We start from the raw sequence: 144179 nt of genomic DNA on the forward strand, positions 1-144179 counted from the left end.
TGCGTTGCAATGCTGGCACTATCACCTCAGCCTGAAGATGGACGGATTCCTCCATTGTGCTTTGCGATCTGAGGAGTGTAGCAGACATCCTTTCCTGTTGTTCCCTAGCTTGCCTTTAGCAACTGTGACATGACCAAGTCATCTGACTTGGACTCAACAGTTTCCTGGCCTTCTGCAGCCCTCGAAGTGCTGGGGACCTGGGAAGTCCCTGCTGCCGCCTGCTGTGGATCAGACAGTACACTGTGCTTATCAATATGTGATCCCATGCCTTATGATGGAGCTAAGTCCCACCAAGGTGTGTGTCTCTGTGCTGGCGGAGGGTGTGGGTGAGCGCCGTGTTGGAACTTGTATCGGGGTGCATTCCGGTTCCTCTTCAGATGTCCCTTCCGAACAGGCTTGGAGGCCCTGGGTCATGGACTCTGTCGGATGTTTGGCAGATGTGCCTGTGAAAGCAAGGGAAGATAATTAGTGCATGGCATGGCCTGTGAAAGAGGATACATCACTCACAGCATGGTTGTCTGATGGATGTTGCATTGCTGGATCCTCACTTAGTAGAGCAGTGCCGACCTCACTGTCAGCACAGGACCGGTCCTGATCATCCCGTCCAGCTGGATGGCGATGTTCTCAAATTTCTGTAAGGACCTTGACCTCCGGCATTCCTCCACCGGTCTGTAACCTCTCCCTCCTGTTGTGAGCCAGTTTGTCCTGTATGGATAGAATAGGGAGAGTGTATCAGGATGCCTGCCAGGCCAGGTGATACATGTGCCTGGCCTGTGCGGGTGGTGAGTGGTCCCATGGATGGGCTGAGGACAAAGCTGTGTGAGAGAGTCAATGGTGATGTCCCTTGAACTGGCAGTGTGTGAGGACCCTGTGGATGTGTGATGGGTTTGTGTGTGTGAGTTGAGAGTGATGAAAAGAGTGACTTACCCTGGTGTCTCTCAGGCTGTAGTGGTGAGCTGGTAGCAATGAGTACTGTGCTGGCAGCTGCCTTTTAAACATGGCGGCCAGCATGGTGCAACGGTGGGGTAATTGCGGGAGGGTGAATGAGACTGTGCCCACCATGGAAATGGTGTGTTTCCTGGGAATACATAACTAATGAGGCAGGTTTGTACGAAATATGGCACGAAAACACGTCATTGTTTTCAGCGGGTAGGACACCATTTTTCCCACCCGCTACTGCACTTAATGCAAATCTGGGAAAATTCCACCCCTTTTTTTTTGTTTTATTATTCTGCCCCTCCCCAGGACACTCAGCATGACCCATGGACTCTTTAACAGCTTCTTCTTTCTTTGACCATGCATCATGAACCTTTTTGTAATTTAATCTCTCTTGCCCTCCACCCTATCACAGACCTTTCCTTTAGTTCTTTTTTTCCTCAGCTTCCCCCCTTCCTTTCATTTGATCAAAACCTATTATATTCCTAACTTGTCAGTTCTGATGAAACTGTTTCTTTCTCTGCAGATGCCGAAGCATTTTGCAGCGTTTTCTGTTCTTCTCATTTCTTTTTTAAGCATCTACGGTACTTTTGCTTTTTACTTAAAGGGTTGGCTGTGATGCTTTGCACGGTTGAATGGCCTGACTGCAGTCTCTTTATCCAGTGAAGATGTCCACTTATCTGAGAAAGGCTGCGGAAGGTATCACTCACTCTTGCTTAGTAAGGGTGGGCTTGATTCTGCCCGAGTGAGAAGGGCAGCACAGCTGCTGCTGCCTGACCTTGGTGAGGGCGGTGTACGTGTTGCTGCTGGGGCTTGGCCTAAATAGCCAAGTGGTTATGGTACTGGGTTTGTAACCCCAAGATCAAGAGTTCAAATCTCATAATGGCAAACTATGAAACGATGTAACTTCATCTGAAACAGATGGAAACAGGTTTGTACTCAAAAGAGTTGCTGCTGGGCAGCCGGAGGGTGGGGATAGGAAGGGAAGGGGAGGAGCAGACAGGAGAGGGGAGGAGAGCTGTCAAAAGGCGGTGAGCAGGAAGGGAGAAGACGCTGTGAGAGAGCCCGTGGGTCGCGCCGAGACAGGAAGATATTAATAACAACAGGCAATATTTGTAATTGAAGAGAATCTCTCAACAACAACAACAGGAAAAAGCCATGAGCAAGATCCTGACGGTGAAGACCTCCCCGTTCAGCGACCAGAAGCCGGGCACCAGCGGCCTGAGGAAGCGGGTCGCCGTCTTCCAGTCGAAGACCAACTACGCCGAGAATTTCATCCAGTGCATCTTGGCGGCGGCGGCCGAGCCGGCGGAGCGGCAATGCGCTGTCCTGGTGGTCGGGGGAGACGGCCGATTCTACAATAAACATGTCATCCAGCTCATCATCCAGATGTCGGCGGCCAACGGGGTAAAAACACACACACACACTCACTCCACTGTTAACATTGTAACCCTCCCCCATCCCCCGCAGTGACACACTGCAGTTATTTACTGTACATTACACAGAAAACACACACACAGACCATTGAGCCCCTCTAATCTGTTCTGTGCAGCCTAAAACGAAACAGCCTCTTAGAAATTCTGATTTTATTTTTCCATCCACGATCGAGGCTGTATTGAGATTGTAATTGTTTGCTGTCTTAGCCATTGAATATTCGCCCTGTTTTAAAATGTTTCAGCTCATATCTGTGCAGATCCAGCATTATAGTTAATTGCTTTGCAAAAGTTGAATGCAAATTAATCTGGTTGGTTCATTTCAACTCTGAAAATAGTTTTTATGCATGCATGAAAGCTGTGGGGTGAAATAGTTTCCAGAATTTGCTTTTTGGTTGGTTAGATATATTTTAAAATTATTTTTCTTTGATGCACTTCCGCAGCTCGCTGACTTTCTGCCCCTCTGACAATTTGCCCTCTGGCGTTTTCTTATTTGTAATAAGATACTGGAGAGTATGCCAGCCATATAGGTTTACTACCAAGGATTTTGAATTCCTTTTGATGGTTTCATGCATCGCGTTTGTATATTTTCAAATATCTCGCAGTTCCTGTTCGCAGGCTGCCTGGGATTCTGCAGGCCTAGTTGCCATAGTAGCGGATAGGAGGGGGCGCAGGTTGTGTACAAGAGTGCACACACTGTTGCTCAAGAGCTTTTGTTGCAATGAGCAAAAGTCACTGCAACATTTAGAATAGGCGGCACCCTTTTACTTCTTGCAAAAATGAGAACGTCCCAGCGTAGGTTTAGAGCACGGGTGCAAAATAGAGTGCAGAAATTAAAATCTCTCAATCTGAAATTCTACCATCGCCCTGGACCCCGCGGAAAGGTCAGAAATTTAATACACAGCCAGGTTTAGAGCAGCTGTGCCTGCAAAATACTTTATGTTGCAAGAAGAGAAAAAAAACTCAATCGACCCTGATTTTCTGAGAGTTTCGTTGAGTTGCTGAACATACTAATTCAGGTTGGTGGGTGTCCTGACTAATTTTTATCCCTCAATCAATATCACAAAAACATATTATCACATTGTGTTTATGGCAACTTGCTGAGTGCAAATTGGCTGCCTCATTTCCTACATTACAACAGTGACTACATTTAGAAGTACTTGATTGTAAAAGGCCTTGGGACATCTGTGATTGTGAAAGGCACTAAATAAATGCAAGTCTTTCTTATATGAATGGAATGTGCACCAAATACTTGTGTGCTTCCTCTGTGGATTTAGCGAAGGGGGAGAAGCAAGCCCAAATTTACTTGTCTTCAGCATTTGCACTATTGTTACTCAGTTGTTGGATTGAAAAGGTAGAGGATTCAACTTTACCTTATCGCCACTTCTTTCAATCCCTCCTCCCTCTCTGTGTGCAATGGCACCTCCCTGCCTACTGGGGATGGAGGGGACTCTAGGTACCCCATCCCTCTCTCACCTGGCCACTGCTGCTTAGAGCTCACGCAGATGTGCGCATATCCTGCAGCTACTGAGTAGTTTGCTGGATGGTTCTCCTTGACAGTCGCCAACCTCTCCATGGAGGAAGTCATACATTTGCACATCTGAGACATGTCCTGTATGGACTTCTTCATTGCCATGCATGGTTGCACAATAGACCCTGGCAGCTCCACCAGATGTTCCCCTGTTCTACGCTGCAACTCCAGCACATTAAGTGTGGCTGACACCAGAGGCTCGTCATCATCTAGGGCTCAGCATGGGCCTGTCCTCTAACAGTCCTCTGTCTGTCAGGGCTCTTAGTTGTCACAGCCTCCGTAAGCTGCTCCTGCGTGCTCATCAACTTGTGCTCCCGAACTGATTTGTGAACGCACACCAATTGAGGTGAATGTATCTGTGCTGGTGATGGCTGCTAAGGAAAGAAGTGTCACTGCATCTTCTGAGGCTTAAAGGCGCTTCTCGGAGGTGGACTGCAGGGCCTCTGTCGAGGCAGCAACTTGTCCCTCTGGAGTTTGGAAACCTGCGTGGGAAAACAATTAGCTCTTCCCAGTCCTCCCTATCCATGTGTGTTGCATACTTCTTTTCTACTCAGAGGTGGAATCAAGTTCTAGTCCTCCTCGCTTTCATCACCCATCACTCCGATCTCACCATCAGTGATTGTCCGGCCATCCTGGCCAGGCCAAGAGCCTCCACTACAGCGGCTGTCAGAATTCTCGGGTCTGGCTCACCTCCACCCTTTCCCTGGTGTTGTAGGGTCTTTTCTCCTGCATGCAGAAGGTGAGAGTGAGTCTCCAGACCATGATCTCCAGATCGTGACCTGGCACCCTCCTCACATTGGCAGCCTTCATGATGGGTCCTCCTGGATATCTTTCTCACACATCCGCTCTCATGGGACATGGAGGACGCTGGCACATAGAGCCATTCCCCCTGAAGCTGCTGGGATGTATGGTTCGTTCTCCTGCCTTGCAGATCCCTACCCACATTGAGACCCATCTTAGGGTGTCCACCTGGCAGCCACAGCATGCCCATCATTCACTCAGACTTACCCTGGCACTGCAGGGAAGGTCATTGGACCCAGTTGAACTGCTGGATCTCAAGGCTGCTAACCTTCGCTGTTAACTCCATGCAACTTTCCTTGGTCAGGCAGGTGGGTCTCTTTCCATCAGCCTGGAACAAGATCTCCTGCCATTCCCGGGCTGCCTGGAGGTGAACCCAGAGGGAGGCATCGCTGAACCATGGGGCCATCCTTTGCGTCATTCCTCAGCTTCCAGCCTCTTGCTTTTCTGTCTTCACTGAAGGCTAAGGAAGTAGGATGCTGTTGTGGCCACTGATGGGTCCAAATCTTCCTACTTGAGTACTTCTGGCTTGGAGCTGATGGCTTGTGTTCTGAGCTGCGCAGTGACCCCTCTCAGCTGCAATCAAAGAAAAAGTCAGAGACCCGGGAAACACTCCAGGCAAGCCTGGCTGGTGTTTAACAATGGCGCCAGCCACTGTTCTGTCATCAGCTGACGTTGGGAACGCAGTCTTTCACCCATCCCATAGCATTTGATTTGCCAGGCCCCGTGCCTGTACCTTGTTAATTAGGTGATCACGTTTGGTGGCTGCTTCCGCCCCAAGCAGCATTACTGAGCTCTTCCAGCTCCATCGCCGACATTAAATTTCACCCATAGAATAAAATTGTGAACCTGGTGTCCCAAAACAACCGTTGTATTCTGAACAAGAAATTCCCAGAACAGAGGAAACACTTCAGGGATGTTCTCAAAGCATCCCTGAAGAGATCTAACATATCTACAGATTCATGGAAATTCCTGGCCCGCGATTGCCCAAAGCAAAGGCCACGACCAGACAATGAAAGGAGCACACAGCTCCCACTTTGCACCCCCACCCCTCAACCCAAGCAGCTCATCTATTCATTCCTGTCCTACATTTGGTTGAGTCTGCATTTTGCGCATTGGACTTGTTCGCTATCTTTGAATGCACTGAACTGGAATGGAAGCAATTCATCCTCGATCCTGAGACTGCTAAAGAAGGGGGAGAATATAATCATAGAATGTTTACAGCACAGAAGGAAGCCAATTGGCCCATCGAGTCCATGTCAAACTCTGCAAAATGATTTAGCTAGTCCCACTCCCTTGCCCTTTCCCTGTAGCCTTGCAAATTCTTTTCCCTTTAGGTGCTGACCTAATTCCCTTTTGACAGCCATGATTGAATCTGTTTTTACAAGTCTTTCAGATAGTGCTTTCCAGCTCGTAATCACTCACTGCTTGAAAATAGTTATTCCTTATGATGCTTGTGATTCTTTTGCCAATAATGTTAAATCTATGTCATCCAGCTCTTTGCCCTTCTGCCAATGGGAATAATTTCTCTCTCTTTAATCTGTCTAGACCTGTCTTAATTTTGAACACCTCTATGAAATCTCCTCTCAACCTTCCTTTCCCAAAGGAGAACAATCATGGCTTCTCTAAATAAAACAGAAACTGCTGGAAAAACTCAGCAAGTCTGCCAGCATCTATGGACAGAGAAACAGAGTTAATGTTTCGAGTCCAAAGCTGCCAGATGCTGATGCTGCCATGCTTCCTGAGTTTTTCCAGTGCTTTCTGTTTTTATTTCAGATCGCTAGCATTTGCAGCATTTCGCATTTATCCCAACTTCTCCAATCTATCCACATAACTGAAGACTCATATCCATGGAACCATTCTGGCAACTCTTTTCACCACCACCTCTGAAACCTTCATGTCCTTCCTCAAGTGTAGTGCCCAGAATTGGACACAGTGCTCCTGTTGAGGCCATACCAACGTTTCATAAAGGTTCTTAATGTTATTTCATAGGATATATGGAATAGAAACAGGCCATTTGGCCCAACCAGTTCATGCTGGTGTTTATGCTCCACTCTCGCCTCCATCTATCTTTTCTCATCTAAATCTACAGTTGTAACCATTTATTCCTTTCCCTCTTATGCTTTTCCAGTTTCCCTTTAAACGTATCCATACTGTTTGTTTCAACCAGTCCCTGTGGTAGTGAGTTCCACATTTTGACCACTCTTTGGGTGAAAAAGTTTCTTCTAAATTCCCTATTGGATTTTTTATTGAATATCTTATATTGATGGCCTCTAGTTATGCTCTTACCCACAAGAAGAAATACTCACTCTGTATCCACTCTAACGAAACCTCTCATAATTTTTAAGACCTCTATTAGGTCACCCTGCAGCCGTCTATTTTCAAGAGAGAAGAGACTCAGCCTGTTAATCGTTCCCTGATAAGTGTACCCACACATTTCTGTATCATCCTCATAAATATTCCCTGCACCCTCTCCAGTGCCTCTATATCATTTTTATAATTTGGTGACCAGAACTGCAGGCAGTACTCTTAAGTGTGGTCTAACTAAGTTTGGATACAGGTTTAGCATGCCTTCCCTACTTTTCAATTCTATCGCACTAGAAATAAAGCCTAGTGCTTGGTTTGTTTTCTTATGGCCTTGCTAACCTGTGGCACAACTTTTAGTGATGCGTTTGTACTCTTGAGACCCTTTTGTTCCTCTACTCCACCTATGCTTGCACCTTTCAAGTAATAAGCGACCTTCCTATTTTCCCTACCAGAATGTACTATCTCACATTTATCTGTGTTGAACTTCATCTGGATCGACAAGGAAGTTAAGGGTTCTGGGGACAGACAGAAAAGTGGAGTTGAGGCCACAATCAGATTAGCCACGATCTTATCGAATGGCTGAGCAGCCTTGAGGGGCCAAATGGCCTACTCCTAATTCTTGTGTTCTTGCGAGTGCCGATTTCTTAGAGATTGTGAGATTAGAGGAAATTAGACAGGTGTGGAGGGGCAAGGTTATGGAGGGATTTCATGGAAGGTTTAGAATTTTAAAATCAAGATCTTGCTTGACCAGGAGCCAGTGTAGGCTAGTGAGTACAAGGGTGATAGGAGGATGGGAATTACTGCAAGTTAAGACACAAGCAGCTGATAAAAGCAAAAAACTGCGGATGCTGGAAATCGAAAACAAAAACAAAAATACCTGGAAATACTCAGCAGGTCCAGCAGTATCTACGGAAAGGAGCACAGTCAATGTTTCGAGTCCGCCTGACACTTCAACAGAACAAGCAGCAGAGTTTGGCTGACCTTGGGTTTATAAAGGGTAGAATGTGGGAGGCTAGCCAGGAGTGCTTTGGAATAGTCAAATCTAGAGGTAATGAAGGCACAGATGAGGGATTCATAGAGTCACAGGGTCCTGGAGGTCTACAGCACAGAAAAAGGCCCTTCGGCCCATTGAGTCTGTGCCGGTCAAACCAGTACCTAACTATTCTAACCCCATTTTCTAGCACTGGGCCCATAGCCTTGTATGCCATGGCATCGCAAGCGCACATCCAAATACTTCTTAAATGTTATGAGGGTTTTTGCCTCTACCACCCTTTTAAGCAGTGAGTTCCAGATTCCCACCAACCTCTGGGTGAAAAAATTCTTCCTCACATCCCCTCTAAACCTCCTGCCCCTTAGCTTTAATCTAGGCCCCTGGTTATTGATCCCTCCACCAAGGGGAAACGTTTCTTCCTGTTTACCCTATTTATGCCCCTCATAATTTTATACACCTCAATCATGCCCCCCCCTCAATCTCCTCTGCTCCAGGGAAAATAATCCCAGTCTATCCAATCTCTCCTCATAACTAAAACTCTCCAGCCCAGGCAATATCCTGGTAAATCTCCTCTTCGCTCTCTCCAGTGCAGTCACATCCTTCCTATAATGCGGATTCCAGAACTACACGCAATAATCTAACTGTGGCCTTACCAGCGTTTTATACAGTTCCAGCATAATCTCCCTGCTCTTATATTCTATGCCTCGGCTAATGAAAACAAGTATCCCATATGCCTTCTTAACCACCTTATCTACCTTAAGGGACGGTGGACATGCACACCAAAGTCCTCTCTGATCCCAGGGTCCTACCATTCATTGTGTATCCCCTTGCCTTGTTTGTCCTGCCCAAGGGCATCACCTCACACTTATGCGGTCTAAATTCCATTTGCCATTGATCAGCCCATCTGACCAGCCCATCTATGTCCTCCTGCTTTATTTCACTTGCCAATGTTTTTTCATGCCCCCTTTTTGCTCTCCTAATTTCCTTTTTAAGCTACCCCCTACACATTCTATACTCCTCTAGGGCTTCTGCTGTTTTGAGCCCTCGGTGTCTGCTATAAGCCTCCCTTTTTTTCTTTATCCAATCCTGTATATCCCTCGACATCCAGGGTTCCCTGGATTTATTGGTCCCACCCTTTGGCTTTACTAGAATATGTTGGCCCTGTACTCTCCTTGTTTCCTTCTTGAAGGAGTTCCACTGCTCTGAAGCAGATTTATCTAAAAGTAGCTACTCCCAGTCCACTCTGGCCAATTCAAATCTGTTCTTATTAAAATCAGCCTTCCCCCAATTTAGAACTCTGATTTCTGGCCCATCCTTGTCCTTTTCCATAACAACCTTGAATCTAACGGAGTTATGATCACCATCTGCAAAATGCTCCCCCACTGATACCTCTACCACTTGCCTGGCTTCATTCCCTAAAATTAAATCCAGTACTGCCCCCCTCTCTTGTAGAACCTTCTATGTACTGACTTAAAAAGCTCTCCTGGATGCATTTTAAGAATTCTGCTCTCTCTGAACCTATCACACTATGACTGTTAATGTTGGGGAAGTTAAAATCCCCCACTGTTACTACCCTATTATTTTTACACTTCTCTGAAATTTGCCTACATATCAGCTCTTCTATTTCTCTCTGACTGTTTGGGGCCCATAGTACACTCCCAGCAATGTGATTGCTGCTTTTTTGTTTTTCAGTTCTGCCCATATGGCTTCAGTTGAGAAGCCTTCTAAGGTGTCATCCCTCCTTACTGCTGTAATTTATTCCTTGATCAATATTGCAATACCCCCTCCTCCTTTACCTTCTTCCCTGTCTCACCTGAAGACCCTATATTCTGGAATATTGAGATGCCAATCCTGCTCCTCTCTCAACCATGTCTCTGTGACAGCAATGACATCATATTTCCATGTGTTAATTTGTGCCCTCAACTCATCTGCCTTATTCGTCAGACTCCTTGCATTAAAATAAATACCATCCAACCTTGCCAAACTCCCCTTGTGCCTTAACTGGCCTATAATTTCTATGCCTTCCAGACTCACTTGTTTTCTCTCCCCCCGCTGAACCTCCTCTCAGGATCCCATCCCCCTGCCAAGTTAGTTTAAGCCCCCCCCCAACAGCAATAGCAAACCTCCCCACAAGGATGTTGGTCCCATTCCTGTTCAGATGCAACCTTTCGGCCTTGTACAGGTCCCACTGCCCAATGGTCCCAATTTCCCAGAAATCTAAAGCCCTCCCTCCTGCACCATCTCTCCAGCCACGCATTCATCTGGACTAACCTCCTATTTCTATACTCACAAGCGTGTGCACTGGAAGTAATGCAGAGATTACTTTCTTTTGAGGTCCTGTTTTTTAATCTGTTTCCTAGCTTCCTAAATTCTGCTTGCAGGACCTCATCCCTCTTTCTCCCTATGTCGTTGATCCCACATGTACCGCAATCTCTTTCTGTTTGCCCTCCCCTTTTGAAATGCCTTCAGCTATTCAGTGATATCCTTGACCCTGGCACCAGGAAGGCCACATACCATCCTGGAGTCACATCTATGGCCGCAGAAACGCCTGTCTGTTCCCCTTACTATCGAGTCTCCTACCGCTATTGCTCTACCCCTCTTTTTCCTTCCTCACCGTGCAGCTGAGCCACTCACAGTGCCATGAGCATGGCTGCACTTCCCAGAGGAACCGTCACTCTCACTGTTTTCCAACACAAAGAAACGGTTCTTGAATGAGATGCACCCTGGGGATTTCCTGACTCCCTGCCTGATACCTGTCTTCTGACTGATGGTCACCCATTCCCTCTCTGTCTGTACTTCTGTAAGCTGTGGGGTGACCACGTCTAAAAACGTGCTCTCAGCCTCGTGGATGCACCATGCACCTCATTGCCTCCAGCTGCTGCTCAAGCCGGAGCTCAAGTAGCTGCAGCTGGTGGCACTTCCTGCACACGTGGCTGGTCAGAGCGCAAGGATCGTCTCGGACTTCCCACATGTTGCAGGCGGTAACATGGGACTGAGCTGCCCTGTCATGCCTCTAGTTGAAAAAAAACCCTTCCTTTAAGTTAAATACATTAAATTATTTATGTTCTTTAAATAAAAACTAGAACCCTCACCTTTCCTGAGCTTAATCTATTTTAAACTGCAGAAAAACTGGAGAAAAACATTTACCCACTACTTACCAATCAGTTCTCACCTTTGTGCTGAGGTCACCTTTTGAAGCTTCCCTGCACTCGCGCTGGTTCTGATCTCTCCACCGCTCTCTTACGCTGTCCTGTGGTGTCACTCTTGTTATTTTCAACAAGAAGCAGGTCACTCTTCCCAGACTGCTTCACCGCGATGCTGACTGCAGGACACCCTTCCCAAACTGCTTCACCGCGATGCTGACTGCAGAACACCCTTCCCAGACTGCTTCACCGCGATGCTGACTGCAGGACACTCTTCCCAGACTGCTTCACCGCGATGCTGACTGCAGGACACACTTCCCAGACTGCTTCACCGCGATGCTGACTGCAGACCACTCTTCCCAGACTGCTTCACCGTGATGCTGACTGCAGGACACTCTTTCCAGACTGGTGCACCGCGATGCTGACTGCAGGACACTCTTCCCAGACTGCTTCACCGCGATGCTGACTGCAGGACACTCTTCCCAGACTGCTTCACCACGATGCTGACTGCAGGACACTCTTCCCAGGCTGCTTCACCGCGATGCTGACTGCAGGACACCCTTCCCAGACTGCTTCACCGTGATGCTGACTGCAGAGCATTCTTCCCGGACTGCTTCACCGCGATGCTGACTGCAGGACACTCTTCCCAGACTGCTTCACCGCAATGCTGACTGCAGGACACTCTTCCCAGGCTGCTTCACCGCGATGCTGACTGCAAGACATCCTTCCCAGACTCTTTGCAGCCGATGAGCTGAAACAGGGGTGAAGTTGGGTGATATTATGGAGGTGGAAATAGGCAGTCTTAGTGATGGCACAAACATGAGGGCAAGATCACACCTTGGGGTCATTTATGACACCAGTGTTGTGAACAGAGTGGCTTAATCTGACTGTTGCCAGGGAAAGGGATGGAGTTAGTAGCTAGGGAATGGGAATGGAAATGGAGCGGGTTCCAAAAACAATGGCTTCAGTCCTTCCAATATTTAATTGGAGGAAATTTCTGTTCATCCATTACTGGATTTCAAATAAGCAGCCTGATAACCTTCGTAAGGTTGTGACTCATGAGATTTATTGCTTGAATGTCACTAGTCTTCTTAACCTTGCCTCTTTTGGTTTTAAAATGAAAGTGGGTTGTGAAAGATCATGGAGTGTACCTTATATTGTAGCTTAGGTTGTACAGTTCTGTTAGGTTCCAAAGCCTTACATTGCTAATCGTGGCATACATATGTTCAGTTGCTTTGCTATTATTAATACTATTTATGGCAAAACAAACTTTACAAAGTACTAGGCCACTCATTTCTACTGTTTACTGGTTTACTACTAGTTCAGACAACATTTTGTTGATGTATTCCAGACTTAAGTTTTCATGACTGTCACATTTCAAAGCCCTTAAACTATTTTTCCACAGAAATAATTGGCTGTGGTTACATTTTATTAGAAAAACAATGTATGATTGTGCAAGATTTTTTTATAATTGGTCACCTAGATGAACAGTGGTTAATATGCTAAAAGGAAACTATTGTCCCCATGAACGAAACAATAGGTAATTCATTGACTTGTGAGTTTCATTGAAAACCATTCCTTTGTGCTGGAAACCTATTTGAACTCTGAATAGGGATACAAGAAGGAGGGTGGGACACAGGGTTGAGAATATTTTTTGAGGTAGGAAGGTTGCAAAGATAGTCGGTTTTGTTAAAGGTAATGCAGTGAAGGGCTTTGCTGAGGGAAAGAGTTTATGGTTGGTAGATGATAGTTAAAGCCCCTTGATAAAGTCAAGTGAGCTGATCCACTGATGTGAATAAGTGTAGTATGTTGTTATTTTGTATCATGCTGAGATAAGAGAGTGATCTGTCCCTTGGTTGAATATGCAGTGCCTGTGTGGCATCCTGGTTTCACACACAAGTAAAATGTCCAGATTGAAAGAATACAAAATGTGCCTTGAGAATTGATCTTAGATCTTCAATACCAGTTGTGTGACAATGTCACGAAGCTTGAAACTCTCCAATCAAGATGAATTAGTTAATATTTGTACTAAGCAATCTATTCAATTTCAGGACTGGTTGCTACTACCATGCCCAGCGCAATCAAGGCAACTCACAAGTTCAACTAAATTCAGCCTTGTAAGATGTAGGACAGAAAGGTACCAATGTAGCCCTATTCTTTACATGGTTTGCGTCCTCAATGCAGTACTTAAATGATGAAATCTATATGCACTTCAGTGCCTGTAATGTAGAAATGGTGTATTGGTTTGTGATTTTAATATAATAATTTACTATTCCATCATTTAACACCCTGCCCACCTGTTGCTTACTGAATTTGTCTATCCATTTTTGTTACTACATGATTGTCATATTTTTCCATGTTTTCAACTTGTTTCCATGTTTTCAGCTTGATTTAGTCCACATGTGAACTCCTCAATGTAAGTCACATTGCCTTTGGGCTGCAAACGTGTTTCTTGAATAAAATACCTTAAAAAATTAAAACAAAAGATTGCACTGTTTTGACTAGATGAATCTGATCTTAACAGTTCTCTGTGTTCTCCTTCCTGTGAAATGGGCAACTAGACAATTCATATCAATCTTTGCCTGGCTTAGTCTTAACCTGTTCCACCTTCATATAAATTTGAAGAATGTGGAGACTGGTAAGACCAATCATTTAAGGATCTGCACATAATATTTGAAATTCTAATTTGTTTTTTTTTCCTGAGTCTTGACAGGCTGGTTTTGAATCTGAAGTAAGCAACTTGTGTTAACACAGTCATGGCATTTAGCTTTCAGATTCAATAAATATCAAGGCTTAAGATAATTTTATCATGCAACAGTCCTCTGTGCCTAAGACAGAAATGTATGATTCCTGACCCCCTAGGATTTTCTGTTCCTGACCCCCTAGGATTTTCTGTTTGATTCTTCAAGTATTACCTTTTTAACTTTCATATCTATTGTATTCTTCAAAGCTTTAAGTTAAAGGTGTAAAGGCCCTGTATTACTGCAATTTACTAATGATATTTTTAAAGGAGTAAACAATTAGTGTATAACACACAAAAAGTAAAGTGAGTCATAAAATAACTTCACCCTTTGACCACCAACATTTCAAGGAAATTGCTGTCTCTTTGGGTTCGTAGAAGTTTACACAGTGTGTTATGAAAAACTAATATGTCAATAATAAAGTAACTCAAATGTAGCAGTAATTTTTCTGCAATGTATTAATCCTAAACTAGTAAAACAAATACTTAATGCACAGTTAATTGAAATTTTGAACACTTAATTCTGCTTCTCCTCACTTCTTTTCTCCATTGTGCTATTTTAGCTCATCATTTTCCCTCCGATATAAAGCAGGCTGATACTCCACTGTAGTACTGCAAGAATATTATATTGCCAGAGATGTTACTTTTAGATGAGACATTAAATCGAGGCTCTTTGTGCCTGTCCTGGTGGAAGACTCCTTCGCACTTTTTGAAGAAGAGCAGCAAATTGATCTGATAACCTGGCCAATATTCCCATCCAACATGACCAAAATACTTTAATTGGTCATTCATTTCATTTGGTGTGGGATCTTCCACTGCGCAAAATTGCTGCCGTATTTCCCTGTGTCAGGATTTATTTGGATGTGAAATGCTTTGGGTTGCTTTGAGGGCATGATGAGGTTCTGTATAAAAGTAAGCTTTTGTACTTTTTAATAACACTGTGAATTAATTATCGATGTCAGCTTGGCCCAGTCAGTGGTAGCATCCTTGCCTACTAAGAGAAGCATCAGCAATGAGAAGGATATGGGATCAAGCCCAACTCAAGGGAACATGTAATCTATGTTGACATTTACAGTGCAGTGCTAAGGTATCAAGGTGCCATCTTTTGAATAAGATGTAAAAGCAAGAACTGACCACCTACTCAGGTGACATGCAAGATCTTGTGACACAATTTAAAGGCAGGATAGATCTCCTGCCAACATCCATTCTTCAATTATTATCATTCATTATGTAATTACTGTTTATAGGATTTTGCATATGAACAGAGTACCATATTTGCAGATGTAACAACAATAATTAATTAGCTGTAAAGCAATTTGGAACTTGAAGTGCACTATATAAATGCAAATTCTTTTTTAAAGTGAAGGCCACAGTGAAGCTATATGAGAAGGTGACATCTGACAATTTCTGTGTTGAGGTCATCTCAATTACTTGGACGTTTAAAGTATTAATTTAAATGTAAATTCATAGTAAAATAGCATTGCAGTGTACTTAGTTTATTGATTCTTCCATATACCCACACAATTACATTGCTCACATGTTGAAATGTTACATATATATCACTTTAGCACTACATTTATATCAATAAAACTTGTGCAATGAAGGATTATATAATTGCCATGCAATGTGTTTTGTGGCTAATATATTTTACAGGGAAAGTTAATGGGCAAAAAAGTATTCTAGTATCCTAAGTAAACCAAAAGTGGCAGGACAAGTTGAGAGAACTGTTTAAAAGAAAAGTGTATGGGATCCTTGGCTTAATTAATAAAAGAGTATCAGTACAAAAGCAAGAAAATTATGCTTAACATTAATAAAACACCAAGTTAGACCTCAGCTGGAGTATTGTATTCCGTTCTGGGCACCATACTTTAGGCAGGATAGCGAGGCCTTGGTGAGGGTGCAAAGGAGATATACTAGGACGGTACCAGGGATGAAAGACTTCTGTCATTTAAAGAGAAGCTGGGATGGTTCTCTTTAAACTAGAGAAAGTTGAGGAGATTTGATAGAGATGTTCAAAATTATGAATGGGTTTGAAAGATTAAATAAGGAGAAATGATTTCCAGTGGCAGGAGGGTTGGTAAACAGAGGACACAGATTTCAGATAATTGGTGGGAGAACTAGAGGCATCATGAGGAAATCTTTTTTTGCATGGAACGTACTGCCTGAAAGAGTGGTGGAAGCATATTCGGTAGTAAATTTCAAAAGGAAATTAGATAAGTGCTTGAAGGGGGAAAGAAATTACAGGCCTGTGGGGAAAGAGCAAGGGAATGGGATTAATTTGATAGCTCTACCAAAGAGCTGGCAGGGGCACAATGGACCGAATGATCTCTTTTTCTGTTTAGTTTTAAAATCTGAGCAACTGTGGCTTTAAATCTCAAAAAGCTAGATGTTGAATATCTTTGGAAAAACATGTTACCGCACACTGAACATTTTGAAGGCAGCCACAGTGTGAAATGTATTGCACTGATGGAATACAAACCTCTCTGGTGCATGTGAAAATTTTTTCAAACTAAGTTTTCTTTGCATTCGAAGTGAAACTCACTGCATGCCATATACCAGCCTTCAACTATGCAAATATGCTTGCCTGAGATCAGTTTTTTAAACTGCAAATTTTAATGATGTGGGGAGTTAGTACACCACACGACTACCTCTACGCTTCTGATTTTGTTTTACCAGTAGAAAAGGCACAGACCAGGTATTAGGTAGTGAGCAACCAGCTTAAGATATTTTCGCACACTAGGGAGTAGATTGCTTGCATGTTTTTGTAACTGGGAAATTGAATGGTGCAATGAGATGAAGAGACAGAGAGCAAAAATCATATGACATTAAAAAATGTCAATTAGTTAAGTTTGAGTGGATTGGCAGATTATATCCGCGTATGGCATGATGAAGAAGTAGTAGACTGTGTGGGTTGTTGCTGATCACTCTTCACTTGCTGAGCAAATGATCTCCACTATTTCACTGGAGAATTCAGACTACAGATTAAGTGCTTCTGCATAGTGTAATCCATAATAATATATCATCCTGGATGATTATTGTATATTTTAAAGCAATATGATTGACTCTTAAATGGTCCAGCAAGCCACTCATTTCAAGGATTGGGGATGGCTAACAAATGCTGGCCTTGCCAGCGACGCCCACATCCCATGAAATATAATGGAAAAAAAGATTTCTCAGTTGCCTTGTTGGTAAAATCAGGTTAACCTTAGGTACTGCGTGGTTGAAGGATGGCTACATTAATAGAGAAGGTATTTTTTGAGCTTTGCCCTCAAAGAATACACACCTCGAAATAGGCTAATCAGAAAGAAATGTACCACACAGATGGTGGGGAATGCTAAACAATATTAAACAGACTCTGATATAGTGCAGCCTTTGGTAGGATACATGCACTTCTCATCCACAGGGGGGAAACATTGCAAAACTGATTGCTACACTGGCAAACAATGAATACAGCTGGTTTACACAAACCCACTTCAGCAAGACATTTTTTTCACAAAGTTACATTTTCATCCTTCTCCATTAATAGCTATTTCTTTATATCTAAATCATTAATTTCTGCAACTAAATGAGTCAATAACAAAAGATAATGATGGATCAACATATTTGTTATAAGCAACTCCAGACTATGACACTAAATTTATTTTTACATAAAATATCTAATTTCAATGAACTTTGTGATTGAATTACTAATAATATACCCAAAAATATTAGCACAAAAAAGTTTCTTAAATTTTTCCATTTTAACTATTCAGACCTCAACAAAATGTGGTAATTTTAAGCATTAAAAGCAACATGCATTTACAAAGCATTTTTTAAATGCTGTAAAGCATCCCAAGGCATTTAAAAATTATGCATTCTGACTCAATTAAATCCTGGCCAAATCCTCCTGGTTGCTAAAATAAAAGCAAAATATTGTGGATACTGGAGATCTGAAATAAAAATCTAAAGTGCTGGAAAAGCTCAGCAGGTCTGGCAGCTACTGTGGAGATAAAGAGTTAACATTTTGAGTCATTATGGCTCTTCTTCGGAACCCCCCTGCTAAGCTTTGCAGCACCTTTTGTTTTTATCCCTTCCTGGTCACTGCTTTGAATGCAACAACTGAATACCCAACAATATTTTTAAAAATTCATTTACGGGATGTGACTGGCTATGCCAACATTTATTGCCCATCCCTAATTGCCCTTGAGAAGGTGGTGGTGAGATGTCTTCTTGAACCGCTGCAGTCCATGTGGTGTAGGTACACCCACAGTGCTGTTAGGGAGAGAGTTCCAGGATTTTGACCCAGCGACATTGAAGGAACAGTAATATATTTCCAAGTCAGGATGGTGAATAGCTTGGAAGGGATGCTCCAGGTTGTGGTGTTCCCATGTGTCTACTGCCCTAGTCCTTCTAGATGGTAGCAGTCATGGGTTTGGAAGGTGCTGTCTAAAGAGCCTTGATGAGTTGCTGCAGTGCATCTTGTAGATGGTACACCCTGCTGCCACTGTGCGTCAGTGGTGGAGGGAGTGAATATTTGTGGAAGGAGCTGCCAATCAAGTGGGCTGCTTTGTCTTGGATGGTGTTAAGCTCTTTGAGTGTTGTTGGAGCTGCACTCATCCAGGCAAGTGGAGAGTATTCCATCACACTCCTTGTAGATGGTAGACAGGCTTTAGTGAGTCAGGAGATGAGTTACTCACCGCAGGATTCCTAGCCTCTGACCTGCTCTCATAGCCACAGTATTTATATGGGCTAGTCCAGTTCAGTTTCTAGTCAATAGTAACCCCCAGGATGTTGATAGTGGGGGATTCAGCAATGGTAATGCCATTGAATGTCAAGGGGTGACGGTTAGATTCTCTCTTGTTGGAAACGGTCATTACCCAGCATTTGTGTGGTGCAAATGTTACTTATCACTTGTCACCCCAAGCCTGGATATTGTCCAGGTCTTGCTGCATTCGGACATGGACTTCTTCAGTATCTGAGGAGCCATGAATCGTGCTGAACATTGTGCAATTATCAGTAAACATCCCTACTTCTGACCTTATGATGGAAGGAAGGTCATTGATGAAGTAGCTGAAGATGGTTGTGCCTAGGTCACCACCCGGAGGAACTTCTGCAGTGATGTCCTGGAGCTGAGATGACTAACCTCCAACAACCACAGCCATCTTCCTTTGTGCTAGGTATGACTCCAACCAGCGGAGAGTTTTCCTCCTGATTCCTGTTGACTCCTTTTGCTAGGGCTCCCCGATGCCACACTCGGTCAAATGCTGCTTTGGTGTCAAGGGCAGTCACTCTCACCTCACCTCTGGAGTTCAGCTCTTTTTTGTCTGTGTTTGAACCAAGGCTGTAATGAGGTCAGGAGCTGCCTGACAGAACCCACACTGAGCATCAATGAGCAGGTTATTGCGAAGCAAGTGCTGCTTGATAGCACTGTTGATGACCCCTTCCAGCATTTTCTGATGATCGAGAGTAGACTAATTGGCTGGGTTGCATTTGTCCTGCTCTTTGTGTACAGGACATACTTGGGTAATTTTCCACATTGCAACGTAGATGCCAGTGTTGTAGCTGTACTGGAACAGTTTGGCTAGGGGTGCTCCAAGTTCCAGAGAACAACTCTACAGTACTATTGTCAGAATATTGTCAGGGCCCATAGCCTTTGCAGTTTCCAGTGCCTTCAGCCGTTTCTGGATATCATGTGGAGTGAATTGAATTGGCTGGAGACTGGCATCTGTGATGTTGGTAATCTCCAGAGGAGGCTGAGTTGGATCATCCATTTGGCACTTCTGGCTGAAGATTGTTGCAAATGCTTCTGACTTATGCTGGGCTCCCCCATCATTGAAGATGGGGATATTTGTGGAGCCGCCTCCTACAGTGAGTTGTTTAATTGTCCACCACTATTCACTACTGGATGTGGCAGGACTGCAGAGCTTAGATCTGATCCATTGGTTGTGGAATTGCATAGCTCTGTCTAATGCTTGCTGCTTATGCTGTTTGGCCTGCAAGTAGTTCTGTGCTGTAGCTTCACCAAGTTGATAACTCATTTTTAGTTATGCCTGGTGCTGCTCCTTGCATGCCCTCCTGCACTCTTCATTGAACCAGGGTTGATTCCCTGGCTTGGTGATAATGGTAGAGTGGGGTTATGCCAGGTCATGAGGTTATAGATTGTGATTGAGTGCAATTCTGTCGCAGACGCCCCACTGCGCCTCATGGTTGCCCAGTTTTGAATTGTTAGATCTGTTTGAAATCTATCCCAATCAGCACTTTGGTAGTGCTTCATAACACGATGGAAGGTATCCTCTAAATGAAGATGGGACTTAATCTCCACAAAGACTGTGCAGTGGTCACTCCTCCCGATACTGTCATGAACAGATGCATCTGCGGCATGGTGAGAATGAGGTCAAGTATGTTTTTCCTCTTGTTGGTTCCCTCATCACCTGCCACAGACTCAGTCTAGCAGCTGTATCCTTCATGACTCGGCCAACTCGGTCTGTAGTGGTGCTACAAGCCACTTTTGGTGATATACATTGAAGTATACATTATACATGCTGCGCCCTTGCCACCCTCTGTGCTTCCTCCAACTGGTGCTCATCATGGAGGAGCACTGATTCATCAGCTGAGGGGAGATGGTACATGGTAATCAACAGGAGTTTCCCTTGCCTATGTTTGACTTGGTGCCATGAGACTTCATGGGGTCCGGAGTCGATGTTGAGAATTCACAGCGCAACTTCTTCCCGACTGTATACCACTGTGCTGCCACCCCTGCTGGGTCTGTCCTGCAGGTGAGGCAGGACACACCCAGGGATGGTGGTATCTGGGATATTACCAGTAAGGTATGATTCCGTGAGAATGACTATGTCAGGCTGTTGCTTGACTAGTTTGTGAGACAGCTTTTTTGACACAAGCCCCCAGATGTTAGTAAGGAGGACTTTGCAGGGTCAACAGGACTGAGTTCGTCGTCGTCATTTCCTGTGCCTAGTTTGATGCCGGGTGGTCTATCTGGTTTCATTTCTTTATTGATTTGTTTTTAGCAGATTGATGCAACTGAGTGGCTTGCTAGGCTATTTCAGAGGGCATTTAAGAGTCAACCACATTGCTGTGGGTCTGGAGTCACACGTAGGCCAAACCAGGTAAGGATGGCAGATTTCCTTCCCTAAAGGACATTAGTGAACCAGATGGGTTTTTATTATAATCAACATGGTTTCATGATAACCATTAGTTTTTTAAGACCACTACACCACCTTATTTTATTTTTAATTTCCTGCTTTTTGCTTTGAACATGTGCCTGGAAATTACTCAGGCAAAGTAAAGTATTTTAGGTCAATATATTGTGTTGGAGTGGCATTCATAGTGGGAAGAATGCAAATTTGATTTCAAACCCACTCCTGTTCCCAGTATATGTGAGCCACTATGCACACCTTCTGACTGCTGGTAGAGAGCAGTATTGCTGGAGTTGGACAGGAAAAAAATGAGGGTAAATTGCAAAAGCTTGTTTAAAAGATATTCTTCATGGAGCACAACTTTCACTTTGTAAGATATTTTTTCCTTCCCAAAAGTCCCCATAGCTTTTATCATTCTGGCTGTGGTTCCTGTTTGATGTTGGGGGAAGATCCATGCAGACTGATGTGAGGATCACAATACTGACATATCCAGGTGCGTCAGAATTCTGTGGGATATCAGAGTTGGTGACATGATTCTTCACCTTGATGGAAATGGGCTCCATGTTGCAGGAATGTGCTAGGTGAATAAAAGACCGTATCTCTGGATTTTAAAGGAATCAAATACCTGTTCTCTCCTTAGAGCCCACACCAACAGCTAAGAAAGTGGCCTCATGCCAGAATTTTGCAGTGCTGCTGAGCGGTACAAGAACAAACTAAGGCAACAATGCCATCCAGGTAGGCAATATAGAAACATAGGGCAGAATTTTGCCATCGGTGAGCAGGGGATGGGGCCTGCTCGCTGACGCGTAAGATGACATGGGATGATGTCGGCTGGAACCTCCGACGTCATCCCGACCCATTTAAATTTTCAGGAAGGCAGGGGATGCAGCAAAATTAGCTGCGCACCTGCTGACCTGTCAATGGCCAATTGAGCCAATGCAATTAAAGGACCTGCTTATCCAACCTTAAGGTTGGCGGGCCGGCCAGGAGACCCAGCAGGCAATAGAAAAAACATGAAACCTCATCCACTGGCGGGATGAAGTTTCATGTTGAGTTTTAAAAAGTTCAATAAACTTATTTTGTAAATTATGAACATGTCCCATCTCATTGTCACATGAGGGGGACATGTTAGGGAATTTTTATTTTTCTATTTTTCATATTTTTAAAAGTGTAAGCGATCTCCCTGAGGCAGCACTTTGCCTCAGGGAGATGTGTGCTCTTTCATGCGCATGCACGAAAGAGCGCATCTCGCTTTTGGGGAATCACCCCCCTCCCGCCCGCACAGGAAGCACATAGCGCTTCCCGCCAGACGTCAAACTGGCTGGGCCTTAATTGGCATGCCCACATAAAATGGCGGCGGGGCCCATTTCTCCAGCGGGGATCGGTTCCCTGCCCGCCGGAGATTGGGTCAGGCCTGCCCACCCGACAGGCAGAAAATTCTGCCCATAGAAAAAAATTATGGTACAGAAGGAAGCCATTTGGCTCATCATATTCTTGCTGGCTGACAAAGAACTATCCAGCCTAACCCCACTTTAAAGCTCTTGATTGTGTCACTGTAGGTTATGGCACTTCATGTGTGTATCAAAGTATTTTTAAAATACGATGAGGATTTCTGTCATTATCACCCTTGCAGGCAGCGAGTTCCGGACTCCCACCACCCTGTAGGTAGAAAAAAAAACCCTCAATTCCCGTCTAATTCTACCAATTACTTCAAATCTGGTATTGACATTGCTGTTCATGGAAATAAATCCTTCCTATCCACTCTTATCTAGGCCCCTCATAATGTTATAAGCCTCAATTAAATCTTCCCTCAACCTCATTTGATTCAAAGGCAACAACCCCAGCCAAGGACTTGGCCTGCTGCAATGCTCCAGTGAAGCCCAATGCAAAAGGAGGGACCGCACCTCAGAGAACCATAGAAAAGTTACAGCCCAAAAGGAGGCCATTCGGCCTATCTTGTCCATGCCAGACTGAGGGCACCCAGGTGTGCTTTCTAATCCCACCTTCCTGCGCCCGGCCCATAGCCCTGCAGTTTACAGCACTTAAGGTGCAGATCCAGGTACTCTTTAAAAGAGTTTAGAGTTTCTGCCTCTACCACCAACTTGGGCAGCGAATTCCAGACACCCACTACCCTCTGCATAAAAAGTTTCTTCCTCAAGTCCCCCCTACATCTTCTGCCACTTATCTTGAATTTATGTCCCCTGATTCTAGAATTCTCCACCAAGGGAAACAATTTTATCCTGTCAACTCTATCTATTCCCCTCATAATTTTGTACACCTCAATCAAGTCACCTCTCAACCTTCTTTGTTCTAAGGAAAATAACCCCAATCTATCCAATCTCTCCTCATAGCTACACTTTTCTAAGCCTGGCAACATTCTTGTAAACCTCCTCTGCATGCTCTCCAGAGCTATTACATCCTTCCTGTAATGTGGTGACCAGAACTGCACACAATACTCCAGTTGTGGCCTCACCAGTGTTTTATACAATTCCAACATTATATCCTTACTTTTATATTCTATACCTCTGCCAATGAAGGAGAGCATTCCATATACCTTCTTTACAACCTTGTCTACTTGAACTGCTGCCTTCAGGGACATGTGTACTTGTATGCCAAGATCTCTAACTTCATCTATCCCTCTTAGTATATTCCCATTTATTTTGTGATCCCTGTAACCGTTTGACCTCCCTAAATTTATGACCTCACACTTCTCTATGTTAAAATCCATCTGCCACTTTACCGCCCACTCCACCAACCCATCTATATCATTTTGGAGATTATGGCTATCCTCTACACTATCCACTACTCGGCCAATCTTTGTGTCATCTGCAAATTTCCCAATCATGCCCCCCGCGTTCACGTCCAAATCGTTAATATATAAAACAAACAGCAAGGGTCCCAACACCGAGCCCTGTGGAACACCACTTGAGACAACTTTCCATTTGCAAGGGCATCCATCAGCCATTACCCTTTGTTTCCTGTTACAAAGCTAACCTTTTATCCAGTTTGCCACATTACCCTGAATCTCATGGGCTTTTACTTTCCTGACCAATCTACCATGTGGGACCTTGTCAAATGCCTCCCTAATCTTCCAATTAGGGACTTTACAGCCTTCTGGATTTAATGTTGAGTTCAACAACTTCAGACCATGAACTCTCTCCCTCGTTTTTACCTCTATTTTTTAAAATCCAATTTTTAAAATGTATTTTTCCCAACCTCAACAGACCGCCCCCCCCCCCAACCCCGGGGCCATCTCTCACTTGTTCTGATGTGTCCTGCTTTTACAGAGCGCTGACCCTTGTTCTGCTATTAATACATTCTGCTATCTCACCTTTAAGCCACTATAAGCATCTTCTTTAGTCTTTAACACTACCATTAACACTTCCTTTGTCCTGTGTCCATGACATCTTTGTCAAATTTCTCCTGAGTTCCCTGACCTTCTGTTTTGCTCTACCCCCTCTTAAACAGTATAAAACCTATCACATTTCCACCTCTCTTCAGCTCTGAAGAAGAGTAATACGGACTTGAAACATTAACTCTGTTTCTCTCTCTGCAGATGCTGCCAGATCTTCTCAGTTTTTCCAGCATTTTCTGTTTTTAGCATCCACGGTATTTTGTTTTTATTATGTAAAAATGTATGTTGCCACAGCAACTCAGGCTCCCTGAGTGATCTGTAACACACCATCATCACTCTGTTTAGACCCCTCATGACTTTGAACACCTCTATCAAACCCCCTCTCAACTTTCTCTTCCCTAAGGAAAACAACACCAACTTCTCCAATCTATCCACAAAACTGAAGTTCTTCATCCTTAGAACCATTCTCATAAATCTTTTCTCCACCCTTTCTAAAGCCTCACGTCCTTCCTGTAGTGCGGTGCCCAGAATTTGGACGCAATACTCAGGTTCAGGCCAAACCAGTGTTTTGTAAAGGTTCATCATAACTTCCTTGTACCCCACACTTCTATATATGAAACTTAGGACCCTGTATGCCTTTTTAACCACCTTCTCAAACTGCCCTGTCTTCTTCATTGATTTGTACAGATACGCCCCCAGGTCTCTCTGTTCCTACACCACCTTTAGAATTGTATCCTTTATTTAGATGATCTTTCCTTGTTCTTCCTTCCAAAATCTATCACTTTGCACTTCTCTGCATTAAATTGCACCTGCCCATTCCACCAACCTGTATATATCCCCTTGAAGTTTTTCACTACTCCTCCTCACAGTTCACTATACTTTCCAGTTTTGTGTCAGTTCAACTTTTTAGATTGTGTCTTGTACATCCAATCATTCACATAGATCAAGAAAAGCAGTGGTCCTAGTACCGACCTCTGGGGAACATCACTGTATACCTTTCTCCAGTCCAAAAAATAACTCTTCACCACTACTCTGTTTCCTGTCACTCATTACTATTCATGCTGTTCTGTCCCTTTTATTCCATAGGCTGGCAAGCTTGTTAGGTAGCACTTTATCAAACTCCTTTTGGAATTCCATGTATATCACATCAACCACATTACCCTCATCAACCATCTATGTTACCTCATCAAAAAGCTCAATCAAGTTAGCTAAACATGATTTGCCTTTAATAAATCCATGCTGGCTTTTCCTTAATTCACACTTGTACAAATGACTGTTAATTTTGTTCCAGATTATCATTTCTAAAAGCTTTCCCACCACCAAGTTTAAAGTGACCGGCCTGCGACTGCTGGGTTTATCCTTACACACCATGTCCTCGCTGGAATCACACCTCCCCCCTATCCAAGGAGGATTGGAAGATTGTGGCCAGTATCTCCGCACTTTCCACCTTTACTTCCCTCAGCATTCTTGGATGCATCCCACTGGATCCTGTTGCCTTTTAAACTTGCTGCTAGCCTTTCTAGTATTTCTGTTTTATCAATGTTTTAAGCCATTTAGTAGTGTCTTGCTTATTTCCTTTTGCACTATTCCTTTGGTAATATCCTGTTCCTTGGTGAAGAGAAATTAATACCTCAGCCATGCCCTCTGCTTCCACATGTAGGTCTCATTTTTGGACCCTAAATGCCCCCACCCCTCCTTTTAATGCCCGTCTACTGTTTATACATATATAGAGTTTCCGTTGATTGCAGTCTGCGTGGGGTAGGGTGTGGATGCTTAAAAGAGCGACCCTCTGAAGCTATGTAGAATATTCTACGCATATGCGGACTCCCGGAGTAGTTGTTGGTTTCAGTGGCGAATTGATGGTGAACGCTGGCAATTTCTCTGTCACTACCATTGCAAAATCTGGCCCCTTTAAATACATGCTTCACTCACTGAACTAAACATACACTTTGTATGGCGAATCGCAGTATCCGACTATCTGAAGGTAGTTGATATTCTTTACTTGGGCATGAAACGAAGCAATATTTTGTCTTTACCGAATTTGTTTTGAGGGATTTATGCCTGTCAACCAAGAAGATGAATGCTTAGACTTGCCAATAACTTTGCCAAAAAGCGGTTTCAGTTATAAGCAATGAATTAATTGTCTGGGTCACTGGGTAGTGAGGTGGAATTCAGTACAGAAAAACCATGGGACTATTCGAAGTTAGAAAGTGGACCACATGTTACATAGCAAAACACTTGAGCTAACAACGGGAGGGGAATGTGAGGATTTTAGTATTTTTTGTCCTCTGACGTTTATTCCCTTAAGCCTTAATCTTTAAATAGCACACCAGCAGTAATTTCTGGGTCAATATCTCTGGTTACAATTTTGTTCCAAGCAGTATACATCTTGTCAAGGTTTCCGTTTACAACGTTACAAGGCGGTGGCGCAACGAGGAGACAAAATAACAAAGAATAACAAATAACAAAGTGGCTGGATCAAAGCTGCTGGGACACTAGAAAGAAAGGGGGGCTTTGGATAGATTCGTCAACGTCTGATATTAAAAATAATTGTGCTTAATCAGAACTTATGAATTCTCCTCCGCATGTGAATATCTATATACATAGCGCTTTCCCGAACAAAGCAGATAGCCGATGTCTGTCGGCAGCGTGGGAAGTTTAAAAATAGACATTGGATTTCATCTCTTTTGGTATTGTATGCAGATTGTTACGTTTAAAAGTTAGTCTTTTGGAGAAAATAGCCGTTAAACCATGGTTGGAGATGAGTGCAGCATGAAATTCAATTATCGTTTTAAAAACTGGGGGCGTCAGCACATTGGGAAAGCCACACGTTTTCTGACACCAAGAAAAGTACTTCATGTACCAGTAGCCGGAATCGTAGTGTGTTAAATCCAATGGAAGATGTTTGTGTGATGTGTAAATTATTCATGTTCTTAAATGTTTATAGACTACAGAGTCAATTTGTGTTCGCTTGTTAGCGTGTAGTGTCATGTTTAAACTGCAGTAAACAAGAGAAGCCATCAGAAATGTCGCCACTTACCCTGCCTATCGTATTGTGGAGACATTCAGTGCTCAAATCCGTGCTGTATATTTTACACGTTACTATACCCAGTCCTCTCCTCTAGAGGCGGTTCGGTTTCCCTGTTCCTTTGGCTCTGGCTCTCAGTTGAGAAGACCAAACCTTTCTTGGTGGGATGGTGCTGAGATGGTGACGTGTTTTCACAGTTCCCCATCCATCAGATCCATCTGTCAACAGAAAGCAGCAAGCGAGAGTCTACCTCGTATCTTGGGAGTTTGTCTTTCTAATGAAAGGACTGGAAGAAAATTCGCTCCCAATTGATTAGTGGAATAATTATTTTTTTTCCCCTCAGATTGATTTATAGCGCTCTATTTCTTTTTTTTTGTGCTGACTTCTTGACAGTGATCTTTTGGAACAAGTGTGGCAACGCTTCTTCGATTACAGAAAGTGCTGTATCTGTTCGAGGGAGCTATTTCTGGGCACTGCTTTTCTCTTTCTGAACATCTGAATCTCTCGGCAGCGTTAATGCTGCCCTTCACTGACCCATTTCGCCGGAGATTTTTCAGAAGAAATTCTGGACTTTTCCCGTCTACTTTTCATTCATTCCTTTCCTCAGACAACGTTTTATGAATCACAGACGTGTATCTCGGTATGGATGGGACTCCTTTGCCTTTAGTGACTCTGCTTACAGCTCCGTATGATGCTCAGAAACCGGGAACCAGCGGGCTCCGAAAGAAAACCAATGTTTTTCAGACCAGGCCGCGATACCTTGAGAACTTCGTTCAGTGCATCTTTGCTTCCATTGACCTAAGGGATCGCCAGGGATCTACTGTGGTGGTCGGAGGCGATGGGCGGTACTACAATAAGGCTGCCATAGAAATTATAGTTCAGATGGCTGCTGCCAATGGGGTATGTTGCCACTGGTGCATTATCGACCAACACAAGAACATTTGCCTCATGATGCAGTTTGATGAGTTACACAGATTCAGTGGGTATTTTCAGCGTGCAAAACAGTGTAAATTTTTGTTTGATTCTTTCATGGGGTGTGACCTTCTGGCTGGGCCAGCATTTATTGCCCATCTCTAATTATCATTGTGAAGGTGGTGAGTCGCCTCCTTCCACTGCTGTCCAGATATACCCACAGTGCTATTAGTGGGGGGAGCTCCAGGATTGTGAACCAGCCTGTGGTGCAAATGTTACTTGGCTCTTATCAGCCCAAGCCGGAATGTTGTCCAGGTCATGCAGGACTGCTTTAGTGTCTGAGGAGTTAGGGATGGTATTGAACACTATACGATCATCAGCAAACATCCTCACTTCTGACCTTTTTGATTGATGAAAGTTTTTTTTACTTATGTGTGGTATGTGGTAAAGGCACTTCCACTGAGGGCTGATGGCTCTTTTGGAGAACATGGACATGGGGTGAGTGGCCTCCTGCTGTGCTGTAAAATTCTATGAAAGTGCAACACTTAAGCTTAAAGAGGCTGGTAGGTTGTCAAAAAGCGCAAATAATATTTGGCCAGATTGTGAAGGTTATGTTTTGATTTGTGCACTGAGTGGAGAAGTTCCTTCAATTATGTTTGGTACCCAGATCAAAATTGTGTGTGTGTGCGCTGTGCCCAACTGTATCAGAGAGCGCGAAACCTTCAAAAGGCAAACATCCAAATGCAAATTTGCATAGCTAATGTTTGATTAGTGTCAGTCTTGGCTCAGTGGGTGAATTGACATTTTTTGAAACCTTTTGGATTGATACTGAAAGTTGCAGTGCAACTTCAGCAACTCTTGTTATTCTGGGCTAAATTCTTATGATGCTGATAGGGGAATAACAATCCAGTGAGTAAAGGAGACAGTGACTATGCATTCAGTAGCTGATCATCATCAACTACACTGATCCGCATGATTTTACTCAGTTCAGGAGCAGGAGACGGTTTTTCTTCACAGTCTATGAAAAAGGCTATTATATTTCCAATGATGGATCACAACTCAACATTGAATGAAAGCAGTTTGATTTTATTTCAAGTGCAGTTGAAGGTTTTTTTTAATTTAAGGAAGATGTTTCCCTGTTTTAAACATTTTTTCTGTTCAATAAATTTAAGGATGCTATTGCTGGGAAATTGAACATTTTCCTATTTTGTGCACTAATTATCACCATCAAGCATGTCTAGGTCAGGCATAGAAGGAAAAGATGCAAAAAAAGCCTCTGCTTTACCAGATTAATGTCCTTTATTCCCACTTAGAACGCTTCTTATGTGCCATTTAAGTTTCACGCAGTTGTCCTTGCGATGTCTCTAACATTACCAGTTATTTCCAGTTCCATGCTGTGAACTAGGAACTGGGTTAAAACTGAATCAACTTATTTCATTTGATACTATTACAGCTATCAGAGGGAACCATTGGTTTGGGTGTGCAGTTTCAGGATACAAAAGTGAATGGGTAGTTGAAAGGGTGAATAAATTGGTTTTGCATTACTTCTGATGTTTGTGTTAATGATTGCAAACTCATTTATGTTCCCAAGGTAAGGCAAATTGCGATTTAATTTTTTCCTTTTAATTTAGTTTGTGCTTAGCACCCCAACTGGGTATTTACTAAATATGTCATCGAGGGCCATGCTAGAACACATTTTGTCCAGTTTAAGCTGAACCATAGATCCTAAGAAGATTGTAATGTTATTAGGCCCAATTATAAATATTTTTTCTGAACATGTGATAGTGAACAATTGTTATGTTAAATGATAACATTTTTCTTCAACCTTTGTGAATGCACAAATGTGTCAGAAGAAGAAAAATATAACGTTAAGCAGACAAAAATGCCTTAAGCACATAGTTTAGTCTAAAATATGGTAATTGGCATTTGGAGAGGTTGGATCACCCACTTAAGAGAAATCTAGTACCAGACAAAAGACACAACAATTAAGATAGCTTCAGACGCGGGAAGTGCCCTGCAGTAGCAAGAGTTTTAAAAACAGAAATACCTGGAAAAACTCAGCAGGTCTGGTAGCATTGTCGGAGAAGAACAAAGTTGACGTTTTGAGTCCTCATGACCCTTCAACAGAACTAAGTAAAAGTAGGAGAGGGGTGAAATATATGCTGGTTTAAGGTTGGGGGGGGTGGTGGGTGGTATGGTTGTAGGGACAAGCAAGCAGTGATAGGTGCAGATAACCATAAGGTGTCACAGACAAAAGAACAAAGAGGTGTTGAAGGTGGTGATATTATCTGAAAGAATGTGCTAATTAAGAATGGATAGCAGGACAAGCAAGGTACAGATAGCTCTAGTGGGGGTGGGGTGAAATGAGACTAAAAGGGCATAAAAGGTTTAGATTTAAAAATAATGGAAATAGGTGGGAAAAGAAAAATCAATATAACTTATTGGAAAAAACAAAAGGGAGGGGGAAGAAATGGAAAGGGGGTGGGGATGGAGGGGGGAGTTCAAGATCTAAAGTCGTTGAACTCAATATTCAGTCCGGAAGGCTGTAAAGTGCCTAGTGGGAAGATGAGGTGCTATTCCTCCAGTTTGCGTTGAGCTTCACTGGAACATTGCATCAAGCCAAGGACAGACATGTGGGCAAGAGAGCAGGGTGGAATGTTAAAATGGCAAGCGACAGGGAGGTCTGGGTCATTCTTGCAGACAGACTGAAGGTGTTCTGCAAAGCGGTCACCTAGTCTGCGTTTGGTCTCTCCAATGTAGAGGAAACCGCATTGGGAGCAACGAATGCCGTAGACTAAGTTGGGGGAAATGCAAGTGAAATGCTGTTTCACTTGAAAGGAGTGTTTGGGCTCTTGGACGGTGAGGAGAGAGGAAGTGAAGGGGCAGGTGTTGCATATTTTGCATATGCATGGGGAGGTGCCGTAGGTGGGGGTTGAGGAGTAGGGGGTGATGGAGGGAACGATCACTACGGAATGCCGCCGGGGGGGGTGAAGGGAAGATGTGTTTGGTGGTGGCATCATGCTGGAGTTGGCGGAAATGGCGGAGGATGATCCTTTGAATATGGAGGCTGGTGGGGTGATAAGTGAGGACAAGGGGGACCCTATCTTGTTTCTGGGAGGGAGGAGAAGGCATGAGGGCGATCTCCCTGTCGCTTGCCATTTTAACACTCGACCCTGCTCTCTTGCCCACATGTCTGTCCTTGGCTTGCTGCATTGTTCCAGTGAAGCTCAATGCAAACTGGAGGAATAGCACCTCATCTTCTGACTAGGCACTTTACCAGGACTGAATATTGAGTTCAACAACTTTAGATCTTGAACTCCCTCCTCCATCCCCACCCCGTTTCCATTTCCTCCCCCTCCCTTTTGTTTTTCCAATAATTTATATAGATTTTTCTTTTCCCACCTATTTCCATTATTTTTAAATCTGTACCTTTTATGTCCTTTTAGTCTTATTTCACCCCAACCTCACTAGAGCTATCTGTACCTTGCGTGTCCTGCTATCCATTCTTAATTAGCACATTCTTTTAGATAATATCATCACCTTCAACACCTCTTTGTTCTTTTGTCTGTGACATCTTTTGGTTATCTGCTTCTATCACTGCTTGCTTGTCCCTACAACCACGCTCCCCCACCCCCCCCCCACTTCTCCCCCCCACCTTAAACCAGCTTATATTTCACCCCTCTCCTATTTTTACTTAGTTCTGTTGAAGGGTCATGAGGACTCGAAACGTCAACTTTGTTCTTCTCTGCTGATGCTGCCAGACCTGCTGAGTTTTTCCAGGTATTTCTGTTTTTGTTTTGGATTTCCAGCATCCGCAGTTTTTTGTTTTTATCAGGAGTCTTAAACCTTATGGCTGTTATTTGCCTTAGATTGGGTTCAATTGTGTATGTATTTGCATGATGTGACAATGTTTAGAGTGAAGGACACTGTTTAACGTGTGGTATCATACTTTTATGAATTTGTACATGTTTCTAGAACAGACAAAATGAATAAAGGTAAAATGATCCAGATTCCTTTTTTGATTTTTAGAGAAACACTGAATGCGATGACAAATAGTAACATGAGGATATAATTATAACAAAAATACAAGCACCAAATGGATAATGCCCACAGACTGACCAATTGTAAATAACAAGAGGATATCAGAGATTATGAGAATCACAGAATCACAGTGCAGAAGAGGCCCTTCGGCCCATCGAGTCTGCACCGACATGAGAAACACCTGACCTACCTACCTAATCCTATTTGCCAGCACTTGGCCCATAGCCTTGAATGTTATAACGTGCCAAGTGCTCATTCAGGTACTTCTTAAAGGATGTGAGACAACCTGCGTCCACCACCCTCCCAGGCAGTGCACTCCAGACCATCACCACCCTCTGGGTAAAAAAGATTTTCCTCACATCCCCCTAAACCTCCTGCCCCTCATCTTGAACTTATGCCCCCTTGTGAATGACCCTTCAACTAAGGGGAACAGCTACTCCCTATCCACCCTGTCCTTGCCCCTCATAATCTTGTACACCTTGATCAGGTCGCCCCTCAGTCTTCTCTGCTCCAACAAAAACAACTCAAGTCTATCCAACCTCTCTTCATAACTTAAATGTTTCATCCCAGGCAACATCCTGGTGAATCTCCTCTGCACCCCTCCAGTGCAATCACATCCTTCCTATAATGTGGCGACCAGAACTGCACACAGTACTCCAGCTGTGGCCTTACTAAGGTCTATACAACTCCCTACTTTTGTAATCTGTGCCTCGATTGATAAAGGCAATTGTCCCATATGTCTTTTTCCCCACCCCACTAACATGCCCCTCTGCCTTCAGAGATTAGGGTTTGGATTACCCTGCAAACAGATGTGCTTTACCGGTGAAGATAAACATTTCTTCATTCTCCTGCTGCCAAAGCTACCAAGTTAATAGCTATCCAGTTTACTCTCACATTGTCCTCCCATTGCTAAAACTAACGTCTGACCTGGTGACTGCTTCTTTTCCATTAATTCTTGTTGACCAGAGTTCTGTCCTCTTTTCCTACTTAACGGCCAGAATTTTAGCTTGTTGGGCGGGTGTGGTGGGTGCGGCGGGTGGGCCTGGGGGTGGCCGGGAAAGGGTCCGCCGCCCGCGATCGGGCCCAGACCGCAATTTCACACTGGCTGGCTAATTAACGGGCAGCCAGCATGAAAGGTGTGCTGAGAAGCTCAGCACTGCCGGGATGGGGGTGAGAGGAGCGTGAGCACTAAAGTCTGCGCATGCGCGGGAGATCATGCACTGAAAGCTCCCTGAACGCACAGAGCTACCTCAGGGAGCTGAAGAATTGTGGATTCAAAAATAAAGATTTTAAAAATGAGAGAAATATTTCCCCACATATGAGTCAGTCACATGAACAGGGACATATTAAAAATTATATTTAAAAATGTTTATTTTTTAAAATTACTGTTGGAAACTTCATCCTGCCCGTGGGTGAGCTTTCCTAAAAAATCCCAACGGTCGCTTGGCCTGCCCGCCAACTGTAAGATTGGACGAGTAGCAAAAAATACTGCTTAATTAATTGATTAATGGGCTTAATAGCCTCCTTAATTGTCAGCGGGCGTGCTGCCGACTCTTGCGTGCGCCTGCTGACCGAAATATCACACAATGATGTCAGGATACTCGCCCAATGTCATTGAGCGTGGTTTTACGCCAGATCTGGTTGGGCGCGCGCCCGACTGATGAACGTAAAATCCTGCCCAATATTCCCGACTCTTCATCTGTCTACTCTTTTTTCTAATAATCCACTTTATATTCATCATTTTCCTTTTTCTACATCATCTCCACTTTCCTGCCCTATCCCCATATTCCTTGATTCCCTCAGTGCCCCAAACAATCTGTCAATTTATACTTAAATATACTCACCATCTGAGCATTCACTATGATGGAGAATTTCAAAGAATCACAACAATCTTTTCTCCTCATCACAATCCTAAATGGCTGAACCCAATCCTGAGACTATGCTCCCAAGCTTTAGACTGTCCAGCCAGGGAAAACAGCCTCTTAGAATCAACCTTGTCAAGTCCTCTTAGAATTTTTAAAAAATCTTTAAATTCAGTCACCTTTCAGTCTTCTAAAGCCCAGAGAATACTGGCTTATTCTCCTTAATCTCTCCTGAAGGGTCTGTCCTCTCATCCCAAGAATCAATCTAGAAAACCTTTGTTACACTTCTTCTAAAGCAAATATATCCTTCCTTACTTAAGGAGACCAAAACTGTACACAATACTTCCAGCTGGGGGATGGTGGTAGTGGTTTCAGCAAAGCCCCATTTAATTGCAGCAAAACTTACTTTTATACTCTAACCCCTTTGCAATGAAGGTTAATATACCATACTTTCGTAACTGCTTGTTATACCTGCATGTTCATTTTGTAATTCAATTGCAAGGACCCCCACCCCACCCAAACCCTTTGAATACCAAAATTTGATAGCCCCTCACCTTTTTAAAAAGATTTTCTGCTTTTCCATTCTTCCTACCAAAGTGGATAATTTCACATTTGTCCACATTATATACTATCTCCCATCTTCTTTCCCAATTACTTATTTGGTCTATTGCCCTTTGCAACCTCTTTACGTTCTCCTTGTAGCTAACTTAGATTTGTACAGTTAGAAAACTGAGATATATTACACTCAGTCATTTAATGTAGGTTGTTGTTTGCTGAGGTTCGAGCACTAATTCAAGCTCCAATGTTTACACCCTGCTGTATCGAAAATGACCTGTTATTTCTAATCAAAAACAGAATTACCTGGAAAAGCTCAGCAGGTCTGGCAGCATCGGCGGAGAAGAAAAGAGTTGACGTTTCGAGTCAGAAGGGTCATGAGGACTCAAAATGTCAGCTCTTTTCTTCTTCACCGATGCTGCCAGACAGACAGACCTGCTGAGTTTTTCCAGGTAATTCTGTTTTTGTTTTGGATTTCCAGCATCCGCAGTTTTTTGTTTTTATCTCTGTTATTTCTAATATCTTTTTTCTGCTCATTAACTAATTTTCAATCCACACTGCTATAATACCCCCTAACTCAAAGAACCCTAATCATGTATCCAATTAAATTCTTGTGTTACATGCCTCCTGAAAATCCAAATACACCATATCTACTGATTTCACCCTTTTCTACTCTGCTATTTACACACTCCAAAAAGCTCCAACTGTCCTTGGAAAAATTTTAATAATAGATTCTATTTTCCCTATCCCTAATATCAGGCCAATTGCTGTATGGTTCCCTTTTTTTCTCTCTCCCTCCTTTCATAAAAAGATAAGTAACCACATTCCCATCTGTTAATATCAACAAACTATTCTCTAAAAATGAACCGTAATGACAGGAAAGAAGATATAGTTTGATAGCTTCCTTAATGATTCCTTATGATGATTGATTTGACAGAATAGAATTTGACTTATTCTATCACCATAAATCTTTGACCCTCAACATTTTGTGTCATGTGGCATAATGCATCAGTTGTTATAAAGCAAAGTATCTTGCGACTCAGCATGAGCAATACACATGAGCTCTGCTGCAAATATATTAATAATTGCACATGATTCTTGTCTTCCTGCAAAATCCTCTTGTTGCCTATTTCCATCACTGCTGCCCGACTATGCCTCAGTTATGTCTCATTATACTTACTGTGTGTCATGGCTCCCATTCAGTTCTCCTAGCTGTTTTTTCAAGGCTGGCATTATAGTGCCACCACCTGAGGCCAACTGAAGTGTCTCCCTGCTGCCCTGCTGGTAATTCCCTTCCTTCAGTCATTCCTCAAAATATGACTGAGCCCGATCTTGCCCTTATTGCATGACCAGAGCTCTGATCCACTAATTCCAACTGCTAAACTAGGCAGTAAATATAGATGAATTTTTGACCATGAGCTGGAAGTAGCTTAAGTTAAGGACTTGCTTTTGCCATTGTGAAAATGTTCAACCTAGTTATTTCTCACTCACAGCCGGAACGCAATTTTATTCTGAGGACAGGTTGCCTAAGCTGTAAAGTCTGTGTTTAAGAACAATGTACAGAGCTGTTTATCTATTTTATGTAACACAGACCTTACTATCTCAGTACTGGGAACCCCGTTGCTCTCCCCATCCACGCTAAGCACCTGCACTCTTCTCCTGCTCACCATTTGCTGCAACTGCTCTTACTATTCCTACACCACCCCCAGCTTGCCAGTTTCATCCTCATATCTGGAGTCTACGTCTCTTCCCTCCATTCATGACTTACACCCAACAAAAACCCTACCTTTTTCACAGTGTCAGCTTGCAGAGGCTGTGTGTTCCTTTTCATGGTCCCCTGAATCTTCCTTCCAGGAAGGAAGAAAAAACTTGCCTCTCACCATCTCAAAGTTCTTCACAGACAATGAGTTACTTCTGAAATGCAATAAAAATTGGACAAATTCAATCAATATAAATCAGTGGCTCTGATTAAAGGAATTTATTACAGTGGATGAAAGCAAATAACTTCTATCTCTGTCTGCCAAAAAAGATTCAGTAATGTTGTACAAGATCCTTTTAAAGCCCTTTTATCAAAAAAGGTAAATCATGAGTCTTTTCTGTTAAATCAGTCTTCAAGTATATTTCTTTTCAAGATAGACAAATCCAATAAAACATTCTTTCATTTCACTAATTGCAACACTAAGAAGTTGCAGTTGAATTATCAGTGAATGCAAATTAATGAGACACATACTGAAACTGTATTGTAGACTGCAGTTATTTGCTGATGGCTTAAAGGTCATTACTATTTTACTGTCCTGACTGTACAAGTTTGGGATAATCTTAAACTGATTCCTTGTAGGCACAGATTTATAACTTAATAAAACAGCCCATAATTTTCAGTAAGTATGCAATCCTAAGGGTGATCTCACGGATCACCAAGGATGTGGGTACTGGAAATGTCACCCTGATGCAGTAAGGGATGCTCTTCTGAGGTTGATGCAGCATAGGGGGAAAAAATGACTGCGCAAACTCATGCCATAGCCAACCTTGTGGTACTGTATGCTGGATAAGAACGGTGTTTTATTCCTCAGTACTGGCTTTCTTCAACTTTTGCAAGGATAAATTTCACTTCAAACAAAGTAGAATTAAGGAGTTTTAAATGAATAGTGCCACTCTTTCAAGATATTTAACATCCTTTTAACAGATTGGACGCTTAGTAATTGGGCAGAATGGAATTCTCTCGACTCCAGCTGTATCCTGCATTATCAGAAAAATCAAAGCAATTGGAGGAATTATTCTGACAGCAAGCCACAATCCTGGTGGGCCTGATGGAGATTTTGGGATCAAGTACAATATTTCCAGTGGAGGTGGGTAATTCATAAACAGTGGTAGAAATGACTGTTGATTAACTCCGATATTTCAAGCCGATGCTGTGATGCTCATACATGATAGGCCTTGTTTAGAAAAGTTCAAAGGCAGTGATTACATCTGTATAATTTCATTTTAGACAGACATAGAAGTGTTTATTGGTCCCAGCTTACTTCCTGTCGTTTTCCTTATTTCCAATGATGTAACATTCCAGCAAGACAGGTTACGAGTCACTATCATGCAATAGCACCTGCAAGGTAGAGTTTAATTAAGCCTTTGCATTTGTTAAACTTGAATGATATTTGGAGGATGGGTCGTACAAAATGGAATGAGATTCAGGGAGGATGATGCAGGAAAAAAATACTTATTTTAAAAAATGGCTGTGAAAATAATCATTAGGAATAATTCTCTTCTGGAATAACAGTGGTCGTTTTAGAAATCTATTTGTAGCCTTGTGATCTACTGTTTTCTATTTCTGGCGAAGAAAGAATATTTGACTGTTTTGCAGAGGTTGCTTCCAATGGGCTACTTTTGGATTGAGAGGCATTGGCTTCCTTCCCAAACCCGAATGCTGATCCCAGCTTGATTGCTGAGATTCAGATGTAGCAGTAGAGGTAGGATGCTGCCCCTGCTTAGCTCATTAACCGCATCTTAATGTAACATCTGAGTAGGTCATAGGCATGTGTTTCAAAGCAGGGAATGTCTTCTCTTTGTAAAGTAGATATTCTTCATTCCCCGCCCCCGAAAGAATATTACTCCCCTCTTCTGTTTTATCAAAGAACAGTACAGCACAAGGGGATAATTCAGCCCACCAATCTGTTCTGACTCTTTGAAAGAACTGTTTAATTAGTTCCATGTCGTTGCTTTTTAATTCAGAAAGGCCCAAGCACTGGACTTAGATACATGTGCTAAAAGTGGCAAAGTTGTATTTGGCGTTTTTCATTTGCTCAGAAGTTTACAGCATAAACACATTTGTGCATCACATAAATGTATTGTCGTCTCCATCCTGTCCCAGTTTATAGCATTTGTGGGGAATTGAAATTATGATAGAATAGCATCAGCGTAGAACATCAGATGACATAGCTGCTGGAACAACCATAAGGCCTCACATTACACTTCTGAGTAAATAATAAATTACATGTAGCCACTAAATAGGTTAATCTTTGTGGTCTTTGCTGATTTTTGATTTTTTTTTTAATGAGTTGATAGTATTCCTTCAGATTGGTTCTGTATTTTAATTGTGTCTTATGGTGCCATTTCTGTTTTTACCTGAAGTGATTTTGGTTTTGTCAGTGGTTTCACTAACAATCCATGATACAACACTGAGTGTTAATTTTAATGCCATTGGCGCATATCATAATCGAACTTTCAATACAAGAGGAGGTTCTTCGCTTCATTTGTGCCTGTTCCAGCTCCATTTCAGAACTACGTACTTTAATAGGATGCCAAGTTCTAAGTTTCTTGGCTTTGCTCAGTTTGTAGCATTTTTGCCTCTGAATCTGAAAGTTGAAGTCCCATTATGGACTCGATCAATCAATCTAGGCCAGAGATCCCCAAGCCTTTTGTTCTGTAACATGCACTAGTATACATAAACAGTAAGTGAAGCAAACTTTGAAAAGCATTGCTTTTGGATATCTAGTCCAGTATTATAGGTAGTTGTGTAGATGTACTTGTATTATAACCTTTTGAGTTCGATATTGTTCAATAAAATATGGTAGATTTGAGTTTAAAACATTTTAATTATAAACAGGTTTCATTTAAAGTGCAATATTAATCTGGGAGGGGGAAACTTAATGTTGTGTGGCTTTTTCTCCTCTCCTCAGGATTAAATTCTGCCAGGGTTCTGATTTGTCTCTCAGTATTTCACCAAATTGTTATTCTTCATGTAAGAGCCTAGTCAGTCAATGTTTTTGAGCTATTTGACTACAAGCATCACACAGAGTCTAAACCTACACTCATCAGCACCCCACACAAATAGGGCCTGGATTTTCGTTCCCGAGGTAGATAGTGCAGGCCTGCAAATATCCAGACTTGCTGCAGCTGCCTCAGGAGAAACTTACTGAATGGCTGGATCTTTGTTCCGGGGTAGGGAAGAGGGTTCAGGTGCATGATGGAGTCAGATCCACCGCCCGCGGACACAAATCAAAGATGGCCATAGAGACTGCCGAGTGCCAAAGCGGGCTGTTTAAAAGGCTTGTCTCAGTTATCTGGGACTTTGTTTTTGTCTTTGTTTGTTCATATTTTAGGCCATCACTCCTCACTCCCCGTAACCCCCACCCACTCCCCATGCCTAATCCATGTCAACCCATGCCCCAATGGCTCCTTATGCCAACTTGATGCCAACTCATGCCCCCTACCCACTACCATGGCCTCTTATAGCCCCATACCAACTTAAGGCCAACTCACGCCAACCAACCCATCACCCTTTGCCTTTACACTCTCCATACCAACTCACCCAGTAGCCATCATGGGCATTGACTTCAGTTTTGCTAGGGCTTCTACAATGCTCAGTCAAATGGACCAGCCACACAAATACTGTGGATGTCAGAGGCTGGGAATCCTGCGATAAGTAACTCGCCTCCTGACTCCCCAAAGCCTGTCCACCATCTATAAGGCACAAGTCAGGAGTGTCATGGAATACTTTCCACTTGCCTGAATGAGCACAGCTCCAGTAACATTCAAGAAGCGAGACACCATTCAGGACAACTTGATTGGCACCCCATCCACCACCATCAATATTCACTTCCTCTACCACTGACGTACAGTGGCAGTGGTATGTACCATCTACAGGACGCACTGCAGCAACTCACCAAAGCTCCTACGGGAGCACCTTCCAAACCTACGGTCTCTCCCACCCAGAAGGACAAGGGCAACAGATGCAAAAAAAATCACCACCTTAAAGTTCCCCCTTAAAGCCACACATCATATTGAATTATATCGGCCTAACAGCACTGTGGGTTTATCTATAACAGTGGACTGCAGTGACTCGAAGGAGGCTCACCACCACACCTAGCTAGCGATGTCCACGTCCCGTGAAAATAATCTTAAAAACCCACTTCAAAGACAGCTAACTCTTTAATAACTTTTTAAAGCTGTCAATCAAAGGAGAACTTAGGGTCTGCTGCTGAGATATTGATAGGTTGTGGAAAGCAGGCAAATATTAGCAATGACGTAATTAAAATCCCTTGGGGAAATGTCAACAGGCAGCTATTGTAACTGCTGGGACAGATTTGTTTTACCTCACTGACACAGAGGGGCTCTTTTTTTGAAGGGTTAGGATTTAAATAACTTCACAGCTTGACAGTTCTATAGACCTTATGCATCCTTCAAAAGCATTTACATCTACTCTTAAGAACTTCCATACTGCAGGTTAAGGCCCTTGCTAAAGTGAAAATGGGGTCTTTTTGAACTCAGCACTGAGTTCAAATGGTCCTGCTGAGTTTGGGTTTCCTTCTTGGGGTCACCTGCCCCCATTCCCCTACCAGAAAAATGGGATCTGTCAGAAATGGGGGTGAGACTTCCAACTCTGCAAAAATCCATGCCATACTTTCCACCAGGCATTCATGAGACATTGATTGGCAATTGGAATTTTTTTTCCCATTCTCTCCTGTCCAGGCACATGTTAAGACAATTGTGCCACTATTTTTCCCTGCAAGCTAGTATTAGGAGCAGAATTTGCAGCACTTCCACAGGCACAGAGTGCTAATACCCAGAAGGTGCCCACCACCCTGTGGCCAGAACGACCCCTGGAATCAGGCAGTAGACTCCTTTGTAATGAAAATTAGGTTCCATAATATCAGTAGGTCCTGGATTGCCTTTTTTGTCTGAACTGACTGCAGTGGATACCATGTACATTCCAACTAGCATCTGCTGCTGGTGCAGCCAAAGAGGATCCTGAAGGCAAGTTCATTTTTCTGTGGGGCTGTGTGGAACAGGGTTCTGGGCTGCTGCTGCTTTGCCTTCCCCTTTCCAAATAACCGGTTTCCCAGCGGGCCTATCTTTTTTGGCCTGAAGACAGGTTGAGCCACTCAAATGTACATACGAATTAGGAACAGGAGTAGCTCACTCGGCCCCTCGAGCCTGCTCCGCCTTTCAATAAGATTATGGCTGATCTGATTGTAACCTCATTCCCACCTATACCCAGTAACCTTTCACCCCCTTGATTATCAAGAATCTATCTACCTCTGCCTTAAAAATATACAAAGACCATCTTTCACCACCTTTTGAGGAAGAGAATTCCAAAGACTCACGACTCTTTGAGAAAAAATGTTTCTCTTCATCTCTGTCACGCCAAGCCATGCCACCCCATGGCCCAGAGCTAGCTGGCTGTTCCAGGGCTTCAGCTAGTATTTGACCATCAACCAACCTGATGAAAATAAGATAAGTGGTAGGGTCTCTTTTCGTGAAAAGTGTGCAGGATGAATTATTAACCAGTTAACAATGGTGATGTATCTTTTTTTGCAGTTTAATGGGTATGCCTTGTCTTTCGCAGGTCCAGCACCTGAGGCTGTCACAGAGAAGATTTTTCAGCTCAGCAAAACTATTGAAGAATATGCTATCTGTCCAGATCTGAAAGTTGATCTAACTACAATTGGAAAACAGCAGTTTGACTTAGAAAACAAGTTCAAACCATTTACAGGTAACTAGTTACTTGCACCATTTCAAATCACTGACCTAAACTATGATAATTTTTTGCATAATATCTTTTAGAGAGTGTATCGCATTTTTCTAAGTCTCCTTATACTTGTTGAGTTTTCCACTGTAGCTCAGTGACCTGCCCCGGGCATGTTGGTGCTGCCCTTAACTAGCCATTAAGACACATGCAATAGTAGGCTCAATGATGATCCTCTTAGTGATTCTGTATGAAGGGTAGTTCCGAACTCCAAAGCGGCTGCATGCAGAATTGGATATACATTGTTTAAATTTTCCTTCCTTCTCTCCCCGTCTAGTGGACATGATTGATCAGTACCTCAACTGTTTCTCATAAATGAGCTGCTTGAGTGTCGGCAAACAATTGGACCATAGAAAGCATCCTCGCCTTTTAGTCACACACATGTTTTCCAGCAAGGATCCTTCGATAATAATTTGAAGCAATTACTCTTTTTTTCACACCTTTGTCTAAGGAGAACTGAGACTGATTATGGCATCACAACTGTGATCAGCTAACTCCGTGCAAACTAGAAGTAAAGCTTTGATCTTTCATGCTTTAGTACTTATAGATTGGGGCTTTAGCTATCAAGGTAGCTACAAACTGCTATTTTTGATGTGAAAAATGGAGATCCAGGAATGGAGGATTTACCACTTAGGCTACCATGATTGTGTTCTTTAAAGATGGAGTTGTAAAACCATTTTTAACAAAGCCGTGGCAAGAAGGAATTGAGGAACCTGGTGAGAAGATAGGTCGACTGAGTTGAAATCTTATCAAAAGCAATAGGTTTGATGGACCTAAAGGCATTTTTTCTGTTCCTCAAAATTCTTGGTTGGGTATTAATTTAATATTAGCCCAGAATATATTTGATCTTATTCCATAAAAATATTTTTTTAAAGAATAGATAATAGTTTTTCCCCACTGATTAATAAAACCTCTGAGTTTTGTGTTTTATTACTTATTGTGCATTCTTACAAAGCAGATTGTGGAGAACTAAGACATATTCTATTTTATTGAAGCTTAGAAAACATTTTTAAATATTAAATCCATTAGTAAATCTAGGTATTTTTAAACATATTCTCTTGAGATAACTTAGCACTAACTCTCCTCAGTTCCTCCCCCTCATCACTATCATAAAGTATTGCATTTTAAGGACACAAATTTTTAGATTTACAAGATCTACCGTCAATTATCTATCCACTAAATGCTTTGATATATACGTTTGGAATAACCAAATTACTGGAACATCTTGGGGTTAATGTCTGTAACTTAAACCCACCACTGAGTAGGTCCTCTAATCCGGTGATGTCTAGCTTTCATTGTATGTTTATGTAGAGATGTCTAAAAAAAAATATTTAAAAAAGTAGGGGCTGAAGAAGAAAGAAATTAGTTGATTGGAGGAGATCCACAAAGTAGACTAGCAAAATCACTGTCCAGTCTACAGAATAAATTAGACAGATTTTACATCCATGGATTTACAGAAGTACTTGTATTGGTGGCTCTGTAATATAAATGGAGTATGATTTTCCATCAGTGAGATAAATTTGTTCTCATCTATGTTGGTACGTGAGGTAGGATACTTCAGGGTAGCAGAGATGCTCCACTTTGGGGGAGAGAAATCGATAAAGCCCTGAAGCCACACTAAGAATGTACCATCCATTAGTTCAGCACAGACTGGTATTAGATTAGAAGGCAACAAAGAATCCATGATGCACTCCTACACCCTCTCTAGGAAGCACTGTGGGAGACTGAGTCTTACAGTAGGGTACACACTGTCCTCTAATCTGCAGGAAATGTGTTTGAATCCAGCTCTGACTGGGAGGAAAACCACTCCTCGTTCTGAAGGTAAAATGAGTTTCATTAGATTTACTTCAATACATGTGAGGGATATCATTCATCAAACTAGCTTATCTTTTCATAGGAATCTATGATTTCCTTTGTCACATTCCTCCCCCTGTGCAATAACTTCACCTAATTGGGTTTTGGATGATTCAAGAAATTTTGAGTGGAATTGTCCCAGATTTACTTTAAGCGCAGTAATGGGCAGGAAAAAGAAAGTTTTACATACCAGCTACAGTGGTGGCTTTTCACGCCGCATCGTCCCAAACCTGCCTCATTAATCATGCATTCCCAGGGAACATGCCGTTCCGATGGCGAGTGGGTTTTCATTCACCTGCTACACCATCACCTCGCTGCTTCCTCATGCTGGGTGGCATATTTGAAGTGCAGCCGCACGCACACCTGTCAGTGCTTCCAGCCCAGGACTGCTGCACAGAAGACATGGCCCTGAAAGGTAAGAAAACTGCAGCCCCCCAATTCAGTGAAGCATCCCTGAAACGCCTTTTGGATGCTGTGCAGGCCTGTCTGCTACCCCTGCTCTGGACAAAGGCCAGAAAGTAAAGTCACCAATCCAGCACAGGAGGCAATGGCGGTGGTGGTCAGTGCAAATACCTTGCAAAAGAGGACAGTCACCCAGTGTTGCCATAGCCTGCAGGGCTATGGGCCAAGTACTGGAAATTGGGATTAGTGTAGTCAGATCTTTGTTGAACGGCATGGACTTGATGGGCTGAATGGCCTCCTTCTGTGCTGTAAATGTCTATGAGTCAGTAAGTCGCGACTTTTGCATGTCACACTTGTCAAGACGTGTTCTGCACTGGTGTGTTTTCCTGACAACATGGGCGGTAAATTTGATGTGGGGGAATGATTCTGGTGAGTTGGCTTTATGATGATATGCAGATGTACTGCAATAAATTTCCCAAAATCTGACAGCAGGAAATGCGGCCTGCCATTGAAGGGTGGAGTGGACGATTGCAAACAGGTTTCACAACGGTGTGAAACTGACTTTTGGCCTTCCTGCCATATTGTCCACTCACGCCCACCATGACTTCTGCCACCAGCGGGCGCGGAAAATTCCACTCTGAGTTCCTATGTAATGTAATGGAGACATTTCAGGTATTAATCTCAATTATGTACAAAACTATTATCTGCACATCAATCCTGAACTTAAATTTCACTGTCATTCAATTTTCATTCATTCCGTTCTGCCTCTTGTAAGATCATATTAGGTCCTTTCTTATTCACCTCATTTCATAGGTGAGGAGTGTCAAATTTTTCTAAGTTTTTCTTATAGTTCGATCCTCTGATGCAAATAATCAACTGCCCCTCTCTGTAGTGTTTCCAGCCATTGCTGGTTCATTGTGGCTTCACCCTGATAATATTTTCCCTTGGAAGTATTTTTCAGGGTTGTATTTTTCTGTTTAATGCCAACTTTTACAGAGCTTACTGGTCCTTGACTCAAAGTATTGGCTTAAGTTTGGCTGATTAATAAGTTTCTGGAGTATGAGCTGTTAACTCTATTAAAACTGAATGCCAACTCAGTACCTATAAACATTGTGTGATTATTTTCCAGTGGAGATTGTGGATTCAGTGGAGGCCTACACTAACATGCTACGGAACATCTTTGATTTTAGTGCCTTGAAGGAGCTACTTTCTGGTCCAAATCAGTTGAAGATCAGATTGGATGCCATGCATGGAGGTATGAAGTGCAATGTGGCAACTAGTGGTGTTAACGTATTTTTATTTTGTGACAGAAGATTCTTTATAAAAATTAAATATCAAAGATACATCTTTGTCGTGAAGTGTTTAGCAAACTTTTTTTAAGCAGATGAGAAGAGCTAGCTGAGCCATACTCTACTTAAATCACAATGTCCAAGATGTGATCATGTATTTCAGTAATTGCATTCTTTGCAAATGCATCAAAATGCTTTGCCAAGCACTTTTTTATGAAAATAGTGACCTTGTTAATTGTCAAAGTTTAAACTGCCATAACAGTTCAGTTAATCCAAACACTACATTATGTTTTTGGGATTTTGTTTTTATTTATTCTTTGACAGGATGTGGGTGTCAGTGGCAAGTCAGCATTTATTGCTCATCCCTAATTTTCCTTGAGAAGGTGGTGGTGAGTCACCTTGTTGAACCGCTGTAGTTCATATTGTGTACCTACACTAAGTGCTGTTAGGAAGGAAGTTCCAGGATTTTGACCCAGCAACAGTGAAGGAACGACAATATAGTTTTAAGTCAGAATGGTGTGTGGCTTGGAGAGGAACTTGCAGGTGGTGGTGCTCCTATGCACCTGCTGCCCTTATCCCTCTAGGTGGTTGAAGTAGTGGGTTTGGAAGGTGTTGTCTAAAGAGGTTTGGTGTGTTGCTGCAATGCATCTTGTAGATTGTACACAGTGCTGCCATTGTGTTGGTGGTGGAGGGAGTGAATGTTTAAGGTGGTGGATGGGGTGCCAGTCCGGTGGGCTGCTTTATCCTGGATAGTGTCAAGCTTCTTGAGTGTTGTGGGAGCTACACTTAACCAGGCAAGTGGAGGGTATTCTATCACATTCCTGACTTTTGCCTTGTAGATGGTAAACAGGATTTGGGAGTCAGGAGGAAAACTGATCAATTTCCTTAGGAAAATTTCTAATTTTTAATTTCTAATCTCTTTCTTCTCTTTAGATTATTTCCTATATTGTAGCATTGTAACTTTACACAGAATGTTGTCTAATGAAAGGTGAAAAAGCAAAATACTGAGGCTGTTACAAATTCCACTTGCAGTCGGAATTGAAAAGGGATGTGATCCTTGTGGATCTAATGTGACTGACTGTACCTCATGATGCATCATAATCCCATTGCTTTGGGAATGAACTCTTTTGATGTGTTTTGCCAGTTATTCTTAATCAGGCAGGAATAATATTCCTGGTTTAAGTCAATAGATTGGAGAAACTGGGAATGTTCTGCTTGGAGCAGAGATTTGGTAGAGGTTATTAAAATTATGAAGTATTTACATAAAGTAACTAAGGAAAAACCATTTCCAATGGTTGAAGGGTTTATAACCAGAAGGTATTGATTTAAGATGATTAGCAAAAGAACTAGAGATTATGCAACAGGTGGTTAGGATTTGGAATGCACTGTCAGACAGGGTGGTGGAAGAAGATTCAGTAGCAGCTATCAAAAAGGAAATTGGATGAATATTTGGAAGAATATGGAAGAAGACACAAGAGTTCTGCTGGATAGGGTTCAGATGATAACTTTATAGGACAAGTTACAGAAGAACACTGATGGGTATGTACAACAATACGCTTGTGCATTGGGAAACCTGCCGGAAAGCCTGCGTTCAATGTCAAAGACCACGGAGGAGCCTGGCACCAGCTTGGCACAAGGCGTTGTGCACAGCTTGGAGTTCATCCTTTCAAGTGTGTAGGTGATGGAATAGGAGCATAGGAACATAGGATGGAGGAGCAGGAGTGGGTCATTCAGCCCATTGAGCCTGCTCCGCCATTCAATATGATCATGGCTGATCATCTACTTCAATACCTTTTTCCCACACTATCCCCATATCCCTTTACATCATTGGCATTTAGAAATCTGTCAATCTCTACTTCAGATGTACTCAGTGGCTGAGCTTCCAGAGCCCTCTGGGGTAGAGAATTTCAAAGATTCACAACCCTCTGAGTAAAAAAAAAAATTCTCCTCATCTTGGTCCTGTGTGGCTTCCCACTTATTTTGAAATTATGTCCCCTGGTTCTAATTTCCCTAATCAGGGGAAACATCTTACCTGCTTCTACTCTGTCTATCTCTTTAAATATTTATAGGTTTCAATGAGATCTTTGAAACTCTAGAGAATACAGGCCCAGTTTCCCCAATCTCTCTCCATAGGACAGTCCTGCCATCCTGGGAACAAATCTGGTGAACTTACGTTGCACTCCCTCTATGGCAATTATATCCTTCCTAGGGTAAAGGGACCAAAACTGCGCACTGCTACAGGTGCGGTCTAACCAAGGTTCTACACAATTGAAGAAAGACTTTGCTACTCCTGTACTCAAATCCCCTTGCAATAAAGGCCAACATGCCATTAACCTTTCTAATTGCCTGCTGCGCCTGCACGTTAGCCTTAAGTGACTTACTGATGAGGACACCCAGTCCTTTTGTACATCTACACTTTCTAATCTTTTGCCATTTAATAGATACTCTGTGCACCTGTTCCTCCTATCAAAGTGATAACCTCACATTTTTCCACATTATACTCCATCTGCCATGGTCTTGCCCACTCACTAAATCTTCCTCATTCCTACCTAGCTTTGTGTCATTTGCGAACTTGAAAATATTACATTTGGTCTCCTCATCCAAATCATTGACGTATATCGTCAACAAGCCAGAATACTGATCCCTGTGGTACCCCACTAGTCACAGCCTGCCAACATGAGAATGAGTTGTTTATTCCTACTATGTTTTCTGCCTGTTAACCAATCCTTAATCCATGCCAGTATATTACCTCCTATCCCATGTGCTTTAATTTTGCTAACCAACCACTTATGGGGGACTTTATCAAAAGCTTTCTGAAGATCCAGGTATACTACATCCACTGACTCCCCTTTATCAATTCTGTTAGTAACATCCTCAAAAAACTCGAACAGGTTCATCAAACATGATTTCATAGGAATTAGGAGCAGGAGTAGGCCCTGCGAGCCTCCTTCGCCATTCACTAAGATCATGACTGATCTGATACCTTTTTGTCTGACCCCAAATAACCCTTGACTCCCATGTCTATCAAAAACCTACCTAACTTAGCCTTGAATAAATTCCATGACCCGGCCAGCCTCCACCACTTTCTTCAACTCTCTTCATTCACTTGTGCATCCAGTGGTGATGCAATTTCTCCTGGCCAAAGTTTCAGCTTCTATTGCAGCACAAGCAACAGCCACCTAACATCTGAGTGCCACAGTGGAAGCTGAGACTGCTGTCCTGCAAGGTGCAGCTTGCTGCCATGCAAGCTCAGACTACTGACATCATGGATGTGGATTACCTTGTGCAAAGGATCCTTCAGGGTCTCGCAGCACTCCAGAATTTACTCCCAAATGGATTACCAGAATTTTTGAGGTGCACCCCAGGGAAGTGACATGGAACTATTGAGCTGCAGGCAGCTCACCACCACTTCTCAAGGGCAATTGGGATGGGCAATAAATGCTGACCAAGTCAGTGATGCCCACATTCTATGAATGAATAAGAAAAAATATGACGAGCAGCTAAGAAGTAGGCACGTCAGGAGGAGTAGGAAGGGAAGGAAAAGGAAGGGAACAGACAACAAAAAGGCCCCTTTCAGCCCAGGCAGAATGCGATACCCCTAACCAAAATTTCAATATCCCATCCGCGATATAGCTGATGGCAAGAGCTGTACCCTCATGATGGTGAGATTGTGCAGCATAGAGCAGACCGCTGTGAATCTTGACATCTGTTTTATTGAATACTGCAGGGTTCTTCCAAAGACGTGCAGATAGCAGAACCATTGTTTCAGCGTGACAGAGATCTGCTCCATCACATTTCAGATGGCAGCATGAGTTTCATTGTATGCATGTCTGACGGCATCTGCAGAGAGGAATACAGTTAACGTTTCGAGTCCGTATGACTCTTCACCAGAACTAAGGAAAAATAGAAAAGAGGTGAACTATAAACTGGTTTAAGGGGGTGTGGGACAGGTAGAGCTGGATAGAGGGCCAGTGATAGGTGGAGATTGCTAAAAGATGTCATAGACAAAAGGACAAAGGTGTTGTCGGTGGTGATATTAGCTAAGAAATGTGCTAATGGTGTCATTAAGGGTAGAAAGCAGGACAAGCAAGGTACAGACAACCCTAGTGGGGGTGGGGTGGGGGGAAGGGATCAAAATAGGCTAAAAGGTAGAGATAAAACAATGGATGGAAATACATTTAAAAATAATGGAAATAAGTGGGAAAAGAAAAATATATATAAATTATTAGAAAAGGGGGGATCAGAAAGTGGGTGGGGATGGAGGAGAGGGTTCATGATCTAAAGTTGTTGAACTCAATATTCAGTTTGGAAGGCTGTAAAGTGCCTAGTCAGAAGATGAGGTGCTGTTCCTCCAGTTTGCGTTGAGCTTCACTGGAACATTGCAGCAGGCCAAAGACGGACATGTGGGCATGAGACCAGGGTGGTGTTTTGAAATGGCAAGCGACAGGGAGGTCTGGGTCATGCTTGTGGACAGGCCGACAACACCTCTTTGTCCTTTTGTCTATGACATCTTTTGGCAATCTCCACCTATCACTGGCCCTCTATCCAGCTCTACCTGTCCCACACCCCCTTAAACCAGCTTATATTTCACTTCCTTTCTATTTTTCCTTCGTTCTATTGAAGAGTCATACGGACTTGAAACGTTAACTGTATTCCTCAACGCAGATGCTGTCAGACCTGAGTTTTTCCAGGTATTTTTGTTTTTGTTTCGGATTTCCAGCATCCGCAGTTTTTTGCTTTTATCTTCATTGTATGCATGCTGCCCACATGTTGGAGGAGGAACCCTATACCAGGTGAGTATCACGTGCTGCAGCAGGACCTCTGCGCCAGGTATGTCTCTCATGTGAGGTGTCACATTGGCATGAGAGTCATGAGCCATGTCATCAACATATAGCCCATGTCGCCCAGTAGCTAACCTTTGGTGGTGGCAAACTGCTATCTGATGCTGCCAAGATTTGGCGCATTGACCTAAATGATTCACTGCCTATACAATTATAGAAAGCTCCAAACACTTACAGGTCATAGGAACTGCCAGAAGAAATCAACTCACAACTAACCTGCATGTAGTTGAAATCCCTTTCAATTGCGCTGGTGGTTAGTGCTGAGAAGGGAGTCGCACCTTCTGTTCAATGCGAGATCAGCTGTGCAAAGTTAAGAGAGAGCATTAGATGGAGCATTGTGCTCCAAAATGGCACCAGTGGTGTCAAATCATTATTGCACAACTGATGATGTCATGATCTACCTGGCCTACCTACTTCTAGGACATTTGCTACATTCACATTAGTGACTACGCAGTTCATCCCACTGGTCTGTGCATATGGCACGGATGGCATTTTGAAGCTTTAACAACACTTGTGGCGCCCAAAACATGGGTGTTAATGATCCCAATTTTTCATCCATAATGTGAATGCATTATCTCTCCCCTCTCTCACTAAGGTGAGTATCCTACATGTTGTAGGAGGAGCCCTATACATCACATGTGTTGCATGCTTCAGCAGGGCTATTGTACTCGTCGTGGATTCATGTGTTGTAGTAAGCACTTCACAACTGGGTTTGGTGCTGACTATTCATAGCAGTCCTCATTGTGTGAACTAGCTGTTAAGATACAATTTACCAAACCATTCCGTATTTAATAAGCCACCAGAAATTCTAGATACTCCCATTTCCATCCATATAACCACACAAAAATAATTATTGAAAGAACTTTAAAGTAGAAAATACATTGTATAAAATGAAAAGCCTTGTGTAAGATTAAAAACATCCTGACAAGACATTCATGACCTGTGTCTTAAACTGTTGGTGGGCAGTTGTTCATCATTTCTATAGTGCAGCCAGTTCTAATATAAAAGTTCTGTACCAATGGATCAGTGGATCCTTCATCAAGATGGAGTTGCTGACTATGAGCATGCCCTTCCATTTCTGATTCCCAAACTGCCCACTCAGCTGTTTTAAGCTTTTGACCAACGTGATATTAACTGATGACAGCTGCTGCAAAGTAGGTGTCATGTTATTAAGTGCTGCTAAATGTGTGAAGAATGCTGAATGGGTTTTTAAGTGCCCTAAAGATGATGGCAAATATCCCTGTTCCACTGAAGAATGAACAGGATTGGTGAAGCACTGCTCATTTCATGTTTCTTCAGTTTAAGTTGCTCTAGTTTTGATAAGGTTCAAAAGTGCGAAATATTGCTTAATTCTTAAATAAAACAAGCTGTATAGTATTTTTAATGTAGGGTTTTATTTCTAACGTTAATCTATTTTTTCGACTTTCTCTCTTCATTTGCTCTCAATCCACTTGAAAATCATTGGCTGAGAAATTTGATGAGTTCTAATGGGCTTAAAGTTGGCAGAGTGATGGCCCTGCATGCTGAGGGTTGAGCCATATTTGGCTTTGAGCCTCATTTTAAATGCAGCTGGCAAAGTGCAGATGCTGAATGGGGGCCCTACTGTAGCTCACTGGTTAAGGAGGGTCGGAAATAGCACTTGCTATGCTGAGCTGATTGGCAGGTTGGGGTGTAGTGGGGGAGGCAATATGGCAGGTTATGGGGCCAGCAAGGGTAGCAGACCTGTGATTTTTGTTGTCTCAGAAGAGCATTCTTGCTTCTCTTAGGCCCGCATTAAAATTGTCATGTGCTTTTTTTGAGTGGCCTTCAGTAGCCCCTTTATTGCTTGCTGATTAGAAGGTTCAGGACCCGGCACAGCTAGTTGGAGAGATGCTCAGCTCTGCCTATTTCTACCTGAATTTGGTATTCAGTGTTCTTCAGCTGTCTGTATATTTATACATTTAAGTCAGGGAGGTGCCCTGGATAACTAAAAGCCACCTGAAACCAATGTGGCTTTAGGCACACTTCCAGCGCAACTTGGGCATGGTGGTTCACAGGGCAAAAACTGGAGGGGGTTTAACACTCCATAAACTGATATGTGAGTTCCATTTCTCCCCCACTGACTTAAGATTGCAGGGTAATTACAATGAATAAAGCCACTCAGCCCATCCAGAAAGACTCTAAACTTCCCTCATTGCAACATCAAGTTAAATCCAGGGTGTCCACCTGCACACTTTAACTGGGTGTCCATTCTATGGGCCGTTCTTCTGTGAAGCATTCCCTGATGTCAGTCCCAAATTTATCTTTTACTAGTTTGAATCTGTGTCCCCTTGTTCTCCTCTTGCAGCTTATTTAAAGTAATATAATAAAGTAAAAAGATTTACATTCTCAATCCTCAAGTATCCTTGTACGCTGACCTCTCCAATGTTGCATCTGGACTGAAAATCCAAAGCGGGGCTGACTCACTGAGGCACAGATGCAAAGTAACCAGCTCCATTCTGCTCAATGTTTATTTGTGGATCTCAGCAACAAGATTTAATTGTGATGGTATCTCAGCTGGGCCTAACTGTCTGTCTCTGGGTTGAATTAACCCTGTGAGGGCTGGAAACAGGGGTCGGGACTGTTTCTAGGTCCCGAGCCCAGCCCCAGGAGGAACTAGCCCCTCAGCTGTGATTTTCCCCTGGGAGGCCAATTAATAGCCAGGGGGGAGTTGGGGTGAGGGGAAGAGGTGTGTGTGGCTGCTGTCCACTGTCCAATTAAGAACTGTGGGTAGGATCTCAAAGCTGTAGGGCCAATCAGGGCCCAACTTGCTTGACAAGAACAGCAGGCTGCAATGGAAACCAAGTATGAGAGAAGGGACTTTCAAATGGAGGCGCACATTCTCCAACTTTTGTTGAATCTTTAATTACAGGACAGCCAGGCCACCACTGTGGATGAATGAGATGAATCCCTCTATAGGGAGGCTTGCAGCTGTTCTTATGCCCAGGTCAGAATGGAGGGCTTCTACTTCTGCCTGGAGCTCTGGCCCTCCGGCCTGTTACTGGGTACCTGCCTCCAGGCACCTAAGCTGGCACCTGCTGCCTGCAGGAACCTAGAGGCTAACTGGAAAATTTCAGCCGGCCCTCTTTAATTGCTGATCCTGCCTCTGCAAAAATCACCAGAGTTGTGAATCTGTCTCTGTCACTGTTTCTCTTTCTCTGACTCATATTCCAACAGGGGTCACTGAATAACGATCAGAAATGTGAAACTTGGTTGATTATTTTCCTCTTGGGTTAGGAGTGCCGCATTGAATTATAGGGTCTGTATTGCCATCTCAGCACAGATAAAGCATTAAGCCTCAGAATGTCTTGTTCTGTTCGGCTCAGTTCTACATTCTGCATTGTTTTTTTAACAACTGAGCCCTGGACGTTTGGCATCTTGTTTGTGCAACTTAAACGGATAAGCTCACTTTTCAAAACATTTTTTAATGGGATGTGGGCATCGCTGGCTTGGCTAACATTTATTGTCCATCTCTAATTGCCATTGGGAAGGTGGTGGTGAGCCACCTCTTGAATTATTGCAGTCCATGTGGTTCAGGTACACCCACAGTGCTGTTGGGGAGGGAGTTCCAGGATTTTGCAGGTGGTGGTGTTCCCATGCATCTGATGTCCTTGTCCTTCTAGGTGGTAGAGGTCGCGCGTTTGGAAGGTGCTGTCGAAGGAGCCTTTGTAAGTTACAGCAATGCACCTTGTAAATGGCACATACCACTGCCACTGTGCGTTGGTGGTGGAGGGAGTGAGTGTTGAAGGTGATGGACGTGTCAATCAAGCGGGCTGCTTTGTCCTGGCTGGTGTCGAGCTTCTTGAGTGTTGTTCAAGTTGGATTCTCGAGCTGCACTGCTCAAGCCTCAAGTAGGGCTTGAATCAACAACCATTTGGCTCTGATAAGACTGCTACAACTGAGCTAAGGTTGACACTTTTAAATAATCTATCAATGCTCAGCAACCAAGTCTCATACCTGTGGGATGGCCTTTTGAATATAAGAGCATTCTGTATACTTCCCAGTGCAAGTCTGTACCTGGAGATATCTAGGGATGAGAAACCTCACAAATCATTCAGTCAGTTTTGTATGTTCAAAAATATACAGCATTAAATAGCAACTGCTGCTGTGATAGTATATCTTATGCTTAGGTTCAAATCTCGTATTTTCTGGACATCATTCTTAACTATTTTCTGCTAATTAAGTTTAGCATTTCAGTGTATTATCTTATTATTGCCTGTGAGTTACACTTTTCTGTCATCAGAATGTTGTTTCATTCATTTTATTCTCTAATAGTTATGGGCCCTTATGTTAAGAAGATTTTGTGTGAAGAGCTTGGGGCTCCTGCAAACTCCGCAGTGAACTGTGCGCCCCTTGAAGACTTTGGCGGGCACCATCCTGATCCGAACTTGACATATGCTGCGGACCTGGTGCAGGCAATGCAAACAGGAGACTATGACTTTGGAGCTGCTTTTGACGGTGATGGTGTAAGGAAAACCATTTGTCTTCCTGTCAACACTCTAACTCAGAGCTGTTGTATTGTAACTTCCTAGTTTCAGTGCTAATGACTTAGTCTTTTTTTAAATGTAAATGAAAGGACCTGAACATATGAGCCATTCAAGGGCAGTACCGTGTTGGCATTAGTGCCTTAATGCTCAGTGTCTTGGAATAGAAATACCATAGATTCTAGTCTAGCTCTGAAGTCAGGCTGGGCCACATAGTCTGTTGAGTCTGCTGGGCCACATGAGTCTGCTACTCAGTAGATGGGAATTTTGAATATAAAAGCTCAGTGTGCCATTCTGTGACTCAGTGTATCAATGTATATCCGTATTCATACCACCCTGATATGATGGCCTATTTTTGCTATCAATTTTACTAAGGATAAAATATTAAACCTATTAAATTGAACTTTTTTATAGGATCGGAACATGATCCTTGGAAAACATGGATTCTTCGTAAACCCGTCTGATTCCGTGGCTGTGATTGCTGCAAACATCTTCACTATTCCATACTTTCAGCAGACTGGTGTACGTGGATTTGCCCGCAGCATGCCCACTAGTGGAGCACTCGACCGGTGGGTCCGATTTACTTGTACTCTGAAGCTTTTTTAGTTACAGTTTCTGATTTTTTTTCTCATTTGTTTTATTTAATCAGAATTCTTGCTTTTGGGACCTGTTTTGAAAAAAATACATTTATGAGGACATTCCTTTGTTCTTTCCTTTCTCATTTGATTTTGTTGAAAACTATATTCCTTTGTTTTTGCTTACGGGAGCATTCATTTGAACTTAAGAAATAAAGAATTCCATGACCAGTTCCACAGAATCACCCAAACAGTTATGATCCAAAATTCTCCAACACATTACCTGCCCTAGAGTAGGATCCATGTTAATAAGTTAACCACGGCCTGATAGGAGTCTAAACACCGTGTACTAGTCCAATTTAGAGCAAAACTCACTTCTTTTAATGATGCTGGTAATTTAGCTCCCAAACACTGTTGAGCTCAGTAATCATTTCAAGACAATACTGCCTTGTTGCTATTTATACTTGTTTTTTAATTGAGACAAATTAAGAGAACAAGAGGATCTTAAACACAGTTTTGTTATAAGTTTGAATTTTTTTTTGAAGGCTTCTGATGACAAGATTTCCTCTAACCAGAAAATGCTCTAGTATTGTTTCCCATTCATCAAAAATACTTACATGTTGCATGTTACCACTATTGTGCTTAGTGATGCTATTCAAAACTTCTGTAAATAAGATAATCCTAGTTAATTTTTAATTTAAGCTGCTTTACTCCTTTGTACCATATTGTGAAAATAATAGTTTAAGTTTCAGAATATTCCAAAGAATTGTGGTCTGCAACACCGTACTAAATATCTTTGAAAGAATGATGTTTGAACAACCAGCACATTCCCAGCTCAGTGTAGGCTGCCCCTCCTCTGCCTGTATGTATTTTCACTTTCTCAACATTGCCTTCTGCCTTTGTATGCCTCTTTTCAATCAAAAGATGGGCTTGACTATGCGCTTTTAAGTAGGTACTACCAATGCTGCTATATTTTAATGGGAATTAACCTCCTTATATCTCTCCGACCCAGTGCCAAGATGGAGGTTATAAAGATGAACGATGCTTAATGACAGTTATGATTCAGATTCAAACTCGCACCCTCTGAATGAGTCTTCTAATCTACTAAAGCTGGCGTCAGAGATAACTCATCTTAACCTTGTCTACCTATTGGGGTTGTCTGTTCTCTGTTTCCTCTCCCTATCTGCTTTTCTCTGATTTGAGATAGCGCACCAACATGTCAGATGACAGGGTAGGATCAGTCAGTAGGGTAGGTCTCCCACTTATAATTTTTATTTTTACTCCTATTCTTTCAAGGTATCCTCATCATTCAAAGCTGAAATAATCTCTTGGTGAGCTATTCCAAAGTTTCTGCTAATACAGCTGAGAAACCTATTACTGGTAGTATGTGAAAGATGTCTGCTCATGCTTCTCCCTGTTAATTTTCCTCCTGTACCTGAGTGCCTAAAACCTCTCCACAGCAGTGCAATCAAACTCGATAACTCTTGGTTGTGGGAGCTAATGGCACAAACCCACTTCCCTTTATTGTGCTACCTGCGTTGAATAGGTTATAGCTTTTCTCTCCTCACCCGGATATATCCCTCCCTGAGAAACTCCTTATCTACTGGCTATATTGCAATAATATGTTTGGAAATGAAGAACTTAAATCACTTGAGCTACCAGCCCACCTTCAATTCTTGTTTGAAAGCACTTTTTTTAAATGGATAATCTGGATGTCATATGACATTTCTTACGAAGGTGGTACAGGTAGCTGATGATGTTGGCTTGACAGATTCACAGTGAATTAACACATTTTAGTCATTCAATAAAATCGACACAAAAATGTTTTCAAGGAGAAATGTTTTAATTGGAGTCATTTTTATGTATGCATGCTTGCGAAGTCCATCTAATTTATGGTGTGCTAATTGGGAGACAGACAATGATAAAATATGTAATGAGTTAGCAAGAAACCCATTCTTATTCTGTTGGTAATATAGCAAGCCTTCCTCCCCAGAGCATAAATAACTGTGTTTCCACATTGCAAACCCCAGTTCCTTAAGCCTCCCTCCCTGGCCCCCTCCCCTCTTGCCCACCAACAACAAATGCAGACAACTCATGGATTTTTGTATCATTGAGATAGTGGTAATCTGTTCAATGGTTCTGCTGTACCCCCACTTTCTGTTGCCCACCGAGACAAACTTACTCAAAGACTCCCTGCACTCTATCCCTGAAGCCACACCTTGGCTTCTATCACCTTCATGCCTTTCAGAGCTCATCTTGTCCAGGAAAACTACCTCCTACCCTCTTGATCTCATTTACACTAAACTTCAAAACACTCAGCCTCCGTGATGTAGTACTTGTTTTCTTAAATTCAGAAGAAACTTCTTTACCCAGAGAGTGGTGAGAATGTCGATCTCGCTGCCACAGGGAACTGTTGCGGTGGATGGAATAGATTCATTTAAGGAAAAGCTAGATAAACATGAGGGAGAAAGGGATGGAAGGACATGTTAATGGTGAGATAAAGAAGGGTGGGAGAGGCATATGTGGTGCATAAACGCCAGTATGGGCCAGTTGTTTCTGTGTTGTACATTCTATTCTATTTTACTATGCACCTCCCTATCAAAATCACTGTCAGCATATTGTCCTCAAAATGCCCTACCTCAACCACTGACCTTGCAACTTTCATTCCATCTTCAACCCCCCTTTTTGGGGTTATTGAACGTATTGTTGCCTTCCAATCTGTGTCCATCTTTACATTAAGTCCATGTTTGAATCATTGCAGCTTGGCTTCTGTCCTTGCCACAGCACTGAAATAGAGTTGCAAATAACATCCTCTGTAACTGTGTCCACTATTTACCCATCCCACCAGCCCTGCCATTACCTTCTGCAGCCTTTGACATGACTAAGACCATCCTTCTCCAGTGCCTCTACCCCATGGTCCAGCTCAGTGAACTGGCCTCACTTGGTTCCACTCTTACCTATCTAATTGTAATGAATGCACTCCAGCATTGGCTTTTCTTCCTGGTCCTACACCATTCCCTCTGGAGTCTCCCAAGGATCCATCCTTCGCTGCATCCTCACTCTATTCTACATATTCCCCTTTCATGACAGGATCTGCAGACATGAGATCAATTTCCACAATGCATAATGGGTACATTTTCTGGGCAGTTTTCTTAATGAGTTGAATAACATTGAAAACTGGACTTCTTAACTCCTTTCTTTGAAGGGTTGCTAAGGCTACAAAAATAGCCTTGTATGAGACCCCCACTGGCTGGAAGTTCTTTGGAAACCTGATGGATGCCAACAAACTTTCCCTTTGTGGCGAAGAAAGCTTTGGTACCGGTAAGGTGTTTTATTTTCTATTTGGGGGAATGAAAGGGATTTTTTAGTTTGGTGGAGAGATGGTTTCTAAATTTCTGTGTGGTTAAACATTATCTGTTGCCGGTTCAAAGACGACATCTTTATAAATGTAAAGGTTTAAACAGTGTAATGGCTGTATGCTACTAGACCCTGGAAAACATGCTCACATTTGAACTTGATTGTCATGGGATGATGTAGAAACACATTATAGCAGGCGTGCTCCCATATGTGGTGCCTTGGCAGTGCTGAACAGCAGTTCAGTTCTCAATACCACTGAGTGGTTAATACCACAGTGAATCCAAAGTCAAGGTAACTTTTTATATATATATTTTTTCCCCACCTGTTTCTATTATTATTATTTTAAAATTTTATTTCCATTCATTGTTTTATACCCACCTTTTTAGCCTATTTCGATCTTTTCTCCCACACCATCCCCTCCCCCCACCCCACCCCCACGAGGGCCATCTGTCACTTGCTCATCCTGCTTTCTACTCTAATGTCACCATTAGCACCTCCTTTAGCCAGTATCACCACAATCAACACCGCTTCAACCTTTTGTTTATGACACATTTTGCAATCTCTCCTTTGCCTCCATCAATCACTGGTCTTCTGTCCAGCTTCACCTGTCCTGCCCCCCTTCAACATTATATGTTCCATCACATTTTTACTTCTCTTTAGTTCTGAAGAAGAGTCATACAGACTCGAAATGTTAACTCTGTCTTCCACTCCACAGATGCTGACAGACCTGCTGAGTTTTTCCAGCAATTTTTGTTTTTGTTCAAGGTAACTCATCCTTGGATTACTACTGGTGCTTTCTAGCAGCAGTAGTGGCAGTGAGCTGAGAGCAGATTTGCCTTTTCCCTTTGACCTCTTGGAAGTATGAATGGGCATTATTGTGAGATTCACACACTTTCAAAAAGTAATGATAATTTGGAAAGCTATAGGTAACTGAGGTACAAGGATCCCAAGGTCTCAGTTCTGATCCCTGCTCTGTGTTGGTTTGGCTGATTTCAGCCAGAGTGGCTGTAACAAAATGGGGTTATAATTGTTTCAGCACCTCTTGGTGCGTGAGGGAAAAATGAGCTAGGGCTTTCATTTCTGATTACTGCTCAGTGACGTGAGCTGCAATCTAAACATATGTGGATATCTGGGGAGCGACAGAATCGCTTGGTTTCCATTCACCCTACAGTTGCGTTTTATAAGATTTTAGTCAAGGAGTCATAGACTACCCAAAAAAGGTGTTTGGAAGCCATAGGTGATTTTAAAGCAGTTTATTAAGAAACAACAATTTAGATATGATACATCAGCTAAATAGGCAGAAAAGATATACAAACCCATAAAAGGTGAGAATGGGTAACAGATCCTAGATCAGATGAAATTATGGGGGAAGCAGGGGGATATAGATCTTCGTGGCCGGCAGGGGCAGTCTCCTTAGAACAGTTTATTGGTTGCAGATCAGCTGACCTGATGAATGAAACTGACCTCCATAGCTGGAAGTGGCAGTCTCTTCCGTTCCCAGTCATCTTGAGTTAGCCAGAGCGTTAGGATGAAGCCAGCATGGATCACTTCAGAAAGCTCTCCTCTGTCCAAAGTCTTCAGCTAACCAAGGTGTCAAGCTGGAGCCAGCATTGGTCTACCTCGAGAAGCTCTCTTCCATTCAAAGTGGTTTTTCCCTCATGAGAGTCCATTTATATACTGTATTTCTTGAAATTTTGTATCAATCATTTATTCAATTGCCCATTGGCAAGGGATGTATATTCAAGGTAATCCCTCCTATTTCCATTGGAATCACATGAAGTCATTTTGTGGCTCATTGCTTGTTAGGACGTCCTGTTTAACCTTCAGGCAGTTGCTTTACATATGGGTCATGAGGTCAGTCCCGTTCTTAACAGGATTAGCAATGTCTTGTTTCAGTACCTGTGCTAAAGCCATGTCCTTAGCAGAGATAACAGCCTTCACTGTTCTGTGTTTGTCAGCCAGGAAATCTACTATGGGAGCTTTATTAATAAGAGAGAGAGCTATTCCTATAATATTCAATCTTAGGATTTTATAAAGTTATTACACAGTGATTTCTTATGATTGTTTGTTAGCACTCACTGCCTATACAAGATTGTAATTTTGATGAAGTTAGTAAGGGTGCTTGGCACCCTTGGAACTGTACCCCTGCAACTCTGCATGATAAAAGCAAGAAGAATCATGTGGCAGTAAGGTAAGTCACTTTATGACCCTTTAACATTGCAGATGTACAGAGTTCCACTGTAGTATGGTATGTCAGAAATATTCCTGTACTTTACAAATTATTTTCAATACCTGAATCTGATCACAGAGTATTTCATCTGATCATACAGTTAATTTTGCTTTGATTTTATGATCTACTACTTTCAATCCCAGGTAAAACAGCAAGGAACTGCCCTGTTTTTTCCCCTCTAGCAGTCTTTATTGTTTTTCACCATGAGCATAATCACTCTTTGGCCTGGGATAGCTTAGGCTGCAAATTTCCCAACACGCACTTAGACTATCTTCATTACGTATAAAGTGTGGTAGTAAACGATTAAGAAGTTGTGTAAGCTAATCAATTGTACTTATAGTTCAGTGGGTAATGCCACCACCTAGTGTGGTACTAAGTCATACAGAGTAGGAGGTTGTAGGTTTGTATACTGGCCTGTGCTCATCTTGGGTGGGGTGGCAGTTTGGAGCTCTGTAATTTGCTTCATTGCCCTTGGGCAAGAAAGAGGGACAAATCAACTCTGGTTTCACCCTTGATCAGTATTTAGAGATCACTGCTGGACAATAGGTGCGTTTGGGCTCGTGGAACCATATCCACCAAAAGTCCTGTTTGAAATCTTCGCTAATGTGCTTCACAGAACAATTTATTGATATATGTTTAATGAAAGATTCTGGTTTACTACTGATTTTTAAAGCTAAGCCTTTTGAGACCAATTTTAAAAACTTAAACATTATAACATCATTGTAAGCTGAGAAATGGATCAAGATGAAATACATATCCTTAATTTTACTTGCATGATCTAAATTTGGGAGTTCATCCATTCATATCTTTAAACACACTGTCAAATTACTCTCATTTCCCCTGTTTTAATAAAAGCAACACAATTTCTTAATTTTCTTAATATCAGCCAGCAACCTAGAGAACAAACAATGGTTGTGCTGGTGTTTCCATAGAAATGGGGAGGGATCTTGGGATGTAGGTTCTCTAGCAAAACCTGACTAATGGGGGAGAATTTTCTCCCCGTTGGGGAGGCTATGCAGGGGCAGGCATGGGTGGGCGCACAGCCGACCAGCGCCCCTGATTGGCTGAGCACTGCCATTTTACGTGGGCAGGCCACATGCGCCTGGAAACGCTGAGCGCTCCCTGTGCAGGCTTGCCTGAGTTGGGGAGTGCGCTCTTTCGTGCATGTGCGCGAAAGAGCGCAAAAAATCTCCGAGGCACAAAGGTGCCTCAGGGAGATTACTTTCACTTATTATACATTGGTTGAAGGTAAAAAAAAATTTTTAAGGACGTGTCCCCTCATGTGAATCATGTGAAACTGTCACATGAGCTGGGACATGTCCATTAATTTTATTAAACATTTTTCAAACACTTTTAAAAACACCCATGAAACCTCATCCCGCCTCTGAATGACGTTCCATAAAAAAAGCGAAAGCTGCCTGGGCTCTTTGCCTGCCTGCCAACCTTAAGGTTGGAAGGGCAGCTCAGGTCAATGATTTAATTGATTGTCAAATGGCCTTAATAGGCCTTTAACAGTTCGGTGGGCGTGCACTCGACTCAGCTGCGTGCCTGCCGAACTGAAAATCTAAATGACACACGGTAATGTCGGGATGCTGAAGATTCTGCTCATGGGATGGCTTGTACCCTTCATACCGATCTGCTGCTTCTACTCCACCAGACATCCAGCCCAGCTGAATCTGTTCTGCTTTGCCGGGTCTTTTTAATACTCCCCTTTCGACATCCTCTTTAACTATTCACACACACTTTGTGTCTCATAAATATCTTTATTTCTTTGACTTTATTTCATTATGTCTCTCTTTGTCTTCGGCTAATATCATGACTACCACTTTATCATCTCTTGTTCCCCACCCAAACACTTCACTGGCCATTCAACTTCTTTACCTGTATTTTGTGTTTTTTTTTTAATCCTTCCCATCTTTCCCAGAATTCTGTTTGCATCCCTTCAGTCAAGCTTCTGCCCTGCCACAGTACTGAAACGGCTCTTATCAAAGTCTCAAGTGCCATCCTATTTGACTGTGACGGAGGTAAACTCTCCTTCCTCGTCTTTCTTGACCTATCTGCAGCCTTTGACACGCCATCCTCCTCCAACGTCAGTCCACTATCATCCATCTAGGAGGGTCAGCTCTCATATGTTTCCATTCTTACTATCTAATCGTAACTAGAGAATCACTTTAAATGGCTTTTCTTCCTGCTCCTGTGCCATTCCCTTGATGACATGAAGGATCTGTGGATCTGCCCTTGGCCCACCCCTATTTACCCCTTGGCAATGTCATCTGAAAGCACATCATTAATTTTCACATATACGCTGATGACACCCAGCTCTACCTCACCATCACCTCTCTTAGCTCGTCCACTGTTGCTAAGGTATCAGACTGCTTACCTGATATCCAGTACTGAATGATGATTAAATATTGGGAAGACTGAAGCTATTCATATCTGTCCCTGTTCCAAACGCCATGCCCTAGGTTCTGAATCCATCCATGTCCCTGACAGCAGTCTGAGATTAAACCAGTCTGTTTGCAACCTTGCAGTTGCACTTGACTCCGAGATGAGCTCCACAAGCATATTCGCACCATCATGGAGACCACCTATTTCCACCTCCATAACATCACCCAACTTCAGCCCTGTCTGTGCTCACCTGTTGCTAAAACCCTCAGTCGTGTCTTTGTTAACTCTAGACTTGACTATTCCAACGTACTCCTGGATGGGCTCCCACATTCCACTCTCTGTAAACTTGAGATCACCCAGAACTTTGACCCAGACCTCCCTGTCGCTTGCCATTTCAACACACCACCCTGCTCTCATGCCCATATGTCTGTCCTTGGCCTGCTGCAATGTTCCAGTGAAGCTCAGCACAAACTGGAGGAACAGCACCTCATCTGCCGACTGGGCACTTTACAGTCTTCCGGGCTTAACATTGAGTTCAACAATTTCAGATCATGAACTCTCTCCTCCATCCCCACCCCATTTCCGATCCCCTTTTTCCAATAATTTATAATTTTTTAAATATATTTTTCTTTTCCCACCTATTTCCATTATTTTTAAATTTATTTCCAGCCACTGTTTTATCCCCACCTTTTAACCCATTTCAATCCCTTCCCCACACCCCACCCCCACTAGGGCTATCTGTCACGTGCTCGTCCTGCTTTCTACCCTTAATGTCACCATTAGCACGTTCTTTAGCTAATATCACCACCATCAACACCCCTTTGACCTTTTGTCTATGAAATCTTTGGCAATCTCTTCTTTGCCTCCACCTATCACTGGCCCTCTATCCAGCTCTACCTGTCCCACCCCCCCAACCAGCTTATATTTCACCTCATTTCTATATTTCCATAGTTCTGATGAAGAGTCAAATGGACTTGAAACGTTAACTGTGCTCCTCTCTGCAGATGCTGTCAGACCAGCTGAGTTTTTCCAGCTATTTTTGTTTTTGTTTCACCCAGAACTTTGCTTGCACCAAGTCCTGTTCCCCTATCACCCCATGTGCTCTCTGGTCTACATTGGCTCCCAGTCAAGAAATGTCTGGATTTTAAAGTTCTCATCTTGTTTTCAAATCCCCTCATGACCTTGCCCCTCCCTATCTCTCTAATTTCCTCCAGCTGCACAACTCTCTCGGATATCTCCACTGCTCTAATTCTGGCCTCTTGAGCATTCTCGATTTTAATCACTCCATCATTGGTGTCTGTGCCTTCAGTTGCCTAGGCTCTAAGCTCTGGAATATCCTCCCTTACACCTCTCCCCCTCTCTCTAGTTCCTTTAAGACACTCCTTAAAACCTATCTCTTTGACCAAATTTTTGGCCATCGAACCTAATATCTCCTTATGTGGCTCGATGTCATATTTTGTTTTATAATGAACCTGTGAAGTGCCTTGGGATTTTTAAAATTATGTTAAACGTGCTATACAGATATACATTGTTGTTGTTTTACCCAATTCTTTTCTTTTGTTGTGTGCCTTTTTCAGTGCTGCTCATCTATAATATCGCCAACCTCTAAGGGTTTGAAATGTTGATTGATTCCTGTTTTGTTGCCAGATACTGCCTAATCTGCTGAGTACTTAAACCCTTCTCTGTTTTTGTTTCTAGCATCCTAGTTATTCTATGCTGTACTCTCTATATGTCTCAGCATCCTTTCTATAGTATGGAGCCCAAAAGTACACATACTACTCAAACTGTTCTTGCTGAGCTTTTATATAGATTCCCCGTTACATCTTGACTGGTATATTACATATGTCTTGCCGTGGAAACCACTATGACCTTATCCAGTTGAGGTGTTGCCTCAGTAGAATCTTTCCTATTCTAAACTTGCTGCCTTTGTCCCATTCACCTCAGCCAATATCAGTCCTGAAATGGCTTTGTATGCTTCTATTCAGTCTAGTCATCAAGACTCAGTAGAACACTTCTCTCGGGTTAGGTAAATAACCATTTAACAACTTAGGTCTTTCTTCAGAAGGGATAATGAAAGATTAAAATTATTTTATAGAATCAGGCAAAATAACAGGAAACAGGAAAATATGGGTAAATGGAGAGGAAGTTTTGGTAGAATGATTGTTAGATCATAGAATCATTAAATGATACAGCACAAAAGGTAACTGTTCGGCCCATCGTGCCTGTGCCTGAGATGTTGTGAAAGGAGAGAAATGTTAAATAAATTAAAAGTACAGCTCAAAGCATTGACTTACCTGTTCACTGATGCTGATTGAGCACTTTTGTATATGCAAGATTTTCTGTTTTTGTTCTAGATTTTAAATTTTTGCTATTTTTTTTGCTTCTTGGATTATATAATCGTTTAATGTTGATTGGCTTAATATTAACTGATATGTCTGTCTTAAACATGTATTTAAGCTCTGTTGTGATATTGCTTTTGAGCTGTACTTGTATGTTGACCCTTTTCTAGTTTTAAATTTTCTTTTTATTCTTGTTTACTCTCCCCATGCTCTTGAAAGTGTTGTTATGTAACTCAAAAAAGTGCAAAATTTCATAAACCCCTGAGTTGGTATCTCGTCTAGTAACTTGCTGGGTAAAGACACTTGTCTTATGTTATACCAAACTATACATAACAGAAAGTCACATGTTCAATTCCTGATCTCTGCTGAGTTAGCTGATCTAGTTCTTCATAAGAGTTGGTCTCATTGGGCTTTGAAGGAGAAAACAGCCATTGTTTCCAATTCTGATAGTTATCCAGTGAAGTGGGTTAAGGCTGAGAACATTGTTGGAATACAGTAGAAGGATCTTTTATTCTTTGAGCATTGAACAATCCCAGGGCTGTTTGGGTGCAAAGTCGAGTAAGTTTTTCCTTAATCTAACCTTACCTGGGAGCGCTTGATGATGACATTAAAAAATGTTTATTGTACCAGCACTTCATCATCATCATATTCACAAAGTTTTGTTTAATTAAAATCTTGATACATAATGACTTATGTTTATTATCTCTTTTAAGGGTCTGACCACATTCGTGAAAAAGATGGTTTGTGGGCTGTGCTTGCCTGGCTGTCCATTATTGCCAAACGCAAACAGAGTGTGGAAACAATCATGGAGGAACACTGGCAGAAATATGGTCGCAATTTTTTCACCAGGTTAGATCATCTCATTCAAAAAACTTCTTCTGCCTTTCACATTAACATGCAGGGCTTCAAAACAAAATGCAGAGATATGCACCACATCTGGTTCTCATGTTTATCTACAGGTTGTGGTCAAATTATGTGAAGACCATGATTTTCATTTGTCAGGGCGTTTTCCAATTTACTTTCAGGATTGGTGTTAAAAGTCATAAATACATGCGAACATACAAATGAGTGGAAAGAAACAGACCAGATCTGTCCTGTTTAGTTATGTCGTAGCTAAGTAACATGACCCCCAATACTCCTCATCCATTAGTCTCCTGAGAGAAGTAACAAAACAGAAATAAATAACCAAGGCCAATCCAGGTGTGAAAGAACCTGGGGAATTTCTCTCCGACTCTAAAGGCAAAAAGAAGAGTTCCAGGTGATGATAATGATCGCAAGTTACATTACCCAACATTCCACCTTCCTTTTGTACGTAACAAATATCCATGTCCTGCCAGAACTTGTCCATCTCCCTTCTGACTATTTACAATGAAGTTTCATCCATTTCATGAACTGGCAGCCTTTTCAAAAGGTCAAAAGATAAACCTCCTGACATCTAACCTAGTCCAATGCTTCACCACCATTCACCATGCGAAAGGACCAGAAGAGGACACAGTATTCTAGATAGAGTTGTTAGACAGGAACACTGTGGTGCTTTTGTTTTCTCCTGCATTTTCCTAGCTCCAGATGTTAATACTCTGTTTGCTTTCGCTGTAGACTCTCGGTGCTGGTCATGAACTGTTAGTGACTATCACACGCACGACTGAATTTTATCAGCCCTTTAGGAATGGGCTGGGAGATGGGAAGGCTGACAAAGTGGCACGTGGTGGCATGCCTGATGTCATCTTGTTGCCATGCCATTTATCCAGCAATGGGAAAGATGGCAGATGAGCTGCCCACTCAGAGTGCAATAGAATCACTTAAATGGCCAATAAACGGCCACTTCCTGCCTTTGTGAGCATTTTGCTGGAAGCTGGGGGTCCGCTGCCTTGTGGGGATACCACCCAGTGAAACCTTGCAGCTTTCCAGCTGCCTTGGGATGGAGTGGGGGGGTCTTCTTTTTTGGTTACTCTTTGGCCCATGGAGGAGCCCCCTGCGTGATAATGGCTGCCCCATTGGCAACAGTGCCACCTGTCTAACAAGCATCCCCCCAGCCTCACCTGCCTGCCAGGCCCTTGCTGCCCCCAGTCCCATTTACCCTTCTTCAAAAGTGTTGGCCATCGATGTGCCCTCGTCCTGCAGGTACAGCCTGAGCAATATCTCCCGCTAGCATTGGCACTGGTGAACTGTTGGCCCTCTGATTGGGACTTACTAGGGATGGCAGCCACTGAATTGGCTTAATTGGCTGCCAGCAACAAAATGCAGCCCGAGTCCAGCCTCCCGCCAAAGTGGTGTTGTCCCCAGTTTGCATCTTCGATGGCAGAACTCCTACTGCCTCTGCAAAATCCAGCCCTCAGGTTTTAACTCAGGCACCAGAATGATTGGCATTAGCTCCATCAAGATACATCACATACACTCATCAACTTTAAATGTCATTTGCCAGGCACAGGTCCATTCTCCCACTGAATCGAGACGATATTGTGATCTAGTCTTATCAAAGATTCATACAGCACAGACCTTGTTGTTATCCATGAACTTACATCAGTACGTGGAATGCCTTTATCGAGACCATTGGTGTATATTGCAAAGCATAGTGGCCCTAAAACCTATCCCTGCTGGGTTCCAGTGGTCACCAGTCTCCACACAGAGCCGCCACTATTAATGGCCTTGTCAACAAAAATGCATTAATTATCTTTCCATCCCAGGATCTGCCCTCCAAACTCTCAGGACCCTTTATCTTGTATAGCAGCCTATTATGAGGCATCTTGTGAATGCTGGGAATTTGCAGCAAGACTAGAAAATAGTGAAAAACCAAAACAGCTCAATTAACATCCAGATTAGAAAGATAAGTCAAGATTTCAGAAAGAACCCTTCAGAATCCTGATTTGTCAAAGAGACATACCTGAAATGCTGGCCTATGTGTCTGTTTCAAATTCTGATTAATCTTCAGTGTATTTCCAGTATTTTCCGTGTATTCAATTGCTGAAAGATTCTGCTCTGAAAAATGTTTCGACAGTCACGCTATTTACTACCTGGAAAGTTTGTGTTGCGGCAGGTGCTGAACATACAAACAGTTGAGATATGCTTGTAAATGAACTGCTGCTAGACTCGTGTTTTGTATATTGTAAGTCTACAGCACAAGAAATCGTGCACTCATTGCTAATGGAGAAATGCTATGTTTTGCTTTGTTTAGAAAAAACAGAACTTTTGTACAGAGTTTAAATGATTTTTATTCTGATGTTTAGTGACTTTGTACTCCATGACGTAATCCTCAGTCACTTCAGTTTCTTTTATGATGTCCGCATAAATGGCTGTTCATTAAGTTTAAAAATGATTATGTTTTAAGTTGTCTTATTTTTGTCGTATAAACAGAATACATATCAGAGATGAGAGGTTATTGAAAATGAACAACCCCTTGTGATGGATAGAAGTCACATACCTGCAATCCACACTTAGGTTATTTCACAAACCACATTTTCCATCTCTACTCACCTATGGTATGATAAACTGTGATAAATGAGTTGGGAGATCCCCATGTAATGTAATTTTCACTTGATCTGTTGGAAGGAGTTAGCTTGATTCGTAATTCATCCTTTATGTAAAAAATTCAGATATTCATTGGGGAACTGTGGCGCAACTCAGTTATCAGGATCATGTCTGAGTCAAATGTGTTTGATCTCCCCGGATGTTGATGTGTAAATGCATGACATGGTTCGGTTCTAAGCCATACAGACTAGAAAGCACCAAATTGAGGTCAGTTGAAATTTGTTTTCCTCTCCAGCTGACATCGATTTGTACTCTGGCGTAGGTCTCAGTGCCCTGGGTTATGGATGGGGGAAAAAGCAGCTAGAGTTATTGCCCCATATTTCTATCCAGTTAGCCCTGTCGAACAAATTTGTGTACATGTACAAATTTTGAGTTAGGGTTTAGCTGGGAAACCCTCCACAAACAAATAGCTTACAGTCTAATTTGACGTATGAAGAATAACCATTTCAGTGACGCATCAGAAAGCTGCCAATTTCTGTGAAGTATTCCTTAACACAAATCAACACCTTCAGAAGTGGTGAGGAGAAAACGAAATGCAATTGTGTTTAAGGGACATAAAAAAAAACTCAGCTGAAATATCTTTAATTAGCCAACAAGTTTGTGCTGATGTTTTTATCCACATGAGCGAACTAGTCGAGTCCCACTCTCCTGATCACATTCCATACCTTTTAATGTGCATCATTTTCAAGCAACTCTCTAAATCTCCTTTAAAGCAGCTACGAGCTCTCCTTCAGTAATGATTTGTGGCAGAGAATTATGCATTTTAGCCATCCTGACTATGAAGAAATTTTTCTAACCTCCCTTGAATTCCTTTTCGTGATTACTTTAAAATTACAGCTTGTCATTACTACCTTCGAAACAATCATATTTACTTCCCTAATCTTGAAGACCTGTATCGAATCACGTCTTAACTTCTTAGCTGTATGCACATTGTTCATGCTGATTTTTTTCTGCGGCAGGTATGACTATGAAGAAGTAGATGCTGCAGCAGCGGGTAAAATAATGAAGGATTTGGAGACTATAATGTCAGATCGCGCTTTTGCTGGCCACAAGTTCACCGTTTGTGAGGAAGAGTACATTGTGGACAAGGCTGATAATTTTGAATACTGCGACCCTGTTGATGGCAGCATCTCAAGAAACCAGGTAAGAGATTGATAGGTGTTGCAAGTGCACAATATCTAATTCATTAGTTATCAACAAACATAGAAGTCATTGCATTATAAATTGAAATTTTTGTAACTTAAACCTGAATAAATTTAGAAGATTACACCCCAAGGGGATTACACTTGAAGGGGATAAAGAAATACAGATGATGACCTATAACAATATAGTTTCTCCTGTCTCGCTTATCCTTAAGAGATGCCAGTCAGGAATGTCAGCATGAGAAAGACCATAAACTGCAATACGACCACAGATTCATTCCTGTGATTGACTGGAAATCTGGATGCTGATTTTTAAAAAAAAATATCGAGTTAAGAATTATGTTGGGGGAGCTATGAGCTTCAGTGGATTAAAATGGTAGCCCTTTGCAGGTCATTAATGAATATCTCCTCTGTTTGCTGGTTGCAAGGCTACTTTGTAAACTATGTTTTGGCAGTCTCACTGTGGTTTCAAATGGAAACAAGTCTACAGCATTAATGCTGATATTTTATATAAAAATGATTTGCTTCATTCCAGAGGCTGCTGAAGTTCGAGCAAAAACATCGCGTTGGAATCGTACAAAGCTTTATTTTACATTTGACTGTGCTGAATCTGACTTAGAAACGCTCAATGTCAAAAATAGATGCCTGAAGTGGGAATGTGTTACATTTCTAAAACTAAAATCTCTCAAATGTGAATATAAAATTGCCAAAAAAATTAATTTTGCAATGTACCAGAAGCACCAAATAAAATTTGGAATTGTTTTGCTTTTCCACATTAAATATTTTTATATAACCAGTAGCTTCTACAACCCATGTAATCCATTAACAAAATAATTTCTTTCCTTACAAGAAAGTGATTTGGGATTGGTTGTGAGCTAGAGAACAGCTGAAAACTTGGAGCTGTGTTTTAACTTTCCTTCAGGCAGGGATTAACATCCCCAGAAAATTTATTTCTTTATTCAGTCTTCTTCCCTTTCTTACTTCTTCATTCCCCAAGGTGCTGACTGATGATTGGTATAGTTGTACAGCTGCTTACAGCTATCTGATAACTCTCCCACATGGCTTTTCTTCAGATATGAACCTAGATGATGAGAACAAGCTATTCTGTGGAGGACATCACCTAAAGTCCTATTCCACACTAATCAAAAATTTTGTGCGTACAGACCTCCCAGCAGGAACTGCTGAGTTGTTGGTAGGAGGGAGGACCATGGCGTTTTTGCACATGCTCTACTCTGCGAGGAGTTATAGCACCCAATGATGGGAATCAGTTAGCTCAGCAATCAAACCCTCAGAAATGTTCCAAATACTTTTTTGATTTCCTGCTTGATGTTACAATATGTTCTACTTTTACATTGTAGGGTAGAAATATACACCAGTAACTCATAATAGCAGCACACTGTATATATTTAGAATGTTGGCCATATCATTGACATGTCACAGCATCTGTATCAACTCATGAATAATTCTCATAAATCATATGTTGACAGGGATTGAGAATCATTTTTACAGATGGATCACGCCTTATCTTTAGATTAAGTGGAACTGGCAGCGCTGGAGCAACTGTCAGAATTTACATTGATAGCTATTATAAAGATGCATCTAAAATCTTGAAAGATCCACAGGTAATTTTTTTTAATACATTTTTATAAATAGCATTTTGTCACCATTCTGCTTTGCCATCTTGGATCTATCCATCAAACATTGTGACCTGGTGCCTGGTAGTGCTGCTCTGAAGTGGGTTCGCATGAATTGTATGACAACAGTCTGGATGTTCATACTGAAAGCCTTACTCAGATTGGGAATTAACCATCTAGAAAGCTCTGAATTCACTTAAACATTATGGATAAGCTGCAATATAATTGGCAAAACACTATGTTTGGTTAGAATTATAACAAGTGTTGAGATCATACAGTGGAAAAGTGATGACTTCCCAGAAAGTTACTTCAAATCAAACCAAACAATTTAAGGAATAGGACAAGGCCTTTTGGCCCAACTAATGTGACCATAAGACTTAGGAGCAGAACTAGGCCATTCAGCCCATGGAATCTGCTGCGTCATTCATTGAGATCATGACCGATCTGAGAGTCCTCAACTCCACTTTCCTGCCTTTTCCCCACAGCCCTTGATTCCCTTACTGATTAAAAATCTGTCTATTTCAGCTTTGAATACGCTCAATGACCAGCCTCTTCAGCCCTCTGTGGTAAAGAATTCCACAGATTCACTACCCTCTGAGAGAAGAAATTCCTCATCTCTGTCTTAAATGGGTGACTCCTTACTCTGAGATTATGCACTCTGGTCCTAGACTCTCCTACGAGGGGAAACAGCCTCTCAGCATCTACCCTGTCAAGCCCCCTAAGAATCTAATATGTTTGAATAAGGTCACCTTTCATTCTTCTAAACTCCAATGAGTACGGACCCAATCTACTCAACCTCTCCTCATAAGAATATCCCTCCTTACCCAGGATCAACCTAGTGAGCCTTCTCTGGACTGCCTCCAGTGCCAGTATATCTTTCCTTAGATAAGGGGACCAAAACTGTTCACAGTATTCTAGGTGTGGCTACTTAGTGCCTTGTATAGTTTTAGCAAGACTTCCCTATTTTTATACTCCATTCCCTTTGAAATAAAGGCCAACATTCCACTTGCCGTCCCTATTACTTGCTGAACTTGTATGCTAGCTTTTTGTGATTCACGCACGAGGACCCCCAAAACCCACGGTGCTGCAGCTTTTTGCAGTCTTTCTCCATTTAAATAATATTCAGCTCCTCCATTCTTCCTGCCAAACTGCATAACCTCACATTTTCCCACATAATATTCCATCTGCCAAGTTTTTGCCCATTCACTTAACCTGTCTATATCCCTCTGTAGACTCTTTGTGTCATCCTCACCGCTTGCTTTGCCACCTATTTTTGTGCCACCTGCAAACTTGTCATTAATATATATTATAATTAATTAACTGTAAATTAACTAAATTGTAAATGTGACCTCTTTTCAGCTGGAGTAGGATATCTGTTTGAATTGGTGAGTTTCCAATCTTGACTGGGCAGTCTGTTTGATTTTCCAAGCAATGGTTAGGCATTCATTCAGAAAGAACCAACTCAGGCTGTTCTCCTGTGAACAGTTACAGAGGTCACCCTCCTACAGAGGTGTTGGTGATGAAGGCTAAAAGAATATTGCCATGGAAAACACTAATATGGGAAGGGATGTTGTTATATTGATAATACAAACCACTAACCATGGTCAGTCAGTGATAGACTATCTGAATATGCATCTTGAAGAATGTTGTTTAATTATGTAGTCATGGACTTAACATTGTGTCAGGTTTTATTTTCCAATATGATTTTACAGGATTTTTTTTTGCTACCTTCTTTTAAAAATCTGCCACAAAAACACATGTTGATCAGGCTCCATCATAGACCACAGTAATGTAATTGTCTTCTCCCTTGCCATATTAATTTCCAGTTTCCTAAAATCCATCTCTGACCTAATGAACAAGTCTGATTTATGGTCTAATATGTTAGCATAATTGACTAGAATTTTCCTTTCTGATAAAGTCATAAATACATTTTTCTTAAATTAACCTTTTGCTTTATAAATGAAATATTTAAAACTAAAAGGATGCCTTGGAAGCTTTGGAACCACGGAAGAAAATTCTTAATTTATATAATTTATATTTGCTAACTTTTTTCCCCCTCTCATCATAATCTGAAGATATTCACTTCTTCCCGAGATATGGTTCCACAGATGCAGGCACTCCACTACCTCATTCTTTACTCATGTATATACCTTGATGATGAAGAATCTTCTCAACTGAGCCCAATCCTGTCCTCGTCAAACAGGTGCTTCCAGCAGGAGTCGCTGGATATCAGTCAGCAGTGGCACTGATGGGGTTTTGCTTTCTCTAACCCAGGGACATTGAAGCTAATTAAAGCACTGTTATTTAGATTGTTATTGGTTGCCACTGCTCAGGGTTTACAGCTGTGAAACTTGCTGGTTTGCATAGTTCAGTTACTAACTGGATGATATAGCTAGTAAATGCATTGCACCTTATAGTACTTAACCATACAATTCTGGAAGCTGACATTTGTTGCTGGTCTCTATTGATTAGAGGTAGGGGTATAACGACTAGTTCAATGCCTCTAAACCAAGCAAATAAGAAAGAAGTCAACCCTTGTATCCTTTCCTCATTGCCAAGCAGTGACTCTGCTGAAAAGCATATCTTTTGTGAATGTTGGGTTTGAATGCAGTGTCCTCCATGGTCAAATACTCTGCCAGCACTCACTAAACCATATGACCACTTGAGCGAGGCACTGAAAGATTGCCACCACTTATGGACCTTTGTACCTTCACATGAAGCAGGCAGAAAATTGGAAGAAAAGGGAATTTTTGTTGTGTTTACACCATGGCCTGGATTTTGTCAGGTCCAACCGGTTGGAGAACCAGGGGTGGGGAGGAGCCCCCAAGCCCCCATCATTTCTGTGGGGAAGACCTGATGGAATTGGACACCATTGGGCCTTCCCATTATTGAGGACCCCAGTGGCGGAAGTCCCACTTACAGAGAGCTGCCAGCCAATCAGAGGCCAGCAGCTCATCATTGCCAATGGGAGCGGTGGCTGCTGGCCGCACTGCACCCACCTGAGGCCCAGGATCACGGGGGGACCCGCGGGGTCACAGGTGAGTGAAGGCAGAATGTGGGTCATGGAGCAGTCGGAGGCAGGGGTGTGACTTTCAGCGGTCATTCCCTTGCCCGATGCTGGGTCCCTTGATCGGGCCACGTAGTGCCTGACTACAAGGGAATCGCTCCATATCTAGGTGCACTTGGAGGTGGTACCAGAGGCTGCCAGTGCTGGTGAAACTGTCCAGCATCACTGGAACAAAAAAACATAAGGTTTTGTGTAGCATGGTGTTTCAGTTTATTGGAACACCAAGATTTGTTGCTGTGAAATGGCCCATCGGTTAGTGTCTGTAATTTCATGCATTACTGAGGTTTTGATCTCAACCATGCCACTTTTGGAGAACAACCACGTGAAAGACGATCTCCTCCCACAAAGAGGGAAATCGGAAGGGTATCCAGACCTTAGCTACATTTGCTGCCCATGAAAAGGTGTAAAATAACTGAGATTGAAGTTAAGAGAGGACTTCGGTAGCCTCAGTCAACTCTCAATAGTCCAATCACTAGTGGCAGAGCAGCAATCAACAAAATAAATTGAACGCTCAAATATGCAGCCAAAATAATGGAGTACAAATGAGACAAAGTTATGCTCAAACTATATAGGCCTAGGCCTTCCAGTCTCCAGGTAGTCGGAGACTGGACGTAGCCAACCCAAGATTCCCTTCAGGATTCTTTGGACGTCGAACACACTGACTCCCTGGGAATTGCCTGGGAAGCTTGAACTTCCGATGGGCAATTTCCCTGCTCCCTGAAACCCTCTGCAAAAGTCTCCACTGAGTTAGAGTCAGAGACTTCGGATGGTTCCAACTTACTTACCTGGAGAGTTACCCAGGAAATGTTAGACAGAAAAATCCTAGCTTAACATCTGGGTCACTACACAACTGACCCTCTGTACCACCTCGACCTCCCGATTCCCTCTAACCTGACCTCAACATCCGATTTCTGCCCCCCCGCCTCCCCCAACCCAACCTCACCTCCTGACCCAGCTGCCACTCTACCCCATCGCCCACACTACCCCCTTACTTACCTTACCCACCCTACCACCTTACTACCCTACCCCCTTACCCATTTACCTTGCTCACCCAACCCCCTTACCCACCCTACCACAATACCTACCCTACTTCCTTACCAACTTACCTTCTCTCCGTAGCTCTTCAAAGAAGCTTTGGGACATTTTAAACTCTTTACTTGCCAGAATATTGTAGCTAGTGCTGTAAAAATAGGCATGGCTTTTGCATGGATTCTCTCCACTGATGTCTCCGAGGTTTCCTGTGCTGACTGAATTAGAAACATAGAAATTAGGAGCAGGAGTAGGCCATTTGGCCCTTCGAGCCTGCTCCGCCATTCATTATGATCATGGCTGGTCATCCAACTCAGTAGCCTGCTCCTGCTTTCTCCCTGCACCCTTTGATTCCTTTCGCCCCAAGAGCTATATCTAATTCCTTCTTGAAAACATACAATGTTTTGGTCTCAACTACTTTCTGTGGTAACGAATTCCACAGGCAGAAAGAAGCCATTCAGCCAATTATTTCTGGGCTAGCTGTTTGCTGGAGTAATCCAATTAGACTCTCTAATAACTACTTACATAGCACATTTAATCTAATACAATATCCCAAGGTGCTTAACAAGAGTGAGGAAGGTAACTGGGTACTTTTTTGTCTGATCAGGGTCAGAAATATGTGTTCTGATCATGGTCGGAAGATTTGGGCCATGGCGTTCTAAAAAGAATGTCCATTTCTGACCAGCACATTCAAGGGAGTCATTTAATTCTTGCAGCTTATTCAAAGCAGAGCCATGAGACTAATTCCTAACATCTATCAAAATCTTGAAAGCAGCCGCCTCAACTGCAAATGGTGCATCCATTTGGGAAGGCCTGATTAGGAGAGAAAATATTATTCAAGAAATGAGGCTTGTACTTTCTCATGTGCACATGCTCAAAATAAGAGCGCCAAGAAAACAAGTGTTCTTAAAGAAAACCTTAATTCAAAAATTTAATTTCTGTTTCTTTTACAGGAAATGCTCGCCCCTCTAATAAAAATTGCTTTGAAGGTTTCTCAGCTTCATGAGCGAACAGGCCGCACCAGCCCTACAGTGATCACTTAAAAGTCTAATACTGATAAATCAGAAGATAAAATATTGGAGAAGGAATTACTAAAGGAAAAACCTGAAAAAATGTGAAAAGTATTACTGTAAACTATCATTTCCTACTTCATGTTCAAGTTTTCTGAATATCGTAGAGAGAAAAAGCTATTAGAGAAAATGAACATGGGCTAGGAATGCTGAAGTAAAAATGTAATAAAATATAAATATATATATATACATACTCCATTGGTGTTATGTTGTTTCCAGCCTCTTAAATGGTTTAGATGAAAACTAAAATTAACTTTGGTTCGTAACTAAATATGTGTTCTCATTATCAACACCAGTATTGTATTACAACTAGAAACTTGTCCAAATTAATACTTGAAAGGACACCACACACACACAATTTATTTTAAAGTGACAAACAAGCATCAACAAAACCAGCAACAACTTATTTCACATGAAATAACTGATTTTCTGTTTCATTGATATGCTCAGCGTGGTTGTCACAGATTAGTCACATGTTTGTTCAGTTGAATTTTTTTCAGAGATATTTTGTTGATCATGATGGTGCTTGTTCAGCAGGTTCCTGATCCTATGCTTTTATGGTCAACAGTGATAAACAGAAAGTATTTTAGTTTATAGCAAACTTGTAAATTACCTGGCTCATCAGAAGTGGACAGACAGGACACAAATGAAACGAAATGATTACTTTATTTCAATAGTGCAATTAAGATTCAGTCAATACCCGAACAAAATGACATCATTTATTCTCGAAAACTTTTTCAATTGATTTGTGGCAAATTTCAGTCTTTAATCGATTTAAGTAATAGAAAGCAAATTTCATTTTCACTACAGTAAGGATCATTACACTTTAATCTGAGTTCAGAATGTAAAACAGTTTACTGCTTTGCAATTATATTGTTGGTAAATACTTGACTACATCCTCTTAAAATAAAGCATCACATTGTACCCATGCAGTGATACAGATAATTTATTTGGTTGAGTACAGTGCAAGTAACTGCTTTCATATTGTTCACAAGAAAGGTGTATTGAGGTGGGAGCCTTAGGGATAAACAGAAATCAGGGTCCTATGAATGAAATCCCTGAACTGTCAACTGAATGGAGCATCTATGTAGACGCTCTGCTTAATAAAACCTGCCACATACCTGCTGGGAGGCCATCTTGTATAAGTTTAGTTATTTTTATACGCTCCTTTGGGCTCCACAAGAATGTTTGGGCTGCTTCCTTGGATTCTACGTTCTCCTAAACCCCCACCTCTCCCCTAAAACCCAGCTGTATCCAAAATTCCATTAGTTGTTCCCTAGGGTGAAAATCAGGTATGGCAATATACATCAACTCTGCTGTGCTGCGATTTATTTTGTATCATAAAATTGTACAACATGGGGGGACCATTCAGCCTTTTATGCCTGTGCTGGCTTCTTGTCTGTCCCCAAACTATAGAATCCCCATCATCATTGTTTTCTAATTCTTTGTCCTGTCTCCCACCTGTACAGCTGAGCCAGCCATTGATTGGTTCTGGCTGTACTCTCCAGAGGAGCCATCACTTTTTCACCAGTATTTAACAATGCCAGTAGGAGAATGAGGTCCACTCGGGACTCCGGCACTACATGCCTGGTCCTCCTTTTGACTATTTGGCAATCACGCATTCCCTTTCTGCCTGAAATCTCTTAAGTTGTAGGATGACTACTTTCAGAAACACGATATTCAAAAAGTTTTCAACGCATGTACCATAGTGAATCCAATTGCTGCTCAAGAACCAAAAGTTGGAGCTTGGGCTGCTCCAGCTGATGATATTTCCTGCACATGGAGTTATCCAGGACACAAGATGTGTCCTAGATTTCCCACGTGGGACAAGATGTGCATTCTATGGAATCTAAGATGCCCTATAAAGCCAATATTTATTATACTGTTATCTAACATAGTGGACTGAAAAATTCAGAACCCTTTAGTGTCGCTCTCATTTCTTATTTCATGTAAAACTTATCCAACAGATCTGGTTAATTAACAGAACACAAATTATATTAATATGATAAATTATCAAATTAGCTTTCGTTTCATACCAATTAATTGACCTACTCACTGTATGCATGATTAATTTAAATTAAAATAAACGTTTATCAGTATAGTCACCCCTCCTTGCTGTGATGTCACTGCAAATTATCCTCGATGTGGCCTTGGGTTCTCGCTGTTACTTTTATCCTGGCTGTGGCCTCGGGTTCTCGCTGTTCCTTTAATCCTTGCTGTGTTCTCAATCATCGCTGTTCCTTTTATCCCAGCTGTGTTCTCAGTCATAGCTGCTCTGTTATCCTCGCTGTGTTCTCAGCCATCGCTGTTCCTTTTATCCTCGCTGTGTTCTCAGTCATTGCTGCCCCTTTTTTCCACGCTGTGTTCTCAGTCATTGCTCTACCTTTAATCCACCCTGTGTTCTCAGTCATCGCTGTTCCTTTAATCCTCACTGTGTTCTCAATCATCACTGCTCCTTTTATCCTCGCTGTGTTCTCATTCATCGCTGTTCCTTTAATTGTTGCTGTGTTCTCAATCATCGCTGCTCCTTTTATCCTCACTGTGTTCTCATTCATCGCTGTTCCTTTTATCCTTGCTCTGTTCTCAGTCATCGCTGTTCCTTGAATCCTCAGTGTTCTCAATCATCGCTGCTCCTTTTATCCTTGCTTTGTTCACAGTCATCGCTGTTCCTTTAATCCTCGCTGTGTTCTCAGCCATCGCTGATCCTTTAATCCTCGCTGTGTTCGCAAATATCGCTGTCCCTTTACACTCGCTGTTGTTCTCAGTCATCGCTTTTCCTTTTATCCTCGCTTTGTTCTCAGTCATCGCTGTTCCTTTTATCCTTGCCGTGTTCTGTCATCGCTGTTCCATTAATCCTCACTGTGTTCTCAGTCATCGCTGCTCCTTTTATCCTCGGTGTGTTCTCATTCATCACTGTCCCTTTAATCCTCTCTGTGATCTCAGTCACTGCTGTTCCTTTTATCCTTGCTGTGTTCTTAGTCACCGCTGTTCATTTTATCATCACTCTGCACTGGGTGATGACTGTTCCTTTTATGCTTACTGTGTTCTCAATGATTGCTGCTCCTTTTATCCTCACTATGTTCAGTCACCACTGTTATTTACTCGCAGTTTTCATCCACTGATGCTGCTTCTATTCTCACTGTGTTCTGAGTCATTGCTGTTCCTTTTATCCTCACTGTGTTCTCAGTCACCATTGCTCGCTTCACCTCACTCTTCTCAGGGTCCTTGCTTTTTGTTTTATCCTCGCTGTGTTCTCAATCATCGCTGTTGCTTTAATCCTGACTCTGTTCTCAGTCATTGCTGTTCCTTTTATCCTCGCTGTGTTCTCAGTCATCGCTGTTCCTTTTATCCTTGCTGTGTTCTCAGTCATCGCTGTTCCTTTTATCCTCGATTTGTTCTCAGTCACTGATGTTCCTTCTATCCGCGCTGAGTTCTCAGTCACCGCTGTTCATTTTAGCATCACTCTGTTCTCAGGGTAATCACTGTTCCTGTTATGCTCACTGTGTTCTCAGTGATTGCTGCTCCTTTTATCCTCACTGTTTTCAGTCACCGCTGTTATTTACTCGCGGTGTTCATCCACTGATACTGCTTTTATCCTCACTGTGTTCTCAGTCACCACACTGCTCGCTTAATCCTTGCTCTGTTCTCAGGGCCCTTGCTTTTTGTTTTATCCTCGCTGCATTCCCAGTGGTCGTTGCTTCTTTTACCCTCGCTGTTTTCTCAGTCATTGCTCATTTTATCCTCGCTGTGTTCTCAGCCATTGCTCTCCTTTTATCCTCACTGTGTTCTTAGTCATCGCTGCTTTTAACTCCACTGTGTTCTCAGTCATCGCAGTTCCTTTTAAACTCACTTTGTTCTCAGGCTCATCGCTGTTCCTTTTATTCTTGCTGTCTTCTCAGTCGTCGCTGTTCCTTTTATCGTCGCTGTTTTCTCAGGGTCATCGCTTTTCCTTTTTCCCTTGCTATGTCCTGAGCCATCACTGTTTCATTTATCCTGGCTGTGCTCTGTCATCAATCTCCTCTTATCCTCGCTGTGTTGTCAGCATCATTGCTGATCCTTTTATTCTCGTTGTGTTCTCATTCATTGCTGTTGCTTTTTTCTTTGCTGTGTTCTCAGTCATCGCTGCTTCTTTTAACTCCACTGTTCTCAGTCATCGCAGTTACTTTTAAAATCACTTTGTTCTCAGGCTCATCGCTGTTCCTTTTGTTCTCGTTGTGTTCTCATTCATCGCTGTTGCTTTTTTCCTCACTGCTCCTTTTATCCTCGCTGCTCATTTTAACCTCGCTGCTCCTTTTAACCTCGCTGCTCCTTTTATCCTCACTGCTCATTTTATCCTTGCTTTGTTCTCAGTCATCGCTGTTCCTTCCCTCCTCGCTGTGTTCTCAGTCATCGCTGCTCGTTTTATCTTCGGTGTGTTCTCATTCATTGCTGTCCTTTTATCCTTGCCGTGTTCTCAGTCATCGCTGTTCTGTTTATCCTCACGCTGTTCTCAGTCATCGCTGTTCCGTTTATCCTCACAGTGTTCTCAATCATCGCTGCTCCTTTTATCTTCGCTATGTTCTCAGTCATCGCTGTTGCTTTTATCCTCGCTGAGCTCCCGGTCATTGCATCTCCTTGTATGCTCTCTGTGTTCTCAGACATTGCTGTTCCAATAGTCCTCACTGTGTTCTCAGTGGTCGCTGTTCCTTTTATTCTTGCTGTCTTCTCAGTAATTGCTGTTCCTTTTATCCTCGCTGCTTTCTCAGGGTCATCGCTTTTCCTTTTTTCCTTGCTATGTCCTGAGCCATCACTCTTCCATTTATCCTGGCTGTGCTCTCAGTCATCAATGTCCTCTTATCCTTGCTGAGTTGTCAGTGTCATTGCTGTTCCTTTTATTCTCGTTGTGTTCTCATTCATCGCTGTTGCTTTTTACCTCACTGCTCCTTTTATCCTCGCTGCTCATTTTAACCTCACTACTCCTTTTATCCTCGCTGCTCATTTTATCCTTGCTTTGTTCTCAGTCATCGCTGTTCCTTTTAACTTCACTGTGTTCTCAGTCATCGCTGCTCGTTTTATCTTCGGTGTGTTCTCATTCATTGCTGTCCTTTTATCCTTGCCTTGTTCTCAGTCATCACTGTTCCGTTTATCCTCACGGTGTTCTCAGTCATCGCTGCTCCTTTTATCTTCGCTATGTTCTCAGTCAACGCTGTTGCTTTTATCCTCGCTGAGCTCCCAGTCATTGCATCTCGTTGTATGCTCTCTGTGTTCTCAGACATTGCTGTTCCAATAGTCCTCACTGTGTTCTCAGTCATCGCTGTTCCTTTTATCCTCACTGTGTCCTGAGCCATCACTGTTTCATTTATTCTGGCTGTGCTATCAGTCATCGATGTCCTCTTATCCTGGCTGTGTTCTCAGTATCATCGCTGTCCCTTTTACTCTCGTTGTGTTCTCATTCATTGCTGTTGCTTTTTTCTTCACTGTGTTCTCAGTCATTGCTGTTCCTTCCCTCTTTGCTGTCTTCTCAGTCATTCCTGTTCCTTTTCTCCTCACTGAGTTTTCAGTCCTCGCTGCTCCTTTTGTCCTAACTGTGGTCTCAGTTATCGCTGTCCTTTTGTGCCGACTGTGTTCTCAGTCTTCGCTGCTCCTTTTATTTTCGGCGTGTTCTCAGTCATCGCTGTTCCTTTTATCCTCGCTGTGTTCTCAGTCATCGATAGCCTCTTCTCCTCCATTTGATCATGGGGTCATCGCTGTGTTCTCAGTTCTCACTGTTGCCTTTATCCTCACTGCACTTTCAGGGACACTGCTGTTCTTTTTATACTTGCTGACTTCTCAGTTCTCGCTGTTCCCTTTATCCTTGCTGTGTTTTCAGTCCTCACTGCTCCTTTTATACTCGTTGTGTTCTCAGTCATTGCTGCTTCTTTTAACTCCACTGTGTACTCAGCCATCACAGTTCCTTTTAAACTCACTTTGTTCTCAGGCTTATCGCTGTTCCACTTATTCTTGCTGTCTTCTCAGTCATCGCTGTTCCTTTTATCCTCGCTGAGCTCTCAGTCATCGCTGTTCCTTTTATCCTCGCTGTTTTCTCAGGGTCATCGCTTTTCCTTTTTTCCTTGCTACGTCCTGAGCCATCACTGTTCCATTTATCCTGGCTGTGCTCTCAATCATCAATGTCCTCTTATCCTTGCTGTGTTGTCAGTATCATTGCTGTTCCTTTTATTCTCGTTGTGTTCTCATTCATCGCTGTTGCTTTTTTCCTCACTGCTCCTTTTAACCTCGCTGCTCCTTTTATCGTCGCTGCTCATTTTATCCTCGCTGCTCATTTTATCCTCGCTGCTTCTTTTATCCTCGCTGCTCCTTTTATCCTCGCTGCTCATTTTATCCTCGTTGCTCCTTTTATCCTCGCTGCTCCTTTTATCGTCGCTGCTCCTTTTATCGTCGCTGCTCATTTTATCCTCGCTGCTCCTTTTATCGTCGCTGCTCATTTTATCCTCATTGCTCCTTTTATCCTCGCTGCTAATTTTATTCTCGTTGCTCCTTTTATCGTCACTGCTCCTTTTAACCTCGCTGCTCCTTTTAACCTCGCTGCTCCTTTTATCCTCACTGCTCCTTTTATCCTCGCTGGACATTTTAACCTTGCTGCTCCTTTTATCCTCGCTGCACATTTTAACCTCGCTGCTCCTTTTATCCTCGTTGCTGCTTTTAACCTCGCTCCTCCTTTTATCCTCGCTGCTCCTTTTAACCTCGCTGCTCCTTTTAACCTCGCTGCTCATTTTATCCTAGCTGCTCATTTTATCCTAGCTGCTCCTTTTATCCTCGCTGCTCCTTTTAACCTCGCTGCTCCTTTTAACCTCACTGTTCCTTTTATCCTCGCTCCTCCTTTTATCCTCGCTGCTCCTTTTAACCTCGCTGCTCCTTTTAACCTCGCTGCTCCTTTTAACCTCGCTGCTCCTTTTAACCTCGCTGCTCCTTTTAACCTCGCTGCTCCTTTTATCCTCGCTGCTCCTTTTATCCTCGCTGCTCCTTTTAACCTCGCTGCTCCTTTTAACCTCGCTGCTCCTTTTATCGTCGCTGCTCCTTTTATCGTCGCTGCTCCTTTTATCGTCGCTGCTCCTTTTATCCTCGCTGCTCCTTTTATTCTCGTTACTCCTTTTAAACTCGCTCCTCCTTTTAACCTCGCTGCTCCTTTTAACCTCGCTGCTCCTTTTAACCTCGCTGCTCCTTTTATCCTCGCTGCTCCTTTTATCCTCGCTGCTTCTTTTATCCTCGCTGCTCCTTTTATCCTCGCTGCTCCTTTTATCCTCGCTGCTCCTTTTATCCTCGTTGCTCCTTTTAACCTCACTGTTCCTTTTAACCTCGCTGCTGCTTTTATCCTCGCTGCTCCTTTTATCCTCGCTGCTCCTTTTATCCTCGTTGCTCCTTTTAACCTCGCTGCTCCTTTTATCGTCGCCGCTCCTTTTATCCTCGCTGCTCCTTTTATTCTCGTTACTCCTTTTAAACTCGCTCCTCCTTTTAACCTCGCTGCTCCTTTTAACCTTGCTGCTCCTTTTATCCTCGCTGCTTCTTTTAACGTCGCTGCTCCTTTTATCGTTGCTGCTCCTTTTATTCTCATTACTCCTTTTATCCTCGCTGCTCCTTTTATCCTCACTGCTCCTTTTATCCTCGCTGCTCCTTTTATCCTCGCCGCTCATTTTAACCTCGCCGCTCATTTTAACCTCGCCGCTCCTTTTAACCTCGCTGTTCATTTTATCCTTGCTGTGTTCTCAGGCATCGCTGTTCCTTCCCTCCTTGCTGTGTTCTTAGTCATCGCTGCTCCTTTTATCTTCGGTATGATCTCATTCATTGCTGTTGCTTTTTTCTTCGCTGTGTTCTCAGTCATCGTTGTCCTTTTATCCTCGCCATGTTCTCAGACATCGCTGTTCCTTTTATCCTTGCTGTGTTCTCAGTCATCGCTGTTTCTTTTATCCTCGCGGTGATCAGCCATCGCTGTGTTCCCGCAGTCATCACTTTTCCTTTTATCCTCACTGTGTTCTCAGTTGTCACGGCTCCTTTTATCCTCGCTGTGTTCTCAGTCATCGCTGTTGCTTTTATCCTCACTGTGTTCTCAGTCATCATGGCTCCTTTTATCCTAGCTGTGTTCTCAGGGCCATCATTGCTCCTTTTATCCTCGCTGTGTTCTCAGTCATCACTGTTCCTTTTATCCTCGCTGTGTTCTCAGTCATCACAGCTCCTTTTATCCTCGCTGTGTTCTCGGTCCTCGCTGCTCCTTTTATCCTCGCTGTGTTTTCAGTCCTCGCTGTTACTTTTATCCTCACTGTGTTCTCACTCATCACGGATCCTTTTATCCTGGCTGTGTTCTCAGGGCCATTGTTGCTCCTTTTATCCTCGCCGTGTTTTCAGTCATCCCTGCTCCTCTGATGCTGGCTGTGTTCTCAGGGTGATCATTGTTCCTCTTATGCTCGCTGTGTTTCAGTCATCGCTGTTCTTTTTACCTTGCCGTGTTCTCAGTCATAGCTGTTCGCTTTATCATCGCTGTGATTTCAGTCCTCGCTGCTCCTTTTATTCTCGCTGTGCTCCCAGTCATCGATGTCCTCTTTTTCTCGCTGTGTTTTCAGGGACACAGCTGTTCCTTTTATCCTCGCTATGTTCTCAGTCATCGCTGTTCAGTTTATCCTCGGTGTGTTCTCAGGGCCATCGTTGCTGCTTTTATCCTCGCCGTGTTCTCAGTCATCACTGCCCCTCTGATGCTTGCTATTTTCTCAGGGTGATCCCTGTTCCTCTTATGCTTGCTGGGTTCTCAGTCATCACAGTTTCTTTTATCTTCGCGGTGACCAGCCATTTCTGTGTTCCTTCAGTCATCGATTTTCCTTTTCTCCTCACTGTGTTCTCAGTCATCACGGCTCCTTTTATCCTCATTTGTTCTCAGTCATCAGGGTTCCCTTTATTCTCGCTGTGTTGTCAGCCATTGCTGTTCCCTTTATCCTTGCTGTGTTTTCAGTCCTCGCTGCTCCTTTTACCCTCGCTGTGTTCTCAGTCATCACTGTTCCTTTTATCTTTGCTGCCTTCTCAGTCATTGCTCATTTTATCCTCGCTGTGTTCTCAGTCATCGATGTCCTTTTCTCCTCCATGTGTTCATGGGGTCATTGCTGCGTTCACAGTTATCACTGTTGTCTTTATATTCTCCATTTTTTCAGGGACACTACTGTTCCTTTCATCCACACTGTGTTCTCATTCATTGCAGGTCCTTTTTTTCCTTGCTGTTTTCTCAGTCCTCACTGTTCCTCTTATCCTCGCTGTGTTCTCAGACCTCGCTGCACCTTTTATCCTCGCTGTGTTCTCAGTTGGCACTGTTCCCTTTATCCTCGCTGTGTTTTCAGTCCTTGCTGCTCACTTTATCCTCACTGTGTTCTCAGTCATCTCTGTTCCGTTTATCCTGGCTGTATTCTCAGGGCCATTATTGCTGCTTTTACCCTCACTGTGTTTTCAGTTCTCACTGTTCCTTTTGCCCTCGCTGTGTTCTCAGTCAACACTGTTTCTTATATCTTTGCTGTGTTCTCAGTCATTTCTCATTTTATCCTCGCTGTGTTCTCAGTCATCGATGTCCTCTTATTCTCGCTGTATTCTCAGTCATTGGTATCCTCTTCTCCTCCATGCATTCATGGGGTCATTGCTGTGTTCTCAGTTATCACTGTTGCCTTTATCCTCTCTGTTTTTTCAGGGACACCGCTGTTCTTTTTATCCACACTGTGTTCTCATTCATTGCTGCTCCTTTTATCCTCGCTGTGTTCTCAGTCATCGCTATTCCCTTTATACTCGCTGTGTTCTCAGTCCCCGTTGCGCCTTTTATCCTCGTTGTGTTCTCTGTCCTCGCTACTCCTTTTATCCTCGCTGTGTTCTCAGTCATCGCTGTTCCCTTTATACTCGCTGTGTTCTCAGTCCCCGTTGCGCCTTTTATCCTCGTTGTGTTCTTTGTCCTCGCTGCTCCTTTTATCCTCACTGTGTTCTCAGTCATCGCTGTTACTTTTATCCTTGCTGTGTTCTCAGTCATCGCTGCTCCTTTTATCCTCACTGTGTTCTCGGTCATCGCTGTTGCTTTTATCCTCGCTGTGTTCTCAGTCATTGCTGTTCCCTTTATCCTCACTGTGTTCTCAGTCTTCGCTGCTCCTATTATCCTCTCTGTTCTCAGTCCCCATTGCGTCTTTTATCCTCGTTGTGTTCTCTGTCCTCGCTGTCCCTTTATCCTCGCTGTGTTCTCAATCATCACTGTTCCTTTTATCCTCGCTGTGTTCTCAGTCATCACTGTTCCTTTTATCCTCGCTGTGTTCTCAGTCCTCTCTGCTCCTTTCATCCTCGCTGTATTCTCAGTCATTGATGTCCTCTTCTCCTTCATTTGTTCATGGGGTCATTGCTGTGTTCTCAGTCATCATTGTTCCCTCTATCCTTGGTGTGTTTTCTGTCCTCGCTGCTCCTTTTACGTTCGCTGTGTTCTCAGTCATTGCTGTTCCCTTTATCCTCGCTGTGTTTTCAGACCTCGCTGCTCCTTTTATCCTCGCTGTGTTCTCAGTCCTCGCTGCTCCTTTTATCCTCGCTGTGTTCTCAGTCCTTGCTGCGCCTTTTATCCTTGCTGTGTTGTCTCTCCTCGCTGTTCCTTTTATCCTCACTGTGTTCTCAGTCATTGCTGTCCCTTTATCCTCGCTGTGTTCTCAGTTATCACTGTTGCCTTTATCTTCGCTGTGGTTTCAGGGACACCGCTGTTCCTTTTATCCTCGCTGTCTTCTCAGTTGTCACCATTCCCTTTATCCTCGCTCTGTTTTCAGTCCTCGCTGCTCATTTTATCCTCACTGTGTTCTCAGTCATCACTGTTCCATTTATCCTGGCTGTATTCTCAGGGCCATTGTTGCTGCTTTTATCCTCGCCGTGTTCTCAGTCATCCCTGTTCCTCTGATGCTCGCCATGTTCTCAGGGTGATCCCTGTTTCTCTTATGCTCACTGTGTTCACGGTCATCACTGTTTATTTTATCCTCACGGTGATCAGCCATCATTGTGTTCCCTCAGTCATCGCTTTTCCTTTTATCCTCGCTGTGTTCTCAGTCATCGCTGTTTATTTTATCCTCGCGGTGATCAGCCATCGCTGTGTTCCCTCAGTCATTGCTTTTCCTTTTATCCTCGCTGTGTTCTCAGTCATCAATGTCCTCTTCTCCTCCATTTTTTCATGGTGTCATCGCTGTGTTCTCAGTTATCCCTGTTGCCTTTATCCTCGCTGGGTTTTCAGTCCTCACTGCTCCTTTTATGCTCATTGTGTTCTCAGTCCTCACTGTTCCTTTTATCCTCGCTGTGTTCTCAGACCTCGCTACTCCTTTTATCCTCGCTGTGTTCTCAGTCATCGCTGTTCCCATTATCCTCGCTGTGTTTCAGTCCTCACTGCTTCTTTTGTCCTTACTGTGTTCTCAGGGACACCGCTGTTCCTTTTATCCACACCGTGTTCTCATTCATTGCTGCTCCTTTTTATCCTCGCTGTGTTCTCAGTCATCGCTGTTCCCTTTATCCACACTGTGTTTTCAATCTTTGCTGCTCCTTTTATCCTCGCTGTGTTCTCAGTCTCCGCGGCTCCTTTTATTTTTCCAAAACACTTCATTGCATCTGACACTGATACCCAACTATCTAGTTCCAGTTAAAAATATGCTTTTCATATAGAAAAAATATAACTGAGTGCATCTTTCTCTTTGTACAATGTAATTACCTTATTGATATATTACTCCAGTTTCCTCCTCTTCTGAAAACAGTGGTCTTGAATTTCACACTGTGAGTTGCACCGCTTTTATGACAATGTTAAAGGTTTGCACCTGCTTCTGGTCGAAGGGCGTTTACAGGTTCCGAGATCAACCCATTTGCAAATCCATTGAAGGAGCATTTGACCTAAATTCCGGATTAAATTGGTGTAATCTGCTGGAGTGAATGTAAACTAACCTTTGAGAAGACTATTCTCTAACAACAGACCAAGGAACAAGCAGGTATGTAAGGAGCAGGTCTAGGCTCACTCATATGAGTGGGCTTTACTGTAAATTCAAGAATCTCTTCCTACCATTTTTCAAGAACGTTAAAAACAAAAACATAATTGAATCTCAGGGTGCCCAAAGCACTTTAAAGCCATTGAGGTACTTTTGAAGTGTAGTACTGTTGCAAGAATGTTTGCCACAGGACTGGTTGGGGCACTTTACCAAACTAGCCACAGGTCATAGCACAAAAGCACGGAAGGAAAAGCCGTAACTCACAAACTCTGACCTGCAAGATCTCCTTGAGAAAATTGGCTTCAGGAGATAAATATTTCTTGCTGCTGATGACAACTGCCTGAAAGGCTGGTAGAGGCAGAAACTCTCATAACATTTAAGAAGTATTTGGATGTGCACTTGTGATGCCATAGCATACAAGGCTATGGGCCTAGTGCTGGAAAATGGGATTAGAATAGTTAAGTACTTGTTTGACCGGCGCAGACTTGATGGGTTGAAGGGCCTTTTTCTGCGCTGTAGGCCTCTATGACTCTATGCCTCTAAACCTACCAGAAATGTCAATCATGCCACCTGGAGCGTGGTGGCACTAAGCACTAACTGCCAACTAACATGACTCTGGGACTGCAGACTGGTGCAATAAAAATTTTAATGGCCTTCGCAGGGCAGACAAGGTAACATGACTCATTCTACCTAATGGAAACAATCACCTCTGACGGGTCTTTTCTTCATAATTAAGCATGTTTGATGATATAGCCTTAAGTTTTCCAGTTCTAAGAATGACATTAAATCTAGCCCACTAAATGAAACCCTTTCTCTCTGACTGCTGCTTCAGACTCGAAGTGAAACATGTGCCAAGTTTCGAGGTCGTTTTCTGCCGCATGACTCCACATCATAAATTATTACCTGTAAATGTTTGAAAATCTCACAAGAGCAGTAGTTGAGCCGCTAATTAATCATGGGTACTGTAGGAGCAGCTGACCATATTGTAGATTAAGAATGAGTTATAGCATGATAACGTAGGTCAAGCTCTGAATTGAAAGATAACATTATAGATTTAGGAGTTGGTACAGAAGTTAGGTGGAATGTTCTTTCCACAGAGGCAATAAATCTGTGATACAAATACAAGGAATAACCATTGAAGCTGACAGTGGAGATGGAAGAGCTTGGTGATCATGTGCAATTGAGATCAAACATAAAGGATTGAGCTTGTTGGACCCATGGACTTCTGCTTCTAAAAACTGATTGCATGATGAGGTTATGTTTTTGTATTTCCTTGTTGCATTTCCAGTGTTCCAACATTTTTCTGCTGAACATCTCATCTATGAATTTTAGCTACTGAAGATATCCTCTGTTTGGATCACCAACACAATATACATTTCTCCTTTAGTTATCTACTTTCCTCTCCATTATGACATTAATCTTTAATGCTATCTTTAATGGCCTGTATCAGGGCCCTTAGAGTTGTCACTTTATTCAAGGTCTATTTCCTTCTTCCATTACTTTCAAAGTTTCTTACTTTACATTTTTCTACATTGAACTGATTTTCCACCTACCTACTCAAGCTGTCAGACTACCTATGTTCTCCCAAAGCCTTTAATAACATTAGGCCACTCATCTAGACTCATGCTGAAGTAATTTAAAACAAAACAATGGTTTACTGAGTATTTTTGGGATAAAGATGGTGCCTCTTTAAAGCTGTCAGGGCAGTCAATAGCTATTCAATATTCACTTGTTCGTCCTTTGAGACGAAGGTGACCATGTTCATCACCTGGGATCTTTGGTAAGGTTCTGGTGGGTATAAAGGTGACTGAAGGCCAATCTGAGGCCAGAAGATTCTGCTAAAAGTAGGAGACAATTGTCATAGACAATTTAGTTTTGGATGAATTGTTGGCTTGTGATTTCCTCTCCTTGTGTTTTCTTTCTGTTTCTGATATGCGTTTGCTTTCAAAGGAGGCCACGCTGTTTTTTATTTGGTTACGCTAGGTACTGTGATCCTGGGCAAGCTTCTCCCAGGGCTTGAAGTCGATATCAAAACTCCTCAGTGAAGTCTTCAGAGTCCCTGTAGCGCTTCCTTTGACTGCCATGAGAGCACACCCCAGACTCAAGCACTGCATATAAGATTTGCTTTGGTAAGCAAGTGTCAGGCATTCTGGCTACATGTTCAGCCCAGCTGAGCTGTGACTGTCTCAATATGGTGTTTGCCACCAGGTGGCACTAACGATCTGTAGTATGAAACAAGAATATGATTTACATTTATTTTCGTGAATTATCTTAGTTATTTTGCTTTTCCTCCTGTTGAAATACATCAGACGACAAGCATAAGGAGAAAAAAACTTGCTAAATGGCAGTGACATGTTTTAGCATTAAGAAAATAAACTTTTGTAAACAAATGGTATGTGTGAGACTAAGACACTGGTAGTGTTAATACAGTGTTGAATTTTGTGTAAGGAAACTTGAACAAGCAACAAGACAAGACCAGAGTGAAACTCTAAGCCAATGCAAGTTTGCCTGGTTTGATTAAACTTGGGGTTTTAATTTCCCCTGGAGTGGTAAATTTTCCTGTTCCACAAGAACTCGAAAAAACAACAAAGAAATCCCTAGAGCTCAGCCTGGTTCATGCTTATTATTAACCCTGACAGCAATCACATTAGTTCAAATCTGGCTTTGCCAGTTAGGCTGGAAGTGAAGCTGGTTTATTCTTGTTTAGGAAGTTGTGGAGACCTTGTCCCTGTGTTGTCCATCCATATTAGTATTGCTACATTGTTGGCTCAAGAACTAAAGAACAATTCAATGATAATTACAGTCCAGAAGGAGGCCATTCAGCCCATCAAGTCTTCACTGGCTCTCTGAAAGAGCATTCCACCTAGTCCCACTTCCTTGCTTTATCCCCATAACATTGCATATTATTTTTCAGATAGCAATCCAATTCCCTTTTGAATACCTATATCGAACCTGCCTCCACCATCCTCTCAGGAATTTTGCTGCAGACTCCAACCACCCTTTGGGTGAACAAACTTTTCTTCATGTCACATTTACTCTTTTTGCCAATTATTTTGAATTTGTGTCCCCTAGTTCTTGAAGATCCCTTGAATGGAAACAGTTTCTCACTATCTACCCTGTCCAGATCCCTTATGATTTTGAATATCTCTATCAAGTCTCCTCTCAGCCTTCTCTTCTCCAAGGAAAAGAGTCCCAACCTCTCCAATCTATCCTCATAGCTATAGCTCTTTATTCCTGGAATCATTCTTGTGAATCTCCTCTGTGCTCCCTACAATGCCTTCACATTCTTCCTCACGTATGGTGCCCAGAACTGAATGCAGTACTCCAGATGAGGCCTAACTAGTGTCTTATACAAGTTCAACACAACCTCTTTACTCTTGTATTCACTGCCTCTATTAATAAAGCCTAAGATACTGTCTGCTTTATTAACTGCTTTCTCAACATGCCCTGCCATCTCCAATGACCTATGTACATATACACCGAGTTCAACATCTACTTTATGGCAATACAAAAATATTACAGAATGTAAAACACAAGGCTTTTTTTTTTACTTTATGCTTTCATGGAATGTGGGTGCTGCTGGCAAGGCCAGCAATTATTCCCCATCCCTCATTGCCCTTGAACTCAATGGCTTACTAGGTCATTTCAGAATCATCTACATTGCTGTGGGCCTGGAATCACATGTAGGCCAGACCAGGTAATAATGGTGGATTTCCTTCCCTTAAGGGCATTAGGGAACCAGATAGGTTTTTAACAACAAGCAATGATTGTTTAATGATCACTAATACTGAGACTAGCTTTATATTCCAGATTTATTAAGTGAATTTAAATTCCAACAACTGCCATGATGGGATTTAAACTAACATCCCCAGTACATTAGCCTGGACTCTGGGTTAGTAATTCAGCAATATTACTACTATGCCATCATTTCCCCAGGCTGAAGCAATTGCAATCAGTTTCAGCCAGAAGTGACAAGTAAATGATCCTTCCTGGTTTCCTGCTGAGGTCTCCACTGCCACAGTCTTCATGCAGTCAGTTTGATTAATTCCACATGGCCTCAAGGAATGACTGAATGCACTTCACACAGCAAAGGCTCCAGTGCTGCAGATACGTATTCTTGAGCTACCCAAGTTCCTGGCTAAGGTGTTCGTACAGAGACGACACTGACACCAAACATCTCTCCAATGATGCAGAAAATTATCCCAAAAATTGTCCCCGTGAAGCAGCACAAATGCAACCTGGCCAATCGCTGTCCTATTGGTCTACTGCCAATCTTTAGCAAAATGATGAAAGGAATCTTCAACATTGCTATCATGCAGCAGTTACTCACCTACTCACTGATATTCAGTTTGAGTTCCACCAGGATCTCTATTCTCTTGACCTCATTTTAGCCCAAACATGGACAACAGGAGTGAATTTCAGAGGTGGGATAAGAGCGCCTGCCCTTGACATTAAGGCAGTATTTGATCCAATATGGCATCAAGGAACCCTGGTAAAACTGAATTAATAGGTATTTGTGTGACTCACCAGTGGGTGGTATCCAATACTGAAAGTTAATGCCCATACCCTGAAAATGATTTTTATTTTAAAACTCCATACTTTCTCATAATATTACTATTTAATCCTAGTCTGCTGTCCTTCGCAAGTAACATCGCTCTACCATGTCCCAGCCTTTGTAGAAAAGCAATCACCATGTCCTATTGATCATGTGATGCTCTCATTCTATCTCAATAACCCCAGTTCCACTTACAACAAAATATTTATTCAGCTTCTTTGTGAAGCTGTTGAGTTGCTTTTGGCAAAACTTTACATTTCAGCTTGGAGAGGAAAGGGCCAATGGATTGGCTCTGGATATTAAGAACAGGAAATGAGCACCATTGAAAATGACAGTGAGAGCTAATTCTCTCCATGTTTATCCTCAAAGCAAGTTCACTGATGGAACAACTGACAGCCTGGCCAAAATAATACATTTTTTTTATACTTACTGTAAATCTTTTCTTAAAGTCACACTCATTTATAATTAATCAACAATCACATTCCAGTTGGCTGATTCACGAGGTCGAGATCGTTTGATTGACATTTGATTGATATCAGAATGGGCTTCAGCTGCTGTACTTGGGTATACTGCATGTTGGGATGCATCTTACTCTTATACATTATTATTTCTGCATAAAAGCAAAGTCTGATTGCAAGCAAATGAAGGGGAGATGACCGGGGGACAAAATGTGCTGTAAGATTGAAGAAAGAAAGACTTGCATTTAAACAGCACTTTTCATGACCCTTGGACATCTCAAAGCACTTTACTGCCATGGAAATATATTTTGAAGGGAAGTCACTGTTGTAATGTAAGAAATCCAGCAGCCAATTTTCCCACAGCAAACTCCTACAAACAGCAATGTGATAATGACTAGATGATCTGTTTTGGTGATGTTGATTGAGGAATAAAAATTGGCAAGGAAACCTGGGGTAACTCCTCTGCTCTATTTCCAAGTAGTGCCATGGGATCTACCCGAGCAGATAGATGTGGCCTTGGTTTTCAGTCTCATCTAAAAGACAGCACCTCTGATGGGGTGGTGCTCCCTCAGTGCTGCACTGGACTGTCAGCCTTGATTTTTATACTTAAGCCCTAGAGTGGGACTTGAGCACAGAAACAAGGGTGTAACCGACCGACCAACTGCTGACACATTATTGTCAATAAATATTTTTTCTATCTTTCACCCTATTCTTGCAAAGGCACTGCCTCACATAGGACCAGAATCTTGCAGTCCAGAACCAGCCGGTCCCAGTGTGGCTCTTGCTGATTATGGTTCCACAGGCATCAGAAGCCCTTTAGTGCCTCAATGAAGTATCTATTCTTCTTGTCTGAATCTAGACAGTACAGACCCAAAATTCACAAGCCTGCCGGCATATTCTCATCATTACTTTGGCAGGAGTCTCCTGGAAGAGCCACGGGGTTGGAGAAAATTGTGTAGAACTTCAGCCACCCCTTATAAGATCAGCAAGGTAGAGGAGGTGGCACTGGGGCCGGAGCTGGGCCTGTGTTTCCAGGCTCCTCAGTCAACAGGACCGGCTTAGTGGTTCCAGCTGTTCCAGACTCCCAAATGGCAGAAGTGATGTTCACCATCACCAGGCTGAGATTGAGGCCTGGGCCCCAGAAGAGTCAGGGAAATATATATGTTTTTAATATTTAAAAACAGCTTCCTTAAAGAGAATGCTGTTGGGGCTCATTTTCCCAGGGGAACTTGAAACTCCCTCCCTTCACCCAACCTCTGCCCAAAAAAAATTGACACTGGGATTTCCTCGAGGCAGAGTACGACAGAAGTCATATTTGCTCCCTTGCAGACTGAAGTGGGAACTGTGGAATGGTGCCATTAATCAGAACCCCTGCTATGCTCCCATGTATTGAATGCCAGAACAAAAGACATATCCATTACATTTGTATGGTGGAAGAGTTCAGCAGGCCAGGCTCAGAACTGAACTTTCAGCCCTGGTGTTACCCACCCTCTTAAAAAGGGATAAATTTCAAAAATTTCTGGCAGTTTCCAGCCAAACCTGTTGCCTGTGCCCATTAGTGACAGGTTATACTGACTGTGCTGACAATTGGCAGGTTGGCATTGAATTTTGTTGCAGCCACCCCCTTCCCCATTTTGCCAGCTTGTCTGGGTCTTCCTGAAGCTTGTTACTCATTGTTTAATACATTTTCAAATGTTGGGCCATCTGTAGACTTTGAAATAATGCCCTATATACCCAAATCCAAACCATTAAACATATCAATAAGAGGAGAAGTCCTAATCCTGAGCCTTGAGGAATATCATAATATTTTTTCTGCCATCAGAAATACAACTATTCACTACTTAACTCAGTTTCTTTCGCTGATTTTGTATCCACACTGCCACTAACCCTATAATTCCCTGGGCTGTAATTTTGCCCTTTATCTGGTACTTTGTCAAATGCCTTTTGAAAGCTCTTATGCACAATATCAACCGCAGTACTTGCCATTATTTCATCAAAGACCTCAATCAACGTAGTCAAACATGATTTGCTTTAACAATTCCATGCTGGTTTTCATTTATTAGCCCATATCTTTACGAAATGCTAATTAATTTTGTCAAGGATTATTGTCTCTAAAAGTTTCCACACTATCAATGTTAGACTGACTGCCTGTAGTTGCAGATTTTAGTAATTGCAGGTTTTAACCCTTCCCTTTTTAAAACAAGGGTGCAACATTTGCAATTCTCCAATTCTCTGGCACCATCCCCATATCTAAGAAGGATTGGAAGACTGAGGCCAGAGCTTGTGCAAGTTCTGGCTTTGCTTCCCTCTGCAACCTCAGATGAATTCTATCTGGACTAGATGACTTACTGCTTTGAGGATTGCCAATCTTTTATATGCTCCCTTTGTATTATTTTTATCCTATTCAATCCCATACTACCTCCTCTATATGGCTACAGGGCCAGTTTTCTGTTCTCTAGTGAAGGCAGATGCAATGTATTCATTTAGTATCTCAACTATGCTCTCTTCCTCCACAAGAGTGTCAACCTTTTGGCTGCAAATCAATCTCACCTTCATCTACACCATCCCTTTCTTCTGCTATAATAGTTTCTTTGATTAACATTGCCACCTCCACCATGACCTACACCCACCCAACACCCTGCCACCCCTGCTGCCCATGCCATCACCATCTCCACTGCCCTGCCCCCCCATTGCCCTGTAGCATCCCCACTGCCCCAGCCACCTCCTGTCCCACTGCTCCTGCGCATCCACCACCCCTGCCACTCCACTGTGCTCCCGCCATGCCCTGCCCCCACCACTGCCCCCCCACTGCCCCCTGCCACCCACCATTCCCATAACCTCACTGCCCCTGCCATCCCACCGCCCCCTATCCCCCTCATTTCCTTTCCTGTCTTTCTTCAGTACCTGGTAGCCTTGAACCATGTTTCTAGGAAACAAATTGAGTGTGGAGCTGTGCAACTGTCTGAAAGATATCATGTAGGTCTTGCTCTGTGATAAGAAATGTGCGTCCGTGGCTGCGCAAAAAAAAATTTAAAAGGACAGAACAGAAAAAAAACCAGGCACAACTGTTTATTTTTAAGGTAATTGCCCATGAATATTAAATTCAAATTCTCCTCCTCTTTGAGACAGGACTCTGTTATTGCCACTATGTCATAGTTCTATGTGACTGCAGCTCACCAACCTTATTTACCACGCTGTGTGTATTTATGCACTCCAAACCTAATTTAGGCTGCCTCAAATTTGCCTCTGTCTGATCCCTGGTATTTCTTAACTATACTTTATTCGAGTTTTATTTTCTCTCCTAGTCCTCTGTGCACCTTGTTTCTCTCCTTGAATCTTTCATCTTGATGTCCACCACAGCCAAATTAATTTAAATGCCCCCCCCCCGCCACACAGTGCTAATTAACCTTCCTGTGAGGTCTGTAGAGGTGCAGCCTGTCCACCTTGAACAGGTCCCTCTTGCCCAAAAACTTGTCCCAATATCCCAGTATGAACTCTTCCCTTCAAATTCTGTAGCCATGTATAAATATATCTTATCCTACTGTTCTAAACTCACTAGCATGTGGCACAGGGAGTATAAGAGATTCCTACTTTTTGAAGTCTGCTCTTTGATTTCCCTTCAGCCATTTCCATCCTGTGGCATTAATTCCCATTTGAACAAGACTTCTGGTCTTTCCCCTTCCTCCCTCAAAATATTCTGCACCTCTCAGTAGCATCCTTTACTGTGACACCGGGGAGGCAACTCAGCATGTGGGACACATATGTTGCAGTAGCACCTGTCTATTGCCCGGCTATCAAATCCCAAGTTTAGACACATTGGGCAGGATTTTCAGCTCGGTGTGCAGGCCTGCGTCCGACATGCATGGGTGTGAAATAGCGAGCATCATGATGTCATCGCACCTCCTCGCTCAATATTTTGGTTGGCGGACACCAACAATTAAGAGGGCTATAAGCCTCTTAATCAATTAATTAAATTGAATTTTTCACTGCCTGTCCAACCTTATGGCTGGCGGACAGGCGAATAGGCCAAGCAGCCTTTGCATTTTTTGCAAGACCTCATCCATGGATGGGATGAGGTGTCGACTAAAAAACACAATGAAAATTTTTAAAACTCATATTTCACATGTCCCTGTTCATGTGACAGAGTCACATGTGGGGATATTTTTTCCTTATTTTTAATTCTTTATTTCTCATGTTAAAAATCTTCTGTTCCATGAGGCATCTCTGTGACTTAAGGGAGCTTTCACTGAGCGCACCCTCATGTGTGTGCACACTTCAGTGTTCACACTTCTCCTGCCGCCACCCAGGAAGCGCTGAGGTTATCACTGCACATTTCATGCTGGCTGGCCGTTAATTGGCTAGCCAGCATGAAATCGTGGTCAGGGCCCAATTGCAGATGCTGAACCATTGCCAGCCACTCCCAGGCCCACCTGCTAAGCCTGCCCGACAAAGGTAAAGTCCTCCCCAATGTTATTAATCACTGGCTGGAATTTTCCAGCCCCATTGGCGTCAGGTATCATGGTGGGCGGGAAGGGGGGGAGCAATATGGCGAGAAAGCCAAAAATCAGTTTCATGCCGACGTGAAAGCACAGTGGGATCATCTAATGGTGTGCACCATGGCAGAATGTGAATCCCACTGGTGGCCGGCGTGAACCCAATTTGCATCCCACTAATTGGATGCAAAGTAAGGCCTGACTGGAATCGTCCCCCCATGCCAGATTTACCATTACCCTGGTGGGAAAACACACTGGCCTAGAACATGCCTGGACAAGTGTGACGTGCAGAAGTTGGGACTTACTGTTAGGGCCTTGGTCAGATTGCGGACCTCCGAGGAGCAGGAGATGCTGGAGCCCGAAAGGAACACATGCATCGCATGCTGGATGGATTCTCATGGACATGGCTCCACCGCAAAGCAGCACTTGGAGGGTGGGAGGTCTCCGTTGATGCTTTGGGCCTGCATTGGAACATCATGGTTTTTGTCTTGGGCTGCTACAAGTCATCGGCAAGGGTGAGGGAGGGGAAGGGCCGGATGTGATTGGGAGAGTAAGGTGTACCGGGGGAAGATTCAGCAAGTTGGGAGGTAGATATAAGGGGGGAGGAATGGAGGGAGTTCTGAGGTGGGAGGGATTTCGGAGGGGGGAGGTGTCCGGGGGTAGGAAGGTGTCCGGGTGGAGGAGGGAGGAGGGAGTGGGGATAGTGTCTGGGGAGAGGAAGATGTCCGGAGGGAGGGAGGTGTCCAGGGTGCGGAGGGAGTAAGGAGTAAAGGGTGGGGGATGTCCAGGTGAATGTACAAGGGTGAGGTCTGTTGAGTCAATGACTGCCTCCTGTGGAGCGAACTGATGGTGGGCATGGTAGGAGGGAATGGTGAGTATGAGAGGACACAGAAGGAGCCGGAAGAGTGAGGGTGTGTTGATAGCAATAGAAGGGACGGCGAGGGTGGTTCGTGGGAACTCGGAGGCAGTCTCGGACCCTGAGGGTGGGAAGAAGGTGGTTGGGGAGGTCAATGTGGATGTGGGATTCTCAGGAAGATAGGGAATGTGCACGTTCACCTGGACATCCTAGAAATACAAGGGTTCTGGTTGGTGGGTGGCGGTGGGGAGGTGGAAGGTGATGCCAGGAGGGTTGACAGTGCTGGGGGAGAGGATATGGATGACTGGGGGAGGGGAAAGAACAGGGGGGCTGATCAGAAACTTAACAACTACCCAGCAGAGCCTCATGTTGGACTGCACAGGTGCTGCATGAGAGTGCAGTCAATGGATGGGCGGAGATGCGGCTCAGCTCAGACGGACAACTGAAAGAGAATCCCAGCAGGCAGCATTGAAAATGCTTGCAACAGTAAGATGAGTGTGATGGATGATGGCTCCGCATGTGTGGGAGAGTGTTTGCACGAGGCTCCAAAAGGCCCTGCCACACACACACTTCTCCCTCCAGAATCACTTGTGGTCTGGCTACAAGCAGCTGAGATGTTAGTGGTGGTGGTATGAGAGGCCATTTTTCCCATCCGCCACCACACTTAGTGCAAATCTGGGATGATTCCACCCTATGATATTAAACATCACACATTTCTGAAAGGGAAACACCATGAGACCCTCATATGAAAAAAAACAATGCTGAATGAAGCACAACAATATTTTAATGTGACACTAGCACTCCATTCTTAACACAATTATATAAACACCAGTGCTACCTTACTGTGTGAAAATAAACTTTTTGAAATGTTTCCGCATGCTGTAGTTTCCAACATCTGTTGATGTGGTTGGATCAACTGCCTCTCTCTCTACCACATGGCCTTTGATGACTGTGGCAGGCATCCTCTGGCAGCTCCAGGCCAGGGTGGGCTAGGGCATATAAAGGGCTGTCCTGCAACAGTACGGGAGGGTCCTCTGTGACCACTGCCGCTGGAGGAATTTGGGTGATTGGCAGAGGAACTGAGGAGCTCCTGACATCACTCAGAGTGCCTTGAGAGGAGCCCTGAAGAGTGTCAGGCTGCAGATCTCTGGACTCTTGGTGCCACTGCCCTGTTTCCTGTTGATTGTGGTGCACCTGGAGGGGTTTACAGGGCCATCAACAACCTCTAAGAGAAAATATATTTTAAACAGTTCTGAATATAGGTTTCTTTTTTCAATGGTTCAGTTGACAAGCACCTTGCCATTGTGGAATTGGACTGTACTGATCAGAAAGGTCCTTGGTTTGATCTTCAGCCTTTACTGGTGGTAGGACACCATGAGTCTTTGTGTCCCTGAGCTAGGGTTTCTTGTCTTGATTGCTGTCCAGATGACTCCTGCCCTAACATGCATAACTGGGAAGTATTAGGATCAGCCACCATTCCCTCTAAGTTTGAATAAACTGCCAACACTTAGCTGTTTCTCCTGTCCCCAGTTCTTCTTTGCATGGGAAGTAGGGTTTGCACCCACCTTGGAGATAGTGACTCTGCCTGTCTTTCCAATGACTGGTTCATCACCAAATCAAAGCTCTAATGAACAGACAGAGAAGATATGATATGACAGTCCTCAGGGACTAACTGCATATTCAGCATGTATATAGCCTCTATGCTGCGTATCAAATTTAATTTTTTCTTGATAAACTATTACCCCATTTTCTGGTCATGGACACTGCCTGGGTGGATTTTTTTTTTCATTCACGGTATGTGGGTGTCACTGGCTGGGCCAGCATTTAATGCCCATCCCTATTTGCCCTTGAGAAGGTGATAGTGAGCTGCCTTCTGGAATTGCTGCAGTCCATGTGGTGTAGGTACACCCACAGTGCTGTTAAGAAGGGAGTTCCAGGATTTTGACCCAGTGACAGTGAAGGAACGGTGATGTATTCCCAAGTCAGGATGGTGAGTGACTTGGACAGGAACTTCCAGGTGGTGGTGTTCCCATCTATCTACTGCTCTTGTCCTTTTAGGTGGTAGTGGTTGTGGGTTTGGAAGGTGCTGTCGAAGGAGCCTTGATGATTTCCTGCAACGTATCTTGTAAATGGTACACACTGCTGCTACTGTGTGTCGGTGGTGGAGGGAGTGAATGTTTGTGGATGTGGTACCAATCAAGTGGGCTGCTTTGTACTGGACAGTGTCGAGCTTCTTGAGTGTTGTTGGAGCTGCACTCATCAAGGCAAGTGGGGAATATTCCATCACACTACCGACTTGTGCCTTGCAGATGGTGGACAGGCTCTGGGGAGTCAGGAGGTGAGTTACTCGCCGCTGGATTCCTAGTCTCTGACCTGCTCTCATAGCCACAGTATTTATATGGTTAGTCCAGTTCAGTTTTTTGGTCAATGGTAACCCCCAGAATGTTGATAGTGGGGGATCCAGTGATGGTAATGCCATTGAATGTCAAGGGGCGATGGTTAGATTCTCTCTTGATGGAGATGGTCATTGACTGACACTTCTGTAGCACGAATGTTACTTGCCATTTGTCAGCCCAAGCTTGGACATTTCCAGGTCTTGCTGCATTTGGATATGGACTGCTTCAGTATCTGAGGAGTTGCGAATGGTGCTGATTCCTGAAGGTTTCGTCACATGACCTCTCTCCTTCAACTGCTCTGCCAGTCAAACAATATCCAGCATTATCATAATCAATAAACCAAAGTGTTCAAAAAAACCCATTTGGAAACGCTTCTGTGATTTTTCTCTCCTAGTCGCCTTACAACAGTGTCGGGAGATTCTTCTTTCAATTTTGGAAGCTTCAGGACAACCCTGGAGAGTTGTCAACCCTTTAGTTCTTTGCATTTGCACAAGTCTTAGTTGCACATTCATTCCCTGACCTCCTTCCACCACCCAATGATCACTGGAAGTCTGGACCCAACAACCTGGCCCCTCAATTAGGGCTTGTACAGTGAAAATTGCGGAAAACAAATTGGAGAATGAAGTTCCCTCATTTGCATGAATTTAATGTACCTGATCTGATAAAGAACAAAAAAGTCTTGCACCTTTCATGACTTCAGGATGTTTTAACATAGGAACTGCAGCAGCCAATTTGTATACAACAAGCTCCTACAAACAGCAATGTGATAATGGATCAGATACTATGTTTTATCAATGTTGATTGAGGGATAAATATTGGCCAGGACAGCAGGGATAATTCCCCTGCTCTTCCTTGAAATCGTGCCATTGGATCTGTCGCTCATCTGAGAGAGCAGACAGGACCTTGATTAAGTGTCTCGTTCAAAAGACAACATTTCTGACAGTAGGGCACTCTCCCAGTACTGCACAAAAGTGTCTGTCTAGATTTTTGTGATCAGGTCACTGGAGTGAGACTATAAATGCACAATCTTCTTACTCAGCGGCAAAAGTGCTACCAACTAAGCATGGCTGACATTAATGAAAATCAGTAACTGATAGGATGAGGTTTGTGTGGAGCATAAACACTGGCATAGATTTGTTTCTATGCTGTAATTTCCATGTAAAATAGACAGCATAATGTCTATCTAAACGCATAAAAAGTGACAATATGGGAGAAGTACTGAGAGTAAATCAGACCTATTGAATCGTATCTCAGTATGAATCAATGCCTACAGGAAAATACATGAGACAAATTTGAATTTTCATATAATTGCATTGAAGACACAGTTACAGCAACAGGAGATAAAAATACAAAACAAAAGATTAAATAACAAAACTACAATTGTTTCTCATTCATGAAAAGGAAGAAACATGCAAACAGGCACATTGCAAAGGACCAAAGTGAAAAATATTTGAGAGACTCAGAAATGATTTAAGGGGTCATACTGAAATTCTGCTCATGTTACATTTGTTCTGTTTCGCAAACACTTGGGAAATCCATCATCAGGCTGGGTTGGTGAAATCTGTTAGAGTGTGTATATGTTACCATCACAGTCCTTAGAAGGACATGGTTTTGGGTTTCTCAGTATTTGTGCTTCAGCAGTGTCAGGTTTAAATCCTACTGTGCAAATATTTATGCTCCAGGCATTTGTGTGAAATTCAAAACAACCCTTCAAAGCATAAAAAAGGTATTAACAGAACTAAAATTGATTGCTTTTGCAACAATGCCAGAATTTGTAGGCTATAAGGATCTTTTTAAAATCGAGGTTCAATAGTGTGTTAACTTTAGTTACTTTTATCTTTTTTTGCTGGCCTGTATTTTTCTATTTGCCTCAATTTTGTCCTCTCCTCCTCTTCCTGTTCACTTGTTCTGAAAGCAGTCTCAACCTACCCATGGACTAGGGACTTTACTGAAATGAAAATCAGGAGGGGTCTCTAACGGGCAGCTGAGCCGATAATACCCCTTCACAATGCCGCCTGAAGACAAAATTACCACCTGAGTGTAGGCAGGCTATTCCACCAGAGAAACTTCACAGCCAAGCCTCATTCTGTTCTTGCCCAAATCCAGCAGATACATTTTCCAGGAAAGCCATTGGAAAGCAATTCAGAGCAGAAACCCTGGCTGATTTCCATTTTGTTTCCCAGTCCGGGGATGCTGACTCCGAATGCAGCATTGAAGACTGATTTAAGTTTTGACTTCCATTGACAGTCGTTTCTTAATTTACAATTTTTTTTAAGTTAGAAGATAAAAGGTATAGTGTCTTCACAGGACTGCCTTGTATATCCTATGAATCCATTGCAATATCAATGTTAAGTTCTGATTTTTTAAAATATAGTTTTCCATTTGAGTCTGCAGAATATCTTCCAAATAATTAGTGTATAAAAATTTTGGGATAATAAGTATTTGTGGTGCATAAGTAATTCTATACAAAAACTAATTTTAAACCAGCTTTTTACTGAAACAATTTGGCAATAATAAGTATAAATGCTCCAAATCCCTTGAGATAAAGGACAATATTCATTTGATATTTTGATTATTTTTTCTACCTACTCGCAAACTTTAGTGATTTGTATATGTGGGCACCCACATTTTTTTGGTCCTCAACAGTTTCTACTTTCTCACTCTTAAGAAAAAATTCTGATCTGTCTTTCCTGAATCAAAAGAAGATGATCTCACATATTCCCATGTTGAACTTTATTTGCCCCAGTTTTATAGGAACATGGGAGCAGGAATTGGCTATTTAGTCCCTCAAGCCTGTTCTGCCATTTAGTGAGATCATGGCTGATCCGTGAGCTAACCTGCCCTTGCCCCATTTCCCTTAATACGTTTAGTTAACAAAAGTCTATCAATTTTGGATTTTAAGACTAACAATTGATTTGGCATTAATTTCTATTTGAGGAAGAGAAACTTTGACCATGCTTTGTCTGAGAAAATATTTCCTAATTTCACTCCTGAAAGGCTTGATCCTTTTTGTCCAAACACTTAATTTGCCTGTGAACCCTTTATAACCATCTGCTATCAATTGCACAATTTACTGTGCCTCTGAAGGTGTCATCTGCAAATTTGATATACAATTCTCTATTCCTTCATACAAGACATTGATAAATATGGTGAAAAGCTGAGGTCCAAGTTCAGATCCCTGAAGAATACCACCAGTCATTCTGCCAATAAGAATATGTTCCTTTCACCCCTATAATTTGCCTTTTAGCTCTTAACCAATTTCCAACACATTTTTAAAAAATCATTTATGGGATATCGGTGTCGCTGGCTAGGCCAGCATTTGTTGCCCATCCCTAATTGTCCTTGAGATGGTGGTGGTGAGCTGCCTTCTTGAACTGCTGCAGTTTATGTGGTGTAGGAAAAGTTTTGCAGGATTTTGACCAAGCAGCAGTTAAGGAATGGCGATATATTTCCAAGTCAGGGTGATGAGTGGCTTATAGGGGAACTTCCAGCTGGTGGTGTTCCCATGTGTCTGCTAGCTTAGTCCTTCTCAACGGTAGTGGTCATGAAAAGGTGCTGCCTGAGGAGACTTGGTGAGATTCTGCAGTGCATCTTGTAGATGGTATACACTGCTGCCACTGTACGTCAGTAGTGGAGGGAGTGATTGTTTATGGATTGGGCGCCAATCAAGTGGGCTGCTTTGTCCTAGGTGGTATCAAGCTTCTTGTGTATTGTTGGAGCTGCACTCATCCAGGCAAGTGGGGAGTATTCCATCACACTCCTGACTTGTGCCTTATGATGGACAGGCTTTTGGGAGTCAGGAGGTGAGTTACATGCCAAAGGATTCCTAGCCCCTGACCTGCTCTTGTAGCCATAGTATTTATACGGCTAGTCCGGTTCAACTTTTGGTCAATGGTAACCCCCCAGGGTGTTGATAGTGGGGGATTCAGCAATGGTAATGCCATTGAATTTCAAGGGGCGATGGTTAGATTCTCTCTTGTTGAAGATGGTCATTGCCTAGCACTTTTGTAGCATGAATGTTACTTGCCACTTGTCAGCCCAAGCCTGGATATTGTCCAGTCTTGCTGCATTTGGATATGGGCTGCTTCAGTATCTGAGGAGTCACGAATGGTGCTGAACATTGTGCAATCATCAATGAATATCCCCATTTCTGAGCTTATGATGGAAGGAAGGTCATTGATGAAGCAGCTGAAGATGGTTGGGCCTAGGACACTACCCTGTGGGTCTCCTGCAGTGACGTTCTGGAACTGGGATGACTGACCTCCAGCAACCACAACTACCTTCCATTGTTCTAGGTACGACTCCAACCTGCGGAGAGTTTTCCCTCTGATTCCCATTGACTCCAGTTTTGCTCGGGTTCCTTGATGCCAAACATGTTGCAAGGTTGCTTCCATTTCCATGCACTTTCATTTTTGCTAATGATCTCTTGTACAGAACCTTATCAAATGCTTTCTGGAATTCCATACAGAGAGCATCCAGAGGCACTGCCTTATCCACCATGTTACTGATATCTTCAAAAATTCAACTAGATTAATCAGACATTGCCTACCCATCATAAATTTGTGCTGACTGTGTGGTGAGCTCATTCTTGCTCAGTAATGACAGTTTCCAATAACTAAACAACAACTGGCATTAGTCTGATATGTTTGTAGTTACTTGGTTTCCCACTCTCTCCCTTATTAAATAATGCAATGATATTTCCTACTTTCCAATCAAACTGCAAAATTCACAAATCTAGAAAATTATGGAAAATTATGACTAGTGCTTCTACAATTCCCTTACCTATTTATTTTAATACCCTGAGGTAGAAACCATCAGGCTCTGGGAATTTGCCTATCTTAAGTTCCATTATTTTCTCCATTACCATTTTTTTAACTTCCCCTTTTTATCTCTCAATTCTTTGTTTCCTTCCCTTTCTTTCTTTTTATAGTTCTCCAAGGCTATTGGATTGCAACTTCTCTTTGCATTTGAGTAAGCCTTGCCTGCAATTTTGGGCTTCATAGTACCGCTGGTGCCAATTGTACAGAAGCCCCAAGGGCCTATAATGTTGCATCACTTTCTCCCTCAGCAGAGAGAAGGAGGTAGTCACAATTGTACCAGGATGAGGGCAGTACTGCCAGTGGCCATGCAGGTTATCAACACATTGAACTTTTATGTGCCTGGACCTTTCTGGGTGAGAGTGGGCAACATCTCGAACATTTCCCAGCAAGCTTCCATTGGAGCATCCGGGAGGTGCCAGAGGCCAGAAGAGGTGAGGTCGTCATTTTCTCCCTCTGTGGGCTGAATTTAATATTGGCGATGGGGGCAGGGGAGGTGTGGACCATCTGCTGGGGAACCTGCAGGAGCATCACTTCTGTTGGGGAAGGCCTGCTGGAATTAATTGACCATCAAGCACTTAACTGGCCAGCACTGGGCCTTCTCTGGAATTCAGACCCTGGAGGTTGAAATCCTGCCCCCTGAAAGCTGCCAGCAAAGCAGAGGCCAGAAATTCTCCATTGTCTGTCAGCACCACCATGGAGGTGGTGGCTCCTGCCGGTAATACATCCACCAGAGGGCGAGGATCGGTGAGAGACCCAGGGCACAGGTAAGTGAGTGCAGAATAGGAGTTGCAGGGAAGGGGGTTGTTGGCTAGGGTGAGGGGACGGAAGAAAGAGCTTGGAACTGGCTTTTAGCGGATCCCCCTTCTGATACTGGGTCCCTCAATCAGGCACTGAGGCCTCCCATGGTAGTCCTTTCGGAATCTCTACATGGCAACTCCCCCGAGCGCTGCTAGTTGAATAACAGCAGAGGTGAGATGAGCCCCTTAAGTGGCCTGGACTTAATCAGTGGGCAGGTGGTGGGGTCCCCACTCTGCACCTTCCTGGCAATTAAATTCCACCCTGCCTCTAAACTCACTGCTGGGGCAGGGAGGGGGGTTATTAAATTCCCCCCAATGCCACTACATCTCATGGAGTGGGCCACCATTTCCAAAAGGAAAAGAATGGGCTTCAAGCTTTGTGCGGTGCCTTGTGGCATGTTGGAGCTGGAGATCTCCATGTTCCTTGACAGTGACAATAGGGTGCCTGGTAGGCCTGCTGATACACCAAGCATCTCGCTGAGCCTCCTCTTTTGTGTTCTCCTGTATACTGTCCCTTCAAAGTGCTCATCTGAGTCCCCTGTAGCAGAACGCGGCTGCAACCTCATCCCCTGCTGAACTTACAAATGTGTTACCTTTTCCTCCTGGCCTGGCTGCAGTCCACTAGCATCCAATGGTGCACCACATGCAGATCTCAACTCTACTAATCTCTACGATATGTGCAGTGCCAATATCTGAGCTGGTAGTTGTGTCTGTCTATCAAGTGATGGTGTTTCCTTATCACTGGTCTGGGGTTGTTCTTCTTCTTGATGAGTGTGCTGTGGCTGGCTAGGCGCCAGTTCTTAGGTATCTGAAAGCATAAAAGCAGAAGGGGAGGGTTGGGGTCTGTGCGGGGATGTAATGCTGGTGGAAATGACAAGAAGCAATAAGTCCATGGTCTTTTCTGCAGCTTGCACATCATGCCAATAGCAGGATAATGGTGGGTGGGAGCAAAGAAGACTCAAAAGACAATAACATACCATCAGCATGAATGGTCTTGGTGACAGGAATGCTGTGGGCTTATCACAGCAGGACCCATGATGTGGAGAGCAATCTTCTCTGTTGGGCTCAGTGGGTGAAGGAGGGGCAGTTCTCTTTCTGTGCTCTGCATCTCCCTTCTATTGTGTGTCATTTGGACCTGTGAGAGAGTGGGCAAAATGTCAGTGATTATTTGGGTGATGTTATTTGGGTGATGTGCCTACCATAGCTGAATACCTGGAGATGTGCATAGCAGCAAGCTAGGTCTGAGGCTGTCAGGGTTGGTAGATGTGTGAGGGTGAAGTGAAGTATCTGGATATTGGGTGCAAATCATGAGTGCTAGTGAATGCTGCTGAGTGAGTGATGGGGGTTGCTGTGTGCATTGAGGAGTGTGAGAGTTTGGTGTTTTGGTGAGATGAGATGTGATGTGAAGACACATTCACTGATCTTGACCCCTGCTTGAGCTCATCAAACTTCTTGTGGCATTGCTGCCAGGTCCTTGAGGTCAGAATTTGGGTATTGAACTCCCTGGTCCGCTGTTCCTTTCTCTTTGGAGGATCTGCCTTGAAGGCCTCCCGGCTTCCTGTGAACTATGGCCTTCCTTCTGCTGTCCACCTCCATTACAAAGGCCTCTGTGCCACATCGGTGAATTGTAGAGTCCTTTCTTTTCCTTTTTAGAACTGCAGCACTCTCAGTTCAAGGCAGCCTCCTGTGATTCAATACAGCTTCCCTTTAAGAGGGACGGACTGCCTTTAAGAGCTGGAGGTTAGCTAGAAGATATGCTAGCCTTGCAAGCTGTTAGCTCCTTGTTGGGCAAGTGGTCAGTCAATAGCATGAGTCACTGGACTGCACACAGGAATCATGGGCCTGAATTTTACCCTTGGCGCACGTGCACGATCGGCAGGCTCAGAAGCAGATGCGAGATACGCTGCCACCCGCGATCGAAGTCAACCCCAATTACACACTGGCTGGCCAATTAACAGCCAGTCATGGTGAAACACATGCTGACAATGGCTCAGCATTGCCGGCGGGGGCGGGAGCTTGGCAGGTGCCAGGCCCAATGTGGTTCCAGAGAGAGGATTTAAAAGTGCACAGGGAGCTCCCTGAAGGCTGCCAAGAGGTGTTCATGAGCCTCAGGGAGCTGTCTGGCATTGTCTGGAAGGAGTAATGAATTTCATTATTTATGGCCTTAGGACCCGCAGCCCATGTCAAACGGGAGGGTAACGCTTTAGCATTTTGCCTCCCCCGCTTCTCAGAGGATTGCCTGCACACTCTGCTGGAGGCAGTGAGTGCCCAATGGGAGATATTAATCCTGGGGGACGGTAAGGGGAGGTTCACTGATCAAATGAAGCAGGCATGGACAGAGGTAGCTACCCAAGTAAGCAGGCATGATGTTGAGTGCCACACTTTGATCCAGTGCAGTAAAAGGTTCAATGGCCTTCTCCGCTCTGCAAGGGTGAGTATGGAATTGTCATGGAACTGTGTATAGTATCTTAGAGGGTGGCTAGACTTTGTGGTGCTCATGGGTGTGAGATGCAGAAAGCGAAATAGCACATATCCCTGTGCCATCAAAGGCTGGGAAATGTGCCCACTAGGCTTGAATGTGTGCAAGGGTGAGTTATGCCAATCTGATTGCCACCTCAATTTGGGTCTCCTGGAGGGGGCTGTGGAGGGCGAGTGGTTGGTATGGTGTGGCAGGTAGAGGTTGGACTAATGAACGCACTTTTGTCTGTACTGGAGAAGGGAAGCCATAATGCACAGGAGCGTGCATAGACAGGTGTTGGGGTGCCCAACCTCCTGATCCTGTCAAAGTTTGAGACGGAAGCCTTTGATTTGGCATGTGAGTGTGGAGCATGGTCCACAGGTTGCAGAGAGGCCGGGGTGTCGGGGGAAGGTAAGAGTCCAGTGGACAGGGAAGATACTGGGGGAGTTTATAAGGGATATAGGGTAGTGGCATTTTGAATGAGATGTCCAAACCAAGAGACTCACTACTCATCCATTCACAATGTCTCACTGAGGCAGTTGTCCATTGTGACAAGCAACCTTAGTGCATGCACAGTGACTTTGTAATGATGTTTGCAATTGACATTTTCTCTTCCTCCATCAGATGCACCATCCTCATGACACACCACAGACCCTGAGGACCTTCCCTTGACCCCCAAGGAGGAGCCATGGACAGATGCACCCGCGTCATATCCTCTCTTCATGCCAAGCGCCAGCACAGACACAGGCATGTTGGTGGCCAATAGTGCGTTGGATCAGTTGGTAGTGCACAGTAGTGAGGCCACATCACACGCACATGGAGAGCTGGCAGAGGTAGAGAGTGCCCAGGGCATCGGCAGTCAGAGGATTGCTGCAGACCAAGACCATGCTGAGTGCCAGGCAGATGACAAACCTTCCATCAGGCGGCAGATGCTGGATGTCCAATGGGATGCACAGGAAGATCTGGCAGAGATCCCTGAGGGTCTGCACGCCATGGTCTCTGTCTTGAAGGAGTCCATGTGGAGCATGAACACTGCGTTGACCTGCAGCTCTGGATGCCACACAGAGAGTAACAACTCTCATGAAGAGGGAGCTCCAGGAACATAATCAGGGTTTCTGGGGTTGTGTTCAGACCTGCAAGACCACACACTGGCATTGACCTCAGCAGGTCACTGCCAGTGTGAGAGATGGATGAAGCACCTAGTAACTGCTAGGTGCCTGTCCATCAATGGTGAACAGGGAGGTTCAAGCCAAACTTACATTGGTAGACGAGCTGCAGCTCGCATCTGTGGGCACCTCTCAGGGCACCCTGGATGATGCCAGCAGCTCCTACGCCCCTCTGCCAGCGACTGTTGCATCTAATGAGAAAGCGACAACTGAGGAGTGCCCAACCATGGCACTGGTCGCCCCCACCTAAACAGGGTCTGAACAGGCTCTGCTGGCCAGAGGATGGCTTCCAAGGTCATCAAGACTAACAGGACTGTCTCCAATGCTGCTGCCAGCAAGGGGTGGGGTGGAGGCACCAAGACGCAGCACTTGTAAATGGAAGTTTAAGTTACTTTGAGCACAAGAGGGGTTGCCATGGGTGATATAACTTTCATTGCGATGTGTAATCTGTTTAATTTGTATTTTCAAGACCAGCATATTTATGTGGAATGGCCTGAAGGTGTTTCATGTTTTTCAGAGGTGATGGGCCTGGGAGTTGTGTGTGACCCAGGGGGAGGAATGAAAACTTCATTTCAGAGGTCGTAACTTAACTTAAAGGTGCTAGGATGGCCTCATCAGGAATGATCAGCAAGGTGGCGTCACCCTTGCCCTCACTTTCAAGCCATGTCTTGAGTGCCTAGCTGAAAGTACGATGAATCAAGGCCTCTGTGGTCTCCTGCCTCCCATAAGTTTCTTCACTTCGGCATGCACTCTGGAGCTCCTCTGGCTCCTCGTCAGACCCAGTATTTGAGTCATCCTCTGTGGCATGTGAAACAGAATCCCTGTCCTTGTCCTCCAATTGGTCCCACTTAACAGAGCCAGATTGTGCAGAGCGCAGCACAATGACAATAAGTGAGGTGTGCTCTGGGGGATATTGCAGTGCTCTCTGATCAGTCCAGACAGCGAAACCTCATCTTGAGCAGTCCAGTGGTCCCCTCAATCACCACCCTTCTAGAGGCATGCCTTCGATTGTACCTATCCTCTGCTTCTGTCCTTGGGTGTCTGAGTGGGGTCATGAGCCACCTTTACAGCGGGTAGCCTTTGTCCCCCGGGAGCCAACCATCCAACTGGGCTGGAGCAATGAATAGCCTTGGCATCCAGGAGTGTCACAGGATGTACGCATCATGGCAGCTGCTTGGGTACCTGGCAAAGACATGCAATATCTGAGTCTTGTGGTTGCAAACAAGCTGGACGTTCAGGGACTGGAACCCTTTCTATTGACAAAGACACCCAGCTCACCCGCTGGTACCTTTATGGCCACAAGCACGTGATCTATGGCACCCTGGATGTGGGGAAACCCAACAATTGCAGAGAAGCCTCTGGCTCGCTCAGCCTGGCTGGCTTCGTCATTCCGGAGTTGAATGAAGTTATTGACCCATCCGAACAGAGCGTCAGTGTCCAGCTATGGCCAGCAGGTTGGGAAACACCACATAATTCTCCCACAAAGCCCTGGAAAGAACCTGAGGGTAAAAAATTCAGGGCCACTGTAACCTTAATAAGAGAAGTAAACACGTGACTAAAGGAGTGGTGCAGGAAAGAGGGGTTCTATTTCATGGGGCACTGGCATCAGTATTGGAACAGGAGGGATCTGTACCATTGGGATGGTCTCCACCTGAACCGATCTGGGACCAATGTTCTAGTGAAAAGGGTAAATAGCGTGGTCAACAGGACTTTAAACTAGAAAGGGCGGGGGGGTTGAGGGAAGGGTAAAACTCCGAGAAGTGTGAGTAATGGGAAACAAAGCAGCAGGTTAGCATGTGTGTGTGTGTGTGTGTGTGTGTGTGTGTGTGTGTCGGGGGGGGGATTCAACTTCATGGAAAATTATGAAAAAACTGAAAAGAAAAGAGAGCCCAGGAGAGGCTATTAAAGTCCCCAGAACACAAAATGTGACAGAGTGTTTGGAAAGGGCTAGGAATCTAACTTCAAGCACATCAGATGAAGGGACGACAATGAGAAAGGGGACGGGAAATACAGGACTGAAGGTGTTGTATCTGAATGCACGCAGTATACGAAATAAGGTAAATGAGCTTGTGGCGCAGATTGAAATTGGCAGGTATGATGTGATGGGTATTACAGAGACATAGCTGCAAGGGGATCAGGACTGGGAGCTAAATATCCAAGGATATACATCCTATCGAAAAGATAGGCAGGTTGGCAGAGGAGGTGGGGTTGCTTTGTTAGTAAGAAATGAAATTAAATCGATAGCAAGAAATGATGTAAGGTCAGATGATGTAGAATCTGTGTGGTAGAGTTGAGGAACTGCAAAGGTAAAAAAAAACATAATGGGAGTTATGTACAGGCCTCTAAACAGTAGTCAGGATGTGGAGCACAAGATACACCAGGAGATAGAAAAGATGTTTAAGAAAGGCAAGGTTACAGTGATCATGGGGGATTTCAATATGCAGGTAGACTGGGAAAATCAGCTTGGTAGTGGATCGCAAGAAAAGAAATTTGTGGAATGTCTACGAGATGGCTTAATGGAGCAGCTTGTGGTGGAGCCCACTAGGGAACAGGCAATTCCAGATTTAGTGATGTGTAATGAGGCAGACTTGATTAGGGAGCTTAAGTGAAGGAACCCTTAGGAGGAAGTGACCATAATATGATAGAATTTACCCTGCAATTTGAGAGGATAAAGCTGGAATCAGATGTAACGGTATTACAGTTGAATAAAGGCAACTACAGAGGCGTGAGGGAGGAGCTGGCCAGAATTGACTGGGAGATGAGCCTAGCAGGAAAGACAGTGGAACAGCAATGGCAGGAGTTTCTGGGAGTAATTTGGGCAACACAGCAAAAATTCATCCCTAGGAAGAAGAAGCATACTAAAGGGAGGACGAGGCAACCGTGGCTGACAAGGGAAGTCAGGGACAGCATAAAAGCTAAAGAGAAAGCATACAATGCGGCGAAGAGCAGTGGGAAACCAGGGGATTGGGAAGCCTACAAAGATCAACAGAGGACAACTAAAAAACAAATAGGGAGGGAGAAGATTAAATATCAGGATAAACTAGCCAGTAATGTAAAAGAAGATTGCAAAAGTTTTTTTAGATATATAAAGGGTAAGAGAGAGGCAAAAATGGACATTGGGCCGCTGGAAAATGACGCTGGAGAAGTATTAGTGGGGAACAAAGAAATGGCAGAGGAACTGAATAGGTACTTTGCGTCAGTCTTCACAGTGGAAGACACGAGTGACAACCCCAAAGTTCAAGAGAGTCGGGGGGGCAGAGGTGAGTATGGTGGCCATTACCAAGGAGAAGGTGCTAGGAAAACTGAATGGTCTGAAGATGGATAAATCGCCTGGACCAGATGGATTACACCCCAGAGTTCTGAAGGAGATAGCTGAAGAGATAGTGGAGGCGTTAGTGGTGATCTTTCAGAATCACTGGAGTCAGGGAGGGTCCCAGAGGACTGGAAAATCGCTGATGTAACCCCCCTGTTTAAGAAGGGAGTGAGGCTAAAGATGGGAAATTACAGGCCGACTAGCCTGACCTCGGTCGTTGGTAAGATTTTAGAGTCCATTATTAAGGATGAGATTTCAGAATACTTGGAAGTGCATGGTAAAATTGGGCAAAGTCAGCATGGTTTCATCAAGAGGAGGTCATGCCTGACAAATCTGTTAGAATTCTTTGAGGAGGTAACGAGTAGGTTAGACAAAGGAGAGCCAATGGATGCTATCTACTTGGACTTCCAGAAGGCCTTTGACAAGGTGCCGCACAGGAGGCTGCTCAGTAAGATAACAGCCCATGGTGTTAAAGGCAAGGTACTAGCATGGAGAGAAGACTGGCTGTCTGGCAGGAGGCAAAGAGTGGGGATAAAGGGGTCCTTCTCAGGATGGCGGCTGGTGACTAGTGGAGTTCTGCAGGGGTCAGTGTTGGGACCACAACTTTTCACTTTATACATTAATGATCTAGATGAAGGAACTGAGGGCATCCTGGCTAAGTTTGCAGCTGATATAAAGATAGGTGGAAGGACAGGTAGTATTGAGGAGGTGGGGAGGCTGCAGAAGGATTTGGACAGGTTAGGAGAATGGGCAAAGAAGTGGCAGATGGAATACAACGTGGGGAAGTGTGAGGTCATGCACTTTGGTAGAAAGAATAGAGGCATAGACTATTTTCTAAATAGGGAAGGAATTCAGAAATCTGGAGTGCAAAGGGACTTGGGAGTCCTAGTCCAGGATTCTCTTAAGGTTAACTTGCAGGTTGAGTCGGTAGTTAGGAAGGCAAATGCAATGTTGGCATTTATTTTGAGAGGTCTAGAATATAAAAACAGGGATGTGCTGCTGAGGCTTTATAAGTCTCTGGTCAGACCACATTTAGAATATTGTGAGCAATTTTGGGCCCTGTATCTCAGGAATGATGCGCTGGACCTGGAGAGGGTCCAGAGGAGGTTCACAAGAATGATCCCAGGAATGAAAGGCTTAACATATGAGGAACATTTGAGGACTCTGGGTCTATATTCAATGGTGTTTAGAAGGATGAGGGGGGATCTGATTGAAACTTACAGAATACTGAAAGACCTGGATAGAGTGGACGTGGGGAAAATGTTTCCATTAGTAGGAGAAACTAGGACCCAAGGGCACAGCCTCAGAGTAAAGAGACGACCTTTTAGAACCCTTTAGGAGAAACTTCTTTAGCCAGAGAGTGGTGAATCTATGGAATTCATTGCCACAGAAGGCTGTGAAGGCCAGGTCATTGAGTGTATTTAAGACCGAGATAGATAGGTTCTTGATTGGTAAGGGGATCAAAGGTTACGGGGAGAAGGCGGGAGAATGGGGTTGAGAAACTTATTAGCCATGATTGAATGGCAGGGCAGACTCGATGGGCCGAATGGCCTAATTTCTGCTCCTATGTCTTTTGGTCTTATGGTCTTAAGAGCGACTGCCATAGAACGGCCACCTACACAGTTTAAGGCAATCTCTGGGCCAATCATCTGGCAAATGGAGGTCACAGCGTCCTTGGAGAGGTAGAACCTCCTTCCGCACTGGACCTCAGACAAAGCCAGGTAGCAAGACCGCTGCCTGTAAACTCTGCCTACTGGATAACGGTGTCTTCTGCAGACCCTTCTGCCTTGCACTCCCTGCTGGCCCTGCACCCCTTCTGGCTGCACCTGTCTTTCCACAGGTCGCACTCTGCGATGCTGCCTGCGAGCACCTGGCCTCCTCTCTCTTCTGGCCCTCTCCTCCTCTTCTGAGGAGGTCCCTCCAGCAGTGTAGACAATCCCCATTTGCTGAAATACAGATTGCACAGGATAATACACTGAAGAGGGCCCTCAGCAGAAAGCCTCTGCAAATGCTGAGAAGTCAAAGAATCCTTCAGAAAACAGAAAATGTACCAGAAACTGTCTGTAAACCAAGACCAACCAACTCACAGTGAAACTCCGACCTACTCACATGGCCAAGATCCTATTCATCTTTTATCCTCCTGGATCGAGATTTCATGAAAAATGTGAAGGCTGAGTGGCCTGTGTGCCAAGCGTGAAATTACACAGGTCACGCAAAGTCCCTGTGAATTACCTTCTTAATTTGCCTAATTGCCCATTTAATTGTCAGAAGTCTGCTTCCGACACCCACGTGCACATGCCAACTGTGATATTGTGCGATGGCGCGATGCTGTCAGGAGGCCGTCCTGACTTCATCGCGCACCATTTTACACAAGTTTGGGACCGCCGCGCACCCGCTCCGACATGGTAAAGTTCAGGCCATGGTAATAAGGAGGCAGCACCAAGTTTGTGTGTTGCCTGCCCCAAAGGGAAAGATGCAGGCAAGTCATGAATCGCAACTCGTCTAAAAATGGGTACTGACCAATTTTTAGCCCTTTGTTTTTAGCTTGATAATTTCTCTTGCCTTATTCATTGGTTATGCTTGCTTAACTACACAGATGGATCATTTGGCTTTACAGGGAATGTTTTTTTTGTATCAAACTAAACGCTTCCTTGAATATTTTTCATTGTTTGTCTGTACGTCCGTGAGGTATAGCCCTTCTCAACAGTATAGCTCTTTCCTCTAAGTACTGGTGCCAGTGACCTGTGGATTGGAGCCCTCTTCTCCAAATCAATTTTTGAGCCGTGCATTTGTTTCTTGATCTGTTTGTCCCTAGGCTAATTACCAGATTGCTTGGGTTGTAATCCAGAGATTACCAGCCCCCAAATCCCATTTTCTAATTTGTTGCTGAGATCCTAACTCTCCCTCCCTTATGTATTGGCACATCTCTACACTACTTCCAGAACTCAATAATTCTGAACTGGTGCGACTCAAGGTGGAGACAATTCCCATTGCTGTGGTCATCCAGGGCTTTTACTGTGCATTAATTTCCATATTTTGCAGTCCTGACATACTGCTTGTGCTTCCACTACCTACTCTATATTTAATTACTGTTTATACAGCAGTTATTTATTTATCTCTAGTGTTACTTGAATCACCTTCAATACAGAATTAGTAACTTTTACTACTCAGTTTAATATATCTAACTTACAATATCTATTTACTTATTTAAAGTTCACAATTTGTATTTTTTTGACTTGCTCTTTATTTATTATTTCTTAAACAAAATTAACCTTAGTCTACTGTATAGTTAAAATTAAAGTATGGATAAATAATTAAGCACTGTGCTTTTAATTCCTTGGAGTCCTTCATTTCTCCCTTTGTATTGACTCTGACATCATTTTCAAATTCTTTCCTGTTAGTCCCACCTCTGCTTGAGATCCCTGTGCAGCCTATATGCACCCTCTCACAATGCTGCACCACTGCTCATGTAGCCCATGTTGTTTGGACACACTCTTCCATAATGCTTCAGAACCACTCAAGTTTGCCACACTGTTTATCTTCACTTCATCCCTCTCTTACAATGCTCTGTTGTCTATGCTGAAGAAGTACAGTGCTAAGAGCACTAGCTTCACAACACTTTCACTCAAGTGGCCATACGCCAGGTGAGAGTCTATACCATACTGTGCCCAAGATATTTGGCCATCAATAGGCATCAAAGCCAAGACCATCCTATCCCATTCCAGCACTCACATGTGTTGACACTTTCTAACAAGAGCTGATGCCCAGAGAATGGGAATGGAGAAGCCACATTCACTTTTCCTCTTCCTAGCCCAAGAAAACTGAGGCAAATTGGGTTTCCATGTTGCCACCCCACCCAGCTCAAAGCAGCCCAGGTTTGAACCTTAACCCTTCTGGTCTGTTTCGCTCAGTTAGACATTTTACCAAATGAATCATTGGCGATTCAAACTCAGTTTTGAAGGTTTGTTGTAATCCTATGAAAAAACGCAAAATACTGGCTATACACACCAAGTTAACCAGTGTCAGAAGGAGAAAGATAAATTACCATTCCATTGTCATATGCATTGAAATAACACTTTTGATTTGACTTCAGTGCTTGTAATATCTTGTAGTTAATTCTTAATTGTTATTTCAGACATTCATATTTCATGACACTATACTCTAATTGAAAGCCTCAATAACCTCTCACAAGTCCCTCCCTTTATTGTGTATCTTTGAAATGTTAGAGTGCACTGTAATGATACAACATCACTGATTCACTGTAAGATTGGCCACTGATAACGGCTGCCCCATTGTCGTTTCTTTAATGATGTTGGCTTTCTCGTGAGGAGCAATTATGTCACAGCACAGTTATATTTTACTCTAAATTTCAGAACTGGGTCTTCATTCAACCTCCTGTGTAATGAATGGAATCTTACCACCTTAGTTTTTGCACGAATGGTAGGATGATTTCCAGGGCAGGAACCCTGGACGCATGAGTAGCAGGCTTGAACTTTCCAGAAGGCTTCCAATTAATGCCTCTGGATCACAGTCCAATTAGGAATGCTGGGCTGGGTAACGAGTCAGGTTCATGATTGACTATGCAGGATTTAAAGGGCCACCAGCAGTTTTCACAGCAGTGGCTGCACAGAGATGCAATGACTTTAAGGAGTTACCTCTAAAGAAAATGGAAGGGGGATGGGGAACGTCTGTTGCCCCATTGCCATTGGGTTAAGAAAGTCTTCTACAGGAACTGCCAGCAATTTCCTTCCAAAACCACTATCATAAATATCAGCCTCAATGACCTGCCCTTGTCTTCAGAAGCCTCAGGCTCGCTGTTTTACCCCCTTATAGATGGAGTGTATGTTGCAGATCTCAATGATTCTCCACTGCCCTTGCCTCTCTAAGTTGCCCTGTTTCAGATAGTGCATGTGAATTATCTTTCAATTTCTCTCATTTGCTTCTTGACATGCTTTAACTGCCTTCCCACCACTACCATGTGGGTTGCTAACCAGACTCCCAACCCAGCCCTGGGAAAGACAGAAAGGAGGCTGGAAGACACTGGGATATTAGGATCTGGACGTTTGCAACCATTTCAACCTGCCAGTTCTGAATGACAGCTTAGGAAGGAGCCCTTAATGAAAATTTCCCCACTGCAGAAATACTCAATATTTAGAGTTGCGTGGAATCCACTTATTTCTTAAATTGCTACCCAACCAAATTGAGGCAAAAATGTTTGTTCTGTCAAGGGCCTCAAATGCCCTGAGGGCTTGGCAGAAATAATGAATGATAGAATAGTCTGCTATTGTTTTCAAGTGATGTGGTAGATGAAAACAGTAATTGAATTGTTATAAACTCTCATTTAGGCCATGCTTGTCGTTTCTGAACATGAGATTGCTTATTACTCTTTTTAAGTGGTTGCTTTCAACCCCTGCAATACTGATTTTCCAAGCAATGAAACATTGGAAAATTCAAATGCAACAGAATCAAAGAAATTTTCAATGTTGGTGAGGGAAGAAGCCACTAACAGTGACACACACCTGAATCCAGCCAAAGGTTATAACCAACAGGATTATTAACTAGTTATGATCCCCTCTTTGGTCCCCAGGGGACCCACAGGAACCAAAACAAGTTATTTCATTCAACCTTTAAATGCAGCTTGCTCAGTGTATTCACAACTAACAAATGTCACATACCAACGTGCCACCCAATGGAAACGTATAATAGCTTCACCTTACATTAAACAGACACTGCTTTCATGACAAAGTACTTACTAGATATTTTGCTTGTTTCTTTGCAAATGCATACAGCTATTATTCCTTCGTAAATCATCATTATTCATTTGTGTGCCTAAAATGATAGCTGGCAGATTCCTGTGAGGACCAACACATCTCAGCCTTTTACCACCTCCATCCAACATCCACACTTTCCAGAATGAGTCACTGTACAGAGATCAGGTGTGGGTACACTGGTTAATTGTTCCTCACCTTCGTCCTGAGCTACAATGGAAGATTGTAGTGTGACTGCCCCAGCTGAAATCAGCCTAATTTAAACCTTCACATTCATGGCCTGTATGCCTCATTACCACATATCCTCATTGAGACATATAGGGAATTTAAAAAATAAATGTTGTAACAGAGATAAAGAATCAGAGCAGAGAAGTGTTGCTGTGTGTCTGAGCACTGTGAGATCATGGAAAGGATATTTATACTCTGCTGCCAACACTCTACCGAGCTCCTAATTTTAGTCATATTGCTATGGGGAGGCATTAAGCTTAGATGAATGAATGTGGGTTGATATCAAACATCTGCCAGCACCAAGCTTAAAGTAGCATCAGCAGAGACCAAGGAGCAGACTGCTGCCCTATCCTCTTCATTGTAGACAATGTCTAGCTGAGAAAGGCTAACAGAGTCTGGGGAGAAAAGAGGTGGATTCATGCTCTTAAAAAAAAGTAATCAAAAACTAATGCAGGCTGGGAGTCATACAAAGATCAGTTCAGGATTACTAAGGGTCAAGTGGAAAGTAAAAAGGTTGATTATAGATAGAAGAAAGGAGGATCTCAAGAACTTTTTTTCAGAAGTTAATTATGAAATGGGTGGAATAGTCAACAACAGATGGGCGCCTGAATGGGAAGGGTAGACATGCTGAATAAATTCTTCACATCAATCTTTACAAATAATATTGAAGACAAATTCCAGATCCAGTCAAACTACTTTGGAAATTTATAGCATATGTGGAGGTCATTAAACCATGTGTTATAAAGAAACACAAGGAATTAAATGTCAACAGGGCATCCAGCCAGATGGCATACACCTTTAGTATCCTCAAGGAAATGAATGAGAAAATCAGTACGGCTCTGGCTAAAAAAATTAGGTGCTTCATAACAATACAGGATTATAGTTATTTTGACGTGTAAATAACGACTGAGATATGAGTCAGGGAATTAAAGATCAATTAGTTGAACATCAGGAGCTTATAGGCTGCAACCTTTGCTCTTCTGAAGAGCAGTGGGTAATGACCCTGTGTCCATGAGCAATAAGTCACATCTCATGAACTTGTAAGCATTCCTTGAAGAGGTTACCCAAGGATTTTCAAAAGATATTTGGTTAAACATTTCAAGAAAATAAATATTCATCAGGTTAATGTCAGAATTGATACTTAGATTGATGACTAGCTTGCAATTGAAAGTAGGTGGTAATGATAAATGGGGAAAGTTTCTTGTACGGTGCAGTGGCTAAGAGTTTGTCCTGAATTGCTGCTGTTGATGTTATTAATAAATATGAGGAGAGTGCTTATTTAAATATCAGATTTATAAATTATATCTAGCTGCGTGGCCAGGTGACCAATATAGGGGAGATTGATAGCATGCAAAGGGACTTGAGCCAAATAAGTAAGCAGACTATGAAATTGCTGTGGATAATATATATTAGTCCAGGAAACATGAAGCACGTGTATATAATGGCTTGTGGTCCTATTGCCAAAGGTGGAAAACAGAAAGGTTTTGGATGCAATTATCGACCATTTATTAAAAACATCCAGTCAATGTGAGGTTATACCAAGGTTAATCAAATATTGGAATTATCTAGAGGGCATTTCATTGCAAATTGAATCAAGATATTTTAACTGTATACCTCATTCTTAAACTGGTTTGGAATATTGGGCAAGGTTTTCAGTAATATTCCACACATGAAAAAACTGGTGACTGGCTGTTGGAAATCTGGCAGGGGCCTTATGCACCCATTTGCCTATCTGAATCAACTTTCAGGCAGGCATTTAAATGGCACCCAATACCCCTGCCCAAAGTAGGCAGGAGAGCTATTTAGGTAAGTGAATAGGGTCCTATGCCTTTTGTATGAGCCCAATTTTAACATTTGAGGACAATTGGGCGGGGCATGTGTGGCACACGTCAGTCAGATTTCTCCAAATATTGTGAGGTCTTGTAGTCCTTAAAGTGATCCCTGAAAGCCTCTCATCAAAAGCAAATTTTTTTAAAAAAGATTATTGTGAGACCAGGAGCAGCAAGAAAGCAAGGCCCATACAAAATTCCTATGGCCCATTGCTGACCCATTCCCACCCCACTGCCACACCTGATAAGTGTCCACTACACCTCACCACCACCATTACCAACAGACTTTCCCTGTCAGCTGGCTGCAAACAATAGTCAGCCAGTTTTCTTCCTGATGGAACCAGCTTCGGGCCTCCAAATTCTATGTTGGCCAGGCACCGTGGGTGCATCGCCAATATTGAACATATTTGGCACTCTACCCAAAGGTCTCACCCACTGTGGTAATTTTGAAAATATTACTTTCGAAAGAACACTTTGGATAGAATTCACAGAATAGTGAGTAGGATGATTCCTGAATTTAAAATTGCAAATTGCTGCTATTGAAAAAAAGATTGAGAGTAAACATCTATGACTGGATATTCTGCCCCTCAAACCTGTTCTACCATTCAATTAGATTATGACTGATTTGTATCTTAACTAGACCCACCCACCTTGACTCCATGGGTGGAATTTTTCGGTCCCCATGGTGGGTTTGAAGGTGGAGGGGCTCATAAAATTTACACGTGGCCTGTCCCACCTACCTGCCTGCCCCCAGTCTATCTCCCATTTTGTAGGGGGTGGTGAAGGTGTTAGGTGGTTCACCTGCACTTGGGCCTGTTGAAGCCACGCAAAGCAGATAGCCCAGCAATTTAGCTGTGTGAGCTAGTGTCAGCAAAGGGGATTATTTCCTTTGTGCCTCCTCTGTGCTTATCAGAGGCATTCCCCCAAGGTCATTGCCCCCACACCACCCCCCCCCCCCCACCCCCCATCACCCTTTAGCCCTCCCCCTCAGCCGCTCAAACCCAGTGCACTAACCCCCCTCACTCTCCTCATTAGGGCCGCATAGCCAGGCATCGCAACTACCACTGGCTTATCTGAAGTCTGTCCTCCATAACCTCCTCACCATTGAGAGCTGGCTGTAGTTCCAAAAGTGGCGACTGCTTGAACCTGGAGCTGCTGGGAGAACAGAGATGCTGGCCATCTGATTGGCTGACATCTCTCTAAGGTGGGGGACTTCCTCCCAGATGGGGGTGGAGGTCTTGCCCTTAGTCAATTAATGCCTTGCCGAACATTAAGTGGCTGCAGGGCAGCCAGTATCAGCAGGGATCTTTCCCTGCCAACTCTTCAACTGGTGGGAAAGGAAATCCTACATCTGAAAAATCCTGTCCAATATCCTTTCCTACCCTTGTCCAGCAAAAATCAATTGATTTTAATTGAGCTATCATCCACTGGTTTTTGTGGGAGAGAAGTCCATGCATCTACCATCCTTTGCATGAAGAAGTGTTTCCTAACTTCCCTTCTGAATGGCCTGGCTCTGTCTACCTTATCAAACCCTTAAAACCCCCAAACAAAACACCTCTTAACTTTCTATATTTCAGGGAGTAGAAATCTAGTTTATATACTTCCACCTCATAATTTAACCCTTTGACCCCTGGTAAAAGTCTGGTGAATCTTCTTCCAAGGTCACTGTCCTTTTTAAACACTAATGCCCAGAAATGTACACAGTACTCTAGATGTGGTATAGGCAGGGCTTTGTGTAGCTGCAGCAACACTTCCTCCCATTTATATTCCAGCTCTCTACAACAATAACTATTTATTGCACCTTTAATGTAATAAAACTTCTCAAGGCACTTCACAGGACAATTATAAATCAAAATATGACACCCAGTCACTTAAGGAGATATTAGGTCAAAGGGCCAAAAGCTTTGTCAAAAAAATAAGTTTCAAAGACTATCTTAAAGGAGGAAAGTGATGTGGAGAGGCGGAGAGTTTAAGGGAGGGAATTCCACAGCTTAGGGCCTAGGCAACTGAAGCCATGGCCACAAATGATGGAGCAATGAAAATTAGGAATGCTCAAGAGGCCAGAATTAGATGACTACAGAGACCTCAGTGGGTAGTGGGGCTGGAGAAGATTACAGAGTTGGGTGGGGCGAGGCTATGGGAGATTTGAGAACAAGGATGAGAATTTGAAAATCAAAGTATTGCTTGACCAGGAATCAGTGTAACTCAGTAAGAACAGGGGTGATTGGCTAAAGGTTCTTGGTGCAAGTGAGGGCATGGGCAAATAGCATTGGATGACCTCAAGAGGGTAGAATGTGGAGACGCAGCCAGGAATATGCTAAAAAAGTTAAATCTAGAGGTAACAAAGGTATCAAAGAGGGTTTCAGTAGCAAGTGAGCTGAGGCAGGGCAGAGCCAGGCGATGATGTGGAAGTATAAATAAGCAGTCTTAGAGATGGCATGAGTATATGGTCGGAAGCTCATCTCGGGGTCAAGCAGTTTGGTTTAATCTCAGACTGTTGCCAGGGAGATGGATAGAGTAACTAAATGGGGTACAGAGATTGGATCGGGGGCCTGAAGACGATGGCCGAGATTTTCCGCTCCTGATTACAGTGGACGTCATGGCAGGCACGAGGGCTAAAGCTCACAAGAAGGCCCAAAACCGGTTTGACGATGACGTAAAACAAGGAAGCAATTGTGTGCTTCAGCCGCATCAGTTTCATAGGGGTCTCAAAGCAAGTCTCTACAGGTACCACACCAGGGTTAAGGCATTACTGTGCTGCAGGGCAAGGGCTTACTTGGGAAGGGGCCAGACAGGACTGAGGGAAGGGAAGGGAAGGGGCTGCAGGACAAGAGCTTCACTGGGGACAACAAGCGGGGATGGGTGCGCTGAGACTGGGGGGTCGGGGATGGCGGCACTAAAGGGCCACACAACTGAATTGATAGTTCCAAAATAAGGACAGAGGCACAGCTGAGACAGGTTAGCAGTGATTCAGTTGGCATACAGGGAGTCAGTACAGTGAAGCAATAATGCCCATTCATGCACCACTGATCCCTCAGAGTGGTAATGATTGTTCCCCTAATTTTAACCCTCGTTTGCCGCCTTCAAATTTACTAGAATATTATGGAATTGCAGAATTACTGGGGGACTGGACAAGCTTGAGAACCCTCTTGGAAATGTGGCCATTCACTGCTCACAGAGGAGAAGCCTCCAGACCCCCTAAATTAATCTCATGTAGACACTGATCATTCACCCTCATGGTCAGTCTAAACAACACAGTCTTGGAGAGCAGGTGATGATGATCCCAGCACCTGGGCTGAAAGCAGGACATCTAGTCGCCTGGCCAAAGCTGCCACTAGTCAGTCATGTGGGCTGGGAGGGTGGTGGGTTTGTGTGAACGTTCATGCGCACCCTGCACTGGGCATCATTTCAGGGGCCAGTACCTTCTGGCATGTGTGAAGAGCCCTTGAGCCTACAATCACAGACAATTCCTTGCCAGAAAGTGGACCTTTGATAACAAATGCTGACTCTTGCGTGTTTCTCAGGAATGCTGCAGTGAGGAGACTATCAGGAAGATGGAGCCTGGTTTTATTGCTGTCTGTATTATTGCATCTAGGTAGGAGAGAAGAATGAGAAGGCAGCAACGCAGGCTCCTGGCTCGCCAAAGGAAGGAGCAGAACCCCCAAGATAAAGGATCAGCAGGTCCTCCTCTGGATGCAGAGGATGATTCTCAGAGAACCGTCATTTGTAGGTGCCTTGCTAGACTCAAGGTGTATAGATGTTGCATGTGTTATCTGCAGATGAGTGAGAACCAGTGTCGCAGGTGCCTCCACATGTCAAGGGATCTGGTGACATTCTGCAGGATTGGCACCATGGGGACTTTGAGGGCATCTATTGCCAGTGGCTGTGAAAGTAACCACTGCACTCAACTTCTACACCAGTCGCTCCTTCCAGCGCTCCACCAGGGGGATCTCCCCAGTATCCACCCACAAATGCATCCAGGAGGTCACAGACGCCCTTCTTGCCAAGGCACACAACTTTGTCCACTTCTACAGACATCAAGCAAGCCAGGAAGCAAGAGCACTGGGCTTTGCAGAGCTTTCTGGTTTCCCATAGGTGCAGGGTGCCATCCAGTGCACTCATATGGCTATAAAAGCTGCCTGGCAACTGGCATTCCAATACATAAACAGGAAAGGCTATCACTCACTCAATGTTCAGCTGCTGTTCAACCATAACAAATTTATCTTGCAGGTGTGTGCCAGATTCCCAGGGAGCATCCACAAATTGTACATCCTGAGTAGGCCTCAGATCCCTGACATCTTCCAGAATGTAGGGTTGGCTCCTCAGGGGCAAGCATTACCTGCAAAGGATGTGGCTGATGATGCCTGTGCAGTGGCGTCAGACTCCTGCAGAGAGAAGGTACAATGAGGCTCATGCCGCAACCCGGCCATTGGTGGAACACACCATAGCGATCCTGAAAATGTGATTGTGATGCCTGGACAGATCTGGCAGAGCACTCCAGTACACTCCCCAGAGTGTCTCATTCATCATCATGGCTTGTTGCACGCTACACAACCTGGCGCTACACAGGGGGGAGGACTTGGCAGATGGCAAGATGGAGGAGCTATTTGTCTCCTCCGATGAGGAGGATCTTGATGGCAGTGATGGTGATGAGGTCTTGGAAGTCAAGGATGCAGACGAAGAGGCCTTTGCATGGGCCAGAAAGGGCAGGTGTGCTCGTGAGGTCCTCATTGTCAGCAGATTTCAGGAGGAGGATGACAAAATGCACTGAGGATCCTCCTGGACAACTCTCCTCCATCATGGGCCAGCATGACCACCAGCATAGCTAGTCCTCTAATTTTACCCATGAACTTTCAGATGACAGTGCATTGCTGCATAGAACGCTCACATAGCCCTGATTCTGTGAAGGATGGTCAAGTCTTGAGGGCATGTGTCCATGCTGAGATGAGGTGCTACCCAGCAAAGGAGGACCAAGGGCTTGATTAAGAAGGGGAAAATAAAGTACGAGAGTAAGCTTGCGGGGAACATAAAAACTGACTGTAAAAGTTTCTATAGTATGTGAAGAGAAAAAGATTGGTGAAGACAAACATATGTCCCTTACAGTCAGAAACAGGGGAATTTATAATGGGGAACAAAGAAATGGCTGACCAATTAAATACATATTTGGTTCTGTCTTCACAAAGAAGGACCCAAATAACATACCAGAAATGTTGGGGAACACAGGGTTTAGTGAGAGGGAGGAATTGAAAGAAATCAGTATTAGTAGGGAAATGATATTGGGGAAATTGATGGGATTGAAGGCCGATAAATCTCCAGGACCTGATAATCTACATCCCAGAGTACTTAAGGAAGTGGTCCTATAAATGGTGGATGCATTGGTGGTCATCTTCCGAGATTCTATAGACTCTGGAGCAGTTCCTACAGATTGGTGGGTAGCTAATGTAACCCCACTATTTAAAAAGGGACGTAGAGAGAAAACAGGGAATTATAGACCAGTCAGCCTGATGTCAGTAGTGGGGAAAATTCTAGGGTCCATTATAAAAGATTTAATAGCTAAGCACTTGGAGAACAGTGACAGAATTGGACAGAGTCAGCATGAATTTCTAAAAGGGAAATCATGCTTGACAAGTCTACTGGAATTTTCTGAGGATGTAACTAGTAGAATTGATGGGGGGCGCCAGTGGATGTGGTTTATTTGGACTTTCAGAAGGCTTTTGACAAAGTCCCACATGAGAGATTAGCGTGGAAAATTAAAGCACATGGGATTGAGGATTGTGTATTGAGATGGATAGAAAACTGGATGGCAGACAGGAAACAAAGAGTAGGAATAAATGGGCCGTTTTCCGAATGGCAGGCAGTGACTAGCGGGGTACCGCAGGGATCAGTGCTGGGACCCCAGCTATTCACAATATACATTAATGATTTAGATGAGGGAACTAAATGTAATATCTCCAAATTTGCAGATGACTCAAAGCTGGGTGGGAGGGTGAGCTGTGAGGAGGATGCAGAGATGCTTCAGTGTGATTTGGACAAGCTGAGTGAGTGGGCAAATGCATGGCAGATGCAGTATAATGTGGATAAATGTGAGGTTATCCACTTTACTAGCAAAAACAGGAAGGCAGATTATTACCTGAATGGCAATAAATTGAGAAAAGGGAATGTGCAACAAGACCTGGGTGTCCTCATACACCAGTCGTTGAAGATAAGCATGCAGATGCGGCAGGCGGTAAAGAAGGCAAATGGTATGTTGGCCTTCATAGCAAGATGATTCGAGTACAGGAGCAGGGATGACTTGTTGCAATTATACAGGGCCTTGGTGAGACCACACCTGGAATATTGTGTACAGTTTTGGTCTCTTTATCTGAGGAAGGATGTTCTTGCTATAGAGGGAGTGCCGCGAAGGTTTACCAGACTGATTCTTGGGATGATGGGACTGACATATGAGGAGAGACTGAGTTGGTTAGGATTATATTCCCTGGAGCTCAGAAGAATGAGAGGGGATCTCATAGAAACCTATAAAATTCTAACAGGACTAGACAGGGTAGATGCAGGAAGGATGTTCCCGATGGTGGGAGAGTCCAGAACCAGGGGTCACAGTCTGAGGATACAGGGTAGACCATCTAGGACTGAGATGAGGAGAAATTTCTTCACCCAGAGAGTGGTGAGCCTGTGGAATTCGCTACCACAGAAAGCAGTTGAGACCAAAACATTGTATGTTTTCAAGAAGGAGTTAGATGGAGCTCTTTGGGCAAAAGGGATCAAAGGATTTGGGGAGAAAGTAAGAGCAGGCTTTTGAGTTGGATGAAAAGCCATGATCACAATGAATGGCAGAGCAGGCTCGAAGGGCCGAATGGCCTACTCCTGCTCCTATTTTCTATGTTTACCCGGAGGAAGGCATTCCAACATCAGACATCAGAAGGTGCTGCTTCTTCACACATCCATCCAACATCCCAGTTGCAACAGCATTCTACAAGATGCAGATGCACTTGCACAATCCTCAGTGGCCTAGTGCCTACATGCCTTCAATCTGGCAAGGCTCCTCATAGAGATCCATCAGAACCAATGTAGCCATGCACAATGTGTTACATCAATGGTGACACAAAAACATAACACTTGGGACTTGGGGCTGATGAAATACCACTCCTGCGACTGCACTTAGAGATGTCTCAGTCGTCTGTGACATACTCCCCGAAATGACAGTGACATCTGGCAGTTAAAGTTAGGGATCCTGAGCTGCATTTCTCCTAACTCTACATTGGAGGCTGAGCACCTGAGCATGATGAGGTCAGACACCTGGCTGCCTGATATTGAGATGCTTCCTCTTACACACAACCAATGTGCCCTCATGGCCAGCCCTGGCCCTAGCAAATTCCAAATGATCAGAGAACATGAAGCCCTCGCGGGCATGCACCATTGCTGATGAGGAGCACTGTTCTGTTTCATCACATACTCTCTCCTATCCCTTTACACTCCTCCACCTGGTCCGAAGCAACGATCTACAATTCCAGGCCACGCCTAAAGGCTGTTTCAGCCTCCAGCAATCACCATTTAGAAGTAGTATCAGTAGTAACTTCTTAGAGTGCCAAGACAATGGGATACACACCACTGTCTACCAGCTTTCTGACTAGACCCTTCCTCCCCACAATAGTCACAACTACAGGGTGAGAAATGCTTAAGGCCAAATATCTCAGCACCTGCACACAAATGTCTCATTGCTTCATCACCAAGAGGTGGAAGGTTGTCCCAGATTTTGCAGAGCCCAGTCGGTTGACACTGGAAATGTTGGAAACCACACATCTGAGTATAGGCTCATATCATTATGCACAGTGAGCACATGGAGTTGGACAGTACATGAGCCTTCTCCATGTGTTAGCACATCTCTCCATAAACACACCTTCACCTGTCAAGAATGCAGATGAGATAGGGGCACAGCCCTGCCTCAATTGTTCACAGCCAAGAATCAACATGATGGGACCCTACAAGGCATGGGAACGAGGTTCGTTCAACAAACATACTTAACACGACGGTGCAGGCGTTACTGATATGGAGCATTTAGCTGAAATGGGACACTGACTGTGGGGAGATGGTAGCACACTGCACAGAAGAGAGGTCCAGGATAGAGACCATTGCCATATGTGGGTACAGGAACCAAGGTATCACACGTGGTTGCCAGTTACACAGTTCATCATAAGATGGAGGCACAGACAAGAGATGTGAAATCATTGCAAGTCTATTTACATTTGTGAACATTATATACAAGTGGTTAACACCCATGCCAACACTGCAAATACATCTCCTTCACTTATCTTACCCTGCTGCTATGTCTTGATGCTCCCCCAACATCCACAGCAGAGGTGGAGGTAGCCTGTTGACTGCTACACCCTGTTGTCTGTAATGACCTTGGCAGGCGTCCTTTGGAGGGCCGAGACATGGCGGACCATGACCTGTTTTGGGTCTCCTGCTGTGGAGCAGGCTCACCTTCCTTGGCCTGTGGAGCTGGAGCTAATGGGATCACAGGAAGAGGGGATTTGGATTGGTTGGACATTCCCAAAGTCATCTGGGGCATAACCCCAGGCTGTCGCACTGCTGGTCCCCACCTTATAGGTGGCTGGTGTCCCTGGCTGACTCCTCAAGGGGAAGCTGGAGTGAGATCTAGCTGCCCAGCACCCCTCTCACGTTGACACTGATGGATGTCACCAATGGTTACTGCGATGGAGTGCAGTTCCTGCAGCAGTGCATGACCGATATCCTGGACCAACGTCTCCATGGCAGCTACCAACCTGCCAGTGTTGACGTCAGTGCATTGGCACGCTGGCGCCATAACCTCTGACTGAAGGTGGACGGACTACTCCATCATATGTTGCAATCTGAGGAGGACAACGGACATCCCTTCCTGATATTCCCGTGCTTGTCTTTGCAGCTCAGGCAACTGAGTTAGGACCAAGTCAGGAGGCTTGTCATTGGACTGACTCAGCAGAATTGTGGCTTCCAGCAGTCTTCTGAGTGCAGTGACCTCTGATGTTCCTGCCTCCACCTGCTATGGAGCAGCTGGTGTGTTGTGCTCACCAGATGGTGACCCTGAGGCTAATCTAGAAGTAGGTCCCACTGAGGTCTGTGTATCTGCACTGGTGGAGGATGTGTGTGAGTGCTTTGACGGGTCTTCAAGGTACTGTCCACAGGTTCCTCATCTGAGGTGTTGTCAGGGCTGGAGAGAGGGCCTGGTTCGTGGATGCCCTTGGCAGCTTCTCAGAGGTGCTTAGAAAAGAGAGGAGAGACAATTAGTGCATGGCAGGTGACTCTGAAACAGGAGAAATCACTCATAGTGTGGTTGTCTGATGCAGGATCCTCACTTGGGTGTGCACTGCCGGCCTCACCATCAGCACAGGCACAGTCAACATCCTCTGCGGCCTCGTAGCCCATGAGAACCTTGATCTCGGGAACTCTAGCCCCGGTATGGGACCTCTCTTTCTTCATGTGAGCCAGTTTGACCTGCTTGAAGACAGATGGAAAGAGTGTGAGCAAGATGCATGCAAGGGTACATGATAAGGATGCCTGGCATGTGTGGGTAGCGAGTGGAGCTCTGGACAGGATTAGGACACAAACTCCAGAGGAGATGGGGCCAGATTGAGATGTGAGAGTGTGTGACAGCGAGTGGTGATATCCGTTGAGGTGGCAGTGAATGTGTGATGGGCTTGAGAGTGTGCGAGTTGAGAGTGATGAGATGGTTGACTTACCCTGGTGCAATGGATGAGATCATTCATCTCCCTCCTGCACTGGGTGACTGACCTCTTCTGCAGGGCATTTGCACTGGCAGCTGCTGTGACTGCCTCCCAAGACAGATTGCTCACCTTGTGGAAGGCCTGTGGCCAGACCGGGAATAGAGGATATTGCAACGGGTCTCAACTGCATTCAACAGATGCTCCAGTGAGGCATCACTGAATTTGGGTACAGCAAGCTTTTTGCCTTTGGTAGCCATGTCTTCACTGGAGCTGCTGCAGAGAGTGCGAACGCTATGCAGGGGCATTGTTTAAATATGGCGCCTGGAGTTAGGGAGTGCTAAGGTCACAGCGGAGCAGACGAATCAGATGCCATCCACCAGCAGAATGGCGTGTTCCCCATGGATGAATAATCAGCTGCGATGAGGGCGATTTTGTGCAAAAAGTCGCCATTGTGGCCAGTGGTTGGAATGCAGTTTTTCCTGCCCACTAGTGGACTTTTAAAATGGCGGTTGGGCTGCTGATGTTGGTACCCACCTGCCTGCCATATTAAGGGAAACAGGTGTGTTGACATCGGGTTCGTAACTGGATTTTTTTTTATTCATGGAAGATGGGTGTTGCTCGCTGGGCCATTTATTGTCCATCCCCAATTGCCCTTGAGAATGGCTTGCTAGGCCATTTCTGAGGGCATTTAAGAATCAACTACATTGCCGTAGGTCTGGAGTCACATGTACACCAGACAAAGTAAGGAAGGCAGAATTCCTTCCTAACGCATGCACAGGGCAGCAGTCCCGATTTGCAAACACAAAATCCCAGCCAGTATTTCTCACCTCTTTTGTCGACCATGACTGTTTTATTTAGTAAGTAGAGCTCTTCCCTCTTAGGGGTATTTATTGGTTCTGTATTACACTAAATTTTTTTCCAAAGATATACTTTATTCATAAAATTTGTAAAAAATGCATCACATAATGGTTCAAATTGGACATTACATAATGCACAATACAAAGCAATTTCTTTCAATGCAGTACATGAAGTGCCTCGCGACTCTGGCCATTACTGGTTATATTTACAATGTACATTTACATTTCATGTCAAATCTTTTTTGGCGCATACATTCTGAGGGATTTTACACAGTTTCCAGCCCATAGGTATACTATAGTGTGAGGGCCTTAGATAGTAGCCTTTCCCCAGTGAGCCTTTGCATTGGCTGCCCTCAGCTTTAGTGCATCCTTCAGCAAGTAGTGTTGATCCTTGGAATGTGCCATTGCAAAACTAGTTCGTTGACCAGGAAGGCCAGCATATTTCTGGCAGACCAAAGAGCTTCATTCACTGAGTTGATGAACCTCCAAGTAACAGTTGATTTTTATCTCAATGTAAATGCATCTTCACATGACATCTCATTTCAACCACACCACTAACATCTCATATTGCTCAATGCACCACATTCCCATCACTCATGCATCAGCAGTCCCTAGCAGTCAGGATTCAAGCCTTACATTCAAATGCTTCACCTCACCCTCATATACCTTCCAATGATGCTAGCCTTACACCCGCCTCTCACTGTCTCCACATAATTCTGACTATTCAGCTATGAAAGGTACATCACCCAAACAGAGTCTTACTCAAACAGTAACATTCTTCCCTCCCTTTTGTAGGACAAGGTGAAATGCAATAGAAGGGAAGCAGATGCAGGCTGCATTCTCTGAGCCATACTGAGGAGATGGCGATTTGCATCATAGGTTCGGCTGCGACAGAGCCATGGAACATCGGAACAGGAGTAGGCTGTTAGCCCATCAAGCCTGCTCCACCATTCAGTTAGATCATGGCTGATCATCTACCTCAACACCACTTTCCCACGCTATCTCCATATTCCTTGATGTCATTAGTTTCCAAGAATCTATTGATTTCTGTTTTGAACATGCTCAATGATTGAGCTTCCACAGCCCTCTCGGGTAGAGAACTCCAAAGATTAACCACCCTCTCAGTGAAGAAATTCCTCCTCACCTCAGGCTTAAATGGCCTTCTCCTTACCCTGAGATTATGTCCCCTGGTTTTAGGCTCACCACCCAACTTATCTACATCCACCCTGTCACGCCCTGTAAGAACTTTGTAAGTTTCGATTAGGTCACCCCTCATTTTTCAAAACACTGGGATACAGACCCAGTCTCCCCAATCTCTCCTCTTAAGACAATCCCACTATGCCATTGCATCTGGCATCACTGAGAACATTGAGGATTATGATATGCTACTGTTTTATGCTCCTTCTCAACTGCACTACACCCTCATCATGAAGTTCAAGTTGCAGATTGTATGAACATGGGTGTCTTGTTTTTCTCTTTCCTGCTAATCTGTTTTTTGAGAGTGTTGATTGAGGGATAAATGTTGGTCGGGACAGCAGAAAAACTCCTACTCTTCTTTGAGTAGTATGTTGGGGTCTTCAATGTCTTTCTGAACAGGGTGTCAGTTTAATGTTTCACCTAATAGATGTTTTCTCTAATGCAGTTTTCTCTCAAGTCTGCACTGAAATATCGGGCAAGGTTAGTGAAAGCTGGAATGGAGCATGAACCCACAGCTTACTGTTTAAGAGGTGAGAATGCTACCATTGACACAAGCTGACACTTAGAATCTATTCATAAGCTCTTGATTGGCATTATGAAGCACTTAACACTAAAATAAAAACAGGATCTTAGTGCTAGTAAGTGAAAAAGTTGGAATAGTGACAAATCTACCAGATGACTTTGTTAGTGTTGTTTCCCAATTCTCTTCTTGCTTTCAAATTGACCTCAATGGTTCCTTATGGGCAAACAGTGGTTACATACTTATAATGTTCAGAGATAATGCTGCCAAATTTAGAAAGATATGACACAAAAACCTGCTCCTAAAATGTGTGTCAACAGGATGGAATACCATTAGTGATTCTCAACATTTCCAGTTACTTGATTACATTTGATTAAACAAGACAAGATACCAATTCCTACAATAAATACTGTGGATGCTGGAAATCTGAAACAAAAAACAAAAATTGCTGGGAAAACTCAGCTGGTCTGACAGCATCTGTGGAGAGAAAGACAGAGTCAACGTTTTGAGTCCATATGACTCTTCTTCAACGTCAGACCTGCTGAGTTTTTCCAGCAATTTTTGTTTTTGCATCAGTTCCTACCATTGTCATGAACAAGAATCGACAAAGATGAACCAGCAAATTTATTATTGTTGTCATGGGTTCTGATGTCAGTGCAGACAAACTAAAATCTTGGGAGTTTGGAATAAGAAGGAAAGTCAGTGCAATTTTCCACCCAAAGAACACTAGAAATAAATTACTGAGAAAGGAGATTGAAGCATGTGGTACAACTGGGTTTCAGAGTCTACTGTGTTTCTGGAATTAAATAAGATAGAGGGCCTCTGTGCAAAAGGGAATAGGTGGGGTTGGTTTATCATTCAAAAGAAAACAGGACTGTTGAACCTAATGGCCTTTTCCTGTTCCAAAAATTCCTACGTCCTTAAGTGCCAATGATCTTAAGTGTATTTCTATGGATGATCTCAGTGAGGTAACATAATGACCCCTGACTAAATTGCAGATAGTAAAGCCATTCAGAAACTCAAAAACACAAAACCAGCTTAATGTAGTGGAGCAGGTTCTTCCAGACCATATCCTTTTGCAATGCTTCATCATCCAATACCTTATAACTAAAACAAAAACAGAATTACCTGGAAAATCTCAGCAGGTCTGGCAGCATTGGCGGAGAAGAAAAGAGTTGACGTTTCGAGTCCTCATGACCCTTCAACAGAACTGATTTTTCTTTACAATGAGAGGGGTGAAATATAAGCTGGATTAAGGTTGGGGGAGGGGGGGGGGGCTGGGTGCAGGGGGAGATATGTGGAGGGGGGGTGTTGTTGTGGGGACAAGCAAGCAGTGATAGGAGCAGATCATCAAAAGATGTCACAGGCAAAGGAACAAAAGAACACAGAGGTGTTGAAGTTGGTGATATTATCTAAACGAATGTGCTAATTAAGAATGGATGGTAGGGCACTCAAAGAATAGCTCTAGTGGCGGGGGGGCATAAAAGATTTAAAAATAATGGAAATAGGTGGGAAAAGAAAAATCTATATAAATTAGTGGGAAAAAAAACAAAAGGAAGGGGGAAGAAACAGAAAGGGGGTGGGGATGGAGGAGGGAGCTCAAGGCCTAAAGTCGTTGAATTCAATATTCAGTCTGGAAGGCTGTAAAGTGCCTAGTTGGAAGATGAGGTGCTGTTCTTCCAGTTTGCATTGGGTTTCACTGCAACAATGCAGCAGGCCAAGGACAGACATGTGGGCAAGAGAGCAAGGTGGAGTGTTAAAATGGCAAGCGACAGGGAGATTTGGGTCATTCTTGCGGACAGACCGCAGGTGTTCTGCAAAGCGGTCGCCCAGTTTACGTTTGGTCTCTCCAATGTAGAGGAGACCGCATTGGGAGCAATGAATACAGTAGACTAAGTTGGGGGAAATGCAAGTGAAATGCTGCTTCACTTGAAAGGAGTGTTTGGGCCCTTGGACGGTGGGGAGAGAGGAAGTGAAGGGGCGGGTGTTACTTCTTTTGCGTGGGCGTGGGCACCTCCCCATGCTCACGTAAAAGATGTAACACCTGCCCCTTCACTTCCTCTCTCCTCACCGGCCAAGGCCCCAAACACTTCTTTCAAGTGAAGCAGTATTTCACTTGCATTTCCCCCAACTTAGTCTACTGTATTCGTTGCTCCCAATGCGGTCTCCTCTACATTGGAGAGACCAAACGTAAACTGGGCGACCGCTTTCCAGAACACCTGCGGTCTGTCCATAAGAATGACCCAAACCTCCCTGTCACTTGCCATTTTAACACTCCACCCTGCTCTCTTGCCCACATGTCTGTTCTTGGCCTGCTGCATTGTTCCAGTGAAGCCCAACGCAAACTGGAGGAACAGCACCTCATCTTCTGTCTAGGCACTTTACAGCCTTCTGGACTGAATATTGAATTCAACAACTTTAGGTCTTGAGCTCCCTCCTCCATCCCCACCCCCTTTCTGTTTCTTCCCCCTTCCTTTTGATTTTTTTTCCAATAATTTATATTGATTTTTCTTTTCCCACCTATTTCCATTATTTTTAAATCTTTTATGCCCCCCACCCCCACTAGAGCTATACCTTGCGTGCCCTATCATCCATTCTTAATTAGCACATTCGTTTAGATAATATCACCAACTTCAACACCTGTGTTCTTTTGTTCCTTTGTCTGTGACATCTTTTGATGATCTGCTCCTATCACTGCTTGCTTGTCCCTACAACAACACCCCCCCTCCACTTCTCTCTCTCCCCCCCCCCCACCCCCCCACCCCCACCTAAACCAGCTTATATTTCACCCCTCTCATTGTAAAGAAAAATCAGTTCTGTTGAAGGGTCATGAGGACTCGAAGGGTCAACTCTTTTCTTCTCCGCCAATGCTGCCAGACCTGCTGAGTTTTTCCAGGTAATTCTGATTTTGTTTTGGATTTCCAGCATCCGCAGTTTTTTGTTTTTACCTTATAACTAATGATTATTTGGAATCAAGTGTTCAAGGCAGTTCTACAGAGGGACTTGAGAGTAGCTGTTTGATTCTGATCTCTTAGAGGTTTAATGAGGCAGTGTCAGGTCCTTGTCATGTTGCTGTTTTGTGCCCTTGGCTAATAACATCATTTATATTTTTCATTCTTACAAAAGGTTGCCTACAAGTTGTGGTATCCGAAAAAGCACTTTGGTAGATGCAATAATTCAAGAACAATTGAGAACATTTTCAAATCAGATATAACAGCCTGGAAATGTTCAGTAATGTCAACATTCTGCAGTAATTTCTTGAAAAATGAATAGGGTGAGGTTGTCTCCATCCACTTTCCATCATGAACCACATTTTCCAGGTTTTGCCAATGCCATTTCCTTCTATACCATCTCTCTCACTGATAACTGCCTAGCCTTTGGCTATAATTGCCATGATACTTCTAAAGCCATTGTTCTTTAACAATTCCCTCATGATCACCTTTGATACCCTTGTCCTCAGCAAAACCTTAACTCACTCCCATCCTGGTTATTCACTCTGGTATGGTCTCCACCTTTGCCTCTCAAGGGACTCAGACTTGAGTATAGCTGGAGAGTTAGGAATCCATCAGCAAATCTCACATCAAGCATTATAAAGCCACAATATTTTACCCAAACAGCACGGTACTCTTGGATCATTCTAGAAAGTAGAGATAACCCCGGCTTCTTTTTCATTCTTTCAGGTCTCTCCTTAATCCTTTTCTAGAATGAGAATTCTAAAAGCCCAGACTAATGGTCTGAGAACACGGGTTCAAATTCCACCTTTGCAGCTGGTGGAATTAGAATTCAATTAATAAATCTGGAATTAACGCTAGTCTCAGTAATGGTGACTGTGAAACCATTGTCGGTTGTCATAACAACTCATCTGGTTCCTAATGTTCTTGGGAAGGAAATCTGCCTTACCTGGTCTGTCCTACGTGTGTCTTGAGACCTTCAACAATGTGCTTGACTCTTAAATGCCTTCTGAAATGGCCAGCAAGCCACTGAGTTGTATTGAGCAGCTAAAGAAAAGACAATAAAGAATGAAACTGGATGGACTACCTGGCATCGATCTAGGCACTGGAAGTTACAACTGCACACCCAGTCCTGTTGACCCTGCAAAGTCATCCTTACTAATATTTAGGGACTTGTGCCAACATTGGGAGAGCTGTCCCACAGACTACCCAAGTCACAGCCTGCCATAGTTATGCTCATGGAATCATACCTTATAGACAATGTCCCAGACCCACCATCACCATCTCTCACTATGTCCTGTCCCACCAGCAGGACAGACTCACCAGAGGTGGTGGCACAGTAGTATGTAGTTGCAAGGGAGTTGCCCTGGGGATCCTCAACGTTAACTCCAGACCCCATGAATTTGCGTGGCATCAGGTCAAACATGCACAAGGAAACCTCCTGCTACCACCTGCCAGACCCCATAAGTGCACCCCCACCCTTCCCCCAGCAGATGGATTAGTTCTCCTTTGTGTTGTGTTGAGCACCAGTTGAAGGAAGCATTGAGGGTGGCAAGGGCACAGAATGTACTTTGGGTGGGGTCTTCAATGTCCATCACCAAGAGTAGCTCAGTAGCACCACTATGAACCAAACTGGACGAGTCCTAAAGGACATAGCTGTTAGACTGTGCCTGCGGCAGGTGGTGAGGGAACCAACAAGAGGGAAAAACATACTTGACCTGGTCCTCACTTGTATCTGTCACAGATGCATCTGTCCATGATAGGACTGGTAGGCGTGACCACAATACAGTTTTTGTGGAGAAAAAGTGCCATCTGCTATCTTACTTATTCCATCTCATACAAACAAACTAACAGTCCTTTTAAAAAAATACTTGAGGTCTGTAACAATGAATCATTTGAATCAGCATTTAATTTGGAATCCTTCATCCCGTTCTCCTTCCTGATAGAAGAAAAGGCACTCATGGAACTTGAACTCGTCAGTCCTGTACCAAATACTCCACTACCTATCTCTTTGTTTACAGACCTCAGGTATTTTTTTAAAAGAACTGTTAGTTTGTTTGTACGAGATGGAATAAGTAAGTTAGCAAGAAATGACCTTGGATTGAAAGAAGTGGAATCCATATGGGTGGAGGTAAGAAATAATAATCAGAAGAAGACACTGGTGGGAGTACTCTATAGGCCCCATAACAGTAGCTATACTGTAGGACAGGGAATAAATCAGGAAATAATGAAGGCATGTGAAAAAGGCAGTATATTAATCATGGGTGACTTTAATCTTCATGTAGATTGGGAAAATCAAATTGCCAGAGGTAGTCATGAGCAAAAATTCATGGTGTATTCGGGACAGTTTCCTAGAACAATATAAAAACAGAATTAGCTGGAAAAACTCAGCAGATCTGGCAGCATTGGCGGAGAAGAAAAGAGTTGACATTTCGAGTCCTCGTGACCCTTCAACTCGAAACGTCAACTCTTCTTCTCCGCCGATGCTGCCAGACCTGCTGAGTTTTCCAGGTAATTCTGTTTTTGTTTTGGATTTCCAGCATCCGTAGTTTTTTGTTTTTATCCTAGAACAATATGTTGTGGATCCAACCAGGGATCAGGCTATTTTGGATCTGGTAATGTGTAATGAGGCAGGTTTCATAAATGATCTCAGGGTAAAAGATCCCCTAGGAAACAGTGACTATAACATGGTGGAATTTAGCATTCAGTTTGAGAGTGAGAAACTTAGTTTGGAATCAACTGTAATAAACTTAAACAAGGGTAATTACAAAGGAATGAGGGCAGAGTTGACTGGAGTGGACTGGATAAGGAGTTTAGCAGAAAAGACAGTTGATGAACAGTGGCAGACGTTTAAGAAAATAGGTCATGACTCACAACAAAGATATATCCCAGTGAGAAAGAAGGATGCTCGGAAGGAGATAAACCAACCATGGTTAACCAAGGAAGTTAAGGATAGTATCAAAGTGAAAGAATAAGCATACAATGTGGCAAAGATTAGTGGTAAGCCAGAGGTTTGGGAAAGTTTTAAAAATCAACAAAACTATACAATGTACTAGTTAGACCACACTTAAAAAACTGTGAACAGTTTTGGTCCCCTTACTGAGGAAAGATACACTGGCAATGGAGTCAGTTCAGAGAAGGTCCACTAGGTTGATCCCGGGCATGGAGGGATTTTCTTATGAGGAAAGGTTGAGTAGGTTAGGCCTGCACGCATTGGAGTTTAGAAGAATGAGAGGCAACCTTATTGAAACATATAAGATTCTTAGGGAGCTTGACAAGGTAGATGCTGAGAGGTTGTTTCTTCTTTTCGGAGAGTCAAGGACCAGCGGGCATAATCTCAGAGTAAGGGGTCATCCATTTAATACAGAGATGAGGGGGAATTTCTTCTCAGAGGATAGTGAATCCGAGGAATTCTTTACCGCAGAGGGCTATAGAGGCTGGGTCATTAAGTATATTCAAGGCTGAGATAGGCAGATTTTTAATCAGTAAGGGAATCAAGGGTTATGGGGAAAAGGCAGGAAAGTGGAGTAGAGGATTATCACATCAGCCATGATCTCATTGAATGGCGGAGCAGGCTCCATGGGCTGAATGGCCTACTTCTGCTCTTACGTCTTATGGTCTTATATTCGCATTGAAGAAACCCTTCATTGTGTTGTGTGGCACTACCTCTGTGCTAATTGGGATAAATTTGAAACAGATCTAGCAACTCAAGACTGGGCATCCATGAGATGCTGTGGACCATCAGAGTAGCAGAATTGTACTCGAACACAATCTGTAACCTCATGGCCCGGCATATCCCCCACTCTACCATTACCATCAAGCCGGGAGAATAAACCCTGGTTCAATGAACAGTGTAGGAGGGCATGCCAGGATCAATACAAGCATACCTAAAAATGTGATGTCTATCTGCTGAAGCTATAACGCAGGACTATTTGCATGCCAAACAGCATAAGTAGCAAGTGATAGACAGAACTAAACGATCACGCAACCAACGGATCAGATCTAAGCTCTGCAGTCCTGCCACATCCAGTTGTGAATGGTGGTGGACAATTAAGCAACTCACTGGAGGAGGAGGCTCCACAAATATCCCCATCCTCAATGATGGGGGATCCCAGCACATCAGTGCAAAAAATAAGGTTGAAACATTTGCAACAATCTTCAGCCAGAAGTGCCGATTGTATAATCCATTTTGGCCTCCTCTGGATGTCCCCAGCATCACAGGCGCCAGTCTTCAGAAATTCAATTCATTCTACGTGATATCAAGAAAGGGCCGAAGGCACTGAATACTGCAAAGGATATGGGCCCTGATAATTTTCCAGCAACAGTATTGAAGACTTGTGCTCCAGAACTTGCTGCACCCTTAGCTAAGCTGTTCCAGTCCAGTAACAACACTGGCATCAACCCAGTCATGTGGGAAATTGCCCAGGTATGTCCTGTACATCAAAAGCAGGACAAATCCAACCCAGCCAAATACTGCTCCATTAGTCTACTCTCCATCATCAGTAAAGTGATGGAAGGGGTCATCAACTGTGCTATCAAGCAGCACTTACTCGGCAATAACCTTCTCATTGATGCTCAGTTTGGGCTCCATCAGGGTTACTCAGCTCCTGACCTCATTACAGCCTTGGTTCAAAGATGGGCGAAAGAGCTGAACACCTGAGGTGAGGTGAGAGTGACTGTCCTTGACATTGAGGCAGCATTTAACCAAGGGTGGCATCAAGGAGCCTTAGCAAAACTGACATCAATGGGAAGCAGGGGGAAAACTCTCCACTGGTTGGAGTCAATTGTAAGTCTTTTTACTATTTGATTTGTTCATTTTTTAAAAGGTTCCAGTTACAAGATTTTCACCTGTGAATTCCCAAATGGTTATTCTTTGTTGGTGAGCACAGAAAAGGGCGGAATCTTCTTCTCTCGCTGGTGGCGAACTTTGAGGCGGGAAGGGCGTTTAGTTAGGTGGGATGGTGGTGTATTGGAATCCCGCTGCCGTTCTGTCTCCCGCAGAATTAAGTTCTGGATGGGAAGGCATATGGTTGACCTTCCCGGCCTGCCACCTTCTGAGGCCTCAGACTAGCCAATTAATGTCTACTTAAAGGCCTCAGCCCGTTGCCACTGGTATTACCCAGTGGCAGATGGGCCTGTTGTCATGTGGCATGCAATGGAGCTAAAACCGTGCAGCCAGCTTGCCTCCTCCATTGGGAGCAGAGGGGTGGTGTTGCTGGTTGTCCCTTGATCAAAGGTACTCAGTGCCTGATCAAGGGACTGGGTATTGGAAAGGGGGTGCCTGCTGAGAGCCACCCCTCTGCTCTTGTCGCTGACCCCTCTCCCCATAGTCCCTATCCCACGAAACACCCCCACTCCCTGACATTACTTACCTGTAGGCTGAGTCACTCTGCGATCCTGGGACTCTGTAACCTGTCCTTCTGGCAGCAGCCATGGCCTCTCAAGTGGCGCTGCTGAGCAAAACAGCTGCTGGACTCTGGTTGGACAGCATCTCTCAGTTGGTGAGACTTCTGTCCTGGGGTCTTAATTCCAGGGGAAAGCCCACTGCTGGCCTTGCCACTGCCTGATTGGCTTGTAGTTTGGCGGCAGGTCTTCCTGACAAGAGGTAGTGCGGGTCTCTTGCCGCTCTCCAGCGGAAGGCGAGATTTCATATGCCTCAATAAGATTCTGCCCAAGATATCTGACCATGGGGGCATTACAGCTCAGTCCAATCCATTTTTTCATTTGATTCCCACAAATTTCTACCAGTGATCATTGCAAAGGTGATCCTTCCATTGTCTAGCCCAGGGAAGATGAAGGAAGCTGTGGTGCCTCTACCCTCTCATTCCCTGAGATCACCCAATAACACACTCCTAGTTCACTCTTGGGACCTTGCGGATCAGACTCAGCATCACACCATCTGGTGCGTTCATCCCTAATGGCTGTATGCCACCCCATCGATGTCGTCATATGAGTTCTTTGCAACAGAACTTGTATTCCACAACGCCATCTAAGGATCTGGTATATGAACCATCCTTTCCTTCTGATGTGGCTGCAGCCCATTCATGTCAGTGACTCACCATCTGCAGATCTAATCTCCATAATGCACCCTAAGGTACATACAGTGCCAATATCTGAGCTGCTGGCTGCAAGTGTCAGGTCAAGTGAAGGGGCCTCTTCAACAGTGCTGAGCTGTTGCTCTCTCTTCCTCCCAAGGCTGCTGTGGCTGGGCAGCTGACAAGTCTTAATTGTCTGAAAGGTGGAAATCAGAAGGGGAAAGTTGGGGTGAGGGAAAGGAGGTAGATGG

General features: G+C 43.6%; 1 protein-coding gene across 1 annotated transcript; it reads left to right on the forward strand.

Moving 5' to 3' along the window:
• Positions 1 to 1953: 1953 nt before the first annotated feature.
• Positions 1954 to 78452, forward strand: pgm1 (phosphoglucomutase 1). Its single transcript, XM_041208890.1, has 11 exons — positions 1954 to 2343; positions 37449 to 37611; positions 42105 to 42251; positions 45670 to 45795; positions 54964 to 55154; positions 55587 to 55741; positions 58953 to 59068; positions 66775 to 66910; positions 70546 to 70729; positions 72216 to 72350; positions 77412 to 78452. Exons 1-11 carry the CDS (start codon positions 2095 to 2097, stop codon positions 77499 to 77501), a joined length of 1692 nt encoding a protein of 563 aa, XP_041064824.1. The 5' UTR covers positions 1954 to 2094; the 3' UTR covers positions 77502 to 78452.
• Positions 78453 to 144179: the final 65727 nt, after the last annotated feature.

Source organism: Carcharodon carcharias, chromosome 16 (genome assembly GCF_017639515.1).
Source record: "Carcharodon carcharias isolate sCarCar2 chromosome 16, sCarCar2.pri, whole genome shotgun sequence".
Taxonomy (NCBI): domain Eukaryota; kingdom Metazoa; phylum Chordata; class Chondrichthyes; order Lamniformes; family Lamnidae; genus Carcharodon; species Carcharodon carcharias.

Excerpts from the sequence above, each read along its gene's own strand:
- pgm1 (XM_041208890.1), top strand. The coding sequence starts at position 2,095 with ATGAGCAAGATCCTGACGGTGAAGACCTCCCCGTTCAGCGACCAGAAG. Across the intron at positions 70,730-72,215 it reads GCAGCATCTCAAGAAACCAG|GGATTGAGAATCATTTTTAC; the intron begins GTAAGAGATTGA and ends ATATGTTGACAG. Across the intron at positions 72,351-77,411 it reads AAATCTTGAAAGATCCACAG|GAAATGCTCGCCCCTCTAAT; the intron begins GTAATTTTTTTT and ends TTTCTTTTACAG.